This window comes from Pseudochaenichthys georgianus, chromosome 24, assembly GCF_902827115.2.
Source record: "Pseudochaenichthys georgianus chromosome 24, fPseGeo1.2, whole genome shotgun sequence".
Lineage (NCBI taxonomy): Eukaryota > Metazoa > Chordata > Actinopteri > Perciformes > Channichthyidae > Pseudochaenichthys > Pseudochaenichthys georgianus.
The window spans coordinates 6,494,535-6,616,430 of record NC_047526.1 but is presented as its reverse complement, the minus strand read 5'-3'; the positions used below and the strand labels follow the sequence as shown (position 1 = coordinate 6,616,430).

Genomic DNA, 121,896 nt, shown 5'->3' with positions numbered 1-121,896 from the left:
TTTCAATAAAATATTAAAGTCTCCCAGTCCGTGACCTTTCCTGAAAGTGTGTTATGTAGTACCCTCTGTTGTTAAAAATTGTCAATATGAAGTCAGATTGAAAAAATTGCCCAAGAAATTGCCATTTATACCCATCAGCGCCAGTGGGTAATATTTACCTTATAGAAAATGCAGTGATTTTCGCGCTATTGATCTCGCGCGAAAACATAAACATGACGTGTTGCTAAAGCTACGCCTGTTGTTTACTGCGGTTCCTTATAGATAGATAGATAGATAGATAGAGAGAGATAGATAGATAGTTATAGATTGATCGATAGATAGTTCAACACAGTCTCACGGCATTTCGTGTTATAGTCACAACTTTTTTTTAATACAGATTTCAGTATTCTGACACAGAACGATTTTAATAGTAATGTAATTCTATTGGTAGTATGTTTCGTGCCTGCACCAAATAATAACAAATTGGAAGGAAAAAAAGATTTAACAAATACAGTTGTCAGTATTCTGAGGCTCTGAGCCCCATTTATTTTCCTCGCGGACGGCAAAAAAAGTCTGACATTATACAATTTAAAATAAAAACGATAATCGTGGCTTGATATTGAGTAGCAAAATGTTTTTATGAAACACACAGCTTCCGGTCTTCCAAGACCCGACCGGACAAAAAGACGTGCTGCAGGCACGAAACACACTACCAATAGAAATACATTGCTTTTAAAATCGTTCTGTGTGACACGAGAAAAAGGGGAAAATTGTGTTGGTGAACACGAATCAATAGATTACATTTATTTTGTGACTATTACACGAAATGCCGTGAGACTGGGTTGGATAGCTATAGATTGAGACAGAAATAGAGAGACACTTTGCACATAACTCACGGTAGCGATCTTTTATACTTCATGCAATGCACAAACTATATCATATGAAAGCTGAGAGTCCGCAGATTATATTGGTATACGTGTCATCACTGTGCGATCAAAACTCACTCTTCACCCTGTGTTCTAGTATGATAAATAAAAGAACATTGTACCTTGAAAATCAATGCATTCTAATAGCGGGTACATTTGACCCGTTGGCGGTTTTAGGTATACAGCGACCCCTGGCGGTTCTAGTGTTAATCTTCTTAAAATTGATACATCTTCTGTTGTTGTGCCATCCAGCAACACTGGGGCTGAAGTCGAATAGTCCATTTAGCTTAGGAACCTTCCTAAAGGAGTGAAATTACCCGGAAGTCCCTCAGTGGCAGCCATGATAAGTGCCGTTCGAATTCTCTAGAATGATGAGAATGATAGGAAAGGAGGTTTCAAACTTCCTTTATAACCTCCTTTAGCTTAGGAACCACTGGACCTCCCTAACCGACAGGAGAAGCGAAAATGCTGCCCCACAATGCCTTGCAGCCGCAGCATTTGCCGTCACTCAACAGTCGGCCGTTCACGGAAACAACCGATTATGATCGAGAAATGATATCATGAAAGTTACGGTGCTTATTAAGCATTTTAAAACATAGGTGGTAAGTTGCCAAAGTGCTTTGTTTTGAACGTTCATCAGTATTATAATCAAAAAGAGAAATATGAACGTTAGTTTTTACTGAAATGATCAAATAAAGTCAACATTTCACAGTCTTCACTGAGCTGTGTGGAGTTTGTTCAACTTTTAAAAGATGTTTGAATGGTGATATACACAGTGATAGATGTTAAGGACTAACGTTTATAATAAATACATCTGTATTGATTTTAAGATCTTTAGTTCATACAATCATACGTATTGGGATCATTGGTATTAATGTGGACCGGAGGGAGAGGGGGACGAGCATAAGTTTCACTTTCCTTTTTTATTTCAATTCCAACTTTGGTCATGAAGAATATGTTTCTCTGTTGTCCACGTTCATAAAGCAAAGCAGCAGCATCAGAGCACGGTGCAGAGTCTCTAGATGAGTTCACAGTAGTCCCTCGTTCTTATTAAACATCCATGTTGTAGTCCGCTGTATAGAAAACTGTGGTTTCCATAGTTTCCCCACAGCAGCAGACGCACACAATGACGTCCGCTGGCGCATCATAAACACCTCGGATAGTGAAAGTGCATTCGGATTCTCTAAAGTACCGCAGTCTCTTCTCCTAAGTCCTTTTGAATTCTCCTATCCACTATCCCTTAACCCCGTGACGTTTCACTCAGAGGTCAAGGAATAGACGATAGGGTTAGAACTTAGGAGCTGATTTTTAAACTATCCGACTGCAGCCTCGATCTTGTTGACTCACAGACAACACTATGTGAGAGCATCTCTGTCCAATGCAGTTAACTTGAAGAGGATGAGTCATTAAAGGTATGTTTACTTGAAAACAACGTGAGTCAAATTGTCTGTTAATAAAAACGACTATCTATTTCACTTTGACATGACATAGGTCATAGGTCAGGTAGATAACATGTCACCTCACTGTTAACATTTTCCATTAGTTGTTCTAGAAAAAAAGTTATGGTATGTGAGTAATGCAAGCTAACTGGAACAATGACTTTGGAAATACATATTGCTGTGGAAGTGACACAAGCCAAACTCTGTATGGCTTCACCAGTATGCACATGCTTGTAACCCTAAAAAAGCCTTTTTTTTTTTACCAGATTTAGATTTTCCTCAAAAAATGTAAGCTGTAATGCTTAAATAGTGCCTGTGTCGATTGGAAATAAAAAAAGCAGAAAGCAAGAAGAACATCCTTGTTTTGGAAAAAACAAACACACCCTTTCTCTAATTATTTAGAGAACGGGGTGCCGCCACTGCGTCAGGCCGTTGTGTCCTTGGGCAAGACACTTCACCCGGATTTGCTCCTGTGGGTAATGTCCACAGTACATGTATAATACCAATGTATACTTGTAAAAGCGCCTCGATGACTTCGAGGCGTGAAGATGGACGGTGTGGCGCAGTGCGCTGTGCAATGATCATCAGATCAAGGGGTGAAACCCGCCGCTGCTGCGTCTGTAAAGCCGGTGGGTCCTTGGGCAAGACCCTTCACCTGAACTTGCTCCTGTGGGTATTGTCCACAGTATCTGACCATTGCATATGTGTAATGTGTGTATATGTAAAAGCGCTTTGAGTCATTGAAAAAGCACTATAATAAATGTAAGGAATTATTATTATTTAGTGGATAGCAGCCTAGCTAATGTTAGCTGGCTTGCATTAGTCTATTTGGAGGAATGGCAAATAACCAGACGGTCAGTAGTGCTCTAACTTCAGCTATAAAGCAACCTGTGATTTGAATCATGAGTAACTAATGTCACAAACAAGTCATTTAATTACACACGCAACAGAGCAACAACAGCCATCATGAAAAGTGTTAATAGCTGGGCAAAGTATTTTAACTTATAACACCAAAAATAACCAACCTGATCTCACCAGAATGCGTGACTCCACCACGACTCCTTAACACCACAATGCGTGGTGGAGTCACGAACTTTGTTACATTTGCGTGTCGGCACCACGCAAACAACCCCAATGTAAAGTGAATGAGGCTCCTTTGTCGTGGTGCACACACGCATTTCTACAACGTCCCGCAGTGAGCTTTTATTCTATACAACGTTTTTTTAAATCTACTTTATAGCTTGTAGTAACTGATGGGAGGCTTCTTTTATTTTATTTGTATTCATAATAATTAAAAAAAATCGTCAGAATGTAAACATTACATTAGTTACGAATTTGTGTTCTCAAAAAACAGTGCATTGTGTGTAATGCAACTGTGATTTTTATTAAATTAGTTAGTTTTTAAGGAAGGCCAGAGCTTCTACACAGAAAAAATAGTGAAATAGTGCAATAAGAGTCTACAAGTGATTGGAATATGATATATTGGATAAATAATTTCTAAGTAGCAGCCAGATGAATGTTATGGATGTTGTTTCTAAGTTCAGGTGTTTAATAATCGTATAGCCTGTGGGATGAAGCTGTCTCTGTGTCTGGTGGTTTTAGTCCGGATGCTGCGGTACCGCCTGCCAGACTGCAGCAGACAGAACAGTTTGTGGCTGGGGTGATGGGGGTCTTTTATAATCCTGAGGGCTTTCTTTAAGGTTAACCTGGTATTTTACTCGACTACATTTATTTTAGTTACTTTACAGATTTGGATTAATGATGTGAAATATAAACAGCCCTTAAATCAGACTTTAGTTACACCTGAGTGAATTTCAGTGAAGGTGATTGTCAAGTGCCAACAATCAGGCAAGATATTTGATAGTTGGTGCTTGAGAAGACTACATATTTATCTGCAGATCCGTTTAAAGCATATTCATTACTCGTTATTCTCTAATAGTTCATTAAAGACTGTATATAATTGCTATTTTGCACATCCCTTTCAAGATTTCAAGATTTTCTAAGGTTTATTGACATACACAACAGTGTAGTTATGTAATGAATGAAAAACTTGAGTCACAGGTTCCTCAACAGTGCATTACAAGACATCTATCAATATGTGTGTATACTTCCACCATTACAGTGTCGTATTCTGCACATTTCTTATACTATCTACATACATAAGATTATAATTAATGTGTATAATATCAGTTAAAATAAGTGCTTCAACATAGTTAACATTGCAGGAAAGTTGATTGTCAAGTTCCAAAACAAACCATGCAATTTAGACTTTGTCAGGCTTAATATTTAGATACCCCCAAAGCTTTTTTCCTATTTAAATGAAGACCTTAACCTAAAGTATTCTTTAATGTTTAAATAAAGCCTTATTAGTTAGCACATCCTCCTATCAGGTACTAAACTGTTTTACTCTAGATATCATTTGAGTATCTTCTTGATATTTTCTATTCTATATTTATATCATTGACCTTCTACTTTCCCACTATTTTGTATGTACTCTTAATATTTAAATGTTTTCATAAAATATAACACATTCAAAAGTGCGTTACAAAAATGAAAGACATTAAGAAAAAGGCATTTTAAACAGTCGTTAAAAAGCAACACAATCTTCCTGCATTGCAATTACTCTAAACGTGCAATAACGTGCTTTAACCAGTAGGTGGTTTGGGTTAAAAAGCTGTAAGGTTTACAGTGTTAACAAAATAAGATATACTGCTGTTTCTGGTTTAGTTTACAACGAATATTATTTTGTTATTGTCTTAATATTTGTAACACAAAAGCGATGGAAAAACCCCACAGCAACACAGAAAAGATGGTCTTGACATGACCCAGCGGTCTAGTAGTTAATAAAAAACAATAATATCAAAACAAAATATGACTACTAATTTATTGTGAAATTAAAACAGAACAGTAAAAGAATAGTTTCCGGTCTATTCTGATGCCCGATCGCTGGAGATAAATAAAGAACTATAACAGATGTGTAATATTTAATGCAGCCAAACCATTTATTACAATGCATTCATGTGATGACAAGAGTAAAGCAAGCACTGCTGAATAAAGTATGATTTTCTCTTTTACGAAACGTTTCTTTTTCATATGGAATGCAGTTGGAGGTCAACCAATCAAAGAGCTTGAGGACTGATCACGGGGTTTGTCAAGCTAAGCACATGGTGTAGTCCCAAACGATAGCTGAGGATTCTGGGTAGTGTAGTGTCTTCTGCCATCCAAAAACTCCGAAAAAATCTTTGTTTCTCCGAATTGAAGGGGGAAAATACAAAAGCATTGTACACAATTCAAACCAATCAATGTTGTGTAATTAACAAGGACAATTTTGTGTTTTTTAGTCGATGAGTAGTGCAGATATCACTGTATAATCAATCGACAGTAAGGAGAATTCTTACTTCCGGGTGTACAATTCCCCGTTATCCAATGGGAATGGACGCTCGTAATACAATACAGGGGACATGATCATTATCTTTTAAATAACGTTAACTAAAGGGAACAATCTATTTGACACAGCTGAAGCTCTGGCCTTCCTTAAAAACTAATTTAATAAAAATCACAGTTGCATTACACACAATGCACTGTTTTTTGAGAACACAAATTCGTAACTAATGTAATGTTTACATTCTGACGAATTTTTTTAATTATTATGAATACAAATAAAATAAAAGAAGCCTCCCGTGAGTTACTACAAGCTATAAAGTAGATTTAAAAAAACGTTTTATAGAATAAAAGCTCACTGCGGGACGTTGTAGAAATGCGTGTGTGCACCACGACAAAGGAGCCTCATTCACTTTACATTGGGGTTGTTTGCGTGGGGCCGACACGCAAATGTAACAAAGTTCGTGACTCCACCACGCATTGTGGTGTAAAGGAGTCGTGGTGGAGTCACGCATTCTGGTGAGATCAGGTTGAAAATAACCTGTCCGCACAGATGTTGCATTCATCAAATTACAGTACACATTTTTCCAATAACCAGAAATTCACTCCCCCAGACAAATATATTTTGGAAATTCATTACATAGAAATTCACCAAATATAAGTTATATAATTGATCAAAAGAAATGTCAAACAAACACCCATATATTGTACATGTGTTGGTTCCCCAGCTCTATATAATATAGCAAATATAGTTCTTAAATATACCTTGTACACATTACTTAAAATGGTGGCCAAACCCAAAGCCATGATTGGAATGGCATCTTTATAGGCCTATAAAGTTGAATCTAATGATTATAAATGTAAGATAAATGTTAAGAAACCCTCATGTGCTTGACATTTATTTGTTCTGTGGTATAAGAACAAGGTATAATTATGACTGTTCAATATCTATGTAATTATCTAACAATACAAACAATGTAAAGCTGGGTGGTATGATTATATAATGTTTTTTTTCTTTTCTGTCCCACTTTCTTAAAAGGAATGGCAATATTTAAGACATGCTTGTCCATCTTTGCCCTTCTCCTGACACTAACTATTTTGGAAACAGGGAGCTTCATTGAATCTCCAAGTCAGATTTTACCGGTAGGTCAACACTGTTTACAATACTGTAAGGAAAATGTGGGATCACAGCCTTCAATGCACAAAGCAATTATTTGAACCTGAACCCTATCTGTTGTCTCAGGAACACAATGAAGAAGAATCATTTCTGCCTCACATCAGGGGAAAAAGGAGTGGTAAGTCTCATTATTAAATATTAAAGAATATTGGAATAATAACACTTTATAACTGATAGTTATTTTAAAAGATTTAAAACATGAGAGGTGTGACTCATCTCATCAAACTCAAAAAAGTAGTTCCCCAAGTACCAACTATTAAGAACTTGTATATTGTGTGTGGATGATTTAAAACAACATTTATATTTTGTTTGTATTTATTTCAATCTCTCTAGTGGCTACAAACCAATGGAATTACACGCTTGATATTGTATTGAATGCCTCTGATGTGGCAATCATTCAGCAGCTGCAGTCCTCTTTGAACAGTTTTCCCATACAACTTGGTAACAACACAGAGATCTCGGAAATTACCTTTACAATAGGTGAGTCATTTGAGTAGCTATGTTGACCTTCTTCCCAACATATAAACACCTGTTATGCTATACTGATATCACTTTTCATTCATCAGTGTGTTCCTCGACTGCCACTGGCTTCCAGTGCAGATGTGAGGACAATTTGGCTTGGCCATACAGCACATGTGTCACATATGGAGCCTGTGATTCCATTGTTAGTGGCATCTGTACATGCATTGATGCTATTCCAGCTGATGGGCAGTCCTGCCAGGCAATATCAGGTGAACAAGTCATTACTTATTGATTTCCTTTCATTACTAATTGCAAGGGGGCCATGAGCTGACATATTTTTGAACGTTGACTTAAATGTATTTTGTACACAAATTACATATCATTTATTTGGTTTGTTGAAAGCAATAATATTACATTTCAAGTTGTGATTGGTTAACTGCTCAGTAAAGTTCAGGCCCTTAGCCTATCACGTACAATGTGTTGGAGCGCTAGCCAATAGATGTCATCATGTCACTATGTTACAGAAGTAAACGAAGAGGTGCAATGGAGGCGTTTCAGGAAGGGTAGGGGGGTGGGGGGTGGGGGGAACACACGGATTTTAGCCTTTGCAGACTATTTACATGCACAAAAACCTTTTTAACCCGAAAAAGCATACATTTTCTTTTTGACGGCTACAACTTTTAAATAAAAGACATTCAATATTTTATAGTTAGAGAGTGATCATTAATAGAGCTCTAAGATAAAACACTGAAGTATTTCTTTAAATTACTACAGCTTAATTTGAGTGATTTCTCTACATTGATATGTCCTTTAACCAAAAGAGACCCTAAATCATGTTGTTTTTTTACTACAGGGCTTCTGGCTCAGGTTGAGTACGATGTGGATGTTGAGCTGAATTTGACTGATATTGGGACTGTGGACGTCCTTAGAAGCATCCTGGATGCCGGTGGCTTTTCTCTAGCCTTGGGTCCAACTGTGAACGTCACACACATTACCATTACCACAGGTAAGCATGGTGGTAAAAAGAAAGCATGGGGGGAAAATGTTGTTAGACAAGACAAAGGGCGCCTGGGTATTAAAGTGAACTGTGTCATTTTTCCCACATTTGACCATGTGATACATTCAATTCAATCAATTCTATTGTCTTTCAAGTGTTTACGGAGTAATGGCTCACTTATTAACTGTGGACAAAGTGCAATGCGAGAATATGCTCTCTTGACCTTCATATCACTAAACTATTTTATATTATACATTCCTCCTCTAAAATTGGGACTTTCCCTTCTCATTGAGGTGAAAAGTTCACCTCAAGTTTGGAAAGTTCAAGAATGTCCACATACTTTTGTGTGTCAACAAAAATAATCCTCCAGGGCTTCTCAGACAGGGCACTAGTAAGGCATCTGCACAAGTTAAACAATAATGTTCTTTCTAATTATTGATCTTATACGTGTTTCATTTGTTAGACTTCCAAGTCTGAAATACATACTGTTTATATACAGTATGTCCAGAGCAGAGGTTGTGTTAACCGAATATATTCCATATATGACGGAATTTTTAACAATGACGGAAAAATCTGAAAGCAGTGCGTCATTTTGACAGATTAGAACAAACTCAGAACAGCGCCAACGTTTCCCCGCAGCAGGGCTCCGGTGTTATGCCGTGTTATGGATGCCCTCCAAAAAGCTAATTATATCGTTTCCAGACCTAACTTTGCCGTACAAATCAATGAAATGCCTGGGAGTTTATGCTTTATGCTGTGGCGCACTCCCGCGAGGTGTACGGATCGACGGGTAATAATGAATTTTGACGGAAATTGTACGATCCTGTCCGTCAAAATGACGGGCAGCGAAAAAGTCTAGCGCAACCTCTGGTCCAGAGTAATGCATGTTTGAACAGACCATTACTCCTCAACACAATACAACCTAAAATATGTCCCTAAAGCCTATTCATCCAGCACCTAGAAACCAAACACCTAGTCTCAGTCCAAGGAGCAGAAGTACATGGCTAATTATTAGGCAGAATGGTGTAATCAGGTTGTGTCTGCCAAAAGTTTTTTTATGTTGGAAAGTTTACTATCACAAAGGGTAGAGTACAGCAGGTCATGCCTTTCCCAACAGGAAAAATATTATGCAGGTCCATCAGTCTGCATATCAATAATCTATTTGCTTCTGTTGGTTGCGCAGGGAGGGTTTATCTTTGGAGCGAAGGGGCCTTCAAACAATAGGTGGTGGTTTTTTGGGGGTAATGTGCTGTTGGACATCTTTCTGACCATTAAGCTGCATTCAGTTGCATTCAGTTGCAGTTGTGTATTTTTTGGAGAGAGCAGTGCTGCCCGACTCGGCGGAAGCGCTTCCCTTTCGGCGTCGCACATCATTCAAAATTGTCGCCAACCACGGCGTTCAAAGGTAAAATCATTTCAACTTCGACCTTGTTTAACGCTGACCTTCACAACCAATCAGATGCCAGCTGTACTAGGCTAGCAGGGGAAGTAAATCTGCTCTTTTCTCACCACGTGGTGAGCTGGACGCAAAGCCTTGCAGTGAACACAGCCAGTATGGTTACCTCCTGTGCTGGCTTGTGCCGCTACATACAGCTGTCATCTGATATAATAATTTCAACTTGGAATGCATCGCTTGGCAATCATTTGGAGCCATGCACAACACAGAAGGCAGTTCTTCTGCCTATTCAGGTAGCATCGCTCTCCCCATAGAAACACAATGTCAGCGCCGAGTCGTTTTACCGTGTATCATGAGAATGCAGCATTCTGGAATGACTGGCCTTCAATACGATAAGCACTACGCCATAAATCAAGTAGGCTATGGATGTAAGAAAATGCTGCATATCATTTAAGTGATTGACTGTGGCTCAGGATGTGAAGTTGGTCGTCAACTAATCCGAAGATCAATGGTCCTGCTCCTTCAGTCTGCATTGGAGTGTCATTGGGCAACGATACCATAGCAACGTGTCTCCCAAGGCACAGCAACATGTGGAAATAAGCGTTAGATAGATCCTCATGAGTCCAGTTTGTCAACTTGTTAACCCTGCTATCAGTTTATACATGTGTGTGAATGGATACATCTTGACATGTAAGGCAGAGGAACTTTGAGTTGTGGTAAGCTACAAAGCATTATAACTGATTATAATGTCTGTTTAATTATTTGTTTTCATGTAGTTTGTTACCCAAATGGAACAAACTTCCAGTGCAGATGTGAGGAACAGTACGTGTGGTCATTAAGCAACTGTAATACATATGGAGCCTGTGATGACATCATTGACAACACGTGTGGGTGTATCAACAGTATTCCTACCAATGGACAATACTGCGTGCCACAGACAGGTGACACTTTTACATTTAAAGTAACATCACACATATGGATATAATATTTACTTAGTTATTTTTCTCGGCACTGTAATCTGTATTTGGTTATTTAAAAAAAGTATTAGTGTTCTTTCAATTCTCTCTCACTCAAGGGGACCTCGTATTACATTTACATGAGCAAATCTAAATGAGCAAACAATATGACAAGATGAAAAGAATGAGGATGAGAGAAATATGAATACCTATTCTTGACCATAATTGAATTTCATTATCTTCACTCAGCAATTTTGCCTGAGTCATGTCATGACATGACCTAGATTTGGAACAAATTACTTGCAAATAATTGTCTCTAATTCGACTCTCTTTTTCTACAGTGCCTTTAGTATTTTATGAATACCAGATTATTATCGAGGTGAATACCAGCGATGCGGATCAGCTGAGAAACGTCCTGAACAGTCTTGCTTTTCCTGTCCAGATCAGCTCCTCAGTTAACATATTAGATGCCAATATCACCACAGGTAAGAACAAATGCATTATATCCTTTTTTAATATCTATTTCAAACTTCTGCCTTTTTCACAAGAGAAAATATGTTATTCTCTTTAAAGTTTGCAGCCAAGATCACACTGGGTTTCAATGCCGCTGTGAAAATGACTATCTTTGGCCGTGTGATAAGTGTGACACCTATGGGAAATGTGATGGTAATACAAGCAACACATGTGGATGCATCCATGCCATTCCTCCTGATGGACAATACTGCCAGCCTGCTGATCAATACAGTAAGTTGGTTTTCAGGTTTGTTTACTTTTAGGATCATATTTCTATGTTCTGCCTCTACTGGGACATGTCTCCATGCTTTAATGTAGAAAAGCGCTTTATTGTTCTCATACTGCCTGTGCTGCAGCACCTCTTTTCACCCTCTGTCTGAAACCAGAGCCCAGTCTGCTCTGATTGTTAGCTGGTCGTCTTTGTGATTGGTCAGGCGCTTAGAGATGTCCCACCCCTTAACCTTTTACGGACAATGTATAAGAGCGCTAGCCTATAGAAGCACAAGTGTTACATAGTGATGTCACTATGTTACTGAAGCAAACAAAGGAGTCCAATGGAGGCGTTTCAGGTAGGGAGGGAGTGTGTGGGAAGACACTCCCTCTGGAGGGAACACAGGGATTGTAGCCTTTGCAGACCATTTACATGCACACAAACCTATAGAACACACTACAGGAAAGGGAACACACCAAACCACAATAGTAAGATGTCAAAATGTAAGATGACTCTTCTAAATGTAATATTCAGAAATATATAGTAAGTTTTGTTCAAACTAGCGATGTCACGACATGTAAGTAAGTATGTAGTATATCATGTTAATAAACCACATTATAATATGATGTAAATAATTCAGCGTTATTTTTATTTGTTTTTATTGCGAAAGTTGGGAAAGTTGTGACAGCCCTAATTCAAGCTTTTAAAATGTGCGTGTGACGATATACAGTAGTAACTATCTTATTAGTCTCACCCTTTATAGTTGTTTCTACTCAGCAGCAACTCCACTTTCTCTCCCATGTGAAACATTTAACAGCTTGTCTTCTGTGCAGATGTGAGGATCAGTATCGTTGGTCATGTGACCAGTGTTTAAAGTATACATGCTGTGACAACATCACTCCGATTAAAATCACATATTAGGCCCTAGTCCTGTTCCATATGAATGTAAAATGACTCAATTATTTTAAATTGTTATATCCAGAAAATGAAGTGAGTGATATACAAATGTACTGGTTATATAATAAATACAAATGATAATGTCATGTAAAAAAATCCATCATTTTTCTTTTTCACTTTGGTTATGGGAACATACTTTTCTTTATCTTTCTAGTATATCTATTTTTATTAGCAGTAAAACAGATAAAACGCACAATAATCAAATGTAAAAATTGATTCCACTAAAGCTTAATATTGTTATATTTCTTTTTAAATGTCTATTGGTATCATGATATCATTATCACGAATTCCTTTGGTCACATTCATTGTACAGTATATCATCTTCTTATATTCTGATAGTTCTTTTTCAAGCTCTTAAAATATGCATTATAACAAAGAGAAGCCATTATCTAAGAACTCCTCTCTTTGACTTCTTACAGATTTTACAGCTTGTCCTCTTATAACAACTCCATCACCAACAACTCTTCTTACAACAACTCCAACACCAACAACTCTTCCTACAACAACTCCATCACCAACAACTCCATCACCAACAACTTTATCACCAACAACTCTTCCTACAACAACTCCATCACCAACAACTCCATCACCAACAACTCCATCACCAACAACTCCATCACCAACAACTTTATCACCAACAACTCTTCCTACAACAACTCCATCACCAACAACTCCATCACCAACAACTCCATCACCAACAACTCTTCCTACAACAACTCCATCACCAACAACTCCATCACCAACAACTCCATCACCAACAACTCCATCACCAACAACTCCATCATCAACAACTCTATCACCAACAACTCTTCTTACAACAACTCCATCACCAACAAGTAAGACTTAAAGGACAGTATTTTATAAAACAAAAACCAAATGATAATATTATTTACAAGTGAGACATCAACTGTATTTGTTTTTCTTTCAAATGCTCTCCCTGCAGCTCCCCCTATTCTCTTTGAATACATCATTGTGGTTGAGTTGAACACCACAGATGTCACTGTAATAAATCAACTGAGTACCATTCTGAGAAGCATCCGTTACCCCTTTATCATCAACAACACACAAATCCTTGATGTAAACATTTCTACAGGTACAGATAAAAGCTTATTTTACATTGGTTTACATGATGTAAATATGTGAAATATGTGTTGGTGTTTTCAACCCAAAGTTTGAATCTAAAAGTTGTAAAACACACTTTATGAATATGACAGTCAGAAAAACTCATTACATGTGTACAATTCATTTTGTTTTTGTTTTGTCTCAAGTTTGCTCTCCGAGTAGTTCTGGTTACCAGTGCAGATGTGAGGATCAGTATCGTTGGTCATGTGACCAGTGTTTACAGTATACATCCTGTGACAACATCACTGGGGACACATGTGGATGCATCAATGCCATTCCTCCTGATGGACAATACTGCCAGCCTTCTGGTCAAAACAGTAAGTTGGTTTTCAGGTTTGTTTACTTTTAGGATCATATTTCTATTTTCTGCCTCTACTGTGTCATGTCTCCATGCTTTAATGTTCAAAAAGCTCTTTATTGTTCTCATACTGCCTGTGCTGCAGCACCTCTTTTCACCCTCTGTCTGAAACCAGAGCCCAGTCTGCTCTGATTGTTAGCTGGTCGTCGTTGCGATTGGTCAGGCGCTTAGAGATGTCCCGCCCCTTAGCCTTTTACGGACAATGTATAAGAACTAGGGCTGTCACTCGATTAATCGCGTGATTGTCCATAGTTAATCGCACATTAATCGCACATTTTTTAAATATTCGCCTCAATTCAACCTGGAACCTCTCTCATGTAATACAATACAAAGTGTGTGTGTGTGTGTGTGTGTGTGTGTGTGTGTGTGTGTGTGTGTGTGTGTGTGTGTGTGTGTGTGTGTGTGTGTGTGTGTGTGTGTGTGTGTGTGTGTGTGTGTGTGTGTGTGTGTGTGTGTGTGTGTGTGTGTGTGTGTGTGTGTGTGTGTGTGTGTGTGTGTGTGTGTGTGTGTGTGTGTGTGTGTGTGTGTGTGTGTGTGTGTGTGTGTGTGTGTGTGTGTGTGTGTGTGTGTGTGTGTGTGTGTGTGTGTGTGTGTGTGTGTGTGTGTGTGTGTGTGTGTGTGTGTGTGTGTGTGTGTGTGTGTGTGTGTGTGTGTGTGTGTGTGGGGAGACACTGTGATGGATCGTTGGAGCTATGTGAAACTCAAGGCATATGCTCTAACGCAGGGGTGTCAAACTCAAGGCCCGGGGGCCAGATCCAGCCCGTGACTTCATTTAATGCGGCCCACAACAGCTCTGAAAGAATATAATATGTTTATTATACGGTTACATGGCGATTTACAGAAGCACGTTGCCCATAAACTACATGTCCCACAATGCATCTCAAATTTGACTTTTTTCTCAGAATTTGACTTTTTTTTCAAAATGTCACTTTTTTTCTTTGACTTTCTTTCTTCATAATTTGGCTTTTCTTTTTAAATTATTTTGTGACATTCTCACTGAAGAGACTTGCAATTATTTGCCCTGGACTTCTGCTTTCAGACGTAGTTAATTATGAAGTTATTACCCTATCTTATAATAATCCAATGCAGAGGCAATAACATTATTTTATATATATTAAATATGTATTAGGGCCGGGATTAATTAAGATTAATTAATTACACAAAAATGAACGCGTTAAAAAAATGAACGCATTTTAATCGCACTTTAATCGCACTTATTTTTGCACAGCGGAACGTTTCTCACTGGATGAGTTTCAGGTGTACCGATTATACTGGAGCACCAACTAACGTTCATGACTTCAGCATGGGACTTCAAACAACAACAAACCACGGTGAACAATAGTCAAACATGAACGAACAAGCTGATGAGACCGCTTTGGTCGGCCCCGTGGATGGGACATTTTGTTTTAAAAAACGGACGGATGGAAGCGTCGATAAGAGCACGGTTGTGTGCAAATTATGCAAAAAAGAATTTGCATATCACCGCAGCACATCAAGCCTAAAGTATCACCTAAATGCAAAGCATGTAGCAGCTAGCCTGGACGTTAGCCCGACTCCGAGTGCAAGGAACCACACCCTGACCCAACCCACACTCAACTAGATGACTGGTTTCAGGGCCAGGATAAGTAAGTCCACGTCTGAGAAAATAACCAACTCCCTGGCTCACTGGATTGCACTCCACTTGGAGTAAAATCCATGTGAAAATTGCTTCTCACTGTTCTCAGGTCAAATATGTATATTTGATTAAAAATGCGATTAATTTCGATTAATTAATTACAAAGCTTCTAATTAATTAGATTAATTTTTTTAATCGAGCCCCGGCTCTAATATTTATATATGTATTTTTATATAGTCTTAAAGTTACAACCGGCCCTTTGAGTGCAACCATAATGCTGATGTGGCCCGTGATGAAATTGAGTTTGACACCCCTGCTCTAACGGGAGCTGCCTGGACGCTGCAATCATGTTGCGCGCACTATCCGTGCTGAGTGTGCTGACTTTTCGTACAATGTCCCACTGTCTGGCTTCCTGCATGAAGTCAAGTGCTCGGCGCAGTTGTGGCGAAATGTCGCTCCTCTGTTTTCATTGAAACAGGTCCTTATATCCGTTAGCGCAGCTAGCTAGCACCAGATGCTAACGACAACAATACACGTAAGGTGTGCGCGTTCTTTCTCTCTCTCTCGCTCGCGCCATACACACACCCTCCCGGTCCTCCCAATAGCCAGTCGGTGCCTGCCGGTGAGCGTGGAAGTTTGGTCTGCCGCAAGCGGGCGGCAGGAGCGGGGCTGTCAGCATCAGCTTGTAGATGGTATTTTAAACTCGATGCGCTCTGAAACTACGGGGCTGAGGACAAAAAATACACATGCGTTAATCGCGTTGAAATTATGAGTGGCGTTAATTTTGTTTTGCGTTAACGCGTTATTAACGCGTTAACTTGACAACCCTATTTAGAACGCTAGCCTATAGAAGCACAAGTGTTACATACAGATGTAGCGCTTCATTTCAGACAGTTTGAAACGCGAGGGCCGTGATTGGTACGTGATCTGCCCTCGCTCAAGGGAAAACCTCCAGCTTGACTTGAGACCTCCCCCGTGATAAATAAATGTAAATATTATGAAGCCAGCTGCAATGGATCATTGATCCACCAGGGGGTGCAGTGGGGTTCCACACTGGAGCTCATGTGAAATAAAGTCAGATACAGTAAGCTGGATGTACAGCGGAACTTTGTTAAGATCCATATATCACCGATATCATACTCTGTGCTAAATAAGAGACATGTAATCATTTACAAAACATCACCATGTTATTATTTAACAAAATAATGTGTTTAGTCGAAAAAAGTGAACGGGAGGAAATGCAGCCCGGCTCTCGATTTTTAATCCTAATTTAATCATCATCTTCACCACGATCATTTATGTTTATGTTTGCCGAATTGACATGAAATCACTGACACCTATGAATATACTGTATTCAACTTTATTGAAACGTTATTAACGTGCCTAAACTCAGTAATTCACTAAAAATATTTATATTTTAATGGAGCCTCGTCGGCAGATCAGGATCCCAACACGTGGATAAAAGTTACAGTGCAGTCTAAGATATGAATAGTTCAATTAAAAGCAGCGACAAAAAGAAAAGTCTTCAGCCTGGATTTAAAAGTAGTCAGAGTTGCAGCGGACCTGCAGGTTTCTGGGTGTTTGTTCCAGATATTTGGAGCATAATAACTGAACGCTACTTTACCATGTTTAGTTCTGACTCTGGGGACAGAAAGCTGACCAGTCCCTGAAGACCTGAGAGATCTGGATGGTTCATAATTTAGCAGGAGGTCAGAAATGTATTTTGGGCCTAAACCATTCAGTGCTTTATAAACCAGCAGCAGTATTTTGAAATATATTCTTTGATACACAGGAAGCCAGTGTAAAGACTTCAGAACAGGAGTGATGTGATCCACTTTCTTAGTGTTAGTGAGGACTCGAGCAGCGGCGTTCTGAATCAGCTGCAGCTTCCTAATAGATTTTTTAGTGAGACCTGTGAAGACACCATTGCAGTAGTCGAGTCTACTGAAGATAAAAGCATGGACAAGTTTTTACAAATCCTGCTGTGACATTAGTCTTTTAATCCTAGATATATTCTTTAGGTATTAGTAGGCTGATTTAGTAACTGTTTTAATGTGACTGTTGAAACTCAGGTCAGAGTCCATTACTACACCTAGATTTCTGGCTTTATCTGTTGTTTTGAACATTACAGACTGAAGCTCAGCGCTAACTTTTATACGTTCTGCCTTGGCTCCAAAAACCATTACCTCTTTTTCTATCTTTATTTAATTGGAGAAAGTTCTGACACATCCAGTCATTGATTTGTTCAATGCACTTACTCAGTGTTTGAATTGGAGCATAGTCTCCTGGTGAAATTGTTACGTAAATTTGTGTGTCATCTGCATAGCTATGGTAACTTATTTTGTTGTTTTTCATTATCTGAGCCAGTGGTAGCATGTAGATGTTAAAGAGAAGAGGCCCCAAGATGGAGCCTTGAGGAACCCCACATGTCATATTTGTCAACTCAGATGTGTATTTACCTATAGAAACAAAGTTGTTTCTGTCCTTTAAGTAGGATTCAAACCAATTTAGAACTGTTTCCGAAAGTCTCACCCAGTTTTCCAGTCGGTCGAGTAATATGTTGTGGTCAACAGTGTCAAACGCAGCACTGAGATCTAATAATACTAACACTGAAGTTCTGCCACTGTCTGTGTTTAAGTGGATGTCATTAAAGACCTTTACAAGAGCAGTCTCAGTGCTGTGGTTTGGACGAAAGCCTGACTGGAACACATCAAAACAGTTATTTAAATGCAAGGAATTACTCAACTGTTGAAAAACTACTTTTTCAATGATTTTACCTAGAAATAGCAGGTTTGATATGGGCCTGTAATTGTTCATTACTGAACCATCTAGATTATTCTTTTAGTGGTTTAATGACTGCAGTTTTCAGGGCCTGTGGAAAAATACCTGAGTGAAGAGATTTGTTTACTATATGAAGTAGATCTGAGGCCATGCAAGGCAAAACATCTTTGAAATATCCTGTTGGAATAATATCAAGGCAGCAGGAGGAGGATTTCAGAAGTTGTATAATGTCCTCTAGGTTTTTATTATTAATCTGATGGAATTGTGTCATGGTGTTTGAATTGATGTTAAGTGGACACAGAGACAACACATTTGCTGTTCTTAATGCAGAGGCACTGACTGCTTGTCTGATTTTCTGAATTTTGTCAAAATCATTGCACGCCCTGGTGGATAGAAATTCAGAGGCTCCTGACACTGGGGGGTTAGTTAGTCTGTCGACGGTAGCAAACAAGGCACGTGCGTTGTTTTTGTTTTTGGTAATGATAAGTAATGAGAAGAACGATTGTCGTGCGTTTTTCAATTCCAAATTATAAAGGCCAAGTCTCTCTTTATAGATTTCAAAGTGAACCTGGAGATTTGTTTTTCGCCACCTGCGTTCAGCAAAAAGGGCTTCTACTGTACCTAATTACCTTAACACTAGAACCACCAGAGGTTTTTGTATAGGCCTACCTAACACTGTCAAATCCCGCTATTAGAATGCAATTTTTAACAACATAGGGTGCTACATAACACACTTTCAGGAAAAGTCACAGACTGGGAGACTTTAATATTTTATTGAAAAAAAGTTACATTGCACACACACAACACACATCACACAAATTGACCAGATTGGCGGTTCTAGTGTTAAATAAACTCACTAATTAATGAAATAAGTTCAATACGCATTATTCTTATTCTTATCATTCTTTATGAGCGCAGAAATAGTCTTAAAATCAGACCTGTTTTTTAAATGAAATCTGACGGCAGGCAGTTAGCTCTGATCACCTATGATAAATGCGCCACATCTAATCGCTGGCTATTCAGCCACAGAGCTCCCTCTATACAAATCAAACTGTAGACGGTGTGAAAGCACCTATTGTTTTAAATAATGGTCGGAATGTGACCTGTGAGCCTTCTGAATTACCGTTGGACAGCACATTCTAAACTAAAATGTTCAATCAATAAAGTAACATCTTATCTTATCTTAATAATATCTTCATATTAATAATAAATCATACAGTATGTGTCCGAAAGGGAGCAGGAGGAAGCAAACACAAAAATATACAAAACATATACTGTATATTAAAGCAAACGATTGTAAAGGTAAAAGTATGAGCATAACAAATAAAGAAGTGTAATGTAAACATTTACATTATTATTATGATTATTTAATGTATAAAGACTATATATTATTGAATTACAATATTAGATATACTTTAGTTGATCTAAAATATTGATGTGTTCAAATGCTCTTCAAAACACAACTGAAAGTCCATGAAACTTGTCTTTCTGTATTTGTGAATGAAGCGCCATCTCCTGGTTAAAACCTGAAATTGAAAATCTGGCAACGCCCTCTTGGAAAATAGTGGGAGGGCTTAACATTCCTCGATACTGGTCTTAGGCAGGTCGTAGGCAGGAAGCTGTAAGCTGGAGTCTGAAATGAGGTGCTACATCTGTAGTGATGTCACTATGTTACTGAAGCAAACAAAGGAGTCCAATGGAGGCGTTTCAGATAGGGAGGGAGTGTGTGGGAAGAGACTCCCTCTGGAGGGAACACAGGGATTGTAGCCTTTGCAGACCATTTACATGCACACAAACCTATATAACACACTACAGGAAAGGGAAAGCACCAAACCACAATAGTAAGATGTCAAAATGTAAGATGACTCTTTTAAATGTAATTTTCAGAAATATATTGTAAGTTTTGTTCAAACTAGCGATGTCTAGACCCTCCAGAAAAACGCGGGCAAAAATCCTTGATCATGCGGGCTAAAATCCTTGATTATGCGGGCTGAAATCCTTGATTATGCGATCAAACATGCAGGGTTTTATGTGATTTTATGCGGTAAAATTGCGGGAAGTTGCGAAATATGCTAAATATGCGGAAAAAATAAATATTGGGCTGTCTTATTTATTTATTCATTCTCTCTCACACACAACCTGCCACTAACGTTAAACCCCTTTACTATTCAATTCAACACATTCAATGTTTATTTATTGTAAAATAAATGGTGCTTTTACACACACACACACATACACACACACACACACACACACACACACACACACACACACACACACACACACACACACACACACACACACACACACACACACACACACACACACACACACACACACACACACACACACACACACACACACACACACACACACACACCTCATTCTGTTTTCATTCGTCCGTTATCTGACCAGCTTCAATCTTGTAGGCTACTCGAAAGGGTTTTGGAGGTTGATGCCTCGGTGAACGTGAGTTGTTTGGCTTTCTTGTCCGCAGCAGCAGAAAGCATTTTCGAATGTTTGAATGAATCAAAGTGGGTCGTCACCGTCGATTTTCTCTTATGCTCCAACACACAGTTGCACGGGGTGCAGAATAGTTTACCCCCACTTTCGTGTCTTTAGCAGAAATGTTTGTCGGTAAATGAGATGGATTAGATTGTTTCATCTTGGTGTTTTCTCTCTCGTGTGAGTTCCACACGTTCACTCTACGGTGTTGTTTACCTTCTGTGATGCGCGAACTGATGACGTCGCATCATCATCATCATCATCATCACTTCACGTCAAGACGAGTTAACTTTTTTTCCCTCAACTTTGTGTGGAAAAATGCGGGGATTATGCGGCCTTTTGATAAATATGCGGCCTTTTAAAAATCTGCGTCATTTTGCTGATTATGCGGTAAATTCTGCGATCGCAGAATCGCGTTTTTCTGGAGGGTCTAGATGTCACGACATATAAGTAAGTATGTATATCATGTTAATAAACCACATTATAATATGATGTAAATAATTCAGCGTTATTTTTCTTTTATATAATTGCGAAAGTTGGGAAAGTTGTGACAGCCCTAATTCAAGCTTTTAAAATGTGCGTGTGACGATATACAGTAGTAACTATCTTATTAGTCTCACCCTTTATAGTTGTTTCTACTCAGCAGCAACTCCAATTTCTCTCCCATGTGATAGATTTCACAGCTTGTCCTCTGTGCAGATGTGAGGATCAGTATCGTTGGTCATGTGACCAGTGTTTAAAGTATACATGCTGTGACAACATCACTGCAATTAAAATCACTATTCTTATATTACTGTTTTTTCTCAGAAAAGAAAAATGCAGTTTTGGTCAGATCTAAAAAAAAATAATGTCATATGAGGCCCTAGTCCTGATGAAGTGAGTGATATACAAATGTACTGGTTATATAATAAATACAAATGATAATGTCATGTAAACAATCCATCATTTTTCTTTTTCACTTTGGTTATGGGAACATACTTTTCTTTATCTTTCTAATATATCTATTTTTATTAGCAGTAAAACAGATAAAACGCACAATAATCAAATGTAAAAATGTATTCCTCTAAAGCTTAATATTGTTATATTTCTTTTTTTAAATGTCTATTGGTATCATGATATCATTATCACGAATTCCTTTGGTCACATTCATTGTACAGTATAGCATCTTCTTATATTCTGATAGTTCTTTTTCAAGCTCTTAAAATATGCATTATAACAAAGAGAAGCCATTATCTAAGAACTCCTCTCTTTTACTTCTTACAGATTTTACAGCTTGTCCTCTTAACAACCTCCATCCCAACAACGCGGGGACAACAACGCCAACACCAACAACGGGCCGAAACAACGCCAGCACAACAACGCCATCACCAACAAACGCGGCGACAACAACTCCAACACCAACAACCGGCTACAACAACGCAACACAACAACGCCACACCAACAACTCCAAGCACCAACAACGTCAGCACCAACAACTCTTCCTACAACAACGCCATCACCAACAAACGCTTCAACAAAACTCAACACCAAAAATCCAGCACCAACAACGCCACACAACAACCCATCACCAACAACTCCAGCACCAACAACCTTCCTACAACAACTCCATCACCAACAACGTGTCACAACAACTCCAACACCAACAACTCTTCCTACAACAACCCCATCACCAACAACTCTTCCTTCAACAACTCCATCACCAACAACTCTTCCTACAACAACCCCATCACCAACAACTCTTCCTTCAACAACTCCATCACCAACAACTCTTCCTACAACAACCCCATCACCAACAACTCTTCTTACAACAACTCCATCACCAACAACTCCAACACCAACAACTCTTCCTACAACAACAACAACAACAACAACAACTACATCACCAACAGGTAAGACTTAAAGGACAATATTTCATTTAGAAAAAACAACATTACAATATTCATTTTAAGTGAGGCATCTTCTGTATACTCCCTTTTAAAATGCTCTCCCTGCAGCTCCTCCTATTCTCTTTGAATACATCATTGTGGTTGAGTTGAACACCACAGATATCACTCTAATAAATCAACTGAGTACCATTCTGAGAAGCATCCGTTACCCCTTTATCATCAACAACACACAAATCCTTGATGTAAACATTTCTACAGGTACAGCTTATTTTACATTGGTTTACATGATGTAAATATGTGAAATATGTGTTGGTGTTTTCAACCCAAAGTTTGAATCTAAAAGTTGTAAAACACACTTTATGAATATGGACATGTGTACAATTAATTGTGTTTTTGTTTTGTCTCAAGTTTGCTCTCCGAGCAGTACTGGTTACCAGTGCATATGTGAGGATCAGTATCGTTGGTCATGTGACCAGTGTTTACAGTATACATCATGTGACAACATCACTGGGGACACATGTGGATGCATCAATGCCATTCCTCATGATGGACAATACTGCCAGCCTTCTGGTCAAAACAGTAAGTTGATCTGCAGTCATCACTGCATTCTGGCCTGCATTTTCTATTTTACACAAATGTAATATAAAAAAGTCAAACTAGCAATGTCATGATATACAAGTAAGTATGGATATCATGTTAATAAAACGCATACCTGTATGAACATATTATGTAAATGACCCAACTCTCTTGTAAACTTTTGTTCATTTATGGTAACTTTCTGTCCATCTTCTTCAAGATTTATTTTGCAGGTTATACAATTGCTGTGACAGAGATAAAATACACTCTTATCAAAGTTAAAGATGGCTTCCACTGATGAGCTTCAGTATTGTTTTATTTTCTTTTTACAGAATGTCAGCATCATGATTATATAAATATTGCTTATTGTTTTTGCTACATTCATTGTACAGTCCTAGAATAAAATCTAGTATCTTCTTAAGTTTCACTCTCTGTTATTGCAGTGACTCCTCTGTCTTCCTTTTTACAGACATTCCAGCTTGTATTGCTATAACAACTCCACCACCAACAACTCCTCCTTTAACAACTCCACCACCACCAACTCTTCCTATAACAACTCCACCACCAACAACTCCTCTTATCACAACTCCAACACCAACAAGTAAGACTTAAAAGACAATATTTCATTTATTCATTTTGAGCAGTTTGGATAATGTATCTTTAAGTTACAGCATCTTCTTGTTCAATAGCGATCGTCTCAAAATGGCGCTATGGTAATGACATTCCATGTAATAGTATGTAATCCCCAATGAAGTAGGAACTCTCTGCTGAGTACAATGATGCTTTCCACAACCATCTATGGCAAATGGTTCATGATATGTAAGGGGGCGTGGCAAAAGCGTGGGGTGGGGCACATTGTTGCTAATGCAACAGGAACTCCCTTTCTACGACAATGGGTTCATGGTTCATTTGTTATGGAAGGGATTGGGGAAACCATCATCCAATAAACAGGATCGCTGTTGAGTGCAACGATGCCTTTCATAAGAGTCCACAACAAACTGTTTATGAGTTATTTGGGGGGCAGGGCAATTATATTGTTTCAGTCGTATCTGTCCGACAGAAGTTTTAATGTAAATCTTAATGAATTTACTTCCTCCTCTGCTCCTCTCCCATACGGGGTACCCCAAGGCTCCATTCTTGGGCCGATTTTATTTCCCCTGTACCTGCTCCCCTTGGGCGCTATCATAACACAATATGGTGTCGCAAATCTACATGCCCCTGAAAATAAATGACCCAAACCCTCAGCAACGCCTGTCAGACTGTCTGCAGGACATCAGAGCCTGGATGGCCTTGAACTTTTTAAAATTCAATGAAAAAAAGACAGAGGTGATAATATTTGGACCCAGTGGTGGCCCCAATGCCCCACCTGTGCTGGATTCTCTTGTCCCATATGTGAAACTCATTGTCACAAACCTGGATGTACGGATTTATCGCGATTTCAAACTAGACAAACAGATCAATTCTGTGGTAAAATCCAGCTTCTTTCAGCTAAGACTTTCAGCAAAGGTCAAGCCTTTCCTTTCTTTTGATGATACACAATAATACATTGTTTTATATCCACTCAACTGAATTACTGCAATGCTCTGTATATTGGAGTAACCAAGGCTTCCCTGTCACGCCTACAGCTGGTCCAGAATGCTGCTGCACGCCTCCTTACAAGGACAGGCAGGCGTGAACATATTACACCTGTACTCGCCTCGTTACCCTGGCTACCAGTCTGTTTTAGAATCCAATTTAAAATGATACTGTTCGCATACGGTTTAGCCCCACCGTACATGGCAGATCTTTTAAAACCATACACACCCACACGGTCACTGAGGTCTGCTGTCAGACTCCTGCTGGTAGTCCCAACATCGAGGTTAAAGCAGCGAGGAGACAGAGCCTTTGCTGTTGCACCTCCAACGTTATGGAACGAATTACCCCTCCAGGTTAGACTTGCCCCTCCAGGTTAGACTTGCTCCAACTCTGCCTGTTTTTAAATCTCGTTTAAAAAGCCACTTCTTTTCCCTGGCTTTTACAGACCAGATGACACTTGTGCTTTTACATTTGGGTTTTTACCTCACTAGTGTTTTGTATTGTTTTTACGTCATGTAGGAGAGTTTCTCAGTCGGTGGCTTCTGATCTGGTTTCATTGTCTCGTGTTTTACATTTGTTTCATGTCCTGTCTGTTTTTCATGTATTTATGCTATGTTTTTTATATAGTTGTTGATGTACAGCACTTTGTTCAACTCTGTTGTTTTTAAATGTGCTATAGAAATCAAATGGATTGGATTGGATTGGATATATTAAGGGGCAACAACAGTTTCTACAACACCATCAATGTCACCAACAACAATTACGTGCAGAAAAAACTATTTCTATATGACTCTACTATGTTGGTAGCTAAAGCCTTAGTTGACTTGTAAACACATCAGCAGTTGCTACACCAGGGGCCTGTACTACGAACCTGGTTCAACCTAACCTGGATATGTTTGAGTTAGCCGGTTGGTCTAATCCAAAACATACGCGCTCTCGCTAAACTGTACTACGACGCTGGTTATCAAGTGGATCGCTCAAGCCAGCCGTGTCCTATCTAGTTAGGTGCGCGTTCACATGAAAGGGGTGGTATTTGGAGCATTCGACCAATCACAAACATGGAGAAGCGCACTGACAGCGCAGCGTCATACTTCCTGAATGAAAAGTGAACTTTAATACTAGTCAAAAATGAAGAAGTTAAACTTTAAATATCCATGACTTAAACACTTGATCAGGATAAAAGCCACATAGCTGCACCTGCAAGGTGAATACAGCTGGAACAGAACAAGTGTTTGAATGCGTACATTAACAGGTTTATGATATCACTGCCCCGTCTAAGACACGATCTGACTTCAATTACATTTGTCTCGAGTGTTTCGTCAACTTATGTGTTGCTTAAAATAATACTTCTGCATACAGTATGTGACACTGTGAGTGTTGCACGGCCAGATACGGCTCAGCTGACTCAGATAAGGAAATATATGATACATTATGAAGTGATATGCCGCGGACTGTACTTAATGTACTCTGATCCGGTTACTTATGTTGTGGCAGATATTTAAGTAAGCTTTCTTAACGCTAATGTTATAATAGTCAGATTGCTCTGAAGATGGAGGTGATATTCTATTAATGTTCACGTTCACACAGTCGGTGATTTTTGCCGGCCGTCTTTCCTGCGACGGCAGTTTTTCTGTATTTCCTTTCTCCTGTAATATGACTTGATCGCTTTAAACTCCGCACACTGAGCTCTGATTGGTCAGCAGGCGGTGCTTTCACTGAGTTGAGCTCTTAGCCTGCAACCTAACCTGGTCCCGACCAGGTTAGCTGCTTAGCATATATTACCATGGAGATCTAGCCTGCTAAAAAGAGAACCAGCTTCGGATGACCGGAAAGCCGGAGTTTTCCCTGAATTTAGCCGGCTAAGCGAAAATCCTGCTTCACAGTATACCCCCCAGGTGTAAACACTACAACACAAACAATGACAACAACAAAAAGTAAATGCAACGAAATGATTGCTATCTGCCTTTACCATGTTGGCAGATATTTTCTTAGTTGACTTGTCAGATTCATTCTTCAGCTTAACAAAAATGATTGTAACATTTTGTTTTTAGTCTCAACAACAGTCACTACAACCGGGGTGAGTCCTCCAACACCCACAATGTCAGCAAAAACAAGTCAGTGCAAAATAACAATTGTTAGATTACTTTTCCGTGTTGTTGGTTATTGTCAAAATTGACTTGTCAAATGAATTCTTCATCTTAACAAACAATGGGTATTATATTGTTCTTTCAGACTGAACAACCATTGCTTCAATTGGTATAAACTCCACACAAGCTTATTTAAATTCAGCTGAGTTGAGTGTGTCAATGATGAAGATTGGTGAGATTATTAAGAATGTATATGCTCGAGATGAACAGTGACCGAGGACCTGTAGGGTTTGATCTGAATAACTCGAACAGTGTTCTAAGGAACTGCTTGAATTGCTGTTGACTTTTTCTCAATGCATTAGGCCATTATTCCTGTTTCGTAAGAAAAAATGGGTTTCAGGTTATATCAACAATGGGGGACATGTAGCTTGAGCATAGAGAACAGATGCAAAGGCTGAAAAGGTCAGCAATGAGTGGTAGTTGTCTAACTTTAAGAGAAGGTGCCTGTTTTTGCAAGCCTTTAGTCAACACGAACATGGGAATGGGAAGTAAAAGGACAGTATTGGCCAGTAACTCGTTTTTTTTTTGTATCATACATTTTTTATTGCAACATCTTCAATTTACAACACACAGTACAGAAGACAATTCAGGTTGCACAACATTTTGGATTAATTCAATCCCATCCCTCTATCCTACATCCCACCCACCTACCCACCCACTCCATAGCCCACCCCCCACCCACTCCATCGCCCAACCACCCCACCACCAACCACCGGGGCAACAACATCCCCTCAGGGATAGCATTCTTATTTGGTCAGGAGCTCCTTTAAATTATATATCAGATCTGTCCACATTAAAATTGTATCAGGTTTTGCATCGTTAATTCTCGCAGAGGACAGTTCAAGGTAAGAAATGTTCAAAAAACTCTGAAGCCAGTGAGAACTTGAAATATCGTGAGGAGGTTTCCAACGTTGGACTATAATCTTTTTAGCTGCAGATTTTGCGAGTTTTCCCCGTAAGGGAAAGGTGAGATTCATCATTTAGAAGATGTACAGCAGGTTCCATTGGTAATCTTTAACCCTATTAAATCTGTAAGGGTACTAATAACCTTCCCCCAAAAGTGTAATACTCATGGACACTCCCATACAACATGTAAGAAAGAGCCAATGGTTCCCTGGTCACAAAATGAACAATACAGGTCAGGTACCAATCCAATTCTCTATGACAACATTTCAGATGTATATACTGATGTTTTTTTGTTTTTTTAAGCACCCCTAACATTAGCCCAAATTGCATCCCAATCCAATTATTGTCCTAAAGTAGATATTTCCCTATCCCATGCTCTCATGCCTGATGTAGGCATATAGTTCAGGGAGTTAAGATTATTATAGATAAACAAAACTATTTGTTTGGGAGCACTCTGCACCCAACTCAGAATAGGATCTTTCAAATCTGACCCCCAGGGGACCCCATAGGCTTTATAGGCAGACCTTATTCTAAAGTAAAAGAAGAGAGAGTGTTGATCAATATTATATTGAGAGACCAGTTTTTGAAAGTCATGAATACAATTTTCCCCATTAATGTCCTGAAGAGTTTTAATACCTTTATCCTCCCAAGCTTTGTTGTTAAATGGTTTGCCCCCAGTCAATAGGTTATGATTGTTCCATAATGGAGATGACCTACACCACACACTCTTAAAGTTTAGGAATTTCCCTGCTGCTCTGAACACTTTAATCATGTAAGTTAAAATTGGACCGTACAGTAAATCACATTTTTTGGTAGATATACCTGAAAGGAGAAAGTCCCTTAATCTTATCGGCGCTATTAAGTCTTGTTCCATATTCTTCCAAGATGACATGTTATCCTCATCTACCCAATAGCTGAGAGATCTTAATATGAATGCCCAATGATATAGTTTAAAATGTGGGCATGCCAATCCCCCATCTGATTTTCTATACTGAAGAGCTGACCATTTTATACTGGGTCGTTTACCATTCCAGATATAGCATCGTAGTAAAGAATCTAGTTTTTGCCAGTATCCTGTTGGAGGTGATAGAGGGATCATTGAACTTACGAAATATATGCTGGGTAATATGTTCATTTTAACAACCGATAAACGGGCTGGGACTGATGCTGGAAGGTGTTTCCATCTTGTAATATCTTCTTCAAAACTAAAGAGTAATTTCTTTTAGCTAGAGATGATAAGGAAGTACTAACCTTAACGGCCCCTACACACGGCGGCGTGCGTTGCCGCTTCAACGCTTCTGCCCATTCACTTTGAATGGGGTGACGTCACGATTCGCCGAACTGCATTGTGGGAGCAAAGCGTAGCTTCTCTCGAGGTGCTCGCTGCAAAAGTAGAACAATGTTCTACTTTTGCCGCCTCGACGGAGGCGTCAGCCAATCAAATCCCTCGTATGTAAATCTGACAGTACAAGCACTAGCCAATCAAACCGCGTGCATGTTGGGAGAGCCAGACCGCAGTTATTTCCCATATGTCAACAAAAGGAGGAGAAAATTATCGTGGCGGTAGGGAATCACCCGGTACTCTATGACCAGTCCCTCTTTACATACAGGGATACAAACCGGAGGAGCCAGGCATGGGGGGAGGTGGCAGAGACAGTGGGTGAAACTGGTAGGGTTTCGCTTGTTTGGGGAGTTTATATCCAGTGTACTTCGTTTGAATGGACAGCTAGCAAGCATAGACAGTATATGTAGCCAGCATGGATGTAGCATGAATGCTTTGCTTTGTATGTCCGGGGCGGGACATTCATGTGGTTGGTTGTTGGTTGGGTTGCTCGCGTTGACTCCCCAAGCTCAAGACACGCCCACCGCCAAGCGGCAACGCACGCCGCCGTGTGTAGGGGCCGTAATACCTAAATAGAGGACCTAATTTGAAACATTGATTTGGGGTGGGAGGGACACTTCACTTTGGCCTATGTTAAGAAGCATCAGTGTTGATTTTGATAGGTTAATCTTGTATCCCGAAAGCTGCCCAAACTGCTCCACTACTTCCAAGACACAGGGGAGGGTTCGCTGAACATCTGCCATACAGACTAATGTATTGTCTGCATATAGTGATATAGAATGTGACGTTCCACCTATTGTGATGGGGGACATTTGAGGGAAATTCCTAATGAATTGTGCCAGTAGTTCGATGGATAAATGTTTGAATCATGTTAATAAATGTATCTCCAAATTTAAATTGTTTCAGAACCCTCCATAGATATGGCCATTCCACGCGATCAAACGCCTTTTCAGCATCTAAAAATAAAAGGCCACAGGCAGGTGGACTTGTATGTGTTGCGCCAAGAATGTGCAGGAGTCTGCGGATATTATCAGATGCGAGCCACCTTTTAATAAAGCCTGTTTGATCGGGGCTTATTAATTTCCCAACCACCGTCTCAAGTCTAATAGCTAAGACCTTGGAAAAAATGTTGAGGTCAGCATTTATCAGTGATATTGGGCGATAGTTAGAACATTCAAAGGGGTCCTGTCCAGGTTTGGGTATAACCGTAATCAGAGCCATATTTAAGAACATACCCTTATTGGTAGCATAATTAAGTGTTTCTAACCATACCGGTCCAATAATATCCCAAAATGTTAAATAGAGTTCCACAGGTATGCCATCTATACCCGGCGTACGGCCCTTATTTGTAGCTTTGACAGCTTTATATAGCTCCTCCAGCGTGATAGGTGACTCCAGTGTTTTGGTGTCATCTAATGATAATGTAGGGAGGCCTAACCCGCTAAAAATGTGGCGAAGTCTTCGTCAGAAGGAACTGAGCTACTTGAATACAGTTCTTTAAAGTAATTTTTAAATGTTTGATTTATCTCCTCTGTAGAAGATACTGTTCCGCGTTTATTACATCTGATTGCTGGTATTGTCACAGTCTGCTTTCTCACTCACCTATTTTCTGCATTAACATTCCTTAGTCACCTGGTAGTCACACCCTGTCTCTCTCTCACTCTGTTACACCCATCAGCTCCATTAGTATTTAGGCCCACTTCACTTTCACCTCAGTGCCAGATCGTACTTTGCAGCATGCCAGTCTTTCCCGCATTACCCTTCAGATTGCTCTCCCGGTTTCGACCCTGCCTGTCCCTGACCAGCCTGCCTCGCCTGCTCCCTGACCCGTTCTGTACCTGCGACTCCCGTCCTGCTTTCTCCTGAAACCCTCGCCTGTCCCCAACCAGCCCTTTGCCTACTAGCTGCCGTTGTGTCTCCTACCAGCCTATTATCTATCCTGGTTTCCTGTGTTCTGCATTTTGGTCCTCAGCTCGTTTGTGACAGGTATGGACCTTTTAGCCTCTTGTTGTTTTAAAGTTAATACCAAAAGGTGGCTTGGTCTGCTGCCTTCTGCATAATACTTGTGTTTGGTTATATGGATCATATGTTCTGTCCTGTGTCTTAATAGGTCGTTAAGTTCTGCTTGCTTTGTTTTGAGCTCACTTTCTATTGTTGTTGTGTATCTCTTTTTTAGGACTTTTTCCAACATATTACATTGTTCTTCTAGGTGAGAAATATTTTGCAGTCGGCTTTTATGTAGGTGGGAACTGAACCGTATAGCATTATTTTGTATAAAACCCTTGATGGTGGCCCAGACCACCGTCACATCTGTGACGCTATTCTTATTCAAGATTATAAATTCGGTCAGTTTTGATCTCAATTGCGATTTACATTTGTTGTTCTTTAAAAGGGTCGTGTTGAACCTCCATCTAGTAGCCCCATTTTTTAGATTTCCATAGTTAAAATTATCTAAAATTGGGTTGTGATCCAAGAGATGTCTGGGTAGGAACTCAATTGACTGTATTGAAGGCATCAGCCCAGAAGATACAAGAATGTAGTCTATTCGAGAGAAGGTTTTATGTCTCGTGGAAAAAAAGTCTCACAGATGGATTATGCACCCTCCACTAGGGGTGTAACGGTTCACAGAAGTCACGGTTCGGTTCATACCTCGGTTTGGGGGTCACGGTTCGGTACGGGTTCGGTACAACAAGGCAAAAAAAAGGCAAAAAAAAGTCCCAAACGCATAACTTTTTTTTTGCTGTTATTTATTTTGAACAGTAGTGCAAGTTTTGGTATGAAAATAAGGAACTCTAACATTTGGAATCATTAACTGAATTACACAGTTAAAAACAAAGCACAAACAGTAACACACACACTCAGATGGCCATATTATTTATAATGGCTGATGTCAAACAAAAAGGTTAAATAAGCTGAACAACTAAAAAGAATGTCTTGAAATTGTTAAAATAAATAATAAGAAAGTGTTTGAATCACAATCAATAAAAGGCAATACAGAACTGTATAACATCTCCTGATGTCAAAATATAAAATAAATACAATGATAAAACAAAATAAAATCTGTACCTTTAGGAGCAATGTCTAACATGTGTAATTAACTTGAGTGTGTGAGGCCATTATGCCTAAATAAAGCTTTCCTCTATTTTCAAGTTTTTCTTCAAAAGGATGAGTTTGTCTACGTTGTCAGTAGTGAGGGCAGATCTGGTGGCGGTAACTATGTCACCTGCCGTCGAGAAAACCCTCTCGCTGGGGACTGAGACTGACTCGGATGTGATTGAGCATGTTTGACGTGTTACCACTAGCATACCGCATCGCTGTCGAACAACGCCGAAACACCGTCCTCGTCCGATCCACAACTCGCACCCCATCATTGTTGTAGTCCACAGGGAACCCGAAATGTTCCCACACAGCTGATTTAAAAGAAGCAGGTGGGTCTTCTAGCTCCTGTGAGTTGTGTGAACTCGCTGTAGCTACTAACTTTTCTTCTTCATGTATTGCGGCTGGCTTTTAGGCGCAATACCGCCCCCTGGATTATATATAGTGTAATACTGCCCTGAGTGACAGACTTTTTTCCCACTCGTAAAAAAAGGCGTATTCGCCGTGTGACTGCATGTGCCGAACCGTGACGTCCGAACCGTGACGGTACGGGACGAATATGGATACCGTTACACCCCTACCCTCCACACATCAATTAAGTTTAAGTCTGTTATAAAGAGATTAAGTGCTTTGGAAGCAGATTCTTGAGAACTTGATAGAGTTGCAGCAGATTTGTCAAGGTTATTGTTTACAAAAGCATTCATGTCCGACCCAACATATAATTGGCAGTCATTTAACTTGTGACTGAGGGAAAAAAATCAGCTTCAAATACTGTCGGGGCATATATGCTAACAAAAGCCACTTTTTTATCTTGAATAGATGTGCAGCAATAGGCTAGACGTCCTTTATTGTCAGAGCCAATCCTTTCAATTGATACATTTATGTTACGCCTCATAAGTATCATAGCTCCTTTTGTGCGAGTGCCATCAGTTGATGCCACAATAGGGTTATAGAATCTGTTTTGAACCCTTGAAGTGTCATTAGGTTTAAGGTGTGTCTCCTGAAACATTGCAACATCTATCTTCTTTCTGCGTAAGAAATCTAAGATTTTTGAACGTTTCTACAGAGAGTTAAGTCCTCTTACATTAAATGATACAATATGCAAATGTTCCATTTTATCTGTATGTGTATTTATTCCCTGGACCTGTTGTGAGTTGGTGGTGGATCCCTGAGTTACAACCCTCCCCTTCCCCCCACCCAGCGCCATATAGATAGAAGAGTTACGACAACGGAAGTCCAAAAACGGTTATCGTCACGTGGTTCATGTAGACGAGGATCGTTCCCCGGAGGTTCATGGCGGGCAATGTGAATGCATTGATAACAGGAGATAGAACTACGATTTTTGGTAATTATTAGTGAATAAAGGTTTTGATTTGCAATATTTATACAACAAATCGATATGTGTATGTATTTACATCAATAGTTTTAAAAAATAAAATAGAATTTGCTAATATTAAGTGATAATATTAGGATTAGTGTGAACAACTAGTTTACATGTTACTAACAGTGCCTTGGTTAAAGAGCCTGTTGCTGTTTATTTATAGCTTTGAATTCTTTCAAACCAATATTATCTTCTTAAACTTGTATGGTAGTCAGGAGCATCACTTTCTAATGTTTATTGATACATTTAGAGGGAGGGGATCTAAAGTAATGCTTTAAAATGCAGATTAGATTAATTTCTACCACTTTCTTAAATTCATGGTAGTTTCAGTAATCCCATGGTAACTGAGGACACAAGTTATCTAAATGACTAATGTCATCTTTATGGCTTTCAGAAAGGACAGGAGACCGACAGGTGACTATCAAAGGACTAGCAGCAGCAGCATATGATGATGATGATGTTAAATGTGTTGTTTTAGGAACATCCATTGCAAATACATGGAATTCAATAAACATTGAATAGCATATCATGCAGTTTGTCGGTGCCTTTTCCTCCGTGTTGTCCTGGTGTGCTGTGCTGCCTCCTAGTCGCCACCATGGTTTGCTGTGCTGCCTGGGGATGCTCAAATCGCTCAGAGAAAGGAGTACGAATGTACGGCTTCCCCACTGACACAGAGCGGAGGAAAAAATGGCTGGCTCAAGTCAGCAGGAGCAATTTCACGACCAACAGCAACAAAATATGTGATTTATATACAAACACTGCATTTGCACTTTTTCACAAAACGAAAACCACACCATTGGGAAAGCTTAATGTTTTGTTTAATACAAAAAAACAGGGAAAGGCTTGAAAAACACTGAGAGTTGAGACTCAGGGTGCAGGGTGAGGGTCTCAGTGCAGGTATTCAGGCTCCATTGAATCCCCCTCTGGTTCTTGTGCTGAAAGAGGGAGTAACAGACAGGAGAAAGGGTTATACACACAGCACACCTATTGGATGGGAAATGCCTTGGGGAGATAAGGTGTTTACTTATATCAGGGCTCTCACGTTTTGAACAGAGTTCAGAGTGAGATTTTGGCAGAGGCGGGGCTTTGGGTGGGGACGGTGGTCTTATCTGATAAATGACACATAAATTCATACAAATAAAAACATATTTATTTCATTCTTAGTGAAGGTGTGTGTGTGTGTGTGTGTGTGTGTGTGTGTGTGTGTGTGTGTGTGTGTGTGTGTGTGTGTGTGTGTGTGTGTGTGTGTGTGTGTGTGTGTGTGTGTGTGTGTGTGTGTGTGTGTGTGTGTGTGTGTGTGTGTGTGTGTGTGTGTGTGTGTGTGTGTGTGTGTGTGTGTGTGTGTGTGTGTGTGTGTGTGTGTGTGTGTGTGTGTGTGTGTGTGTGTGTGTGTGTGTGTGTGTGTGTGTGTGTGTGTGTGTGTGTGTGTGTGTGTGTGTGTGTGTGTGTTGGTGGCAACCCTCTCTGTGTCGGCATTAGAGTGAGGGAGCACTAGAACAAGTTGAGCTATTTTAGTGAGCCTCCCAAACTGGCTCAAACCGGTCACCTTTAAAGGAATGGTATGCTCATGACACTCATTTTTAAATAATTATCATCCGATAAAACAGACCAGTCTCTGCCAGTCTCTTTTTTTTTTTTTTTTTTAATCCGATGACATTATCAGTGATTTTAAACTGATTATATACCGAAATAACATCAACACTGTGGGCGCCGCCATTTCCCGGACGTGACGTAAACCATGCGTTTGGTTTTCGAAGACACGTTGATCTCCATGTTATTTACTGTAGTTTCTCTCTTCAAATATGCCTCACTGTATCGCGAAATATTGCCACAATTCTGATAGGAACAATCCACGGAATGCTCGGTTCCATCTGTTGCCAAAAGGTAAGCGTAAGAAGTACATTCGGAGGCAGTGGCTAGCGAAATGTGGCCGGCCCGAACCGAAAGATTCACAGGCTCATGTATGCAGCGCACATTTCAAATTTCCGGACGACTACTCTGAGAGTATGATAAAACATAACATGGGATTTATGGAACAACCATTACTTAATGGAGATGCAGTACCATCGGTCTTTCTGGTGTCATCACCGACCAGGACACCAGTTCGGCCAGTTGAGAAATCGCCCTCTGCAAGTGTGAAGCGACGGAGGAGCAGAAGTAGTGCTCGGAGTAAGAATAAGGTATGTTATAGCGCATTTCCATTGCAGCGGCTAGCCCCGTTTTAACGACCTTTAGCGTCCAGGCCAGTTTTTGGTGGCCTTTCCATATAGCGTAGTACCGGCTAGTGTGTATTTTACCCCAGGGACAACGAAGCTGAGTATGCTAAACTAGAGAGGGAATCGCTAGCAAGGGTGGTACTACATGCATACATATAGTATCTTATATCATCTTCCCATTATACACACATGCATTTCCAAACATCTGGACTACCTATGTTGCAAATGTATTATCTTTTCAATTTACACACGGCATCTATTGCACGTCTGTCCGTCCTGGGAGAGGGATCCCTCCTCTGTTGCTCTCCCTGAGGTTTCTCCCATGTTCCCTTTAAACTGGGGGTTTTCTTCGGAAGTTTTTCCTTGTACGATGTGAGGGTCTTAGGACAGAGGGTGTCGTATTGTCATACTGATATGTATGGCTGAATTCCCCCATCCAATCTCTTCACATTGGTCAAAACTTGTTCCTCTGCTGACGAGTCCGAACTGAAATACTCCGTGTGTTGACAAAGTGAACGCATGGATGACGTCACGACCATCACGTGACTACTGAAAATGGCAAACATGGCGGCGGCCAGACGGAATATACAGGTCTTGATAAAAAAGAGCTATAAAATCATTATTTACCGGGGAATATCGCTGATTTCTTCAGGGTATGGTTTAAACATAACGTTTCACTAAATACTGAAGTTTTGATTAATTATCTAATGAGTGGACCATTCCTTTAAAAAAAAAGGAACCAAGAGACTCTATTACTCAAATGCTTTGCTTTTGATTTCAATTGATTATGTGTATGTCATGTGGTGCCAAATATTTCTTACCTTGCACTTGATTGAGGACATACTCCCCCAAAACTCCTCAACATTAAAGGTAGTGGGATCTTGGGGCATGGGGATATCCATCAGCTGATATTCCAGGAACTCCTCACACACCTTGTCCTGTTCCTCCGGCCCATGTTAAGTAGTTCCTGAAATCTAAAAAGAGCACCATGTGTAAAGAACTGATTAATGTATTCAATGAAAGTATTGAAATCCTGGAAAATGTTGAAACCCTTACCTGTCTATTAGTGCTGGGGGGGAAACGATTATTTCGAAAACGATTAATCGGGCGAGTATTTGATCGATTAGTCGACTAATCTAACGATTATTTTTCTGTTGTTCAATTCATAAAAAACGTAATGTAAAAAAAGTAATGTACATTTTTTTTTTCCACGATACTGTGTCTCAGGGGATCTTAATATTTAACAAACTATTAATGTGTTATACCAGATTAACGGAAATAATCTCAGCTAATTGACGATACAAACCATGTTTACCAAAACAAAACACAAGTCTCATAAGAAGCATCTAAATGACCCATGAGCGAAAAATGCTAACGGGCATTGGCACAGAACTCAAGATAAAAGTACCCTTATTACTTATCGTAGCTGCATATATAAAATATCCGATTAAAGCTGAGACTCCACAGATTATGTAGGTATATAGTATCATCACTGAGTGATCCGGACTCGCGACAGGGGAAGCAAATACAGTCATCACAACACGTACCTTTACAGAGCTTCTAGGGAGATCGTCTCACCACCGTAGCTGTCAATCTGATCAAAAGACGTGTTCAATGGCATTAAAATGAGAAAAAACGCGGCTGAATCGGTTAATCCATAGGTTTTTAACGTCTATGTATAAAAAAATGATTGAATTTATAATCCATAATTCCATTTTTATGTAAAAATCGGAGAGCAAATGCTAGCTGCTAATGGTAGCCACCACAGCTAGCTGCCGCTTTAAATGTTCCAACATAGCCGTTGTGCTTGTGTGATATGCCAACTCCATTTGGCAAAGACTGCAAATGACAATATCTTTGCGTTTTGGACTAACTTTAAAATATTCCCATGCTTTTGAAGACCTAGGGCGAGATGTTTTCGTTTGAGGGCTTCGTGCGCAATCCTGTGAGGAGGAGGTGGTAGCCGTTTCAGTCTCCATTGTGTTTGAAGTGCGATTGCGAACTGCTTGTTGCTTTGTTTACACACCCACGTGTGTGTAGCGACGCGTCGACGCGGAAATATGTCGTCGACGATATTTTGAAGTCGACGCGTCGACGCTACAGCACTACTATCTATAAAGTATAGGGCAGAATGTCTAAATCCTACCCGGATACAGCCATGTTATTTTCTAATTGGCTGTTCGATAGCTTACATTCTTTTGATTGGTTGATGCGTGGCTACAGTGATTCTGTACTAGTTTGTTTACAAAATTGCGGCGCAACTTGGTGGGCGGTACCCTGGAAAGAAATCTCTGCGTGAGAAATACAAGGTGTGGCGTGTGAGCGTGTGAATGGAGTGGAATGCGTGTGTCTCACGCCAAATGCGTGAGACTTGAGAGCCCTGCTTATATAAAACAGTAGTATTAAACGTACCTTGTGTTTTCACTCTCACTTAAGTCCCTCTCCCTTTGCCATCAATCCAGAATCAGCTGAGCTGCAATATTATACAGACAGGTAATAATCAACAGAATCACAAGGACACAATATGGCTCTGCTAAAAACACTCACTCTTACACGCACCAAAGTTATCTTTATCTAATATTTAACTCCCTCCACCCCCGCATACAATCCCGTTTAGAAGCCCCTCTTCTCTAATTCAACATGTTGGACGAAATGACATTAAGAGAACGGAATTTACAATTAAAAGGCTGTTTAACGTGTGTTGCTAACTTGCCTCGGTATGCTAGCTTAATCTGTTATCTGTAAACGTTCCCTAAATCTACTAATTTAGGGATAATCCACTGACATCCTTTAATACACATGTTCATTTGAATCAGATGTACTGATAATATCCGCAATATAAATCTTTAAACTTCTTCTTACCTTTAAAAGTCAGTCACGAACGGTGTATTATGCTGCAACTCCACAGCTCTGCCAGCCTTGGCGCTAACTTCCGGGGAACGATTGAGAGGCTCCACGATCCGCCATTGCTGTAAAAAAGTGGTCCATTGGAGTGAACGGAGATGTCGTAACTCTTCTATTAAATGGCTCTGCCCCCACCCATTCGATCCTCTTCTTGGTAACATCTGTGAGCGTCACTCAGCTACGTCTAACACTGAACACTGATTGTTCCCCCCCCCCTTGCATAAAGATAAAGCATAGCAGATCTCACAAACAGTAAAACTGAGGAATAGAAAACCCCTTTCAAACCGATCAACCTGTATCACTACAACCATCCCCCTCTCGTTCTCATGAAATAGTATAGCCCATATACAGACCGTTGCCTGCCAATGACGTCATATCACGTGCCCATGAATGTAAACAGTGGAGGCATGAAAACGTTTTCAAAACACGCCTCCAGCTTCCCAAGCCTATTCCGTTATAATGTACATTATGTATGCCGCATATCACTCGAATTTAAAGTATATAGTATGGGCGGAATATTACCTTAACACCATATAAACATGGCAATTAAACAATAACATTAGAACTCTTATCTGCAATAATTTGAAAATAAACTGGCCCCTATTTCAACATATTCAAGTATCGAGGCTTAACGAACATATAACGAACCAATATAAAATAAGCATAGAACATCACCTACATAGCGTCTACCTGCCAATAGGTGCCAGACTTTCTCTGTCCTTATTGCAGATCCATCTCCTTCGTTGGCACAGGTAGCGTATTCAATGTCCAGGATCTTCTCGCATGTCCACCGTTGATTTAAGGGCTTCTCTCGCCTCTTCTGCTGAGTTAAATGACATCCTTGTGCCCTTGTTGTTCACTTTCAGAATTGCCGGGTATATGATGAACGAGTCGATCCCCTTCTGTCGAAGTTTAGTGTGGATCTCCTTGTATTCCTGTCGCTCCTGTGTCGTACCGGGGCTGTAATCGGCGAAGAACAACAGCTGTGTCCCGTCTTGGAGAGTCGGTCTAGCTTTCCTCGCGCCTTCCAGAATGGCCTGTCTGTCGGTATAGCGTAGTAGTTTGAGAACCATGGTCCGCGATCTTGAGGTGTTGTTGGAGAAAATACGATGTGCCCTATCGATTTCCAGTGGATTATTGTTGGGGCTCTTGATTGAAGGTATCCAGATAGGCAGCATATTTTGAAGGTAACCCCTGGGATCATCGCCCTCAACACCTGTTGGTAAGTTGACAATCCTTACATTGTTCATTCTGGACCTGTCCTCCAATTCATTGAGCTTCCTTCGCATCTTTGTCACCTCCATGATACACGTGCTAGTTTCCTTCTCATTCTTGCGCACGGCAACCTGAATGCTATCAATCTTATTGAAAACCGTGTCAAACTGTTTTGCGTGACCATCAGCTTGTTCTTTTAATGACCGGAGGATGTTGCCCTTTTCGACCAAGTGCTTCTCTATAGGATTGAGAGCCTTCTCAATCGCACCCTTTAGCATGTCTGCTACTGTTCCCTGCAGAGTTTCCATCTCATCCACGATAGCTTGCTTGATTAGCATAGCTATATCGGTGGGGGAATCGCTAGCTTGCTGTTGTCTGTTAGATTCTTGTTTTTTAGTCGGAGTCTTTTCCTTCTTTGCTGGAGACATTTCTTTTCTCAAATGTGTGTTATTACTGTCTATGAGTTGCAATAAATATGAAAAAGGGGGGATTTTGTTCAGCGCTCAGTATCTTGCTGCCATCAACCTCATGCCTCACCGGAAGTCCCAGTGACTAGTTTAATGGTTGGACTGGTATGGGATGGAGATCCGATTCTGGGACTTGTCTGATATTCTGTAAAGAGAAACAATACAATGAATCAGTTAATGATGTGGTGGTAACCAGAAATGTGGGATGCCCAAAGAATGAACTGGTGTTGAGCTGAGATTCAAGTAAGTCTGCGCGTGAGCTGCATGATGTCTAAAGAACAAGATATATATATTTTAAGAATCTACATGAAGGATCAATGTATGTTTTCTGTGTGGACGAGTATGGATTTCCTAGACCAGCAAAGAACAACAGCTATAAAGATGGCTTCTAGCACATGGAGCAAAGATAAAGACAAGCGGGCCTGTGAGCGAGATCAATATCCTCAGGTTTGGTGATAAAGAGCTTGTAGAAGAAGGAGATGCAATTCCAAGACAACAAATCTTGCCAAGACGCTTTTCCATCTTGCATGCATCTTCCAGAACAACTCTATTGTAGAGTTAGGGAGGGCTGCAGCTTTATGCAGGTCGGACAGGAAGGATTTTGCTTGAGGAATGGAAAATGGCATAATTGATGTAACCAAGGAGGGCTACTAGCTTGCATTTGCTGCAACTGTCAGCCAGCAGATAGTTTGACAGAATCAAAGTCTGAGGTAAGGATAGTGGAGTGACAAAAAGACTGTGATAATACTTGAGTGCATGATTCAAGTCTGTCGTCGAGTAATTAGAGACAAACGGTGCTCAGATGTGTTGGTAGTGTTCACAGGTGATCATTGCTGTTTTTAAGGCTTGGCCCTGCTCTTGAAACTAAATGTACTAATGATCTACTTGACTTGTTAAGGTGTGTATTCTTCAGCTTAACCAACATAATTATGAAATGGTCTTTTCAGACTCAACAATGGCTGCTACAACAGTTGTGACCACTACAACAACCACACGGTCTCCAACAACCACAAAGTATCCAACAACCACACGGTCTCCAACAACCACAAAGTATCCAACAACCACAAAGTATCCAACAACCACAATGTCTCCAACAACCACAAGGTCTCCAACAACAGGTACGGGAAATATACAAATGTTTACATTACTCTTCTACGTTAGCAGCTGTTCTCAGCAATAGAACATTATCACAAGTTACAATGGTCTTTTTATGCGTGCATTAAGTGTTTATGTTAGAGTGACACACTTTTAGATCAATATGTACCAACAATGTATTGCAAGTTTTAACATGCTTCTGGTTGCTACACATCCAAACACTACAACATCCAAAACAATACCAACATCTGTAGTGGTTACCAGTTGTTTTTTTAATATAAGAAGTTGAGTGTATTTTCACTAATGCATCTTTACTTGCACGGTTTCACTTACACTGTTTTTTTCTTTTTGTACAACGGATGCGAAAACGACAACAGCTGCAACAACATTTATGACATGTGAGCGCTTCAAAACAATCATGACATTCAATGTCCTTGTTATCTCTAGACAGTAGTTATTTAATTAAAGTTGGGTGAAACATGTGTATGTATGGGTGGTGGTGGCGAAGTCCATAGGGACTTGGCTTGGCAACTGGAAGGTCACCAGTTCAAGTCCCGGAAAGACCAAGTGCTACCGAGGTGTCCCTGAGCAAGGCACCGTTCCCTACACGGCTCCCCGGGCGCCGTACATAATGGCAGCCCACTGCTCCTAACACTAGGATGGGTCAAATGCAGAGAAACCGTTTCGTTACATGGTACCTGTACTGTGTAATGACAATAAGTTGAATCTATCTATATCTATCTATGTTAAAATGTAATTATTATTTAAGATACAACAACACTTGTTACAAGTGTGAAAACAACATTCACCATGGGAACACCAGCAATTGTAACAGGTCAATGTTTTTGTCTTTTTGTGGTGCTAAATTCGTTTTTTTATTTGACAGCAATAATGAGAAATATTACAACATGTATTATTATCATTATTAAGCTGTTATTAAAACAATTCAGTTAGTGTTTAAGTTTCAGTGATGTTTGTGATGCTTGTCCAGTATTTATGTATTCAACATTTTGTATTGGCAAAAACCTTCTGGGAAACCTATTGTTTGAAACTATTAAGTCATCTCTCTTAATAGGAGAGCTGAACGTACAAGTTGTATTTATCTTTTTTCAGATCCAAAAAAAGTGTTAACATTTTTAACAAGTTTAATCAGAATATTTGGAATCCTTAGTCATCAGAATCTAATTAAATTGAATTGATTAATTGACCCAACATCTATTGACAAAACATATCTTAACACTGCAACACCTAACCTAATCCAGGAATATTTCTTCTCGATTATAACAATGTAGTCACACCATGGTATATTGTATTTGAGATAAACATACTTTCGGTGCAGTTTAAATGTCTTCAAGCAAGTGATGAAGGCTATAATAACTCGACTCATACTGTCAACAGTAACGCACTTTTATAAAGTAGTCTTTCAAACGCCAACATCTCTTTCAACAACCATTAATACCTGTATTTAGCAATAAGCGTTTCGATAACTCATCCCTGGTTGTTGTTTGTAGAACATTTTCTGTAATTTACTTTTACGTGAGGTATTTCCCTCTACAGATGATCATCAACATCATTTCAACAACTATTGTTACCACCAGGTTTTTAAGAGATACGTGATGGTGAAACAGCTCAGTAATTACATTGGGAAAGGGAGTAATGGACATATGTTTCATTCCATTATTACCCTTTGTTAACTAGAATGACTTCAATTTATAATTTCATATATTCTGCTACAACAGCTCCAACACTGACCACAATTGCGACAAGTAATCGCTACACAATAATTAAAACTCTTACATATTATAATTATGAGTGATTGTTACAATTATGGTTAAAAGGGGTTGTTAATGTTCTTGCCAAACCTTGCAATTCACATTTAAAGATACTTGAACTAAATGTACTTGTGTTTTCAGCTTCCAGAAGGACTACTAGTGTGACATCAGACGTTAACTCCACCCCAGCTCCAACCACAGCACTCACAACTGCTGCTACTACCAAGGCTACACCTGCAGTACAACAGACCACTGCTCCTGTGAAAGGTATTTTGTGTTGACAATGTAGTAATGAGGCTCTATGTAGCTCATTGCTTTATAACAGGGGTGTCAAACTCAAATACACAGTGGGCCAACATTACAAAATCGGTACTAGTCAAGTACTGGTTCAATGTTTTTTGCAAAACGTATTGAAATAAACTTATTGCACATATTAAACCTGGAACTAACAAAGCTTAAATTATTGCCTATAAAAACATTAAATAATCAGTTGCATTCATTTCTTATGGCTCTATCTGCAGCTTTTCCGGAGTCACAGCTTCAAAAAAACAATTTCCCTCAAAGAACCAAACATGCCCTGTTGTCGCAAGAAAGAAAGTGCAGAAGGAAACATCCATGTAAAGTCAGTGTGCTGCTCTGTGATGCTAGTTCAAGCCAGATACTTGGCATCTCATCTTGGGTGCAAGTTCATCAATGTTTGGGCTCAGGCTCTGAGCTGAGGAGACCCTCAGGATGGAGTGAAGGTGTGCGTGCAATATACCGGCGGGCCAGATCTAATAGTAATTCGAAATTATCCTACGGGCCGAAATTAAATCCACCAAAGGCCTGATTTGGTCCCCGGGCCTTGAGTTTGACACATGTGCTTTATAACATCTCCATTATCTTTTTTTAGTAAATACATATTGATTTGTGTCTTTTCCCCTCGGTCACCAAGACTTGAAAGAAACTATTTTCTTGTTCTTGTCTTGTAAACTACTTTTCACTGTGGGTTTTGAATATATTTCTTAATGATAACATGTATGTGACATCCCTGCAGCCTATGCTGATAGCTAAGCTTGTCTTAAAAAAAATAAAAATGACATTACTTTATTATGCAGCACAGGGTTCATTTTTGAAAAGCATCCATACAAAGAAAGCACAGGCGAGCCAAACGTGAAAAAAGGGCTTTGACCTCAGGGTGTAAATGGACGTATGTTATTCATTCAAAAATTAATTGATGAATTATAAATTGCAGTTCTGCTTGAATATAGGTCAGACTATTTAATTGCTACCTTCCACATGACATCTCAACACTGTTGCTGAAAAGGATATTTGCATTTTATAGAGATATGGGTTTTATACCCTGGATCAAATGTAACATTTGTGATATTGGGCTATATAAATAAACATTAATAATAATAATAATAATAATATATTTTATTTATAAGCGCACTTTTCATTTGCGTAAACAAAACTCAAAGTGCTACAAAATTAAAAATTAAAAAGGGTGAAACAAAACAACAATAAAAAAAACAAAAAAACAATTGAAACAACATAATAAAAGCTGTGACATTCATGCCCGCATGGCATAATGTGGGGGATTTAAAAATCTAGTTAAAGGCTATTCTAAAAAGATGCGTTTTTAGGCCTTTTTTGAAAGCCTCCACAGTCTGTGGTGTCCTCAGCTGGCTTGGGAGGGCATTCCACAATCTCGGAGCAGCGGAGCAGAAGGCTCGGTCTCCCATGGTCTTCAGTTTTGTCCTTGGTGGGATGAGGAGGTTTGCCTTTACTGAACGTAGGTTCCTCGTGGAGGTTTGTGGGGTGAGCAATTCCTTGATGTAGGAGGGAGCATTTCCATATATGCACTGATGAGTGAAGAGGGTGATTTTGTAGTCAATCCTGAGTGAGACCGGGAGCCAGTGCAGTGATTTGAGGATGGGTGTGATGTGTTCGTACTTCCGCACTCTCATCAGGATCCTAGCAGCTGTGTTTTGGATGTATTGCAGCTTCTGGATGTTCTTGCTAGGAATCCCAATGAGAAGTGCGTTACAGTAGTCCAGCCTGGAGGAGACAAAGGCGTGGACAAGCTTTTCAGCATCTGGCAGACTGAGTGTGGGGCGGAGTTTCGCAATATTTCTCAGGTGGTAGAAAGAGGTCTTGCATATTTGCTTGATGTGGGCCTCAAAGGTCAGGTGAGGATCCATTTTAACTCCCAGATTGGTAACCGTTGTTGAGAGTGGAATGTTCTGACCGGAGAAGGTGATGCTGGTGATGGCAGATGAACAGACCTGATGTGGAGTGCCAATAAGAATGGCTTCAGTCTTGGAGCTGTTTAGCTGGAGGAAGTTGTGCTTCATCCACACCTTTATCTCCTCCAGGCATCTGGTTATTGTGGATGATGGCAGAGGTGCAGAGGGGGTTGGGTTTGCTCTGATGTAGAGTTGTGTGTCATCAGCATAGCAATGGAAAGATATTCCATGCCGGCTGATGACACGACCAAGGGGGGATATGTATATGGTGAAAAGGGTGGGGCCAAGGACTGATCCTTGGGGGACACCGCAAGTCACAGAGTGAGTTCTTGATTTAGCCGCTCCCAAGGTGACGTGCTCAGTCCTCCCGGTGAGATAGGAGGTGAACCAGTTTAAGGCAGAGTCAGAGAGTCCAATTGTAGTGTGAAGACGGTGGAGTAGGATGTCATGGTCGACGGTATCAAATGCTGCAGTTAGATCATTAGACATTGATTGATTGATCTGCAAGTCATGCAAACCAAATTAAACAATTATTCACAATGGTCTCCACTCTTCTCATATCTAGCTAGTATATTCTTTAAATCACAACAAATTGAATTGTTTGATCTTGTTTTTATTCTCTTTTCAAATAAACAGGGTTCAATTTGGAAATGACAGTGCAATTAAACAAGACGTTCACAGACACATTGAATGATCCACAAAGTGCTGCATACAACGATCTTAAAAACACCATGAATGAAGTGGTAAGTGCATTGATAAATACCATATCAAAGTGTAACCTGTATTTTCAGTTTCATTGGTAATGTTATGAACCGTATCTCTCCCACAGTTAATGAACAAGTATGAAGGAATCACTGGGTTTATTGGTGCTTCTGTGACAGGATTCAGGTATGGTAATTCTGGCATTTAAGATATATGGAGGCAGGACACCTGTACACATTTGACACCACCATTTTGTGTTGTGTTTGTTCTTACAGAGAAGGAAGCATATTTACAGATTTTGTTGTTGAGACCACAGAGGTTAAAACAGCAGAATTTGCTAAAGCAAATAAAGAATTTTCAGAAGCAGTAAACTCTAATATTGCCCCTGTCATTGGCTCTGTCACTGCATTGTACAACAGTAAGTCCAACATAGCTAGTAGGTCATTACATTTTGTTTAACTTTTATAAATATCAGACTGATGTGTTTTTCTTTCTCCAAAGGTGAAGATGAATTAGGGTTTACCGCCCCAATTTATACTGGAAATAGCATGACACTGGTGTGCAAACCCAGAAACATTAATGTGGGACAGATAAGTAGTGTCGAGTGGACATTACGTGGAAGGGTAATTAAGCAGCTTGGAAGGAGAACAATAACTTTAAATCCTATAACAGGGTCTGTCCTCAAAATAAAGAAAGCCATTCTTCTGGATATTGGTAAGCAAAAGCTGGTAAAAATAAGTAAAATAATACTTCCATTTTAATTGATGCTAATAGACAAATTAATTTGCTGCTTGGTCCATCATATCTGTGCAAAAAATGACAATATCTCAATATTGGACTGAAAAAAAACCACATCAGAATATCAGAATGGAAATATACAGCTATAGTCAAATACTGGAATTTTCGCAATTGAATATACTAATGGTATCATTCTTTTACAAATGTTTACAGCAAACCAATGTAATCATTGTTTTTATTATCTTAATTACAGGACTTTACCAATGCACTCTGATGGGCGACGTATTGCAGGTCATAAAAAAAATTGACGTGACTGGAAATGATATCCAACAAGCTCCCATCATAGAATCAAAGAGTCAAATAAACGTTAGATGTCTGGGGACCGAGGGACAGACAGAATCACTTGTGTGTTGTGTGCAGTCCCCTTTTAAGGTGAATTGGTTTAAAGACTCACCTAATCCTTTTGGTAAGTTTAAAATGTTTCAGAAAACTTCTCAATCTGACCACACTGAAAACACGCATCCAATAACAGTTTATTTTATTAACAACACTTAAATGTTTGCAGATGCTGGTTTTACTGAAAATGGAAAGCAATTCTGTCGCACATATAAACGACCGCTAGGAGAATGCGGTGGATCAACGTCACTAGAATTGACTTGTAAGGTCGATAATCTCGAATATAGACGGGTAACAACATTGAACATTTTCGTAGAATGTAAGTGCAATGTTTCAAAAGTGACTATTCTTTTCCTTTGCAGTCTTTTCCCACAATATTTTGTGTAATACTAATTGATTATTATTTATCTCCTAAGCTTTTACATGTCAAGACGCTGATCATGGGGATGGACGACAAGGCGACACATCTATTAAAGAATGTCCTACGGGTCAAGAGGGGGATAAGAGTGCGGAGTGTGATGATGGAGAGTGGAGATTGTTAGAGGACACTTGCGTTATCAAAGAAATCAAGGAGTTGCTTGTTTCTTCAGAGGTAAGTGATCAGCTGGGGATAACAATTCATCCCCATTTTAAATCTATAAAACACACAGTATACCATCAAGTTATTTCAAAAACGGTCCTATGTTCACTAGTTCTACGTAACCAGACATTCCACGTTGTGCAAAAATGGTCTGTAGGAACTATTTTCTTTCTAACTAACTACACCTGTCAACTCTGAGACACCATCTGTTCAACAAAACGTGAAGAAAATCTAAACGTTCTTATAAATCAACTCAACAGCAGAAATCATTACCAGTTGCTCAAGATAATCCACTGACATTGTGAGAAGTTTCAATTAGTATGTATTTTATTTCAACTGAAGTACATTTGCCAATTCCAAGTGAGAAAAAATGTACCAAGCTAATTTGTTATAATATTTTGTATTGTTGTAAAAAAAACAAAAACGTTTTCGACCAACATCAGCACATTACATCACGGTGTCTGCTGTCCAGTAACTTCTTGTAACTAACTGACCACTGTTTTTAGATAAAGTGTGGCTCTGCAGCAACACTTCTTTAATTTTTAAAGGAGCCCTATTATGCTTTTTGAGGGTTTCCTTTCCTTTAATGTGTTATCTAGTTTTGGTGCATGTACATAGTCTGCAAAGGCTAACATTCCTAAAGTTCTCTTCATTGTCCTTCCAATATACTAAAGTAATCATAATATGTATATATTCAACAAAAATGTTCATATTATTATGTATATATTCAACAAACACATATTCATGTGTCCGAAAGGGAGCAGGAGGAAGCAAATGCTTATTAATTCCCACCCCTTACTTACTGCTGATCAATGATTATCCTTTAAATCTTTTCTGCAAGTTATTCCAACTTACATAACATGACATGACACAGTGGAGACACTACGTACTAACTGTAGAAGTGCTTACTGTGGCTTACATTTTAAATAATGATGTTTATCATTGTTCATCATTATATCTCTTAATCTTATATCCCTAGAGCAAGTTATTTTTGTTTGTATGCATCATGCATTATTTGTATGCTTTGGCTAAAATGACTGTTACAGATGCAGAGCAGATGTGTTGTGAAATGTTTTTTTTGTACTGGCTACTCCTGCAGCACACAATCATAGGTCGTATCAGCAGAAGGGAAAGAAGTACTCTTATCTTGCACTTAAGTAAAAGTAGAAATACCACACTGTAGGAATACTACAAGTAAAAGTCCTGCATTGCAAATGTTACTCAAATAAAAGTACACAGTAGCAACAAATGTAAAGAATAGTATCTCAAAATGGTAATTAAGTACAGTAATTATTAGTACTTGAGTAAATGTACTTAGTAACTTTACACCACTGCATATCAGCTGTAACTGTTTCAAAGTAATACGCCTCCCCTCTAGTAAATCATCAATTTCAGGATTCACATAAATATCAATACTTTTTCAACAAAGATGGACAAACTTGTCAAAACTGTGGTGGCTCAGATTAAGTAGACTAAAGATTCAAGATTCAACCATTCAAAGGCTTTATTGCCATGTGCAAAGTAGCTACAGTGTCGTTTTGGCAATGGAAATATTAAGTCCCAGGCTCCTCCAACTATGCATAATAAATATATAAAAGACAAACCGATAAAATATAAAAATATATTTTTTTGTTATTACAATGTTTCAAAACAAAGAACATTTAAGTTAATATGGGATCGGTCTCCAAATGGTAGTACCCTGTATCAAAGCACCATCCCTCACACAATCACATTCTTTTAGCCTCTTATGTACTTTTTTGGCTTAAAATGTGCAGCTGTTGCTAGAAAAGAAACATCTCTGTATTTGTCATGGTTTACAATCGCTCATTATATACATGTATGTGTTTTTAATATTTACTTTAGGAGTTGCAAGTAAAGGATGTCCCAGATTTTGTGGAGGGTCTGAGTAAAGATGTCAAAGAGGTGAAGAAGGAAGTAAGAGAGTCACCGAATACCATATCAACTATCGTGGAAATCCTGGGCAACATTGCAGATTTCCCAACTCTGGTCGTCAATCAGCCTGTCATAGAGGTAGGTTAAACCTCCCAGCTAGACAATTTTGTTTCTAAAAAAATTCTTAGAATGTTACCATTCGCTGTTCTAGGAATATGGCGGCAGTAGGAAACAGTTGTTCCAGGGTGGTCTTGGGAGTGTGGAAGGCCTTGGATTCCTCCTGGGAGAGACATACAAATGAGTGTGAGGCAAAAGCACGCAAAGTTGTCAAAGAACAAGCTGGCAAAAAGCTAGAGCGGCACGCAACAAACCGTTCACGGCAACAATCCGGCAGGGTATGAGTGCAGGCTGCAGGCTTTCAGAGTGTGGCTGATGAGCAGGTTACAGGTGTGGTTGATTGGAGATTGCTCCCAGCCGTGTCGAGCAGACCAGCAGGCAGGGAGAGAGAGACACAGACAGAAGAAACAAACACATACAAACACTAACAGCAGAAAACAAATAGTTTTAATACGTCCTATTCATTGTCTCAATGAGCTCATACACCTTAAGAAAGTTATCACCAAGAATGTTAAGAATGTTTTTAGAGAACGTTATCCTACCTTTCAGAAGAACATTCTGGGAACCAAAATAAAACGTCCCGCTGAAAACATTCCTAGAACAATGAATGGTAACATTCTCAGAATTTTTTGAGAACCAAAAATGTCTAGCTGGGAACTCAGACATGCCACCGCAAACATGCATTATCTGCTTACAGCTTATCATGAATTAAGTACTTGTTTTTTTCAAAAGGAAAATATTGTGACATCAGATTTTTTAAAACATCCTTTTCAAACAAATGCAACAAGTTTGTTTTTTAAAGCTCTCTAGAAATAAATCTGACGTTGACCATGACCGTGTTAATATTTGCCATCACAGGAACGTTTTATAAAAAAAGAATAACATCCTGAAAACATTTTCAGAATGTATCTTGGAAAATGTTCTTCTTTTGTTATCATGTAACATTGAGGGAACGTTTTTATAAAGAACATCTTTAATGTGTTACCCAACAACGTCCAAAACACATCCTTAGAACGTTGGAGGCAAAACTGGGGTTACGTACTGTAACCCAGCTTCTATGAGTATAGGCGCAGCCCTCTAAGGCTATCGCTATTGGGTAATCCCACTGCACGTGTGCAGCACTGACAGACTTAATCCACGCCCACCTATGACGTGGGCCCCACCTCCGGCCTCACTTTCGTATAAATAGGAAGTAGGCCCGTCCAACTGCTCCCACACAAACAGCTTTTCTTCAGCTATTCGCGGAGCCAGTGGGGCCCGAACCTTAGAGGGCTGCGCCTATACTCATAGAAGCTGGGTTACAGTACGTAACCCCAGGCCTATTTCGTATAAGGCTTTCGCCCTCTAAGGCTATCGCTATTGGGTTAAGGGCGAAGCAGGATGTAGTCCACGCCCCACTGGTCCGCCCGTAACCAGAAGTACCAAAACACATCTACTCAATTAATAACCCATGCGAAAAAGAAAGGAGCATCACAGTCCCTGGAAATATAGCATTATTCCAATGAATATTCTCTTTAAGGGAATGAAGGTGAATACCCGTTGTTTAAAAAAAGTAGAGATAAACAAATCCCACTTGTTAAAATGATAAAAGAGGGGGAAAAGGGGCAGCTCTCTGAATGCCGATATGCAGGAGAGAGGGCACGCCGTTTAGTCCCTGACATTACTCACTCTGACAGAACACTCAGTACTGAGTGTGTCAGAGAGGAATGGGAGACATCCCTCAAATAAAAACGAACAGGGGGAAGACCACGATGCAGCATTGCAAATGTCTTCCACTGTCATTCCTCCATGCAACGCCATAGAGGTAGAAATTCCTCTGGTGCTGTGCGCTTTGATGTTTTCTGGGGGATCCACCCCAGAGTAGAAATACGCCTGTGATACAGCCTCACACAACCAGTGTGACAGGCGCTGTGCAGACAGAGGCTGCCCTATTGAGCGCTCTCTGTAATGCACAAACAGGCGCTGAGACTTGCGCAACGTGGCTGTGCGTGCAATATAACATGACAGCGCACGTACAGGACAGAGGAGATGAGATGTGGCTTCTTCCTCCGATGTGTGAGGAGGAGGGAAGAAACCATCCAAAGTGATCACTCTCGATCTAAAAGAGCTTGTGATCACCTTTGGCATAAAAACCGGGTTAGGGCGCAAAACAGCTGAGCTGCCATCTCCTTGGATCCGGAGACATGACGGAGCCACAGAGAGAGCAGACATATCACTCACCCTTTTAGCTGATGTGAGAGCCAATAGCAGAGCTACTTTGGCTGACAGAAACTTCAGGGGAACCTGATCCAAAGGTTCGAATGGAGCTTTACTCAGTGCGCATAATACCAACGCCAAATCCCATTGAGGCGCCAAAGCGCATGACACCGGTCTGAGTCTCTGTACTCCCCGTAGAAACCGTGTTGTCAGAGGGTGACTAAACACCGTGCTGATACCAAACCCTACGTGGCAAGATGAGATGGCAGCAGCGTACGTTTTTACCATGCTATAAGCCAACTTCCTGTCCAGTAATGTCTGGAGGAACGTGAGGCAGGGGGCACCTAACGGGGTCCAGGTTTTTCCCTACACACCAGCGCTGGAACGCTGTCCATTTGGCTGTGTCGGATGCCCTGGTGGACGCCGCCCTTGAACCCTGAATGGTACTGATAACACTTTTAGAGAGGCCCAGCCCTTCTAAATGTTCCCGTTCAGGGGCCATGCCCACAAACATTGGCCCAATACTGGGTGACTGCTGATCGCTCCCTCCACCTGGGAGAGAGCGTCCCTGCGCCACGGCATTTCCCACGGTCTCCCTGACAGCATCCGCTGTAGGCATGGAAACCAGGACGCTCCCGTGCGTTCCGGTGCTATTAATATTGCTGTCAGTCTCTCCTCCTGCACTCGGTCCAGGAACCGAGGGATCAGAGGGACTGGTGGGAAAGCGTATAACAACCCCTTGGGCCACGGCCTGTGTGCGAACGCGTCCACGCCCGGGGGGGGTGGTCTTGTGTTCTCAGGGAGAACCAGAGGGCACACTGCGCGTTCTCGCGTGCAGCGAACAGATCCACCTCCGCTCTCCCGAACCTGCTCCATACCTGGGAGACCAGTTCAGGGTGGAGGCTCCAGTCCCCTTGGCGAGGACCTCCTCTGGACATTAGGTCCGCCCCTCTGTTCAACACGCCAGGAATATACACCGCTCTGATAGAGAGTACGTGTGTTTGCGCCCAACACAGCAGCCGTCTGGCTGTGTTCAGCAGCTGCGCTGATCGTACGCCTCCCTGGCGATTTATGTATGCTGCCGCTGCTTTGTTGTCTGTCCGAATCAACACATGCTGATTGAACAGCAACGGGCCGAAGTGTTGGATTACTCTCCATACGGAGATTAACTCCAGCACGTTTATGTGGAGAGACATGTGAGCCGGCCACTGTCCTCCCACTGCCTGGGACATGCACGTTCCTCCCCAGCCTGCGAGAGATTCGTCTGTAAACACCGCGGTGTGTTACGTCACTCTGCCGAGGGGAACCCCCACTGACAGGACGTGGAGATTTTTCCAATAGGCTAAATCCGGACCCACGGAAGGGGGAACGTACACCATGCGTCTCTTCTGACGCACAGGGTTGATACGCAGGCGAATAAATCACCTCTGGATTCTCCTCATGTGAAGGAGTCCCAGAGGGATCACCGCGTGACCAGCTGCCATCATGCCTAACAGCTGCATCACGGAGAGGGCTGTCACCACCCTGCGGGGTGTGACGCGCCGGAGGAGAGCTGTCACTTTCTCCACTCTCTGCTGTGAGAGTCGCGCTCTCTCGTCTGTAAAGCAGCCTCCTCCTTGGAGCGAGCCAGCAACAGCAGGTCGTCCAGATAAAATAACACCCTCATCCCTCCTCTGTGTAGCGGCTCCAGCGCCGTCTCCACACACTTTAAAAAAGTGAAAGGAGCCAGGGAATATCCGAACGGCAGTCGATTGAACTGGTACGATATTCCCTGGAATGAAAAACGCAGGAATTTCCTGTGTTCCGGGATGTGGAAGTAGGCATCCTTCAGGTCTATTGACGTAAACCAGTCCCCCTGGTGAACGTACTCCAGCACCTGTTGATTGTCAGCATATGAAAAGGTCTTTTCATTATCACCCTGTTGAATGCTGACAGATCGAGGATGGGTCCCATTCCCCCGGTCTTTTTCGGGATAAGAAAATAACGGGAGTAAAACCCCCGATTTTCTTCCCCCTGAGGAACCCTGGAAATCCCACTTTTTACCAGGAGTTCCTGCAGCTCCGCCTGGAGCGCAAGACACTGTTCTTGGGATAACATAAGTGTTTCCTGAATCCCATTGAACTGCGGGGGGGGGGGAGGCAAATTGCAGAGAGTACCCTCTGCTGATCAGCCTGCTCATCCATATGCCCATCAAACATATCCACCGCCACTCTGAGCAATGCTCCGAGAGCGGGCAAACCTGCTTTTGTTGTACTGTGGTAGTCATGGTGACGAGCCATGCCAGAGCCCTTGCTGCTGTTGCTTGTAAAGCAACCCAAGGGGGGCCCCGCCCGAAAGGGCTGCGACTGGGACACACTGCATCTCACCCCGGCCTGAGGGATGAGCGGGGGTGTGTGCAGTGCTATTCACACAGCGCGTAATAACAGCCCTAGGCTCATTACGACCGTGTGACGTAGGTACACCTGGGACAGAGGAAAAACCGTGTTGCCTGCTAACCGACAGGCCAGAGGCAACAGGTTTACACGTCAAGCCCCGCTGTCTAATAACCGCCTGGTTATATACAGCTGGCTTGTGCAGCGAGCCCTGCCGCCTGCTAACCGACAGGTCAGAGGCAGCCTGCTCAAACGGCGAGCCCAGCTGTCTGTTAACCGACTGATTAACAACAGCCGGCCTGACTAGTGTGGGGGAAATGTGAAATGTGAAAACAGCTGCTACAGACACACTGTTGTAATTTTCAACATTTTTATTGAAAATGTACTCCCGCACATCCCCCCCAAAAAGTCACTTTCGGCTCTGCTTCCTCGGAGGCTCTCTCGGAGGAGCAGACCAGGAGCGGGGGTTCCTCGTTCCTCTCCGACTCGCCGGCTGGAGATTCTGTCTCTGTGGCGGAGGAGCGGAGATATGGGACGGTGCCCCCGCAGCTGCCGAAGGGCGATTCTGGTGCCGCTGCTGATCTCGCCATTGCCCGCGCTGCCCCTGCTGAGACTGTTGCAGGAGCTGCGGGTACTGCTGTTGCTGGGGACGTTTGACCGGCTGAAGCCAGCTGACGTGACGTTGTATGTCGTCTGCTTGCTCCGATGCAGACTTCATTGACTCCACCATGGTGTGGAACTGAGGTCCAAACAATCCGTCCGGACTGATTGGAGCCTCTATCAGCTCCTTCCCTGCACCCTCCGGTATAGCTCCCTGCTGCAGCCAGAGGAACCGGTGGACCTGAGTCGCAATCCGCGCCTGCGAAACTGCGACTGCCGCGCTCAGGGTGAGTGCAGTGCTGGCCGCCTTACCGATCTCCTCAGCCTCCACTGAGGACATGGTGTCGGACTGCTCAGTTATACACACCATGGAATTTACCAGCAACGCAATATTGTTTGCCGCCGCTGACGCCTGGTAAGCATCCTGTCGGTCTGTCGGGCGACAAACTGATCCCTGGAGGCAGTCAACATGGGTCGCCGTCCGGCAACCGTGCTGGCCTGCTTAGCTCCAAAAGACTTGGTGAGGTTCGGCTCCAGAGGAGGCACGGCCGGAAAACCTTTATCCGTAAATCCCTCTACCCTTGTAAGGGGAGTGTATGTGGATATAGGAGCCCTCAATGTCCTGGGGTTCGCTGCCGCTCCCTCCTGGTACTTCCTGATGGGCGGGAAGTGTGGCCAGATCGGATCACTCTTGACCCTCTGATCCTGGGAGAACACCCCGGACATGTCATCCGAATACGCGCTCTCCTAAGCTGGGGGAACGGGGAGATCTCGCCAGGCGGCTGCCTTAGCGATAATCTCCGGGAGCTCCTGGAGAATTCCGCCAATCGACGGCAGAGCTGTGACGGCGGAGAGAGAGACCACTGGTCCATGTGCCGGACCTAGACCGGGACCCCGCTCTGCCTCCTCCGTCCGGAGGAGGGAGATGATGGGGGAACCACCTGGTGACCCATGAATGGAGGGGGCGTAGTCATCCGACTCGTGGCCTCCACTCGGACCCAGGAAATCCGGGGACTCGTCCACGGAGTAAGCCTCCTGGACTGCCCAATCATCCCCGACCTCAGCGGCAGCGAGAGCGTCCGCTCTCTGCTGTCTGAGGGCCAGAGGGAGCCGGGCACATAATGAGCATGACACCTGTGGGGAGAGAGCAGCTCTCACATGCTTTAACCCCAAGCAGGACTCACACTGTGAGTGTTTGTCAAAACTCATTATGTAGCCCGTCTCACATGAAAGGCAATTCCGGACGCAGCCCTGACTTACCTGCCCCATCTCCATCTTTCCACAAGAAACAAAGCGTTTTACGGGAGGAATCTTTGTTTTCTAATGTGCCTGCTACAGTGCTTCTGCTACTACGGAGTGCTGAAGAAAAGTGGGAGCAGTTGGACGGGCCTACTTCCTATTTATACGGAAGTGAGGCCGGAGGTGGGGCCCACGTCATAGGTGGGCGTGGATTAAGTATGTCAGTGCTGCACACGTGCAGTGGGATTACCCAATAGCGATTAGAGGGCGAAGCCTTATACGAAATAGAACGTTCCACCTTTTATATCACATTAAAGGAATGTTTTATAAATAAACTTTCTGTCATCTCAGGCCTCAATAACATCCTGAAAACATCCTCTGAATGTTGCAGTTAAAACGTTATGTCTTAGTTAACCTTATACCTTATAGGAACATCATTTTAAATAATAAATATCCTAAAAGGGTCAGATTAAAACGTTTCTTTAAAACCTTATTAGAACCAATAGGTAACGTTAGCCAAAGTTGTGAGAACAATCCCCGCTAGCTGGGCTTCCCATCAGCATTATCTTAGTTTAGATATGTCTTTTCTTTTTGTATTGAGTCAGGCCCAATGAGTTACATTTATACGGTCTATATTTTTCCTTCCACCCCCCCCCCCCCCCCTCCTGGTCCTAATACATATATAGAGAACAATAAAGTGATATAAAAGATTATTTAATGTTTGTTATAGATAAGGAAAACCCACATATATATATGTACATACCTACACCCATACCCGCACATTTACATACTCATATACACATACACATACATACACGTACATCAAAAACAAGTAAACATACATTCATAGTCCCCCCTTTTTTCCTAACTTAGTGTCTTAAGTTCAGCTATGTAGGCTATCACAGAGGCCCAGACAGATTCAAATAGTTTTGAGGAGCCCCTCAGGTTATATTTAATCTTCTCCAAGTTCAGGTACAACATTACATCTTTAAGCCATAGAGATGCTTTAGGTGCTATTGAGGATTTCCATTCAAGTAGTATTCTTCTACGTGCTCATAGAGATGCAAAGGCTATACTGTCCTTAGTTTTCCTCCTCATCATTCGGTGGCCAGGTAGTACTCAGTGCACATGGTGTCAATACCACGTCCAAGGCCTCAGCAAGGTGTTTGAACATGCTTGTCCAGTATCCTTGTAGGCGAGGACACGACCAAAACATTTAAGTTGAAGAACCACATTGGTCATTCACTCCACCTCGAGTTGAGACGTTCATCCACTCATTCATGGTGTCGTCATGAAGAAACACACTCCTCAATGTCAGTTTCGGTATTTAATGACAAGGATGACGACACCCTGAAACACTGCAATGCAGCAAGATAAGCTGACAAAGTACTACATCCATGCATGTCATGACCAATACACATATATTCAACGACACAGAGTATAGACACACCAAACAATAGTGGAAACAATCTTACATGAATGAGTGGATGAACGTCTCAACTCGAGGCGGAGTGAATGAACAATGTTTAAACTAAAATGGCAGCTCGGTACTCCCGGGTCAGAGCACGGCATATCCGGACAGCGTCAGCAGTGACGCTGCCCTCTAGTGGCCGGCGATAAACTCTTCATAAGTCATGTTTGCTGGTGACATGTGGCATCTGTTACAGGTATCCGTGACATTAGGGTATATTTTGGAGAGTTTAGAGTTGGTGTAATAGATACGGTGGACAATTTTAGCTGTATAAGATTGAGCCTGGAACAGGACGTACTATTGTTCACTCTCGCTAATGCGCCTTCCCAGACAATCATCTATGGCTTGGACTTGTTTATCTTCCCAATCTTGTTTGATTTTACCAAGCGATGTTTCTGTGAGATGGGAGATGGAATTGTAAATTCTTGAAACCAGTCATTTTTCGGTTGTTAGAGTGTCCAGAATTGAGTCAATTATTGAATCCGGAGGGATATTGGAGAAGGAAGGGTTGTTTAGTTTAACCCAGTTACGGACCTGGACGTAGCGAAATAGATGAGTGCATGGAAGGCAACATTTGTCAGAGAGTTGGCTAAAGCTACCGAAAACATTGTTAATGCAAAGGTCCCTTACTGATAAGACCTACTCTCTGCCACATAGAGAAGGCCCCATCAGTGTAAGGGGGGAGAAAGAGATGGTTGTTGCGAATGGGACTATGTATAGAGGAACCACAGAGTCCATGAGCCTTTCTGAATTGGGACCAAATTCTTAGGGTGGAAACAACAATCGGGTTATTCGAATATTGAGTTGGCCGGCTGGGTAATGTAGATGTAAGTGAGGTATTAGGACAGGATTTGGCTTCAAGCTCACACCAACTCAATGTTGGTTCCTTAGTCCATAGAATTACTTTGTGGATATTGGCTGCCCAATAGTAGTGTCTTAGGTTTGGAAGCTCACTACGTAGATCTGTGCCTTTTTAAAAGCCCTCTCCTAATTCTAGGAGTCTTCCCTTGCCATGAAAAAGAGGAGATTAGTGTGTCCATTTTACAAAAAAGTGATTTGGATAGGAAGACTGGCAGACATTGAAAGAGGTACAGGAAGCGAGAGAGCACGTAGCGATAGTTAAATGTAAATTATTGGAAAATTCTGATTAAAAGCAATTTCTCAGTCTCTTGCGTTGAAAGTCAATTGTAGTCTATCTGAAGATTTTGCCTTTCTTTATCTAGTTCAGGGGATGGAAATGTTGAGTTTGCTATCTAGTTTTGCTATACTGCCAAAAAGTTCTAACCTCTTTCAATTTGTTTTGCCTTGCAGAGTAAGAGATAGTCTCTCCTCGGATCACAGCTTTTAACGTCTCCCACAAAAGAGATGATGATATGAAATCAGACATATTGGTTGTAAGGAAATCATCAATAGCTTTAGAGATTGTTTGTGTGCAGTGTGCAGTTCAGTCGCCAGGGGGGTCGTGTCTTTTGTAACACTGTGAATGAGAGGTCAAGTAACAATGGAGCGTGTCTTTTATGTCAACAGATATGTGAACTGCTCTATTGAATCCAGTCGGATGTCGCAACGGCGCATTGCATTTGGGGTTTTGGTTGATTCTAAAAAAACAATGTCTTGGCTTCCAGAATATCAATCTTTTATATCACATTTATACAATAAATACATTTTTTATTATTATTATTATTGTTCCCCCTCGGAAAATACACACACACACACACACACACACACACACACACACACACACACACACACACACACACACACACACACACACACACACACACACACACACACACACACACACACACACACACACACACACACATTCTCAGCAAACTTTGAAGGCCTTATTACAAAAATGGTATCTTGACATTTATGAGTATTTGCAAATATTCAAAAACAATAAGGATATCTTCAGAAAGCTAAGAATCTCCTCTTTCCAGTTGTTTACATAACTCAAAATGTGTATCGGAGTCGATGTGATTTTTATAGAGCAGTTCACGTATATTTTTTTGATGCAGATGTAACCTCACAATGAAATCTCTCTTTATCTGCAGAGTGTCCTTCAAACAGTTGATGTCATCATTGGTGATGATTCAAGAGAGTCCTGGACAGTTCTGAATGCAAACGAAAACAACAACGCAAGCTCTGATTTACTGGGTTCGATGGAACTCCTCTCCGATAGAATCATTGGGACATTTACCGTTGAGACCGATGCAATCCTCCTCAACAGAAGCACCTTTGACGACTCGTTCTACCTAAATCTGAACAGCAGCGTTGTCCTGAACATTTCTAACACCGGCTTTCCCAACGCCGCTATCACCACGGTTACTTTCTACACCCTAAATAATGTTATGCCAGTACGGAACACCAGCCTCTTCAACACCAACACCAATAACACTGACCCCGTTAATGCCCTCAACGCAGCCGTGGTGCTAATCAAAGTAAATGAAACGATTCAGAACATTACTTTAAGCTACGCCAAGATAAACACGACTCTGACGCAAGATCCTCAGTGTGTATTTTGGAACTTTACACTCTTTGACAACAGGGGTGCTTGGGATAGTGACGGGTGTGAGTTTGTTTCCGATATAAATGACACGGTAACCTGCAGATGCGACCATCTCACCTCATTTTCAATTCTGATGTCGACTGGTATCCCTGAAGAACTCAGAACAATCTTGGATCTAATCACCTATGTTGGAGTTGGGATCTCAATGGCAAGTTTAGTTATATGTTTAATTATTGAAGGATACGTTTGGAAAGCCATAACTAAAAATAGCACTGCCTTCATGCGTCATGTTTCCATCATTAACACTGCCCTCTCTCTGTTGATCGCTGACATCTGTTTTATCATCGGTGCCTTCATTGCCGACAACCCAGCTGAAAACCCGGGACCCGGGAAGAGCTATGATGTTCCAGTTGAACCTTGCAGCACAGCAACATTTTTTATGCACTTGTTTTACCTTGCGGTGTTCTTTTGGATGCTAGTTTCAGGCCTTCTGCTATTTTACCGGACAGTCATGGTCTTCTCCCACATGTCCAAGTCAGTCATGTTGGCTATTGGCTTTTTATTAGGCTACGGGTGCCCTCTGATTATAGCTGTTGTTACTGTTGCCGCCACAGCACCAGGAAATGGATACATCAGGAGAAAAGAGGCTTGTTGGCTTAACTGGGAGCAAACAAGGGCCCTGTTGGCGTTTGTGATACCTGCTTTATCTATAGTTTGTATCAACATAATTATCGTAATTGTGGTCTTGTTCAAAATGCTAAGAAGAGGCGTGGGAGACGCCGCCCAAAGAGATGAAAGGCATACGCTGGTGGTCATTCTAAGGTGTGTGGCCATCTTGACTCCTTTATTTGGACTGACCTGGTCTTTAGGAGTGGGGACCATGCTAGACTCAAGGAATAGAGGACTCCACATTGTCTTTGCACTCTTCAATTCACTACAGGTATTTGCAACCATTAATAATAACAACTTGTTTTTACATAGGAGTATTTTTATATAATACCTATTTTTGTCAATTGTTTTGATGTTAAAGAAATATGCGTGTTATTTCATTTTCCTCAGGGTTTCTTCGTGTTAGTGTTTGGGACACTATTCGATTCAAAGGTATGTTGTCTTTAAAATAATAATTGTGGATAGATGATTGATACCTCTTTTGATAGTAGGAGTAAAAGTATTCAAATCCTTTAACCTGCCAGAAGGTAAAAATACCAGATTATAACTTAATGCAATGAAAAAGGACTAAAGTCATATGAGTTTTAGCATTGTTATCATATGTTATATTCCATCATGATTTTATCATGAAGCATTGAAACAAAATGATAGAGATGTCCGTACCTTTGTGATTTAGTGCCCCCAGTTAAAGATTTTAATTGACATTTACTTATGATAGCATTACTTAAGATCAAAACTAGCAGGTTGACAACTTTGTTAACAAAGCCAAATATCAAGAATCAGAATCAGAAGTCCTTAACTGTCCAACGGCAGGAACATTTACAATGTTACAGCAAGACCAGTGCCAAAGCAAGAGTACACAACACCATACATAGAAGGCCGGCTAATCAGCTCATCTGGCTTATGTCCTGTAGTTCAGGCTGTGTTGACGCCGTCACTTTTTAATGGGGAAAAAAATACCCAAAGTGAAGAAAACAAGAAAAACTAATCCTGCCAATTTTAACAGAATTACTGGAAGAATGTTTTCGTCTAGCATTTTGTAGTGAAGAGCTGTGGATCTTGGAAATACTGGTAGCCTAGTTTTAAGCCCTTGACTATAAGGAATATATACACATGAGTGAAATGAACTTGCTCACTCCATATAACTGGCTGCAATCTAATTACAAGAATGCACTCAAAGTAAAGATACACATATAACAACATAAAAACGTATCGGTGTTGCCGTCTCAAGGGCTATGAACGAAGGATGGCACAGGAATAGCATGTATCAGCTTCACTGGAGCACCCATGCCATTTTAGGATCACTAAGACTATCTCCCTGTCATGTAAGAGCGAGCTTAAAAACACACCAAATGGTTGGTGAAGCCAGAACAGAGGGTCTCTATCTTCCTTGACAATGATGACATGCTGTATTCCAGCCAATCGTGGCTTGCAAAAAGAGCTTGTTTTTACTGCTTCAAGCTTTGTTTTGCAATCCATTGTTTTATCAAACAATAATAATTGTTAATAGAGGATTTAAGGGCATATGTGTTAAATACTTCTCTCAGTAATGGATTGGTTTGAAAGAGTTCTATACAAGATAACAAAGTGTAACACAAGGGCAGTACTCTAGCCTACTGTGCGAATGTGCTTAGCAGCCCCTCTAAAGCTCACGAGAGAGTTAATGCTAATTATAAAGCAAGTAAGCTTATTTTCTCTAAAATGTTGTTTAAAAATGTTAATCTTTCTGAATGTTTTCCGAATCGCACATACATTGATAGAGATTAATTTTTATTTTCCTGTAGATCCGTTCTATCCTCGCAAGAACATCGCCTACAACAAGCACCGGCCCCAATACAACAAGAGTAAGTCATTTTAAAGTGTATGCAGTTGTTCTTGTTCATAATGTTTCTACCCATTACATAACAAAGACATCCTGCGATCACCTATTTATACCATACAACATATGTGTTCTACTTTAGAGAACAAGTGGTGGCATTTCCCCCACTGGACTGAACTGGTTCCATCGACTGCGTGGAAGAAGATGCAAGTTTTAATTTTAAATTGAGCAGTTCTTTTAATTTACTGAGATACATTTTCCCTAATAACAATTTGTTATTTGTCTTTCAGACGTCTACCGTGTGTCAGAGACTGCAAACTCGGGCAGTGCTGGTGCGTCAGAGTCATTCTCCAATATCTAAATCAATGCATGGAACCGTCCACATTATTTCATTAGGGCTATTTATTCAAAATATCTGACAGTTATTGTAGAATGTTCAGCACATAATCAGAAATGATGCAGTTTACTGGGATGATATTGTAAGAGATGGTGCAACAGACATGGTTAGTTTTGAAATGAGTGTAGTTTAGGTCCTACAGGCAGCATTACAATATGTTTGCATTGTAAAGGTACTGTTCTGTTACTCAAAGCCCGAGGAAAGCAAGTGTGACACAACATTGTAAATGAAACTGTGAAATTACATTTTATTTTGAAGTGTGAAATGTAGTGGTGCTCTGAATCAATGACGTGCAATGATCAATTATTATCGTGTAATGTACAGTCGTAGTGAATCATACTTACTAGTTTCTAGGTGTTTCATGATAACATTGATAATACCATGTCTATGTTCCTGGGAAAAAGAGCATAATACTTCCTACATGAAAAGTAGCTGCTGGGGATATAACAACGTACCTGTATCACAAGTTTGAAAGGAAAATGTTGCATACTTTCTACAGATTCATTGTTACTGCAGTTTGTGCAAATGAACGATGACAGAGCTCCAAGGTTATCCACCTTGAAATGGGGTTGGGGCAGGGCGGGTGCACCATGACATAGTTTTGAAAGTCTGCATTGTTCCGAAGACCCATAGAAAGAATCAATTTGTGTCCGACAGTCCGTTACAATAGCACATTACTCCAAAAGCCAAGCCTATCCCGTCTCTGATTGTGTTACGTTATTATGAGAGTGCTTTCATACTTGTTTGATTCTGAAATTGTATATATTTATATAAATATATGTGTGTGTATATGTATGCATCTGTAGCCTGTTATTGTCTCATTATACCGCACTGTCAATGCATTAACTAGACATACTATCCATTTAGGGCAAAACCTAAAAAAAAAGTTTAATGGTGTGAAAAGATAAATAGATTTTTAGTAGCAGTGTAGCTCTATAATGCATGTTAGCTAAACAGCAGCAGTTGAAGGAAATGAAATGAAACTAAGTGTAATGTTCATTGGCCCGCCCCCCCCCACCAAAAAAAAATGCTTGCCATTAAGAACTTGCTGTTAAAATATGTATAAGGTATAAATATGTATAAATATATAAAGTTGTTTTATTTTTTCATACATATTTTTTTCTTATAAATGAAACGCTTTACAAGATTTAAAGTGTTTTCTCATAATATAACACAAAGTATTGCCTTCCAACCATGTTATTTTGCTGTAAAGGATTAATCTTTCCCAATAAACAGACAAATTAGAGCACTATACATAACATGTTTTGAAGATAGATTGGTTCTTTGACATTCAATATTGTATTATGTTAAAGGTGACCTATTATGCAAAATAATAATAATAATAATGGGTTTCATTTATAAAGCACTTCATATTTGACTTCAAATCTCGAAGTGCTACAAGCAGTGAGCATGAACAGTATAAAAACATTACACAACACGGTAGAATTAATAAAAAGCAATAAAAACAAACAATACAAATAAAAGGGTGGTAATAAATCTATCTATTGAATAGATGGGTTTTGAGGCCTTTTTTAAAGGCCTCCACGGTCTGTGGTGCTCTCATGTGGTCGGGGAGAGCATTCCACAGACTGGGGGCAGCCGAGCAGAAGGCCCAGTTTCCCATAGTACGGAGCTTAGTCCTGGGGGGTTTGAGGAGGTTGGAGTTACTGGAGCGGGTGGTCCGCAAGGAGGAATGGGGGGTGAGGAGTTCCTTGAGGTAGGGAGGGGCAGTTCCATGGATACACTGGTGGGTGAGGATGGAGACCTTGAATTAGATCCTCAGTTCCACGGGGAGCCAGTGTAGTGATTTAAGGATGGGGTTGATGTGATCATATTTGCGCACCCTCATCAGGATCCTAGCAGCGCTGTTCTGAATGTATTGGAGCCTCTGGATGCTTTTGTTAGGGATCCCGATGAGGAGTGCATTGCAGTAGTCCAGCCTGGAGGAGACAAATGCGTGGACTAGCTTTTCGGCGTCAGACAGAGTGAGTGTGGCGCGGAGTTTGGCGATGTTCCTGAGGTGATAAAAGGAGTTCTTGCACAGCTGTTTAATGTGAGCCTCAAAGGTCAGATGGGCGTCCATTTTCACACCCAGGTTGGTGACTATTGAGGAGAGGGTAATGTCCTGGCCAGAGAAGGTGATGGTGGATGACCGAACCTGGTGTGGGGTGCCAACTGTATTGGCTTCGGTCTTGGAGCTGTTGAGTTTCAGGATGTTTTGCTTCATCCACGCCTGTATCTCCTCCAGGCAGGCAGTGAGTGTGGGTGAAGGCAGGGCTGCAGAGGAGGTAGGGTTGATCCTGAGGTACAGTTGGGTTTCATCAGCGTAACAATGGAACGATACTCCATGTCGGCTGATGATAGAGCCAAGGGGGAGCATGTAGAGTGTGAAAAGGGTGGGGCCGAGAACTGATCCTTGAGGGACACCACAGGTGACGTCGTGGGTACCCGACTCTGCCTCGCCCAAGGAGACGTACTCTGTTCTCCCGGTGAGGTATGATCTGAACCAGTCAAGGGGAGAGTCAGAGAGTCCGATGGTGGAGTGCAGACGATGGAGGAGGATGCCGTGATTGACGGTGTCGAAAGCTGTAGTGAGATCGAGGAGGATGAGGAGAGAGGGAGAGCCAGCATCAGCCGTCACCAGCAGGTCGTTGGTGACCCTGACCAGGGCAGTTTCTGTGCTGTGGTCTGAGCGGAAACCAGACTGGAACTTCTCAAATAGGTTGTTGGAGTTTAGGTGGTCCTGGAGCTGAGCAGCAACTAGTTTTTCCAACACCTTTGATAGAAAAGGAAGGTTGGAAATGGGTCTGTAGTTGGCCAGGACTCCCGGGTCAAGGGAGGGTTTTTTGAGACGAGGTTTGATGACAGCGGTTTTTAGGGCAGAGGGGACATGGCCAGCCTGGAGAGAGAGGTTTACGATCTTAGTGATCATGGGGCTCATGGTACAGATGTACGATTTCACCAGAGCTGACGGAAGGGGGTCCAGGACACAGGTGGAGGGCTTCATCCTCCTAACGATGCCCTCAACCTCTTGCTGAGAGATGTCCGTGAAACAGCGAAGAGGCTGGGTTATCCCAGGCTGTGCGTCAGCAGTTGGAGGTGTGGCGGTCTCGCGATGCTCTCCGTGTATTCATAAAGCGGTCTCGCGATGTTTCTGGTGCGATTTGACCCCGCCGTGACCGGGCTCTGATGACGCCACATGCCCCTTTCACACCAACGCGTTTTCAGCTCCGGCTCAGAGCCTGAAAAGTACCATTTTATCCTGTTCACACCGCAGAGGCGCCGCATCTTAGCTCCGGAATCCGGTTCACTTCCAGCTCCAAAAAATTGTCGGTCTAGAGCAGGGGTGCCCAACCTTTTTTGAACCGAGAGCTACTTTTAAAGTTGCCAGTCTGCCGAGATCTACCAGTCCAAATAGAGAGGCGTAGCCATTACTGACAGCCTACTACCAGGTAAATACACACTTCTATTTGTATAAAACTGACCTTTGTACGATTAATACTCCATAAAATACTGCAGATTACCTCTTTCAAATCTATACACATACAAGTATTTAACTGAAGTTACACAACAGTGTTGTTGATACAGAGTTGGAGTTTATTCACACGTCACATACTACAGTGGGTAATGTTTTCAAGAAACATTGAACAGTGCTGCCACATATGACAAAGGAAAAAAAGAAAAGACTCTGAACCCTTTCTTTGCCATTATATAAAAATAGTGTTGCTACAAAAGTATAAATTAGGCCTACTAATAAGACAACTCAGATCTGAAGCTACACAGGAATCTGCTGCCAAAGTGCAATAAAAAAGACCAAATTAATAAAATCAAACCCTTTTCTTGTTGCATTTTAGTCGAGTATAAAAATAAATGCCTTTAAAATAGGATGCAAGCAACACTAGTTTCTTAACCTGAATTGATGATAGACTATAATCAATTTAAGTTTGCATTCTTATACCATTTTGTACAATAATTATAATGAATAAATTCAAACAAACTAAAACGTACAGCTGATTAATAACGGTATCTAACTTGAGTTTTTATTATATCAAAAACCTGTTGAAATGCTAAGTTATTTTTACTGTCCCCAAAAGCGCGTCGCAGCCTCCAGGAATGCTTCTTTCAAAACTTCGCCGTCTTTGAAAGACATGTGTTTCGCAAGAACGTGACTGACACGATAAGATGCTATGGTAGCAGCCTTGCTCTTGTTGTTGGGCCTGGTGAAAATGGACTGCTGTGCATTTAGCTGTCCTTTCAGGCCCCTCCCCCTTTGGAGCGTAGGGCAGAATTGGGAGGGAATTCCGTCTCGTAGCGTTTGTGCACTGTTTTGAAATGCCGCTCCTAAATTACCCTTCTTCGATAAAGCCACGCTCGCATTGCAGATGAGACAGATGGACTTTGAATTAGAATAGATACAAAAATAATCATCCTCCCACTCGGAGTGAAAATTATATATTTTGGGTTCTTTTGCTTCTGCCATAATTGCGGTCTTGTGTGTGTGTGCGGACTGTCACTCCTGTTGACACGGACAATGTCAGCGAAATAGTGCCCACTGCCCACCAGCCACGCCCCCACACATGGGGTCACGCCGGCCAATCACAAAGCTTTGGTGCGTTCAAGTGCATTATTCTGGCACGGGAAGATTATGTTATAGGACATTAACGATAAAGCAGAATATTGTTGTTCTATTTTTAGACACATCTCGCGATCGACTGGGAATCTCCCCTGGTCTAGAGGCAAGAGCTTCAGAGCTAAGAGGCGGCGTTGCTTACGTCTCTCTTACGTCGAGGCGGGGGCAGATTCGTCGTTGAAGTAGATGCTGAAGACCACAACGAAATCTTGCATTTCGCATGTGATGTTTGTAAAGTTCCAAGTAAAGTCGTCCCTTGTAAAGTCGTCCGATGCCTTCCATTTCGTTTCGTAAGAGGATAACCAAAGCGAACAGCGCTTCAATACAATCGGCCATTGTTATTGTTGTCGATGTGAGGGATATCCGCGTGGTTTGGTTTTATGAAGCAGGCACGTAAACGGTGACGTCATCACGCAGCAGCGGCAGCTCTGGGCGGTGTGAACAGAGCGGGAGCAGAAAAGGGAAACCGGAGCTGAACCAGAAAAGCTCCCGCTCGGAGCTAGAAAGGGAAAAGCGCTGGTGTGAAAGCCGCATCAGGCAGACAGAGTGGATGGATGGAATTTCTGCATCTCCGTGCTGGGAATATACAGTTTGTCTTCTTCTTTGGCTTCGGTGGATATAGCGATGCCGACGAAGAAGTCCAAGTTGTTTAATGACTGGGGTGCAGGTTGGAGCGGTGGATATAGCGATGCCGACGAAGAAGTCCAAGTTGTTTAATGACTGGGGTGCAGGTTGGAGCGTTGGAGTGGTTGAAACTCAGGAACTAAGGAACCTTCATATTTGATAAACTATGAATGTTTTATATCCATATAACGGAAACAAACTAATTTAACTGATTTAAAAAAAAAAAAAAGATCTGTCGGCCTGCCACCCCCCTTCCCGCACCCATGGAAACAACCGATTATGACCGAGAAATTATATCATGAAAGTTACGGTGCTTATTAAGCTTTTCAAAAATGATGTGGTAAGTTGCCAAAGTGCTTTGTTTTGAACGTTCATCAGTATTATAATCAAAAAGAGAAATTTGAACGTTAGTTTTTACTGAAACGATCAAATAAAGTCAACATTTCACAGTCTTTACTGAGCTGTGTGGGGTTTGTTCAACTTTTTTCATCCTAGCCTTCACATTAACGTCACACAGGGTTTCACACCTATTCTACAATGGCTCACACCAACAAATGGGGCGAAGCCTGCGAGCTAGTTCAGGCAGTCAACTCGAGCACTTATGCTGCATTCATACATAACGCCCCTTGCCACTCTACAACCAACCAAACAGAGTCTCCTTAATATGCCGCTCTATTTAACCTGCCAGATCTCTCTCTATAGGCGCATTCACACCGCAGTACTTTTCCCACAAAGGTTCATGAGAACTTAGTTCATGAGAACTCTTTAGTTCTTTAGACCGCTCACCTCACTTCTTCTTCTTCTGTTTTGGGTTTACTGGCAGGCCGCAAACCACTTCAAAGCGTATACTGCCACCCGGAGTCCACGGCCGGAAGTCCCCGGCCGGAAGTCCCCGGAGTTGGGGACTGGCTTCAGTAGAAGCTGCTGGGAGTCCCAGCAGCTTCTACTGAAGCCTTCCGAGTAAATCGCCAGAACGCCGACACCTCCTCATCTCCACCGCTCCCATGTTTTATTGTGTGTTGCCATAAGTTAGTCTCTCTGCGTTTCTGCGCAGGGCTAATGCTAATGCTAATAATGCTAATGCGAGGATAATAAAATGCCGGCTTCACAAAACTTTTTGGGAGTTTTACGGGGCGTGGTTTGCAATCCGCCCAGCCAATCAGACATAGGAACCTTTTTCTCCCACGAAAGGGACGGAAAAGGGGGTGAAAAGGTTCTCATGAACTCATTTTAGTTCCGGCTCTTTTTGGTGTGAACGCAACATTTCGGAACTATATCGGAACTAAAGTGGGAAAGGTACTGTGGTGTGAACGCGCCTTATGCATTGCTTGCTGCTGCTATTGCCGTAGCTACCTCTACGTCGCTGCTGCTTGCCTGCTGCCACTGCTGCGTTCATGTTCCTGCTGCTGTGTTTCATGTTGCTGCTGCTTGCCTGCCGGTGCTGTCCTTGCAAATGTCTATTGCAATCTCCGACTGTGGAACCGAATCATCATACGTAAGAAGCCGTAAGAAATTACTCATTCCCGAAACACAGGCTAGCTCAGAGCATGGTTCAGACGCCGCTGGAACGAGCCACAGCTCCCGCACGACACACATTCAGGTGTCCCTTCCGTCCTCATCTGGAGTAGCTTTTAATATCCTTTGGGCCAGAGGAAGTCCCGAGTTCTATGCCAGCTCCGGTAACAACCCCTCTCTTGTTTGTCAGCTAAGAGTCGCACTGTCTCTCGGTCGGCGGGTATTTAAACAACAAAAGGCAGGAGCAAGCTGACTCCGGCATTCCCTGCCATCTTGACCTACCTTCTCGAAGTAAAATCAGCGCTTGAAGCCTTTAATTCCACGATATTCCCGTGAAGAAACTCGATTTCCTCTGCCTGCAATGTAAACAAATGTTTCTACTCCTTAAAGCCGCGGTGCTTAAGGGGGATGGCTTTCGGGGTGTCCCCGGGCCTTCACATAGCAGTCACTAGGTAGTATATTCTCCTTAAAGCCGCGGTGCTTAAGGGGGATGGCTTTTCGGGCTGTTCCCGGGCCTTCACATAGCAGTTTCACTAGGTAGTGTATATAGGTAGTATATTCCTCTCAAAGCCACTGTGCTCGGGGAAGAATCGGCTCTGGGCTATTCCTCAGGCTTACACATAGCAGTCTCACTTAGTAGTATATTCCCCTTAAAGCCGCAGTGCTTAGGGGGAATGGCCACATGGCAGCTCGCCAGGCCCTCTACTTATCAGTCTTACATCACCAGCGTCAGGCTCGGGCTACGCAGTTTTGGGGGATAGTATCTAATCATCACTCATCGTGCTATGTATATCTATGGAGTGATGATGCCCGAGCCTAGTCGCCAAACTTAACTATATGCTGCTTCTAATAAACATGTTAAAGAAACACGTGAGTTGTCTGATTGAAATGCTGTTTTGTTTTTAATAACTTGATACACAGGGGTTCTTCCTAATCTGATGCCTTGGTGAATCACAAAGGTACATGTAATGAAAATGAACAAAAACCAAGCTGTTGTTGCATTATTTAAAACAAAAAGGGTTTTTAAATCAGACACAGAGTCAGGATGTGCGCGCCTGAAGGGGATCAAGTTCTGGGACTGTTTCCTAGGACTTTCCAGATGTATAAAAAGGAAAGAACGGCTAAAACCAGGGGATCATTTCAATGTAGTGGAGGTCGCAGGCAGTGACCGTGAAACTGATCCATCTTACTTTCTATCCTGATAAAAGCTACTGATAGAAGAAATGCATGACTCAAAACAACCACGATGACTTTGAAATGTACTGACAAATACACAACAATAGATCTTAATTCTTCAATTTTTATTTCCAAACGACAATCACTTAATTTAATGCAATGGTTGCACAACATTTACTTTAAGCAGTGTTCAAGTACAGAGCATGTGCTGTGTGTGCATCTTAACAAGGGCAGTTAAAAAACAAAATGCCATGGAAAGCAGCATCCTCTAAGCATGTGGTGGTATACAATCAACACCATATACATCGTGGTATAGTTTAGCAATTTAGCATGCCTTTTTTGTTCCATGTATTGGTTTTCTTTTTAAGATTTTGAAATGTTTTGGTTCTTTTAAAAAGTCTTGCGTGTTTACCGCATTCACACTTGCTACAGCTTTTATGCAAGTGGTGTAAATTCCCTCAATGGTACATTTCAAGTGTGAAACTGGGCATGACCTTGTGTGAATAGCATTGTCCGCTTGTAGCCATGGCTGAACGCTGCAGTCCGTACCCAAATGCCAATGCATAAACAATCACACTGCATAGCATTCCACTCCATTCTGCAGGTTTACAGCTTTTTTCTCATTAAGTTTAGTTCTCAAAAGCGAATTATCCTTCCTCTTTGAATCATCAGGGTGAGTTTGAGAATCCATCAAACAAATATTAAGGCTTTATGATAGCGTTTGTTTGTCTCAGCTCTGATGGTTGCCGCATGCTTGTCTCCTTATGTGTTCTTCATATTTGGATTTTCCAGGTTGTCGATGAAGGGTAAATTCTACTAAATGTCCCTTCAGGAACTTCAGTTTGCTAAGCATCTGGCTCTGTTCATGCCAAGTATGCCCAAAAGTAGACCATACCCTCTCACAATAACTGCAGTGCACTCTTTAATCTCCACATCATCCATTGGTTGATTGACGTCCTATGTACAGCATGGAGCAGTCCATCCTTTTTTGCATTATGGCTTGTCTTCCATTCGGTGGTCATTCATTCCCAGGTGCAGTCAGTATCCCCTCTCAAAGCGTGAATGCAGCACTTGTTAGACAATAACAACAAGCCCTGAGAAAGTAATCAAAGAGGTTGTGATCTAGGTAGTGTTTTTGGATATTGTACGAAGACAACAGCTTAGCTTGGGTGCGACATGTGGCATGTTAGTGTTCATAAACATCAAATTGCACATTTTAGTTCCAGTAGGACACTTGGAAATAGCATGACAACATCACATATAGTAAGTGTTACATTTAATTAACTTGCCATGTGTAACTATTCCACTCATCCAAAGCAACTTTTTTTGGGTGACCTCATGATTCTTGTGTAATAGTTATGTTCTGATCTGAGCCATATTAAGTATTTCAAATCTCAAATCTCATTGGCAATACATATGACACTTCATATTAGGGACCTTTTGAAATTGTAATAATAGCATGCATTTCTGATTTCAGATATATTTTATAGTGCAGTTATTTTATGCACCCCCATACAAATATTTCCACATTTATTATAACTTGGGTTTTGTTGTTTTAAATGGTTTTGGCCATTATTTGTAACAGTGATGATAACTTAATTGCTCAAACTCCAAGATCACTACAACAAAGTCAGACAAGGCGAGACACAGGAAATACAACATTTTGTTCTTCATTCATTCTGCCTCCAAGGGCAACCAGGTCAGTGTTGCTACACAAAGAATGAGCCTGACACAATTTAAAAAGGACCAATAACCTCATCATCGAGTTAGATTCTTATGTATATGCTTCCTGACTGCTATTTTTTCGGGAAAAACTAACAGTTTTTCTTCTTTTATTACTTTTAAGCTACATTCACATGATAGCCAATTTTCTCCTTGCCCTCCTTACGGTGAAAAAACCAGTTAAGTTTTGTTTCTGTTGTTTCTTCGTCTGCTAGCATGCGCCACTATACAGTACAGTTATCTGATTGGTTTCACGTCATAAGTCCAGCCAAACAAGGTCAACGTTTAAAACATTTGCATAGAAACACAACGGGAACGTCAGCGCAAAGCAGCTTTGGTATCGCCTCATTACCAAGCAGTGTGTATACCCAGGAAGAATTACCGGTAACATGTTTGATGTAATGTAAGATAACAAATACATGGCGGACACAAAGCAATAAGGAATTTAAAATAATGTGCAGGACATTACACACAAGGGTTTTTCAAAAGTGCTCTCTAAAAATGGTTAAGCATTCCAAAATGCAGGTGACTGAGGGTCAGAGATGGGGTCGTTACTAAAAAAAAGTAATATATTACATATTACATATTACTTTTAAAAAAAGTAATATATTACACTACTTCGTTACTCTCTACATAAAGTAATTCATTACTTTACTCGTTACTTTACTCGTTACTTTACTCGTTACTTTACTCGCAGGGCCGGCCCGCCCCTCCCTACAGGCAGATCACGCAGACTGCTAAAGTTTCAAATGTTCTCTTTAGTTCAGTTTCCATTGTCGCATAAGACTGATCCAGATAGCTCCTGAATGTGTTCCTATCTGACCGTGGCTGTCCTCTGTCTCCTGCTATCTGACCGTGGCTGTCCTCTGTCTCCTGCTATCTGACCGTGGCTGTCCTCTGTCTCCTGCTATCTGTATATTTTTGCGCAGTCTATCTCTGCTCACGCTGTTGCGTCAGCGTGTTCTCCTGCGTGTTGGCCATGTGTTGCACTGGAGCCAGACTTCAGCCGAGCACGTACGAACTGCGCATGCGTGAGTGGCAATAACTCTCCTTACCAGCAGGCGGCGGTAGTGTGTATTCGTCATTCAAAACAGGCAACAACCGGAAAACAGAGAAGAAGAACTACGTGTGTGTGTGTGTGTGTGTGTGTGTGTGTGTGTGTGATATAAATAAACAACAGCTATGTGCGTTAGCTTCACCTTAGCATGTGTTCTTTGCAGGTGTTTGTTGAGGTTTGATTATGACTGATTTTAGAGAGTAACGAAGTAACGCGTGTCGGGGCAATGTTAGTAACTGTAGTGTGATTACTGAGTTATAAAAGTAACTACTCCGCGTTACACTACTCCGTTACCGACAAAGTAATATTATTACAGTAACGCGTTACCTTGTAACGCGTTACACCCAACTCTGCTGAGGGTTTAAAACAGCAGCCTGTTATACAAAAATGTGCCAGATATGTTCCAAAATGGTTTTACAATGGGCAAACACCTATTTTTTGACACATTAGTTGTCAGCACCGAAACTAGTACAGCCTTGCCTTATTTTAGTCTACTTTATGTGGACCCAAAAAGTTAATTTTATACTTAAAAGTACCACAGACAGTGGCTTTCTTGTGTACAAGAAATCTGCGTGTAACGTTCAGATGAGGATGCTGAACGCAGCCACAATGTTGCTTGGTGCTTATGAGCCCCGTGATATTGTGTTTATTATTTCCGCTAGAAAGTGGAATGTATTCAGTGAGCACAAGACTAGATACCAATGAATATTGAATGAAGAAATACTGACGGATAAAACAATTGCCGTCCCCTATCCCACATCAAGAGTATCTGGATGTATTTCCATGTTATCAAAACTAGACTCATGTTGATATTATTTTAACACCTATTAATTACCTTTTTTTCATATGACCATTCAACCAGACCAGATCAATTAAAAAAAAACTACCAGGTCTTGCATTTATATAACACAACGTGTGTCCATGACATCCAGAGGGCACAGTGAATGTGTGGACAATACAGTATGTAGCACAAAGGGACACATGTCATCCCTGCTCAAGCACACACAACAGAGACCCAAGGCACTAATGGTGGTGTTTTAAGAGAGGACTACACTCTAACTATGGTCCCATTTGAATATGCAGCTCTTTTGTTTCAAGTGTTTTCTCTTCGTCGTTCTCTTTGGTCAGCTCCGGAATAAACCCATTACAAGCATCTACAAACAGTGGGAATTCAGACAAGCTAGTGTTGCACTCTTTGTCTTCAGTGTCCTCTTCTCCTTCGTCCTTCCTCTTCCCCTCATCTGTGGTGGATGTGCTGCAGTCGAAAGTGAGCGTGCTGCAGCCGTACGCCTCGCTGTGAGGCCGGCGCGCCTCGGCCGGGATGTTCTTCTTCAGGTCCCGATTCCTGTTGCGCTTGGCCAGCTTGGTGACGGAGCCCAGGCGGTTGAAAATGTTGTCCTCGGATGTGGTCTGGTGGCTGGCGCCCTGCTCACAGTGCTCGGCCCCTCGCAGCCGGAGGTTATTCAGCTTGGTGTCGATGCTCTCCTGGGAGGAGGTCTTGTCGCTGTTGGTGTCCAGGCTGTTGAAGATGGCGCGGTGTTCTGGGGAGAGCATGTCCAGGGACAAGGCCCGCTGGTCCAGGCCCAGCTGACGGCGCTCCATGCTCCGGATGGTGGCGGCTCGCTGCAGCTTGTCGTGAACCTCGACGCTCATACGCCGACGTGTCTCTCGAAACTCTGCCCGAACATTCGCCTTCCATTCTGCTGCATGAGCCTTAATGCCACCAACCTTGGCCAAAGAAAGTAATTGCAGATTAGTATGTCAGTTATGATTGGAATTATCTTTGGTCAACAATAATGCTGCGCCGCAATGATAATGTCCTTTTCAAGATAAATAAAAGCAGGCCTACTAATTAATACAATTTATCTGAATGTAGTGACCACCCTTAATGTTTTCCCAATAAGGTCTGTCACACATTACTTTGAATAACTTTGCCTTTTTTCTCGTGAATAACCAGATAATTTTAAATTTTAAACATCTATAAATCATTCTAATTTAACATTCTACCGCTTTTTAGTATACTGAATCCAAGACGGGTTGACTAGGGTTAGCTTTGTTTTAAGGGGACACAAAACAATATGTAGAGATCCAGGTTGAGGTTTAGAGTCTCTATTAAAAGACAAAGCATTCACAACAAAGCAGACTATTAAACATGACATTCGGCTGAAAGCATAGATTCTCAGGATAATGACAGAAACGTGGGGATTATCAAATAAGTAACACCCCAATATGCATACACCAAATGGGTTGCATTCTAATTGGTTTGAATTAGTTTCAAAGTCAGTTTTGTCTTTTGTAATGAATGAATTATTCAAATTCATATTTTATTTGAAATACAATATGTCTCTGGAAACAGTGCCTGAAAAATGTTAGTAGGTGTTTTTTATATGATTTTTCACAAGCTTTTAGGGCTGTATGTGTTCCCTTCTTCCCCTCTGGTAGATATGCCCAGGTGTGCTGCATTGCTGCAACGAGGTGCACCTGAAAGGACGTGATTAAAGCTCAGGTGTCTTCAGGAGACGAGAATGCCTGGGGAGGACTGCAGGTGGTTCAGCCTCAGTCCAGAATTCTGATTGTATATTTTGTCTGTTTGCTTGTAATATGGATATGATTGTTTTAAAGGTGTGTTAATGTGTGTGTTTTTGTGTGGGTCAGTGGTGGAATACTCTTAGCCCTATAGGGTCTGTATAAGGATATTCTAATATTAGATTTTTACTTTAATATACATGTCCATTTAGTTGTATTTTGCTATCCAAGTGTCTTTCACATAGGTGGAACATTCCTTCGTTCCCACATAACACAATATGTTTTAATTTCAAACTAACTGTGTAGTTCTGCGTTACCACACAGGGAGAGGTTGTTGCCTGGTTGGCAGTCTCAAGGACGCTCCACGTTGAACATGGGACTCTGTAATGTTTGGATCCTTTTTTGTGCTGAAAAGCTTATTACATATTCATGGCAATCTCTTGCCTTGAATCTTTATTTCCACGAGATATTTCCACCACAGGTCCACAAGGGGTGGGGCGTAACAATGACCCGATGCAGGTAAAGAATATATATAGTATTAACATCATTCTGCATACCTCTTCTTTTGTCTTTTTGGACAGCACCCTCAGCCAGTCCCCGATCATGTTCAGCACTGCAGCAAAGTAGGCCAGACCCCCCAGGATCCAGAACCACACCAGTGGTCTGTACCACTTCCGGTACTCAATCCTTCGGTCTCCCCCTGATCGGAAAACAAGACATGAATGACTAAAGAAATGTACTGTAATCACTCAGTGTCGGTTCCACCTGAACGAGAGTTATGGTCAGAGAAATTCACAGATAGTTGTGTTTTCTTTTGAAGTCACGGTCAGTAACTTTGGTAACCTGTGTAAGGTTGTATTATTACGAACATAGCTATAGAATAGCAGGATGCAGTGGAGCCTACCAGGGACCTGAACCCAACTAAATTACCCCTTTTCCACTGGAAAGAGTTCCTTTCAAGTTCCATGCCGGCAGTAGTTTGGATCAGTCGGTTTAGCGTATGACCCGACTGCAACCAGTTTGCTTTTCCACCAACTAGAGCCAGGTAGGAGCCACGTCATCATGTCATCGCTTACGACACTGTTTTCCTTAGCAATGCTTGTTAAAGCTGTAATCAAGTTGTTCTTATTATTATGCAGCAGCCAGATTGAATAGAAGAACGACTTCTCCATCTGTATCCTGTTCTCAAGAGTGAGGTGGTCTCATGTAGTTGCTTCTGTGGTTCAGCCTCATTTGCCAATCTCTAGAGTGGCAGCTCACACTGCTGATGTTCCACTCACTTATAGCCTACCATATTCCAACAGAATTCACTGTCTGACTGGCACAAGTAAGATGCCCTGATGCATACTTCCCATTACTGTACATTGATATGTATTTTCTGTTTTAATTGACAATGTTTGGCAACATGGTGATGTATATAAAGTTGTCTTGAATTAAAGGTGGGGTAGGTAATTTCGGAGAAACCAGCTCGAGTGCGCTAGAATTTGAAAATAGACAACCGGAGAAAATCTGCCACTTCCTCACAGAGCCCCTCCTCCAACACACACGAACGCGCACATGACCAATGAGGGCACGAGATAAGTTTGTGCCCCGATGGAAGGATGACAGGCAGGTAGGCCATCCAATTACTTTAGCCGGGCCGGCTCAGATGATTGGTCGTGCTTTTTACAGCACTACGGCTTCCACAGATGACATTTTTGTATGGATTTGTTGTCAAAGCACTTCAGATATTCATTGCTATCGGGATGTTGAGAGCATTCCATGGAATATAACAAAAAGTGTATCTCGAGCCGGTTTCTCAAACTTAACTACCGCACCTTTAAGTGGATGATGTTGGCATAGCTACCTAAACAAGTCTCACAAACACCAAGATTTAAAGCCAACAAAGTAAATAAACTGCATTACACATTATATACAATTCCACATAGCTGAACATTAACCAGGTTTATGTATTGTTACTTGTTACTTGCTTTTATCCAAAGCGACTTACATACTCAATACTGTGGGCAATCCCCCAGTGTCTCAGGGACACAACGACATGCTGACTGCAGTGGGGTTTGAACCTGTGCTCCCCTGATCCAAACACCAACGCACTAGCCCACTGCGCCACACGCCTCCTATTACATATTGATTATTAACCATAAACGCTTTGAATGAGTATGCACTTGTTGCTATCATTGTGGCATCATTTACCTGCATATTTCCTTAAGGTAGTTTGATAGGACCACCTGTGTATGTAGAGATACACCTGCTGGGTGGCTATATGTGTGTTGGATTTCTAGTGATAGTTGTGTCTCGTCAAATGTGTTAGTTATGTTTATGTATGTTGTCCGTCATTTTCTGTTGTATTTTGTATTTCCCTCTTGTCTTTCATTTCAGGCCCTGTTTCTTCCTCCTTGTGTGTTGTTCCCGCCTTCATCAGCGTCTGCCCCGCCCCTGATGGTTTCCACCTGTTCCCACTCACCTCATGTTTAAATAGTCCTGTCTCTCCCCTGTCCTGTGTCAGTTCGTCTTGTTTCCTCGAATGGTCGTGCCAAGCCTCAGCTCTGAAAGGATCGCTTTTCACTCATGTCAGGTTTTGTAATGTTTGTTTATTTTGTTAGGCTTACGTTTTTATTAAGTTCTCTTTTTGTTACGCTAGTTTTTTCCTCTTTGTGAGCGCTTTTTGTTATTTCCACTACCTACTCTGTTAAGAGGGATTACCTGATCTGTTAAAATAAATACACTTTTTTATATTACATTCAAGACTTTGTCTCTGGGTCGTGCATTTGGGTTCATCAGTTTGTGTCGAGGTACGGAACTGTGCTAAGATATTTTTTGGGGTGATTTATAATACGCATAAAAAAAAAAAGGTGATCAGGACATTTACATTCATTAATGTTTTGTGAATGGTCAGCTCTCACCTGCCACATAGTCACCAATTCCGACTGTTGTCAGAGTGATGACAACAAAATATGTTGACTCCAGAGCCGTCCAGCCCTCAATGTGTTTAAATATTACAGCCGGGACAGTGACGAACAAGATGCAACCAGCCAGTATGAAGAGGAGGGTGGAGGCCACGCGGATTTTAGTCTGACTGATCTGGTTGTGTTTATTCTGAGGGAATACAAAGTCACAGTAACACAATATAAGGATAGTGATAACAATAATACATACTTATGTCTGGGTGTTGAAATGGTAAGTTCTTGAGCATGGACTCGAAAAACAATGAGAACACAGGAGAGCTCAACTTGATGGCAGAAACTGAAGAATGTATTGGAAGAACTGACAAAGACATTTGCTGCAGCCACAAGGTGACACAGCTCCTGCCTAACCAATTCTGAAGATATTCCAAAATCCCATGTATTTATCTAGTTCTAAACAAATATTTATAAAGAGAGAAAGTGGCTACCGAGGTCGCATGCCTGAACGCTGACTATAGGAGAAGAGTGATAAACTGGGTAAAAGGCAGTGGGAAATATTTTCCTCAACAGGTTTCATGTGCTCTCTTTTACTCTTGTCCTTAAGTAAAACCAATGGACCAAATAAAAAAATGTAAATTCCTTAAGTATATTATTTTTACAAAGCACATTTAATGATAGGATATTTAGTTTGAGACTCACCCGGAACATTTTCTCCACCTTGGCGATGCTTTTGACAAATATGGTACCAAGCTGATCCCCGACGCCTGCCAGGAGAAATCCAAACAGCGGGATTCCAAATATTGCATACAGAATGCAGAAGATTTTCCCTCCTTCAGTGCTTGGGGCAATGTTACCATAACCTGGTGAAAGAAACGGAGACAACAAGAGGGTTTACACGACAACATGATGCAAACAAAATAACTAGATGTTTGATCCCAATTACCCAAGAGCAAGCAGCCTGCTGTTAAGGGAATCTTAAAAACAGTCATTGCCTAATATTTCTCCATATTCGAGTCAGGGCAGGACAATGCACTGTGACAAACCAGGGGGCATTTGGCAAGTAGCTACAGCACAGGGGTTAGTTCCCAACGCTTTTACCCAGACAAGGGCCCTTTCTCATTTCACTAATTTCTCATTTCCCCTCCTCGACTCCTCGGTCCTCGGTAGTGACCCGGAAATGGATTTCAGCGAGCCATGTTGAAGGACATCTCATTTCTCTAAATGCACGTCTTTGAGGACCGAGGATCGAGCGTCGAGGAGCTCTAACCGAGGAGACACTGATGGGTCCTCCACGGCTCCTCCGCGGATGCATTTCCGAGAACAGAGATTTAATACTTGTAAATAAAACTTTTGGCCCGTTATTGTCCTCATTGTAGCGACCAGAGAGGGGAGAGGGGGGGGGGATATATCCAGTCTCTGATAGTGTTACGTTATTATGAGAGTGTTCTGTTTGATTCTGAAATTGTATATGTATATATATATATATGTGTGTGTCCGCATCTGTAGCCTGTTATTGTCTCATGACACCGCACTGTGAATGAATCAAAGTAAATATAGAAGTGGTCATGAACACATCTGTCCATCAGACAGAGGGCTGCTGTGCCTCCTGTCATCATTAATGGACGTCTCTTTAAAATGACCGCTCAGAGGAGAGGAGTTCTCATTTCTCTAACCGCCTGCTGCTTCCCCTCCTCTCTCCTCGGTTCCCCTCCTCGGCTCCTTGGCTCGCATCTCCTGTGGGCGGGACTAAGACACGAGGATAGGAGTCGAGGAGGGGAATTAGTGAAATGAGAAAGGGCCAAGGTATTGCAGCCACATGGCACAAGGCTTAGGAAGTGCGACCTAGAGATGACCTCCCACTGCCTTTGATGACCTTCAATAAATCAGATGCGTTGAAAGTGTTCAACTGTTCAATAGGCTATCACAGTTTTCTGCATCATGGAGAGTCCCAGAAGTACAACACCAGTGTAACCAAGTACAAACCACAAGGGCCACCTGTGAGTGAATTGTGGAGGAAAAGTTATCCAGCGGGGTCCTGCCCCTTATGTTTGGGCCCATAACCGATGACACCATTCTAGAAGAACTGAAGCACTCGGAAAGACAGATGGTCCTTGAAGGGGCAGCAGCCTCTGGGAGACAGCTGTTGATTGTCCTCCCCGAAAAGAGACCTCTGGGGAAGAAGACCCTGGGCCAGATGAGACTTTGATGAGCAAAAGGGTTGGCTGTCCGTTAAATGACCCCAACTTTGAAAAATGCAACTAAGCGACTCGTCAAATTATTCCTTGGACTTGTTGGCTAATACCATTTCAATCAGGAGAGACTTATTCCGTAAGTTTAATAACATAGTTATTGCCCAAGGGGTAATATACATGTTGGAGATTAGACCCCATCACACTGTGATGGATTTAGGGGGAGGAGAAGCCCCCCCCCCCCCCCCGGGTCTAGACACCAGAGGTGGGACTAAGGCTGCGGCCCCACGAGGAAGCAGCGAAGAAGCATGGTTGTCATGGTTGCCCTTCTGTTTATTCTCCACGGTGGGGGCCGAGGGAACCGGGCAGAGTTTTTCGCCAGTCAGCGTGTATTAAAGTTTAAATCTTCCGGACAAAATTATAAAAGTGCCGGTCAAATGTCTTCTTTGTTATTTATTGAGCTTTAAAACAAATGAATAACGACTCTATATATTATAATGATAAAATACACGGAGCCTCTCTTTTTCCTCCCTCTCTTCGACAGCGTCAGTGTCTGTCTCATGCAGCAGCTGATCCAGTAATGAGTGACCCGGCCGACAGTAAAAATAAACATATTTATAACTAGTTTAGGGAGTTTGAGAGGTAATTAAAATAGCTAAGGGCGATGATCTGACTTGAAGTGTGTGTTTTGCTGCAGCGGGAGGAGCTGCAGGTGAGCAGAGCTGCGTGTCTCCGTCCTGTCAGATTAGACTTCACTCGCGAGAGAAAGATAAATAATCTGAATTCAGGATGCAGTTTACTTTGACGTGGGGGTGAGCAGCAGAGGTGGGGAGAGGCGGGGCTATTGCCTCATCATTATTGCTGTAGATGTTGCACAAACAACTGTAGCATGGTCAATAGCGTCCGGAGCACGATAGCAACTCTGCGATCCGCCATTGTTGTTGTTGTTGGTGGCGAAACACTTCAGCACTGGCGCGGGGTAAGCGGAGGTGAGCAGAAGAGGTGGGGAGAGGCGGGGCTATTGCGCAATCACTATCAGTGATCTGAAAATGTCCGTATAGGGCGCACACACGGAGCTGTTTGACCCCCCAGAGAGTGGCGTATGCATTTCTATCCACCTTGGGACCCGTTATCGTTTCCTCAGTCGTTTAGTGCCATATTCGGTCGTCCTCGTGTGGCCGAACGGTCTATATGACACTAAACAGTAACGCAAACGACCGAATTCGTCCTCGTGGGGCCGCAGCCTAAGTCATTGCTTTTCAAGTCCGAGTCAAGTCTCAAGTCAGGATGGGCAAGTTCAAGTCCAAGTCCTAAACTCTGACAAAACGAGTCTTAAACAAGTCCTTATGTGCTTTTCACCAAATGTAATGACATCGATCAACAGAATAATACTTACTAATCAAACCGCTCTTAATTAGTCACATTAATAATGTAATAATTCATTTTCTCTCTGCTGGTAAAGTAACATGTTTTCTTCTATGTTAAGAGGGATCAGTACGGTAAGGCTACCGTGACGGTTTGATTCAGAAGGAGTTTAATGTATAAGATCCCTGATGTTGAGGTGACCAGAATGTTTATTTCCACTGTGTACAACATGTTATGAGGGACCCACAATCTATCTTTATGCCAGGGATAATGTGCAGCCAGGCGGTCTCTATGGGGAAGAGAACACCTGCATCTAGATCCCTCTGCAGGTGGTACTTTAAGTATATTTTGATGATCATACTTTTCTACTTTTACTTGTAACATTTTGAATGCAGGACTTTTTATTGTAACCGAGTATTCCTACACTCTGGTACTTTACTCAAGTACAAGATCTGAACTTCTCCCACCTCTGGCAATACATCCTGGTTACCAAAAACAAAACCCTGCTCTGAAGGTTATTTTCATTTTACAAATCCTGCACTCAGCTTTGCTTTCTCCAGTATCATTGAAATGCAGCCAGATGCTGCTTATTTTTTCCGTTTTCGCTCATTTCTTGACTTTTTCCGACGCGCTTGCATTTAAACCCGTCTCCCCGTCGCTCTATAGCTGGCCTGTACCACTACACCTGCTGTCTTTGGAGCGTCTGCCCCCCACCCTTCCTTCACATAATGGTATGATCCTAGTGTGTCCTTGCATATGATTGGCCGCATGGTGGCCCAGCTAAATAAAGACCCGCCCCTGCCTGCAAGGATTCTCAGCAAGAGTAGAAGCGGCTGGAGGTTCTGCTCTCCCCGACGGGAGTCTGCTCCTCTAACGGCATCTCGCGATCCGCGTGTTGGAGACCTCTGAATTAAATTATCAAGTCACCTCAAGTCAGAAGGCTCGAGTCAGAAGGCTCGAGTCCAAGTCAAGTCCCAAGTCATTGGTGTCCAAGTCGAGTCGCAAGTGTTTTGGGATTTTGTCAAGTCGAGTCCAAAGTCATCAAATTGGTGACTCGAGTCTGACTCGAGTACAAGTCATGTGACTCGAGTCCACACCTCTGCTCGACACTAGTGGTGGTGAAGTGCTGAAGGGGGAATACAATCCTTAGTGATGTGGGCTCTTCTGGGATAGCCTTGCCCTGGATCTGATGAAACTGGAGGTGGAGGAGGGTTGCATCAATTCTCCTGAACGATGCTGGCAGGGGAGAAAAAGAGCAGATTTAAACATGTGCTGTGATTGGCTTTTGGGGGATGAGACGGACTGATTGGTTTAGCTGGGGGTATGATGCGCCCTTGGTAATTGAAGGAAAGGGCGAGTGAGTGAGAGAGAATTGTGAATGAGAGCATGGGAAACAGTCTTCCTGAAAGAACTTGCGCTGAGCTTCATTTGCTACCTTTGTAGCCCCCTTGCATGAAATTATGATTACAAAAAACACATATAATGTCAGTTGAAGTGTTGAAGCAGTGGAACAAGCAGCGAGCCCGTCCTGAGTAGACAACACTTTAAGGAACCTTCATTGTCTACGCTGACACTTAGGGCAGTGGTTCCCAAACGGTGTGCCGCGGCACACTGGTGTGCCGTGGGATTTTGTGACAACCATACGTTATTATTGCAATATACAACTACACACAAATAATTATTTTTTAATTTACTATATCAGTACTTTGTAGGTTTATATGTACGTAATCTGCGCGACTTGCGCGTCCACATCTCCGCGTGCAGTGCTGCATAAATATGGCTGAGTCAGCGATAACTCTCGAGGGGTGGAGGTATGCCCATTATTTTGAGTTCATCCGAAGAATAGACAGGAATGTGACGGTGAGGTGCAAACTGTGTCCAGGCCAGAAGCTGTTATCCACTGCTGTAAACACCACGTCAAACCTCAACAAGCACCTGCAAAGAACACATGCTAAGGTGGAGCTACCGCACAGCTATTTGTTGTTTGTTTATATCACAGTCTGTTCTTCTTCTCTGTCTTCCGGTTGTTGCCTGTTTTGAATGACGAATACACACTCCCGCCGCCTGCTGGTAAGGAGAGTTATTGTACGTGCTCGGCTGAAGTCTTTGCGGTGTCTGGTTCCAGTGCAACACATGGCCAACACGCAGGAGAACACGCCGACGCAACAGCGTGAGCAGAAATAGACTGCGCAAAATATACAGATAGCAGGAGACAGAGGACAGCCACGGTCAGATAGCAGGAGACAGAGGACAGCCACGGTCAGATAGGAAAACATTCAGGATCTGGATCAGTCTTATGCGACAATGGAAACTGAACTAAAGAGAACATTTGAAACTTTAGCAGTCTGCGTGATCTGCCTGCAGGGAGGGGCGGGCCAGCCCTGCGAGTAAAGTAACAAGTAAAGTAACGAGTTACTTTATGTAGAGAGTAACGAAGTAATGTAATATATTACTTTTTTTTAAAGTAATATGTAATATATTACTTTTTTTTAGTAACGACCCCATCTCTGCTGAAATGTTACATTTATAATTTGTAGTTCAGGACCGTGGACAATGCAGCTTCCTTGCATTGACAGTTCTCTGTGCTGAATTTCCTTTGTCTCATGTTTAATGTTGTGACCTGTCTGGTTTAAATGAGTGTGTTGCTGCTTTGATGAAGCCTAATTTGATAACGTTTCAAATTAATTTCTGAAATATTTCGTTAATAAATATTTCATGAGTAATATAGTTGTCTTTGTCACATTTTATTTGGCAGTAGTAAATAATTATGCACATAATACAGATATTTTACATGATATGAGTGATAACACGTGTTATAAGGGCTATTTTGCACAATAGGTGTGCCTTGAGATTTTTACTTGTCCTTTGGTGTGCCTTGGGCAGAAAAAGTTTGGGAACCACTGACTTAGGGTACAGGTCTTGGAGAAGTGCTATCCCAGGCCAAGTTAGCCGCAACATGATAAAACTAGTGCTGTCAAAATTATCGCGTTAACGGCGGTAATTCATTTTTTGAATTAATTGCGTTAAAATATTTAACGCATTTAACGCATGTGCAGAATGGCCCGCCCCATACATGCCACCAGTGGCAGCGCCAGGGTATGGCTGGGGTAGGCTACACCCATACCAAGAAATGGCTTAGCCCCACCATGAAAAATGATGTTAAAGTAAGCCAAATAAAGTCTGCCAACTCGCGCGGAGTAAATTGCACAGACAGCAGTTAGTAAGATTGATTTCAGTAGCAACGGTTTTGAAAACTTTTGTCACGTAGTGATCGTCTTCTCAATAGAACATCTTTGATAACGGCGGCGTGGTGTTGTTGCAGGAAGTCCCGACGGAGAATACTCTTGCTGTAGTACAGGGCAGAGCCATATAATAGTAATAATATGGCTCTGGTACAGGGGTGCACATAACTGGTACGCAGGTGATGTGCGTAATCTGAAATGCGTACCGTCACTTGTGTCACAAAGCGCATTTGCGTACCGAGTACTTGTGAAGCTTTTCCAGAAGGCGGTTAGATCACCGGACGACAGAGTCGGTCTCCGTGTGCACAGACAGGGCTGCTGTTAACGTCGGTCTGTACAACGGAACTGTGCCAAAACTACGCCAACCGGCTGCGGAGGGAGACTCCCCCCTTCACTGGAGAACTGCGCTAAAACAGCTGATCACAACGTTCACACTCTGTGGTCACGAAGTACTCCACTAGCCCCCCCCCCCTCTGTCGACTTTCCTGAAGTACTCCCCCGTTGATAGAAATCAACACGTTGTAGTGCCGAGAGATATGGAGTCAGAGGCGGTGCATCGAAGGTGCAAAAGGGAACTTTAATGAGGAGCAGAAAAGGACATGTTGCTGGCTTGCAGTCCGAATAGACAAGAGAGAGATAAAGGAAGGAGGACACAGTATATGCCCCGGAGGTACAGTAGGCATTAGTGTACGTGCGGAACAATACCCCCAACCTGTAGTTCCACGATTGAATTATGTACCAGTGGTTAAATAGGTGGTCACCACAACGTAATGAATTAAGACCCCACGGTTTGATGATTGATAGGTGTGTGGGTTGTCTTTCATTTTGACACGCAGAAAAATGTTATAATAAACATAGATACTGTATGTTAAATGGATATATCCGCCATCTTTCATTTATCTTTCCATTCCCACAACAATAATGGCATATTTTGGACATAGTTCGAATGGTGATTAATCATGATTAATTAATTTTGAAGCTGTGATTAATCTGATTAAAAATTGTAATCGTTTGACAGCCCACGATAAAACATTACATTATTTATTCTATATGTTCTATTCTAGTGAAGGAATGTCTGGCTATTAAATGGGATTCAACCTAGTTGTAAATGTCCCTCCTCGGGTGGAAACTTCCCCTGGTGACAGATGAATGCACCTCTAAAGAGGATGTCACAGCATAAGTCAGATGGGTTTTTTGGAATTGCAAACACTTTTCATTTTAATGTTGAGCATACTGAAAGGGCCTGTCCAGGAGAGGACAGGTGGCAAACCAGCTGAAGGTAAATCAGTTCAGCTCAGGGGGGGAGAGGTGACAGATGGAGTGTTCTACGCCGTCAATGTTGTGCAGCCACTTGACACAGAGCCTGGTGATACCTGGAGTCCGACAGGTAATCATTGATCAGTTGCTGAGCGACCACACATTATGGTTTTGCCACTTGTGAACAGCAGAGCTAGAATGATGTACTTCCTTGACTACAAAAAAGAGGCTGTTAGGATAAATGTCAGTGCAAGTGAGTTCATGTCTTGCGAACATAACACAATCCTCAACAAGGCTGGACATCATTGGAACTATTGGCCATGCTTTCTCTGTTTCCCCCACCTAGGGAACCTGATATCATGTATACCTGGGGGAAAGGTGAAGAGAAAGACCATGCTCCGCCCACAAGACAAGTAAACAGCCTTGTACTTTGCAGAGGACAAGCGCCAAAGATCAGGTGGGAAGAGTTATTTCCCCAATATTCTTTATTGAAGACACTTGCTGTCAAACTGTCTCAGTCTCATATTATATTTTACATTTTGCCTACGTCTCCTATGGTCTGCCACAGCACATCTTATTTAGAAGACTAACATTGAATGAAAATAATGAACATTTGAATACCTATGGCATTCATCCAACCAGATATAAAACATACTCATACCACTGATCACGTACTAATCCTGTTGCTGCACTCAGTTGGCACATATCCAAATGCATACATTTACAGGAATAATAATCTTGTACAGCCATCACGCAATGCAACAAACAGTAAATTCCCTAAAGAAAACGGAATGAACCTGTTAAATGTGAGCCATTGAATAATGCCATACAGTACCTATTGTTGTGATGACAGTCCCAGCAAAGAAGAAGGCACTTCCCAGATCCCAGTGGCTGGAGTTGTAGGAGGTATCACCTATGGGACTCACTCCAGCATTCACAGCCTCCACAGAGTGCTGGGGAGAGAAGCAGAGACAGAGGCACATCACATCTTGGTCTCACTGTGGTTGTTGAGGATTCTGTCTTTCTGTACTTTGGATTCAGCTTCTTGAAGCGATGGGCCAGCATTTAAGGGAATGACAACATGCAGGTTTATAACATTTAGCTTAGAATATAGTTTCCAATCAGTGTACTCTGAGCATCATGCTATGTGTGCGTGTATTTCTCTTGAGCACAGCCAAGATGCGGTCGAATTCAATTGCAGGGCTTCGCTAGCATTCATGGAGGATTGAAGTGTGCATGTTGAATTGATTCAAGATGGCAGGTCACAGTGGTTCTTTTCCTTGGAAGGTTCCTTGAAATCACTGCTGAAAGTTATTAGGCAACAAGCTACGATTATGTGTTTCAGAGTTTGTTCTCTCAGCAGAATCTAACATTGCTTGTTCTGGAGCCAGGACAATGACTAATAATTTGTTGTTTTGCTCACTGTCCTATTTGTCATTGAAAACAAAACCTGGAACTGCATGCTGGTGTGTTTTCAATGAAAATCAGTTTTTGTTTTTTTCACGTCACTCTTTAACAATTACATTTGAATTAAAAGGCATGATTACAAACCACAGACAATGTCTTCATTGAGTTCACCTAGAACTCAAACCTATGATATACTTGACAGTAAGGTAATATTGGGCTATGAAAAATAAAATAAATAATATATTTTATATAATACTCATCAAAAGCAAATATGTCTACCATGCTGCTAGTCTTTTTGTACCAGATGTTAAACCGTCTTCTTCTATGACACACTGCAACAGTCAGGTATTTGTATAGATGTTGCAAATTCATTTGTTATTCAATATAAGTAGATTACCATCATTTAAAGAAGTTGAATAGAACATGTGTCATCAGCACCCTGCCCAGGTTTAACTTTCTCAGACCATTTATCCAGATCATCCTGCTGCACAACTTGGTGGCTTCTTTTCTGCATCTGCACAGTGAATGAGTTTTGCTGAGGTGACGGGAAAGGGCACAGGCTAATATCAGGAGTAAGCACAACACATCATCTGCCCTGCAAGTGTCCATTGTAGCAGATGGACTCTCAGTGTAAAATGCCACACTCTGTGCTGGGCTCTGTGGCCGGCTGAAGGGTAATCACACAAGGACAAACCAGATCAACTTTGTTTACAGTGAGTCAAACTCTGATTATGAAGTTCCAACTAGTCATTAAGATTTGCCACGTATTTTAAGTCTTGACATTTTTACAATACATCGAAATAAATGATCATACAAGAAAGTATATTACCTGCCTTATGATACTGATTTCACAAATGATATTGTAGATATGATCAGGGGCGGCGGGTACTGTAGGCTCGGGAAGGCTAAGCCTTCCCAAATATTTTTGTCACTGCATCCTGGTAAAATATAATGTATAATGTTTGTCTTTGACATTAGCGCTGCTATGCAGCCACCTGTTCCCTGTGCCCTGTACTACGAAGCCAGTTCAACAGACCCTGGATATGTTTGAGTTATCTTAACTAACCCTAACAAACGAGATCTCGCTAAGCGGTCCTACGACGCTGGTTATCAACTCGGTAAATCAAGCCAGGGTTTCTCTCTCCAGCTGAGAGCGCGTTCACGTGAAAGGGGTGGGGTTAGCAACATTTGACCAATCACAAACAGGTACAAGTGTACTGAAAGCGCAGCGTCATACTTCATTAATGAAAAGTAAACTAATATTAGACAAATATGAACTTTAAACATCCATTACTTAAACATATAATCCAGGATACAAGCCACATAGCTGCACCTGCAAGGTGAATAGAACAACTGGTTAAAAAATAAATAAACTACCGAGTGTTTGAAACGGTTTGAAAGCGTAACAGTTTTATGAAATCACTCCCCCATCTAAGACACGAGTGGATCTGACTTTAATTACATTTGAGTTGAGTGTTTCGTCAACACAATGTGTTGCTTTCGTCCGCCAAAGTACAATAATGATTTTATAACTGACTTTTCTGACTTTCTGTCCGGGATCATGGTGAAATATGATCGTGTTTTGATCTGCGGAGACTTTAATGTCCATGTGTGCTGCGAGTCTAAACCTCTGGTTAGGGATTTTTTAAACCTCCTCGACTCTTTCGGTCTCATTCAGTCTGTGGCTGGCCCAACACATGATAAAGGACACACCTTAGACTTAGTATTATCGTTTGGATTGTCTATCTCTGTGGATGAAATCTGTGCAGGAACGCGTATCTCAGACCATTTACCGGTTCTGTTTACAACCTCGATCCCTTCTGTAGGAGTCGATCACGTGCTCCTGCGCGTTGTCTGCGTTCAATTAACCCCTTGACTGCCTCAAGTTTTCAGATGCTTTTAATACTTATCCGATTTGTAAATTAGAGGTGAACTGTGCTTTTAGTGCGGATGAGCTTATCTCTTTGTTTGATTCGACATGCACACTAATACTGGATTCCGTTGCTCCTTTTACGCTTAGACGCACCAAAGTTCTCTTAGAGCCGTGGCTCAATGATTGTACTCGCGCCTTTAGACGCGCTTGTATGCATGCAGAGAGAAAATGGAAAAAGGATAAACTTCATGTCTCCTTAGAAATTCTTCGTGCTTGCCTTTCCGATTACCAGACGGCAGTCAAAGCAGCCAAAACAGAGTATAGTTCTCTGTTAATCTCCAAAAACAGCCATACACCTCAAGTTATTTGTAATGTCCTCAATTCGATCATTAAACCTTGTGATGCTTCTCCACTTGTGCCATCAACTACTCTCTGCGATACATTTCTTAATTTTTTTATCGAAAAAGTATCTGCTCTTAGGCTAGCCCACACTAGTGCTACCCCAGATCCTGCTCCCTTTCTGTGCCCTGCTGTTCTCAACCATTTTGAGCCTGTATCCCTCTCTTCTCTCTCAGAAGTAGTCAAGCACCTGCGGCCGACAAACTGTATCTTAGACAGCATTCCCTCTCGCTTCCTTAGAGATGTTTTTGAATCAGTTGGAGCAAGTGTTTTATTGCTTGTTAACACCTCTCTTAGCTCAGGATGTGTCCCAGCTGCCTTCAAACATGCCGTGGTTAAGCCACTACTTAAAAAGAAAAATCTCGATCCCTCCATTCTCGCAAATTTCAGGCCCATCTCCCAGCTACCCTTTTTATCTAAAGCCCTGGAGCGAGTAGTCTACTCCCAGCTGCAGTCGTTTTTAACCACGCATGGCATCCATGAAAAAGTTCAGTCTGGCTTTAAACCCATGCACAGCACTGAAACAGCCCTTTTAAGAGTTTTTAATGATCTGCTCTTAGCCGCCGACTCAGGTAGCCCAGCTGTCTTGGTGCTGTTAGACTTAACTGCTGCCTTTGACACTGTGGATCATAGTATCCTGTTGTCACGGCTTGAACAGTCCGCAGGTATTACAGGCTCTGTTCTTGCATGGTTTAGGTCTTACCTGACGGACTGTAGCTTCTCAGTGCAGCTAGGTGCCTTCTCCTCTGCCAAAGCCCCTCTTACCTGTGGGGTTCCCCAAGGCTCGATTCTGGGCCCCATCCTTTTCCTATTGTATATACTGCCCCTAGGTTCAATTCTCACAAAACATAATATCCCCTTCCATTGTTATGCTGATGATGTACAGATTTACCTGCCTCTCAATCACAATGCCAACTCACTACAGCAGTTGAAGGACTGCTTAATAGAGATTAAATCCTGGCTGAGCCAAAACTTCCTTACCCTCAATGAGAGCAAGACCGAGGTCATCTTTTTTGGACCAACCAACAGTCTCCCCGGTTGATATTCTGGGCTCCCTCAATACAAATATCCTCCCCTCTGTCATGAACCTTGGAGTGACCTTCAACAGCACCTTTACATTTGATAAGCAGGTTAGCACTGTAGTCAAGACCTGCTTTTTCAAAATACGACTATTGGCTAATTGACCAAGTCGTTTTTATCTTTTAAAGACCTAGAAAGGGTTTTTAACGCCTTTGTTACCTCGAGACTGGATTACTGCAATGCTCTGTATGTGGGTATGGACCAGGCCTCAATTAGACGCCTCCAGCTAGTTCAGAACGCAGCTGCACCTCCTCTTACTGGCCATAAAAAGCGTGACCATATCACCCCAATTCTGGCCTCACTGCACTGGCTTCCAGTTCGGTTCAGAATAGATTTTAAACTCCTTTTATTTGTTTTCAAAGCCCTAAATGGGCTGGCTCCTGCCTATATAGCTGAACTCCTCCATCGCTACACCCCAGGAAGAGCCTTAAGGTCGGCTGATCAGCTGTTGTTGATAGTGCCTAAGACCAGGCTTAATCCCCGAGGGCATCGAGCTTTCGCAGCGGCTAGCCCTAGACTCTGGAATACTTTGCCCCTCCATGTGAGGTCGGCCCAGACCCTGGGGGTCTTTAAATCAACACTTAAAACTCACTTTTTCTCTCTGGCTTTTGTTTAATTATTTATTTATTTAGTTATCCACAGAATTGATACTATTTTTAATATTATTAAATGTTATTAATATTATTGGGGTTTTATGGGGTTTCAGTTTTTTATGATTAGTAGGTTGGGGGCGGGGAGACCTTAGAGAAGGTTCTGACTGGACTGACTGGTTGCTACGTCTGGTTGCTTGGAGCTGAGTTGGTATAACCCTGAATTAGATTAGAACATTTTAGAAATATGAGGAATAACCTCTTGGTTTTATAAACCGTTTTGTAATTACTTCTTCATCCATTTTTGGATCTCTGCGGGGTATTCATTTAAAACCCTAAACCCCCCCTTGGGGTTGGTCCCTCCCCTCTCCCTCTGCGGATCTAAGGTCCGGTAGTGCCCCATCATGCTTACCACTATTGCGGTAAGCATGTTGTAACTTCCGGTTGTTGTTGTCATTGTCATCTCCGGGTATCTCGTGTGCCTGTTCTGTTGCTGATAGCTTATTATCTTAACTTAATCGATTGTTTTACAACTCTTGATCACGGCAACTGCCTGACGTTGTAATCACACGTTACTACAGCTTAAGCACTCACAACTCTCCTTCTCTTAGCGACTGTAACTCCACAGTTGCCTACACTCTTTTCGGGTTTGCTAACGGTAGCTACTTTAGCTTGATAGCTAGCCATGGCTCTTTCCCCACCCTCGGGTGCTATTTCCTGCTCTAACTGTCTCATGTTTGGTTACTTCCCTACCTCCTTTACTGGTACCGATACATGTGTTAAATGTAGTATAGTTGTTATGTTGGAGGCGGGAATAATAGCCATAGAAGCCCGGCTCCGCATCTTAGAAAGTAACTCAGCTACAGTAACGGCCCGTCCACACTACAGCGTCGACAGCCTCGACAGCTTCAATCTGCCCATTCACTTTGAATGGGGTGACGTCACGTTGCCTCGCTTTTTCGCTGAACTGAATTGTGGGTAGCATAGCAGTCCGTCTCCGCCGTCTCGTACGCCGGAGTAGCCAGCGCCAGCCAATCAAATCTCGTTTCGGAAAATCTGACAGCGCAAGCCGTAGCCAATCAAACCGCGTCTAAGCTGGAAGAGATATCCCGCCATTCATTTCTATATTTCAAAAAACGATGGAGGAGAAACTAATTATCGCTGTAGCAAATCACCCGGTTTTGTATGACCAGACCCTCTTCACCTACCGGGATACAAACCGGAGGAACCAGGCATGGAGGGAGGTGGCAGAGACAGTGGGTGAAACTGGTAGGTTTTCGCCTGTTTGGGGAGTTTATATATATATTGCTCCCATAAAATCCCCGGGGGTTTTTGCTTTGTATGTCGGTGGCGGGAGATTCATGTGATTGGTTGTTGGTCGCGTTGCTTGAATAAAATCCCCAAGCTTCAGACACGCCCAGCTCCAAGCTTTTTTTGAAGCTGTAGTGTGGACGATCCGTAAAGCCCATGTTAGCATGTGCGGACCGGCAAAAGGTAGCTCCTCTTAGCCGTCCCCCGGGAACTCCCGAGCAGCAGGGAGACTGGGTGACTGTTCAGAAGGGGCATAACGCGAAACCCGCATCAACGAGCTGATGTTGCAGCTGAAATGATCTCCAGGTCACAAAGTCAACCTGATGATGTGATACCAGTTCTCAAGCACAGTAAATGTTCTCTTCCCAGAGTGGGACCAAGGTGATGATTTAGTAGGCTACATGGTTTTAATAATACTTTTGCTTTTCAATGTTTGCCATTTCAAACCATGAGCTGGTTCAAATAATATTTGCCTTGATTTACAATATGTTCTCATTTGTTTTATCAGTAGGCTACAGCTTTGAAGCTTTTGTGCTTTTCTTTGTCATAGTCCATTTTGGACTATATGAAATATTTCAGGATTGCACTTTTAACTCACTTGAAATGTTCTCACTTGCTTGGTTTCAAAACATAACAAAGGCCATAATCTGTTCATTGGGACCATCAATGCTATTTCTCATTGCTGTTGCCGGCCACTATTGCTCATGTAAACCTACTACTGCTGCGCCCCCTGTAACCTCAGAGGCACCCTGAGTCATTTTGTTCTGGAGCCGGGCCTGCACACGGCCACATGCTAAACACACTACAGAGCCCATTCCGTGTCCTGTTAGTGTTTACTTACTTAATACAAGTTGTCAGTAGCCTTAAGGGCCTACACAGTTGTTATGCTATACCACATTGCCCTTCACTGGATGTATAATGAGCTGCACTAAACTACATTTCAGCATTTAAAATACCTAGCCATTCTTTTGCGGTTATTTTGGTGAAAGTAACTAAAAAGTAACTAAAGTAGTGTAACTCATTACATTTCAGAGACAGTAATTTTGTAATGTAACTTATTACTTTCAAAAGAGAGTAATAAGTAATATATTAGTTTTTGGAAGTAACTTGCCCAACACTGATTGTTATTCACGTCGGTGGTAATGATGTTCGTTTACGCCAATCAGAATGCACCAAACTTAATGTGGAGTCGGTGTGTACTGTGTAGTTATGCTAAAACAATGTCGGACACCGTAATCTTCTCTGGTCCCCTCCCCAATCTGATCAATGATGACATGGATAGCCGTATGTCATCATTTCAGTGCTGGTTGTCTTGGTGGTGCCCAGCAAACAATGTGGGCTTCGTAAATAATTGGACAGCCTTCTGGGGAAAACCTGGTCTGATTAAGAGAGACGGCATTCATCCTACTTTGGGAGGTGCAAATCTCATTTCGGCAAACATTTCAGGGCTTTGTGGACTTAATCCATGACAAACTGGAGTTGAGACCAGGAGGCGGAGTCGCAGTCTTACACGCTTCTCTGCGCTCTCTCCTAGGCAGTCATCCATAGGAATCCCGAACCCAATAAAATACCCAATATTAGCGGTGTGTTTGTCTGCCCAAGGACAATTTAAGGTAAAACCTAATAGAGGTGTCATACATAATAACCTAATAAATGTAAATGTAACAACTACTACAGTGCAACAAAACAGGAATATTAAATGTGGTCTCTTAAACATAAGATCTCTAGCATCTAAAGCAATATTGGTAAATGATTTAATATCAGATTATAATATTGATATATGCTGTCTCACTGAAACTTGGTTGAGACATGAAGAATATGTCAGCATAAATGAGGCCACTCCACCCAGCCATATCAACACTCATATTGCCCGAGGCACGGGCCGAGGAGGTGGAGTTGCAGCAATCTTTGACTCAAGTTTACTTATCAATACTAAACCAAAATTAAATTATACCTCCTTTGAAAGTCTCATTTTTAGTCTTACGCATCCGACCTGGAAAACTTTGCAGCCAATCTTATTTGTTACAGTGTACCGTGCACCAGGTCCTTATTCAGAATTCTTATCAGAATTATCTGAGTTTTTATCAACTTTGGTACTTAAAACAGATAAAGTAATTATCGTAGGTGACTTTAATATTCATGTTGACGATGATAAAAATAGCCTTACTGTTGCATTTAACTCTATATTAGATTATGTTGGTTTTTGTCAGAGTGTAAATAAACCAACCCACTGCTATAATCACACTCTCGACCTTGTTCTGACTTATGGTATTGAAATTGAGCAACTATTAGTCGAACCGCATAATCCTGCTTTATCCGACCATTTCTTAGTAACTTTTGAAGTACTGTTACTAGACTACAAAGCATTAGTCAAAAGCTCCTGCAGCAGAAGCCTATCTGTTAGTGCTATAGCCAAATTTAAGGAAGAGATTCCACCAATACTTAACTCGATAGCATGTCTGCATGTAGAGGAGGAAACTTATACAAAATGTACACCACCCCAAATTGATCATGTTGTTGATAGTGCTACAGATGTGCTGCGAATAAAATTAGACTCTGTTGCTCCTTTGAAAAAGAAGAAAATAAAACAACATAGATTAGCTCCATGGCATAATGCCAAAACCCGCAAAAATAAAGCAAAAGTCGAGACAACTTGAAAGGATATGGCGCAGGGGTGGGCGATATGACGATATATATCGTCGTGACGATATTAGGTCTCCACGATATGCTTTTTCAGAGATATCGTCCTATCGTGATAAAAAAAAAAAAAAAAATTGAAAAAAAAAATTGAAAAAAAAAAAAAAATAGCGGAAGGGGAAGAGGCTCTCCGTGCGCGGCGCAGGGGGCTATGACAGCGGACGGAGAGTCTCTTCCCCTCCCGCTCCCCCAGCCTCACCTACTGATTTTAATTTCACCATATATCAAGCCCGATCGATTTCACAATGTCAGCGCACCTCTGCTTTCGTTCAGTCCGAGTTGTTTGACACGCTCCCAAAGTCCCCGCCCCCTTTCTTTGCAGCGAGCAACTATAGGGCAGGCATTTCATAAAGGGGCTCCTGATGAAAAGACTAGCAAACGGTGGAAAGACATAACTGACGCGGTGGCGTTTTATGTTTTTCCCTTCAGTTATGCTAAAGTCTTTTATTACACTTCAAGTCTACTCTAAAGTTTACATTTGAATTGTTTGGCACTGACTTTTCCTCATTGATGTTTTATGTTTTACTTAGTTATGTTTTACCCTCCTTTTCATGTTTATTGATGTTCACTGCTCACTTGTTCATTCAGGGATTCATTTCTGAAATAAAACCAGCTTGAAATGCTATTTTGGTCTGTTACTCCTTTTTGTTTTAGTTTCTGTTACCTTGTAGGTGCTTGTACTGTTAAGTAACTTGAAAAATAACCATAATAACCGACATGAAAAAATATCGTGATAACATATTTTTCAATATCGCCCACCCCTAATATGGCGTTCCACTAAACTTGAAAAATCTCGTTTAATTTGGCATATTACTCTCAATGAATATAAGGAAGCACTGCGTGAAGCGAGAGCAGCCTACTACTCTTCATTAATAGATGAGAATAAGAATAATGCAAGATTTCTATTCAGCACTGTAGCCAGGCTGACAGAGAGCCACAGCTCGATTGAGCCTTCTATTCCCATAGCACTCAGTAGTAATGATTTTATGTGCTTTTTTAACGATACAATTGTTACTCTTAGAAACAAAATTAATGACCTCTTGCCTTTGACCAGTATAGTGTTATCAACAGCTCCCGGAAATGTAAGTTCTAATTTTACACTAGATAGTAAACTAGAATTATTTTCAGCCATAAACCTTGAACAATTAAATTCAATGATTCTCTCTTCTAAACCATCAACGTGCATGTTAGACCCAATTCCAACTAAGCTGTTGAAGGATGTTTTTCCATTAATTAGCACTTCTTTATTAAACATTATGAATATGTCTTTATTATCAGGCTATGTTCCACAATCATTCAAAGTAGCAGTGATACAACCACTTCTTAAAAAGCACAACCTCGATCCAGAGGTTTTAGCCAACTATAGACCTATTTCTAATCTTCCGTTCCTCTCAAAAATTCTTGAGAAAGCGGTCGCAAAACAGCTGTGTGATTACTTAAAACAACAATGATTTATTTTAAGATGTTCAGTCTGGCTTTAGAACACATCATAGTACAGAGACAGCTCTGGTTAAAGTCACAAATGACATTCTAATAGCCTCTGACAAGGGACTTGTCTCTATTCTTGTTTTGCTCGATCTCAGTGCTGCATTTGATACTATCGATCATGATATCCTATTGCAAAGACTAGAGCACTTAGTTGGCATACAGGGAACTGCTTTAGGCTGGTTTAGGTCCTATCTATCTGAACGCTCTCAGTTTGTACGTGTCAATTATGAATCTTCCACACAAACCAAAGTTAGCCATGGAGTGCCACAGGGCTCAGTGCTCGGACCTATTTTGTTCACATTATATATGCTTCCGTTAGGCAATATTATAAGGAATCATTCTGTACATTTTCATTGTTATGCGGATGATACTCAACTATATTTATCAATCAAGCCTGATAAAATTAATCATCTAAATAAAATTCAAGACTGCCTCAAGGACTTAAAAACGTGGATGACCTTCAATTTTTTTATGTTAAACACGACCAAAACTGAAGTTATTGTACTTGGCCCGAAGAATCTACGAAACAAATTATCTAAAGATATACTAACTATGGATGGCATTAATTTGGCCTTCAGTGAGACTGTAAGGAATCTTGGTGTTATATTTGATCAGGATTTATCCTTTAACGCCCACATAAAATCAATTTCAAGGACCGCCTACTTCCATCTACGTAACATTGCAAAAATCAGGCATATCTTGCCTCAAAACGATGCAGAGAAACTAGTCCATGTATTTGTTACTTCAAGGCTGGATTATTGTAACTCTTTATTATCAGGGTGTACCAAGAAGTCAGTCAAGTCGCTTCAGCTGATTCAAAATGCTGCAGCTCGTGTACTAACCAGAGTTAGGAAAAGGGACCACATTACTCCTGTTCTGGCTGCCTTACACTGGCTCCCTATAGAACACAGGATAGAATTTAAAATTCTTCTTCTCGCCTACAAAGCCCTTAATGGGCAGGCGCCATCTTACCTTAAATAACTCATTATACCCTACTGTCCTACTAGGGCATTGTGTTCCAAGAATGCAGGGTTGTTGGTTGTTCCTAGAGTCTCTAAAAGTACAATGGGAGCCAGAGCCTTTTCTTATCAAGCTCCACATTTGTGGAATCAGCTTCCAGTTTGTGTTCGGGCGGCAGACACCCTATCCGTTTTTAAGAGTGCGCTTAAGACCTTCCTTTTTGATAAAGCTTATAGTTAGGGCTGATTAGATTCAGCCCCTAGTTTTGCTGATATAGGCTTAGTTTGTCGGGGGACATCTTACTTCTTCCTTCTCTCTGTCTATACCTGTGTACTCTCATGTTCCGATTAACCCAGCTTCCCCAAATTCCTTTCTTTTTGGTGTCTATATACGCCGGGATCCGGAGTCATGGATGATCCTGCGGTCCTGTGTCCTGCATCGCGAGCCCTGGATCTTGAGTCGTGGCTGTGGTCCTGGATCATAGGTCCTGGATGGATATCCTCGTGGATTCATCTTCCTATTATACACACATGCATTTCCAAATATTTGGACTACCTATGTTGCAAATGTATTATCTTTTCAATTTAAACACGGCATCTATCACGTCTGTCCGTCCTGGGAGAGGGATTCCTCCTCTGTTGCTCTCCCTGAGGTTTCTCCCATTTTTCCCTTTAAAACTGTGGGTTTTCTCCGGAAGTTTTTCCTTGTACGATGTGAGGGTCTAAGGACAGAGGGTGTCGTATTGTCATACTGATATTTTGTACAAACTGTGAAGTCCACTGAGACAAATGTAACATTTGTGATATTGGGCTATATAAATAAACATTGATTGTTTGATTGATTTAAGAGTCGCTTATCCAGGCGGGGGAGTGCATCTGATGAAGAGATAGGTTGTTGTGCTCTCTATCTCTGTTTCTTATCCTACATTTTCACCCTGGACTAGAGGGAAAGCATTCTTGGACGCCTTTTCAGCCCTGTTTCTTACTATATTCTTCCTACCCCGTTTACCTTGAACTATTCTAGGAGAGTGTGTTGACGTTGACTCGTTAGGCCTTTCCTCCTGTACTTGTTTGTTCCCCAGTTCTTTCCTTTAACTGAATCTAGGAGAGGGCATTTAGGCCTCTCTACTTCCTTCTTTTGATTAGTTTAGTTTTTCACCCCCTTTCCCTTTAACTAATTTATACAGGAGAGTGTATTTACGTAGTCATGTTGTGCCTCTCGGCGTATACTTTGACTTTCTGTCTCTTTGGAGAGTGCTAGTACGTTGGATATGTTGGGCCTTTTCACTGTTGTCCCTCTTCACTAGTATCCCATGTCCCCTCTTCATAATTTGGGTCTTCATAATTTCCACCCTATTCTAAGGGGAAGCATGATGGTGCCTTTTCATTTCAATTTCTGGCTTTGTGTTTCTTCACCTCTTACTCGTTTAATATTTAGGAGAGTGCATTTACGTAGTCACGTTGTGCCTCTCTTCCTCTGGTTCTGGCTGTTCTTTTCATACCCTTGTTTCTCAGAGAAGAGAATAAATACTATTCTAAAAAGGAGCTGACACATGGTGTCTCTTCACTTGTACACTTGAGGGGTCAGAGTTCATACGGTGAGGGATTCCATGAGCGGTATGCGCCGGTCTGTGCCTTTACCTTGGACTTCTAATAGAACTGCTCGGGTCATGATAGATTGAGTGGGGAAGTTCATGAGATCTTTCTAGAGGGTTATCAAGAATAACTTTTATCCAATGACCTTTTCCCTCTCTGTCTGTGTCTGTGTATTTTCTTGTTCCGATTAACCCAGCCAAATATTTTTTCTTGTTTTGTATCTATATCTACGCCGGGATCCGGAGTCGAGGCTGATCCTCTTGCTGTAGTCCTGTGTCTTGGATCCTCTATCCTGAGTTCTGGATTAAGTCGTGGACGTTCGGGTCGTGGCTGAACCTGTCTCTGCGGTCCTGCCTTGGGTCTCGCCATGCTGCTTCCCTGATGGCTTCCACAGGATTGTAGCTGGCATCCTCGTGGATTCATCTTCTTATTACAGACACATGCATTTCCCAACATTCGGTCTATATGCTGTAAAATGTATTATCTCTTCGATTTACACACGGCATCTATTGCACGTCTGTCCGTCCTGGGAGAGGGATCCCTCCTCTGTTGCTCTCCCTGAGGTTTCTCCCATTTGTTCCCCTTAAACTGTGGGGTTTCTCTGGAAGTTTTTCCTTGTACGATGTGAGGGTCTAAGGATAGAGGGTGTCGTTTTTCTCATACTGATATTCTGAACAATCTGTGCTGTTGTATTTGCTGTAAAGTGTCTCTACTGTAGGCTATTTTTATTATATGTACAGCACTTTGGCTCGACCAAAAATCGTTTATAATTGTGCTATATAAATAAAACTTGATTTGATTTGCTTAAAATAATACTTCTGCATACAGTGTGTGACACTGTAAGTGTTGCATGGCCAGATACGGCTCGAGATGCTGACTCAGATAAGGAAATATATGATATATTATGATATTATATGATCGATGATCGATGATCTGATTGATGATGTGATATGAATGATAAGTGCAACACGTTGGGGTCTTCTCTGTATACAGCAGTTTAAACTGTATTTCCTTTATCCTGTAATATGACTTGATAGATTTAAACTCCGCACACTGAGCTCTGATTGGTCAGCAGGCGGTTCTTTCACTGAGTTTATCTCTTTTCTATAGGCAGCGCCTACTACTACTACTACTACTACTACTACTACTACGGGTAAGTAGTGAGTAAGCACTGTTAATTGTGGGTTTAGTGGAAATGGTAATACAGGTAGCAAATCCAATAAACGTATGAATCAAATAGACTTCAGCACCTGCAGTGAAATGTAGACTCTGCATTTACCCATCCTATAAGAAGATAATGGACTAATACTATAATTAGACCCTCCAGAAAAACGCGGGCTAAAATCCTTGATTATGCGGGCTAAAATCCTTGATTATGCGATCAAACATGCGGGGTTTTATGTGATTTTATGCGGTGAAATTGCGGGAAGTTGCGAAATATGCGGAAAGTTGCGAAATATGCGGAAAAAATAAATATTGGGCTGTCTTATTTATTTATTCTCTCTCACACACAACCTGCCACTAACGTTAAACCCCTTTACTATTCAATTAAACACATTCAATGTTTATTTATTGTAAAAGCAATTGGGCTATTTTAATCACACTCTCTCTCTCTCACACACACACACCCACACACACACACACACACACACACACACACACACACTTCTCCGCCTCATTCTGTTTTCATTTACTCGTTCGTTATCTAACCAGCTTCAATCTTGTAGGCTACTCACTTCGTTTCTTGTAGCCCTCGAAAGGGTTTTGGAGGTTGATGCCTCGGTGAACGTGAGTTGTTTGGCTTTCTTGTCCGCAGCAGCAGAAAGCATTTTCGAATATTTGAATGAATCAAAGTGGGTCGTCACCGTCGATGTTCTCTTATGCTCCAACACACAGTTGCACGGGGTGCAGAATAGTTTCCCCCCAGACATCGGGGTACTGCTTTGCCCGGTCTTTAGCAGAAATGTTCGTCGGTAAATGAGATGGATTAGATTTTTTCATCTTGGTGAAGAGAAACTCTCGTGTGAGCTCCACACGTTAACTCTACGGTGTTGTTTACCTTCTGTGATGCGCGAGCTGATGACGTCGCGCATCATCAAGACGAGTTCACTTTTTTTTTTCTCAACTTTGTGTGGAAAAATGCGGGGATTATGCGGCCTTTTGATAAATATGCGGCTTTTTAAAAATATGCGCCATTTTGCTGATTATGCGGTAATTTCTGCGATAGCAGAATCGCGTTTTTCTGGAGGGTCTATATAATGGACCGCATCTCTGTACTCTCTCTGTTTGGGGACCCAAGAAAAGTTCCTGGGACAAAGCTATGGCCACCCATCTATTGTATCACGCACTTATCTTACAAGCAATGGGCCTCTTATACTTAGGTGGAATGTTTATTAAAGGATATGGTTACGGTGGTTATTCTAGTATCTAAAATATACAATTTGCATGTTTAAGAAGGAAGCTACCAGTAAACGTTTCCTTATTTATGTTGTGTTAAACTTTGCAACTTTTCAAAAAGTTTCTACTGAAAGACATGCATACACGATATTAGGGCTGTAGCGATACAATAATCTCACGATACGATACGATACACGATATTCAGCTCACAATACGATATATATCACGATATTCAGCCAACGATACGATTCGATACGATTCGATATAATTCGATACACTTATATCATTTTCTGAAAGATTTTAAAGGGACAGTGTGATTTTGGTGACATCTTGTGAGTGTTCTGTTGACTTGGATTGAATTAATTCAACTGACAATTGAAAGCATCAATTATACAATATATGGCTCTGACAGAGAGTCTACAGCTTGCAAATGCTGGACAAAATGAATCAAAAGATGTGGTGAGAAAATTTGTTTCATTTATTGAAACAGTGCAAACTGTAGCTTCCAAGCCTTTGAAACGTAAGTACATAAAGTGCAGTATCACAATGGATAATTAAAAGGTGCAGCAGGTAGCGGAACACGGTGGATTTGAATGGGACTTGTTAGAAATTAAAATCAATGTTTTGATGGCATAAAGTACCTTAAAGGTGACATGTCATGCTTTTCCGGTTATTACCCGTCCCCTTGTGTGTTATGAAGGTTTTTATGCATGTAAATAGTGTGCAGAGTCAAAACCCTCAAAGTACACCATGTAGCGAGTAAAACTCTAAAACAGAAAATATCTCCCCAAAACGCCTCGTTGGAGATACGTCACTGTCCATTTGATTCTTCCGGGTACATCATGATGTCATGTGGTCCCCGGAACAAAATGGACCAATCCGTGGAGCCGTTACGTTACGTCCGCGCAGCCGTTACGTTAAGCCCCCGCTGATTGGTCCAAATTGACCAATCCACGGGCTTCCTCACACACTCAGTGCATGCAGCTCAGCTGATTTCTCCTCCCTGGCTGCAGGCTGATAACAGACAGTTGGGATCGCGGCTCACAGGGAGGGGGGGGGGGCAAGAGCTGCAGCGAGCCGTTTAGTGGAGAGAGTGAATACACATACTTTACAGAGATGCATATGCGAAACCAATGTGAGTTTGGAAAAATGCACAGTATAAATCTATTCTAGTAGACCTCAACAATGGAATTATGATCAGTGGAAATGGCCATGACATGTGACCTTTAAAGGTGGGGTAGGTAATTTCGGAGAAACCAGCTCGAGTGCACTAGAATTTGAAAATACACAACCGGAGAAAATCTGCCACTTCCTCACAGAGCCCCTCCTCCAACACACACAAACGTGCACATGACCAATGAGGGCACGAGATAAGTTTGTGCACAGATGGAAGGCTGACAGGCAGGTAGGCCATCCAGTTACTTTAGCCGGGCCGGCTCAAATGATTGGTCGTGCTTTTTACAGTACTACGGCTTCCACAGATGACGTTATTTTATGGATTTGTTGTCAAAGCACTTAATATATTCATTGCTATCGGGATGTTAAGAGCATTCCATGGAATATAACAAAAAGTGTATCTCGAGCCGGTTTCTCAAACTTACCTACCCCACCTTTAAACATACCGTCAGCTTAAATACTGTTTTATACTGAAAAACCAGAAGTTCTTGTGCACAACCAGTTGTTAAGCTTTTATTCTGAAAATCCTTCATCTCCGGTTAGCATTTAGCTGTGGCTAATATACCATTTACTATAGAGGTGAATTTAGTAGCGATATGACACGGAGTGTTGCACACCGAAACCTACTGATTTCAACACTACAACTATAGACGTCGAGATATTATTATTGCTGAATATTAAATGAAGGTACAGTTTATTTGAATACGTTTGTTTACAGACGTGGGTAGCATGAGACAACATCCGGAACTACCGGAAATGATACCAGCCGTGAGGTATTTTTGGAGTATTGATTACAGCGTTTAAAATGTGTTAATGAAAAGTCATGAAAGAGATAAGGAGGAGAAAGGGCGTGTTTAGTTATATATTTCATGTACAATGTCTGAATCCTCTGTAATGCGCAACAACGAACATTGGAGACGTGGAGGGCCGGCCCCCAGCAGCGCCAACCGGCTCACAGGGAGGAGCCAGCAGAGGATATTTAACAGCTGGAAAGGTGGAGCTCACTCTCTTCCCTTTGCTCACGAGAGCCAGAACACAGCTGTTTTTCTGACTGAACCATCTTCTGCTTGTAACATTACCGCGCTTTTTATTAATTAAAGTATACATTTGAACATTCTCAGAGACTCAATTAGTCTCCTTTTTAAAGAATAACGAACACAGTTATCAGACTTAATGTATCGATACCCGCGGCTGAAATATAGATACTTTCTCGGAAAACTAAATATCGATATATAATGCAGGATTGATTAAATTGCACAGCCCTACACGATATGGACTTGGTTGAACTTCTGAAAAGGGACAAACATTTGAAACTGGTGTCCCTCAAGGTTCCATCCTGGGGCCTTTCCTATTTTCTCTGTTAACCATTTGACTTGGCTCTGTCATTTATTTAGCAAGTGAGAAAGGGGGGAGACACATCATATAATTAAATGATGATTAAGGATAACAAATAAAAGTGAAGAGCTTAGCCTAGAAGTTAGCAACAACTTTGGCTCAGGCTCACTTAAGGTATGCTGAGCAGCTATTCTCATTTTAGAGTTGAAAATGGAACCATGTGGTAAGTGGATTTTACTGCAAGAGCATTTGATTAAGCATCATTACAGGTCTCAGCATGATCATCTCTCAGTCTGTGAGTTGCATGCAGCGTCTTCTTTCAGGAAACAGCACTCATTCTACAGCAGGTATTTTCTTCAATGTAAATTGATCAGATACTGTAATGCAGAATTTGTCTAAAAGTAATTCATAGCCATATCAGTGTTTGCTAGACACACTTCTGCACCTTCAATTGTGGCAAATGTTCTATATGTTATTTACAGAGGTGGATGGATACTATGCAGCTCTGGATTTATGGGTTTCTATTCTGTATTGTTGATTGCATCAGGCAGGGAAAAGGAGCTGGCACTGATCCATAGCAGCTCTCTGGATTCAGCTGCAGTGGCTGTACTCTACATTATCCTGGCCATTATCATATAGGGTTTCACTACTGCTGAGGTCAATAACTGTTCATGCCGAACAACTGGGTGTTACTCCGCAACTTTATGAGTGGTTGTGAGCACTTGGCTGTGAAAAGCCCTGGTGCTTGCAAAAGTGAGTACTGCAGTACAAGTATTGGTTAGTGTTAACCATTCAAAGCAAAAATGCTCAGTATTTAAATCTGGTCATATAAAGTACGCTGTAGCAGAATTTGCCTTTGATATAGCTCTACCTAACGACAGTGCTACTGTATACCATTCAATGACAAAACAACATAAAACAGTCATTTCTACCCCATTACTTGCCTAAAATCATGGTTACATTATATGTTTCAGCTCTTTAAAAGATCAGTTTAATATTCTTTAAAAAATACTGCAAGATTGTTGCATAATTCATGTCATATCGCTCAACACCCTAATAAAGTTTGATTGTGAAACATCCTTTGTTCCTAACATATAATACACACAAGGCACAGTAGTAGCAAGTAGCAGAGCCATGAGTTTAGAAAAGCTGTCCAGATCATGGCCTCCATCGGAGTAAAAGGTTTCTTGTGTCAGCGGGTAATGGAGCTCTCAGGTCACATTGGTCATCCTGACACGTTTTCCTGTGGATACTGAGATTTTATAGGGTGTGTGATGACCAAAATAACAGGAGCACAGTAGGTTACAAATAAATAATTAATCCCAATAAAGAGTTGTGAAAAGAAAATCTGAAGCTCTTCTTATATCACTGTATGTGCTAAATCTTCTCCTGTGTTGCAAAATGAATGTACGCACTTCAGCACAGCAGCTAAAATAATCCCTACGTGAAAGGTGGTGAAACCTTCCTCATGCATCGAAGCGTTGGTTACGGGTGTCTATGGTCACTATTCACCCCGCCTCAGACTGGGTGATCTACACCCCTCTGGGTGCCACTACAGCACTCTCTGGTACCAAACCAGCAGGCTCATGAACAGCCTCTACACCTCAGATGCCACCTTGCTGACCTCTGAATCTTGGTAGTCCAGAGGTTTTTTTTTGTACATACTCTACTACTCTGCACTTAGATGGGTTGGATGCTAAACTGCATTTAAATATCTGATTACACTTACTGCTATGAAAACGAAGTTGAATCTAAACTAAGAACTGCAACACATGTGCTATAGTTTGCCGTTAATACCAGTATTGTAAGTACTGGTATAGTGTATATTCTTGAATATAATCAAGTTAGCAACAGGGTGCTAACGCTAATCAAGATTAGACACACATACGCGAAGTAATCACAGTTTCCTTTCAGGTTGTGTTTTACATGTCTATCTTAGGGGTATGTCTATTAGGTACATTTAGATGCATACATTGGTGAGGATCACGGAGCAAAGGGGGCATTAGCACAACATAAAACTGGCTAAGCTTGGTTTTTTCCAGAAAGAGCTACATGAAAAGAAGTTCACACCAGCAACACATTAATCCAACCCCTCTCAGCAGTTTATGTCATTATCACATCCCTTGACATTCCTTAAGTGTGTGAATCTACGATGGAAGTTAGACATATACGCATTTTGAACAAGTTCTACCCAATGTTTATAAGGCTTAAATATAAAACAAACATTTTAATAAGAAAAACGTACAGCTTTCGAGTTTGAAGTTGTGTCATGTCAGTATCAATCCATCCTTGAGTTTAATTTTTCACGTGAATTCCGGCTGTGTTATAGTCTTCATTGAGAAATACTTTTCCTGCTTGAGTTGGCTCATTTGAAGGACACATAATGATGAAAAAACACTTTAAAAAGTGCATCCTTGTTTCAAAGAAATGTCTTAAAGAACATTGGAACTTATTAGAACTTGTAGTCTTATGTTAGTGTTATTGGTAGAATTGGCATTTATTTATCTATTTATTTGATGGATGTTCTCATTAATATCATCATTATTAAATAACTGAACATTATTACTAGGCTAAGTTTGATCTTCTTTGCAGCTGAAACATGTGGCGCCTTCTGATTAGAACCACTTAAACATATCAGCTTGGGAAACATCTAATTATCATTATTTGTTATTTTGTTTATTAATGTGTATTTCGTTAATGAAATAATGGATTCAAATGATTAATGTCAAAGAAGAATAGTTGAAAATACTCATCCCAAGAGTTTCCATAGGGCAGTCTCAGAGTGAAATCACAATCTACATTTTTTCTTTGTTCATCCAACGTACAAAAACCCAATAAAGATACAGGAAGTCGAACAATAGTAAAGTTGAGACCTTCGATTTATAAAAACACATCTCAGTGGAAAATTATTCTCAAATTCACACAACCTCAAGAAGTTTCAAGGATGTAGAGCCATCAGGACTCTACACTGTGTGTACGAGACAGCACAGTGTGGTTTGTATCTATTTCCAGGGGGCTGGCAGTGTGTGGGGTGTGTTTGCCGCTTGAAAAGAGTGCAATCGATATAAAGCTCAGGTTTCAGTAGACCTTATTCCCCACTGGGATCCACATTTGGGGCTTTGGAAAGGCTGCAGTATCGAACAACGGCTGCTCTTACCTTGATGAGTGCCTCCAGCTCGTCCGGGGACACGCACTGGTGTTTCTGCAGGAAGGCGGCCTTCTCTGCTGTGATGGTGATCTTCTGGTTGTTTTCGAAGGGCTGCTCCAGCGCCCGGAACACCAAGCCCCCCACCACCAGGTACGCAACCACCACCACGAACACTGCCAGCACCGTCTTCAGCTTCATCATGGTGAAGGTGACTGAACCGTCCACCACCCCCTCCATGTTGGCCACCACGCTGGGGGGGCGGGGGGCGACAGAGAGCCGTGGCAGAGCGCAGCCCATCGGGTTCTGCATGGTGGCCACACTGGCATGCACCAGGCTGCACTGAAGCATGCCTACCTGCACCTTCTTTGGGGGGACCAGTTTGGTCTGGACTTCCACTGAAACACAAGACAAGTCAACAATTGTGTGTGTGTTGCAACATCTCAAGGTGTATTAAGTGTCTATGTAGAACTTAAGGCTCAAGAAAAACACAACTTAAATAAAAAAAAAGTCTACACTGCATTCCTGCAGTACATTTTAATTGGCATGAGTTAGGGAAGTTAACGGAAAAACCTGATAAATTCTCCTGACGAATAATAACGGGCCGTCCACACAGCGGCGTGCGTTGAAAGCTTCACCATTCACTTTGAATGGGGTGACGTCACTTTTCGCCGAACTGCATTATGGGAAGCGAAGCGGAGCTTTGCTGGCGTGGCTCACTTTTGAAGCCTCGGCAGAAGCGTCAGCCAATCGAATCATATGCCAGTACAAGCCAACTGAAATCGCTGCTTGTGTGTCAGGAGCGGGAGATTCATGTGATTGGTTTGTTGGAGTTTCAGACACGCCTGCCAGCAAGCTTCAACGCATGCCGCTGTGTGGACGGGCGGTAAGACCGCCATCTTATCTAAAGTTAATTACGTTCATCCAGTGTCAGAAGGATTACCTTTTAACAAACGTTGTAATGCTTTTCTTTCATTTCAATTTGTGTAAAACTTTGAAGATATAACATTGTATTGTTTTCTTTTTACACTGACTCAGATTAAATGAAAAGACTACGTCAGTCGAAGCTCAGCTTTGGTAAGGAAGAGACAGGACAGGCAGAGAGAGAGAGAGAGAGAGAGAGAGAGAGAGAGAGAGAGAGAGAGAGAGAGAGAGAGAGAGAGAGAGAGAGATGGAAGTCAGGGAGGAACTGCAGGTACAGTCACACAAAATAATGTAGGCTTAATAACCCCATCTATCCATCTATACATCTATAACAATAGTCTTCATTTACAATATACACAATAGGCATAATTGTAAAACAACATACATCTATGGCCGTTTTGATGTCATAATAACATACAATTGTATAAAACACAATTTGCTTACATCTTTGTTCTCTTTTGAGAATCAAACAAACAAGTGAAATTAACTAAATGGCTGAATTGCTTTTAATTCACTGGCAGGAGCAACAAGTGAACAACGAGGGAGAGATTGAACAAAGAGAAAGAGGAGAGAGAGAGAGTAAAGAACAGGAAGAAGACAGAGAGACAAAAGAAGATGGAAGAGAGGCTGCAGGTTATGGAAAGGAGAGAGACATGGAAAATGAATGTTGACAATGTTTTGTGATGATTTTAGCCTCTTCTGCATGTCCAGATCATTAATAGTAACAATCAACTGATTCTTATGTATCACACTTTCAAAACTAATTGATGCTGCAGCCCACTGACATGGTTTGAAATCAATATATTATTAGATGTTACTTATTAGATGCTTTTATCCAAAGTGACTTACATACTCGATACTGTGGGCAATCCCCACAGGAGCAATTTGTGGTGAAGTGTCTTGCCCAGGGACACAACGACATGCTGACTGCAGTGGGGTTTGAACCTGTGACCCCCTGATCCAAACTCCAAGGCTCTATCCACTGCGCCACACGCCTCCCATTATCTAATGTGTGACCCCCCACAGGACTTAAAAAGCTAACTAGATCATGAAAATCACCAAAATCTCGGGGGGTATCCCCCGAACCCCCCTAGCATGTTTGGACCTCGGTATTTAGGAAATCCTGGATACGGCCCTGAAAGCATGCATGTTTAATTAGAAACAATTTTAAATGCCTTTAAGCAAAACAGATTTGGGAGGAGAAATAGAGAGGGGCAAATCAATCTTACACAATACACGTCTAAATGCTTTTTTTAAATATTATATCGACAAACTCTGAAGCGAGACCATAAAAGAAAGGAAAACGACTATTACAGCCTTTTATGCAATCTCTGGAACACTATTTATTCCCAGGATTCATATTTTGCAGGATGTTTGCAGACAGGCAGAAGAGAGAAGACTAATCTTTTACCAACATACTCTAATGTTTACCCAGAGATGCAGTACAGTATATGTAACACATAGCTGCAACACCAACTGTTGTGCAACAAAAACAACCGGAGAAAACCCTGAACACAAAAACATAACTTCCAAGAGTAAGACTTTTGCTAAACTTGTAAACTCATAAAAAACCTTTTATCCATTTGACTTTATCTATAACTCATGCAAGTTTAGATCTGTGAAGCACTGGCTGCATATCCGTAAATCAAAAAGTCCAGTGGGTCAAAGACAATAAGTCTCTACCAACGGGAGGTAAAGATGTGGTCATTTTCCAGGAAGGGTGAAAACACCTGTGGCCATCTTTTGCCAAGTAATTATACGCTGGCTATTTCTTGACTTTAATTATTTCTGGTTAGAGAGCTGCAGGTATTCTGAATGCTGCTGCTCGAGTCCTCACTAACACTAAGAAAGTGGATCATGTCACTCCATTTCTGAGGTATTTACACCGGAATTGACTTCATTTCTGATCTTCCAGAACTCTCAGGTCTTTTGGGAGGGGTCTGCTCTCTGTCCCCAGAGTCAGACCTAAACATGGTGAAGCAGCGTTCAGTTATTATGCTCCAAATATCTGGAACAAACTACCAGAAAACTGCAGGTCCTCTCCAATAAAGTATTTTATATCAAGGCTGAAGACTTTTTTTGTTTTGCCGCTGCCTTCTTTATATCTAAGTAATATCTTACACTGTAACTTTATAGTTGTATTTCATATATTTTTTTATTCTATTGAGTGTATTTTTAATTTGTATTCTCTTGGCTTTGTAATGACTGTTTTTACATGTATTTCAATAAAACAGTAGAATGTGTTTCATTGCCCTGAATCTTAATGCATTTAATGTCCATTGTAAAGCACTTGTGTTAAAATGAACCTTTCTGGGAGTGCAATACAACTTTAAGTAACCTACTAATCCACTGAATCATTTTGACAACAGGCTTCAAACTCAAGGAGCTTGGGATAATACAACTTATTTTTAAGTCTTACTTCTATTGGTCAGAAAAAATAAGCAATGTTTGAGTGCCTTGGCAGCTACGCATGCATTGCATTGCAACAACCCACTATCGTTTCAAGTTTTGGGACATTTGTTGCATGTACCATCCCTCTCCGGAATGCACTATCAAATACTTTTTTGAACAATTTGAAGATGTCACCTCTGCCTTTTACTATTATTGTATTACAATATAGAACCAAGGATACATCAGTTAACAGGGTAATTACTGGCAGATTGATCAATAATGAAAATAATGGCAAATTATTGACCTTGAAAATAGTATTTACACAGAAGTTCTTTTGGGTGTGCTTACTTTCTTTCTTTGAGACATTATGTGCAGGGGGAGGATGCATTGCATTGGATGTAGTCTTTAATAAAAACTCATTTCCATTGGTAAAGACACCTGAATAGATGTGTTTAAAATGGCTTTACGTGGCTTCAACCCATTTGTGTACGTCATTAAAAGTGTACAGTGGAAATGTATCCTTCTCCTGGAACCAACCCAGGCTGTTGAATATGGTTATATAATGTGTGTGGGTTTTCCCCCCGGTGTGACTGACAGCCCCCAAAACAAAACAATTGTTTTTTACATTTCTCCATCTTAAATAATGTTGTTTAACAGTGGAATCGTGACCAGGGCCATATCTCACTGACGCTGAGCACACTTAGATAGATACCGATAGAATCGTCTGCTTTGTTATGTAACCAATGTGTATAGAAAACCGCTTTCTTTCCAGACGTGATGATGAACGATACAAAACCATAGCTTTAACGGTGCAGAAGCAAGACTTGGAAGTGATTGTCATACATCTCTAATATGTCATGTGCTGAATCACCAACTGGGTAAACAGATGTTGAAGCTACGCTATAGGAGGACGTGACACCCATGCAAGATTTCGGGGGGGATCTTCCCAGAGGTAGATTAGGTCATGTTTAAAAAGACTGACAGTCTGGTTAATTTTTCCTGGAATCATTTGGTAATACATATTTCCCTCCCATTGAATCATTCCGCAGATATAGACACATCAAAACAAGCCCCCCCTTTGTGTTTCCATCAGTGGGGATGGCACAGGCTGCAGTAGCCTATTCTCCCATAGTGACGTTCAGCATGCAGCATCAGCCTCCACTACCACATTTCTCTGGAAAGTCAATGTTTGCCAGCATTAATCTTTCAGTGGAAAGCTTGCTGGAGCTTTCAGGCAGAAGCAATCAGTGGGTGCAGACCAGGTAAACACTGTAGAGTAGCAATTACCCAGACTGCAGCATTTCAATTCAATACACGCAGTGATGAGATGAGGCATTTTAATGGGATTCAATGGGAAGATGCAGATTGGATGGCAATATTAAAAATGACAGTCTAACCTGGTGGTGGTGGAGGGTTCATGCTCCCGAGCTTTCTTGGATTCTCAATCGGAAATTTCATCTTGGATCTCCTGGTTCGTGATGCTGCTGCAGGGGGGGATACATGTATTTAATGGATCATGGTCCTTTTGGTCGATTCCGTCGGCTTTAACCTGGAGAGGATGGAGAACGGCAGGGAGTAAAAACACATGATCCGCGGTGGGTGGAGATGCCGGGTGAAGCTGCTCTTCTCTGTTGACTCGCGGCGGGTCTTCAGGAGCGCACACCCACTGCTCGCCGCATCACCGTCCGCATTGTCCAGCAGGTTAATACTGTGCAGCGGGGAGACGACGCTCCATTAAAAGTGTGTATCGTTTACATACTGATGGGTTTGTTGCTGTTGTGCGTCCACGTCAGGATCGGGATGCAGCGGATCGTCGACTCTGCGCTACCAGTGTTGTTCCACTCCTCTCCGACGCAGACCGCTTCTGGTTCCACCGCTGCGCATCGTCGTGACAGGCGGAATGCGCAACAGTTTACATTACGTCCGTTTACAGAAAGATAACAGTTTGCCTGGAGAATAGGGAGAGAAGGAGGGGATAATAATGTTATTTAAAAATCCCCCTCGTTGAATTTCGAGTTAAATCTTAATGATATTGAAAATGTGATGTGACTTCCTTTTACCTGTGGATTAGGCTATACCTCAATATCAAATGCAATGCAAGTGAATACAATAAAAGACACATTTCAATTGGTTGTTTTTTTACTATTTTTTATTATAACAGAACAATATGTCCTTAGCAAAAATAAGAAACCAAGATAGTATGAAAAATGATTTTATTTATAGGAAAACCTGCCTTTCATAAAGCACATTCAGGCCCAGTGGCGGTTCTAGAGAAATTTAGGGGGGGGGGGGGGGGCACACTGGGGCCAGTTATTTTAGAGAGGGGCATATGGGCATAGATGTGTCTCATAATTATTTGTGTGAACATAAAAATAATATGTGTGTAAATATGTGATTTGTAAATATAAAACACCATCCACAAATGCATTAAAAATATTTGCAAACTCACAAATACATTTGCAAATGTAAAACGGATCTGCAAATACGCTAAATATTTTCACAAATAAAAAAAAAGATCTGTGAATATCTCTTTAAAATTGACAACTTTCGATCAGGCATTTGTGAATCCATTTTGTATTTGTCAACCAAAAATGCGCTTGCGGATCTCAAATCTCTGCTCGTGGATCTCAAATCTCTGCTTGTGGATCGTCTTTTTACATACACAGAGTTGAGACAAACTTTCCGCCGGTCTCGGCTAAAATCTATTCGTGTCACCCGGTTATTTTCGGAAACCACGTGATGGCCTGCTGATGACGACTGAATACATACAAAAAGGGGAAGAAAAAGTTATCTCTGGGGCTGCTTCGCTGCTGTAGCTCCCCGGGACCCGCAAGTGGCGTAGCCTCAACATCAATGCATACGAAAGTGCTCGATATATGCTGTATTGAACCAATAAACTAACACAAACTAACTGTATCACTATAACATGATGATGATGGTGATAAAGAATGCATCTAACGTTTCACTGTTCATTATAATACAAAAACAGTGCATTAAACAAACCATCATGTTCTTACTTTGAAATCATGCGGAAACAGACCTTATTTCGAGCTATCTTCCAAAATCCTATAGAGAGGCGAAGTCACGCCCATCTACTTCCGGCCCATGGGACCCCGGAAGCGAAAAATTAACATTGAATTCAATGGAGAGAGAACACGTATCTTTTGATCCCGTTTGAATTGTGCCACGAACTACACATATGATGTTTGTCAATCTTAAACAATAAGTTCCATGTCAAAAAAGTCACATGTTGTCGTAAAACTGTTGAAATATAAGACTATGAAAAATACGCGACTACAAAGACTACAAATCCCATTCTGGCTCGCGTAAGTGATGTCACAGGCGATAATGCTCCAAGTGGTTGCGACTCGTAATTAAAGCGAAGAAGAAGAAGAAGAGATTGCTAAAAATAAATTCACTTTTACAAGATGCCTGTGTGCTTTGTACCAGGTTGTAATCACAAAAGTGATCATACCACTTGCTCTTTCTATCGATTCCCGTCTGATGAAAGGACCAGGAGTCGCTGGATCAGACATATCAGGTAATATCATAGGTAATATACATGTTGTGCATGGAACATATATAGTCAAGTTAGCTACCTAGCTAGTAGCAACGAGTAGCGAGCACGTTAGTTAGCATTACATTACTTAGCCTTGTCATTTTTAGTAGCCTTACCATGAAGTTATTATGTTATTACATGAAGTAAGAGTAAGAGTAGATGGTAAGTATTTCGTGAAACATTTGAAGAGTAGCCAACTGCGCCATCCACCGGGTGCTAAGGAAGCAGTCAGGGAGAGTCGAAGGCAGGCAGGGAGCTTTGCATGACATTCTTCTGGACGTATTTCATTGTGATGACAGTAAGGGTGAGTCAATCTGTTTGTTGGAAAGACAGTAGTTGAGTGATTACTGAGAGAAAATTATTAGAAGAGATAATTATTCAAAGTGTTGTTACTTTAAATTGTTGTTACTGAACTTTTTCTCTTTTATTTCCTTTCCCTCACCTGTAACTGCTGAGACCCTGAGGAACATGCACACTGACCTGCTCTAGCAACCTGATTTCCACTGTACGTAATAGTATTTGCTTATGGTATATTATTTATATACATCAAAGGCACAATGCACCCCCCAGAGACACACATGTATTGAGTGTGATGCGTTGCATAGGTCAAGTGAAATCATCTTTACACACTAGAAAACTGTAGAAGCGGCAACTTGTTTTGAAAATAGAATTTTTAATATCCGAAAATGAAGTTGATCTGTTTTCTTTATTCTTCTCTCTTCCCAGCTCCATCCATCACCGTGCTCTGTTCCTGCAGGTCCTGCTTGCTAATCAATGCTTTATTTTTTTACACAATTACAAATAAAGTCAATGTATTGTATGACATGAAGTTGTGCTTCATTCTGAGTCAATAATAAATTAATTCTGCCTTCAACTGCACAATGATTGTGGACTGCACCAACATCCATGTAGCTGCCCCCCAGTAAGATGAACCAAGCAAAGTTGACAGTCAACATACAGCTGTGCTCTTAAGTTGACATGAAGAATTTGTGAAATATTGGTAATTATTTGGAAAAAATGACTGAAGATGCAGAAAACCTTTTTTATTTAGTAACAGTGGTCAGGTGAAGCATTTATCCCTACATATGTGTCACACTTAAAAGGCCAAACACACTGTTTGGCCTTAAGAGCTCTGTCTTACTTCCTCACTCTTGGTCCTCTTCTACCTGGAAATAAAGACAACTAAAACACATACAAGCTGAATGTTACAAGTTCTTCACAAGATAAATATAAGAGTGCAGACTGTATAAACTATGGGCTATTTGGCAGGTTTAAATGATTGTTAGTAATGAATTATATAATTTTCTCATTGTAGACGAGCAGACGGGGAGCCAGATGAGAAAAGCAGAATATGCAGCTGCCATTTTCCTCATGGAAAAGAGAAAGGGCCCACTGTATTTGAGTGGACCAAAGAGAAAGGGAGCTCAGCGGTTAATCAGCCCAGCGACCACAGCTACAGCAAAGGGCCAGAGTGTGCAGAAACTGACCCCAAATTCTCCAACATGCAGTCCGCAGACACCGAACCTGGACCCTCCAGTGTGCAGACCTGGCAGCGGATACTTGGATGTGAATGGCCAAATATTCAGCAGCAGGCTTACCTGATGATGTCATCCGTATGGAAACAGGGCTTCCTGATCAGGCCATGTTTCAAAGGGTGGCGGGGTTGGTGGAGCGCTTTGAGGGCTCCATTGTTTATTTCGCTGGATGGAAAGTGGAGGGCATCCTGCTGGCAGACCAGGTCTTCATGGCCATGATGAAGATCCGGCAGAATTATCCTCACCTGCACCTTGCACAGCTGTTCCACTGCAGTACCGCAACAGAGCGTAATGTGGTGAACACCATGGTCCATCTGCTCCACAGGTTGCTGTTCAAGAAAATGATGTCCACTGTGCCCAGTAGGCAAAAAAACCAAAACAGCATGCCTGCTGCTTTCCAGTCCTCTGCCTTCAACTGCAGAATGATTGTAGACTGCACCGACATCCACGTGGCCGCCCCAAGTCAGATGGACCAAGCCAAGCTGACATACTCCACCTACAGTACAGAGGGATGCACTCCTTCAAAGTGCTCATCTCTGTGGCCCCAAATGGAGTCATCAACTTCTGCAGCCAACTCTTCCCAGGCTCTGTGTCTGATAAGGCCATTATGCAGCATTCAGGCATTCTGGAACATTTAGTGGCTGGCGACCTTATCCTGGCAGACAAGGGATTCTTAATTTCTGATATTGTGCCAGCGGGTGTGATTGTGAACATTCCCCCTTTCCTGAACAAGGGTAAGTTCACAGAGAGTGAGGTGATAGCTACCAGGGAAATAGCCAAGAACAGGATCCATGTGGAGAGGGCAAATGCCTGAATAAAGGAGTTCAAGATTCTGGACCTGATTCCTTGCCACCTCAGGAACACTGCAAATGTGCTGGTACAGCTTTGCTGTGCCTTGGTAAACCTGAAAACTCCCCTGATAAAGGAAGTAGCCAGCACCCTCACCGTTGACTAAGCCAGCGGTTCCCAAACCTTTCAGCCTGAGATCGCCGGGGGCAACATCCAGCTGGCCCGCTGCATCCGCGGAGAGGGCTTAAACTGCTGAGACCAGCCCAAAGTCACACAACGGCTCTTTTAAGAGCCACCTACATCTTTTTTAAAGAGTTACAATCCTAAGTTATTATAATGATTACACTGGTTCATATTTTACTCAGTTTACTGAACTGTGATGCATGAAACCAGAAGGGGAATGGTTGAGGTTTACTGAAGTTACAAAGATATTAATAGATATGAGTATAACAGGTCAGTGTAAAAACAAGCTTCAGTCAGTCATGAATCATTCAAACTATTTATATAACCATGTAATACAGTTATGTAGTAGTTCAGTAAAAGTCATTCTTTATTTCTATGTCTTAAATATCCTTTATTTTAGAGGGGCCTGAGACTTAACATTGCCCAAAACTGCACTGTAGTTATTGTGCATGTGACAATAAGGCCTTAATATTAGGGCTGCACGATATCAGGAACACATAACACGATAACACTTGCTATATTTGAACAAAAACGTATACATGCAGCATTATTACTTTTCCAACAACATGGGATTTATTGTTAAATATTGTTTGTGTGTTGTGTGTGTGTGTGTGTGTGTGTGTGTGTGTGTGTGTGTGTGTGTGTGTGTGTGTGTGTGTGTGTGTGTGTGTGTGTGTGTGTGTGTGTGTGTGTGTGTGTGTGTGTGTGTGTGTGTGTGTGTGTGTGTGTGTGTGTGTGTGTGTGTGTGTGTGTGTGTGTTTATTTAAAGGTCCTCCTCTCTACTGGCCAACACAGGGAGCATATGCTGGGTGTAGAAGTTCTCCAGGAGGAGGAGATTTCCATGCCATGCAGGGTCTTTGGGGATGAGGATGATGATCGCCTCCTTCGTGGTCCACACAACAAAATAGCAGAGACTCCGGTCTGTGATATGCAGCTGCCCTTGGACTGGTGCCAGTATGGGTGATTCTCCTTGAGAACATAAGACCCACCCTCCTCACGGAGACAGAAGGATGGTAACAGGACTGCCTCCGCGATGGTCATGTTCCTCTGGCTGTGTGGACACTTCACCTCCAGCAGGGCAGATGGCTGCACAAGTCCATCGGGTGATGCTCCCAAAACACCGACTCACTCACAAAGAGACCAGCGTCGATCACTGTCACCCGATAGGCCTGCACAAAAGCCTTCACCCCTTCGGCCTCGTTTACAACTCCCCAGTTGACAGCCATGACTCCGTCCAAGTTGTACCCCCCGAGCACCCTCTTCATGAGGGACGCGCATGGAGTGGATGAAAGTCCCGACCTCAGCACAGAACCAAACTTGCTGGCTGTCAACCTGCCCCGCCTGTGTAACTGCCACTGCGGATTTGTCCGCTGTCCTACGGTGGCTGTCTGGATGGCAGCTTGCTGGTCTCTTGTCAGTCGCATTGAGGCAAGAATTGCCTCAATCCCCCGACCGCCATGCCCCTTCACCAGCTCCGGCACGGTGACAATGGCCTGATGTTGAGGCTGCGGCTCTGGCTCAGGTGATAAAAGCCATGCCATGCCACACTGTGCGCCCCTCAGTGCAGACCTGAACCAGTCTACATCCTGAGTGGCGATGTCTCTGGCCAGTGGGTTGTATGTCTCCTCTCACTGTTGGTAAAGTTGAGACACCGGCTGGACTACTTTGGAAGTGCCAGGCTTCCTCCACTGGCACTCAACATCTGTGGAGCTGATCTGCCACATGGCACATATTGCCAATGCTGCAGCGTGGCTGCATTTGTACATCCCCCGTGCACAATCACAGACAGCGCTCTGTATCGCTCCATCGTCTCCCATGCAGATCTGTACAAATATAGTAAATACCATGTTTGTTAGCATGCTATAATAGATTGAATGGGCAATAATACAAGGATAGTCAGGATCTGGGGGTGGGAGGGTATATTTCCATAGTTTTGTCTGATTGTTGTTATTGTTTGATTTTTCTGTATTACCTATGAGGTTGTTGTGTTTAATATTCATGAGAATATTTGTCATTGTTCAAATGATAATAAACATTTGCATAAAGCATATTTGTCCACTGATATGTTGATAAGAGTATTACAAACGTGAAAAATATTCCTATAAGCGACATTTAGAACAGATAAAAAATGTACGATTAATTTCCGATTAACTATGGACAATCGTGCGATTAATCGCGATTAAATATTGTAATCGACTGACAGCCCTAATTTTTTTAAATGTGTATGAATACATTTTTGAAAAACATTTGATCAACAAAAAAGAAGGATTTGATCAGGATATAGACTCAGGGTGTAGTTTATTAATTAATAAACTACACACTGAGTCTAGATCCTGATCAAATCCTTCTCAGTGTACCAGAGGGAGTCACACACAGCTGTGCCTAGATAACCAAACAAATTGACAAGATAACCAAAACCCTTGAATCTACACACAGCAAATAAACTCAAATGACACAACGAGATGTAAAAGGAGATCACACATATAGTATAGTCGATATAAAACTGGCCGCTTCAATCTGAAGAGCAACTAAAACAAAACACGGGAGTGTACCTTGTTCTTGTGAACACTAATGTTATCCACAGCACACACAGGCCACGAAGTTCTAAAGGAGAACACTAGTTACTGAAACAAAACACGTTAGTGTACCTTGTTAGCTAATGCTAGCTAGCTGACATTAACGTTACACATTGCACTCATATTACTCACCGAAACCTTGTAAAGCCGGTCCCGCTGCTCTTACAGAACCAAATAACTCCCCTTTCGTGTATGTACAGCTCTCAACGTGTCCAGACTTGTAGTGATTTTCACCTCGTTGTATACTTTTATTCTCATTCTGAAAGAATGAGGTGAAATTTGCCAACGTGATGGCCATCTTTATGTTGGTGACGCGTATTGTGCGAGACGAGAGACCTGTAGTTCACTCAGCGGTTTCACACAAAAAAATGTGTAACTTCACAGTTTTACGACACATTTTAATTTTTTTTACTTGCAAAATATTCTTTTAAATTGACAAACATCATATGTGTCATTCGTGGCACAATTCAAACGGGATCAAAAGATAACCTTTCTCTCTCCATTGACTTCAATGTATAATTTTACGCTTCCGGGGTCCCATGGAGGCTCCCGGAAAGGGAGGGACTTCGCCTCTCTATAGAGAAATTGCATTGCTTTTTTGTCGAAGGAACCCATGCGCAGCTTACTTCCGGGTTTTAGGACGCGTCACTGTGGCACTCTATAAACACAGGTTAAAAAAGACACAGACTGTATAAAGCAGGGGTAGCCAACACAGTGCCCGCGGGCACTTGGTCGCCTGCAGGTGCAACGTGAGTTGCACGCGGGCATGTTCTAAAAATAGCTCGCCAAGCAAATCCAAAATGGAAAAAATACACAAAACAAAAAAGGAAATGTAATTAAAAGAATCTGCCCTATGCATAAACAAAACCTCAATCATAGCGAACTCTATGTACTTACTACAACTCTATATATATCTAACACCTCTCCTCCCCCCACCCCCACAATGAATATCGACCAATCACGTTCTTGTTTGATTTGCGGGACCAGCGTTGCAGTCA

General features: G+C 41.7%; 3 protein-coding genes and 1 long non-coding RNA gene across 5 annotated transcripts; 2 read left to right on the top strand and 2 right to left on the bottom strand.

Annotated features, from left to right (window-relative positions):
• The first annotated feature begins 2,756 nt into the window (after positions 1 to 2,756).
• LOC117440257 (mucin-2-like) lies at positions 2,757 to 23,842 on the top strand. The gene is made up of 16 exons (XM_071202029.1): positions 2,757 to 2,820; positions 6,765 to 6,868; positions 6,969 to 7,020; positions 7,236 to 7,382; positions 7,469 to 7,633; positions 8,218 to 8,370; positions 10,534 to 10,698; positions 11,055 to 11,198; positions 11,287 to 11,457; positions 12,814 to 13,230; positions 13,338 to 13,487; positions 13,663 to 13,833; positions 22,039 to 22,225; positions 22,314 to 22,664; positions 23,070 to 23,105; positions 23,707 to 23,842. Exons 2-16 carry the CDS (start codon positions 6,767 to 6,769, stop codon positions 23,840 to 23,842), a joined length of 2,547 nt encoding a protein of 848 aa, XP_071058130.1. The 5' UTR covers positions 2,757 to 2,820; positions 6,765 to 6,766.
• Positions 22,407 to 64,327, top strand: adgrf8 (adhesion G protein-coupled receptor F8). 2 transcript variants are annotated; one of them, XM_071201984.1, is made up of 20 exons: positions 22,407 to 22,664; positions 22,770 to 22,919; positions 23,070 to 23,240; positions 23,707 to 23,838; positions 41,434 to 41,604; positions 41,959 to 41,979; positions 43,495 to 43,620; positions 46,218 to 46,324; positions 46,411 to 46,469; positions 46,559 to 46,701; positions 46,785 to 46,997; positions 47,275 to 47,487; positions 47,587 to 47,736; positions 47,834 to 48,009; positions 49,861 to 50,028; positions 59,943 to 61,337; positions 61,457 to 61,498; positions 62,851 to 62,910; positions 63,028 to 63,091; positions 63,176 to 64,327. In XM_071201984.1, exons 5-20 carry the CDS (start codon positions 41,442 to 41,444, stop codon positions 63,244 to 63,246), a joined length of 3,171 nt encoding a protein of 1,056 aa, XP_071058085.1. In that variant the 5' UTR covers positions 22,407 to 22,664; positions 22,770 to 22,919; positions 23,070 to 23,240; positions 23,707 to 23,838; positions 41,434 to 41,441; the 3' UTR covers positions 63,247 to 64,327. The 2 variants fall into 2 exon arrangements, with proteins under 2 accessions (XP_071058085.1, XP_033932588.1); XM_034076697.2 differs by lacking the exon at positions 41,959 to 41,979.
• LOC139433100 (uncharacterized) lies at positions 34,486 to 38,923 on the bottom strand. Its single transcript, XR_011642664.1, has 3 exons — positions 38,763 to 38,923; positions 38,313 to 38,373; positions 34,486 to 34,619 (listed from the first exon to the last, which is right to left on the bottom strand). It is a non-coding gene; the product is annotated as an uncharacterized lncRNA (long non-coding RNA).
• A 7,036-nt stretch (positions 64,328 to 71,363) lies between the features above and the next one.
• Positions 71,364 to 114,115, bottom strand: kcnk10a (potassium channel, subfamily K, member 10a). The gene is made up of 7 exons (XM_034075480.2): positions 113,654 to 114,115; positions 108,954 to 109,339; positions 88,324 to 88,441; positions 80,135 to 80,295; positions 79,436 to 79,628; positions 77,090 to 77,232; positions 71,364 to 75,734 (listed from the first exon to the last, which is right to left on the bottom strand). The coding sequence occupies exons 1-7, from the start codon at positions 113,712 to 113,714 to the stop codon at positions 75,066 to 75,068; spliced, it is 1,731 nt and encodes a 576-aa protein (XP_033931371.1). The 5' UTR covers positions 113,715 to 114,115; the 3' UTR covers positions 71,364 to 75,065.
• Positions 114,116 to 121,896: the final 7,781 nt, after the last annotated feature.

Excerpts from the sequence above, each read along its gene's own strand:
- LOC117440257 (XM_071202029.1), top strand. The coding sequence starts at position 6,767 with ATGGCAATATTTAAGACATGCTTGTCCATCTTTGCCCTTCTCCTGACA. Across the intron at positions 7,383-7,468 it reads GGAAATTACCTTTACAATAG|TGTGTTCCTCGACTGCCACT; the intron begins GTGAGTCATTTG and ends TTCATTCATCAG. Across the intron at positions 8,371-10,533 it reads ACACATTACCATTACCACAG|TTTGTTACCCAAATGGAACA; the intron begins GTAAGCATGGTG and ends GTTTTCATGTAG.
- adgrf8 (XM_071201984.1), top strand. The coding sequence starts at position 41,442 with ATGGCTGCTACAACAGTTGTGACCACTACAACAACCACACGGTCTCCA. Across the intron at positions 46,998-47,274 it reads AGCCATTCTTCTGGATATTG|GACTTTACCAATGCACTCTG; the intron begins GTAAGCAAAAGC and ends TCTTAATTACAG. Across the intron at positions 61,499-62,850 it reads GGACACTATTCGATTCAAAG|ATCCGTTCTATCCTCGCAAG; the intron begins GTATGTTGTCTT and ends ATTTTCCTGTAG.
- kcnk10a (XM_034075480.2), bottom strand. The coding sequence starts at position 113,714 with ATGAAATTTCCGATTGAGAATCCAAGAAAGCTCGGGAGCATGAACCCT. Across the intron at positions 88,442-108,953 it reads AGCTGGAGGCACTCATCAAG|CACTCTGTGGAGGCTGTGAA; the intron begins GTAAGAGCAGCC and ends TTCTCTCCCCAG. Across the intron at positions 80,296-88,323 it reads GACTGTCATCACAACAATAG|GTTATGGTAACATTGCCCCA; the intron begins GTACTGTATGGC and ends TTCTTTCACCAG.